We start from the raw sequence: 124,967 nt of genomic DNA, 5'->3' as shown, positions 1-124,967 counted from the left end.
GCGGCCGGGGCTCAGCGGGCGTCGCGTGTCGGGGCGCGAGCGGCGAGGGCCCGCGGCTCCATCGCCCCGCTCCGCTCCGCGCCGGCCGCGCCGAGCCGTGCCACCCACCCCGGCGCTGAGGCAGCGACTGGCGGCGGCGCCGCCCCCCTCCGCCCCCCGCCGCTCCGCCTCCACCCAGAGGAGCGCCGGGGGCCGCCAGGGGTCGCCGCCGCGAGGGGAAAGCCGCGGTCCGTGCTGCAGCCCCGCCTCAACGGCTCTCAGAGCAGAAACGCGCCGCAGAGCCCTCTCTGGATCGTGCTGCTGACGAGGTTGCCTCTCAAAGCTTGTTTTCGATGGGCCCACGGAGCTCCAGGGAAACCGAAGCACGCAGATGGTATCGTGCCTCTCAAGTGGATGAGAACCTTTAAAATGGCTTGGAGAACTCTGGGGGCTCGTCAGGCTCGAGGCACAGATAAAGGTTTAATCTCCATTCTAATCTTCCATTCTGCATACCCCGTGGGTAGATGCAGCCCTGAGCCCAAGGCTTTACTGAGCGTCTCTCCTCACCGGTGCTTACATCAACTGTTTGCCACCCTGTCAGTCCTGATGTTCCTTTTTGCCATTTGTTTCCTTTATAAATGGTACTGAACTTTACAAATATTATGCTTGCACTTTTGCCAGTGTTTAGTATTAGTAGGACACAGGAGTGGGAAAACAAGGCCAGAGATACAAAGCAGATGAATGTCATTCCTACTGGTCTTATCCAAACTGATGCACAGAGGATCAGCACTGACATTTAGAGAAGGGGTAGTGTGCTGAGCTCAGGTAGCACACGCCACATCTTTCCCATCACATAGCTGGGAGATGTGGCAGGGGACTGGGAGAGCTTGCTGGAGGACTGGGGGATCTGCTGAGGAAGTTCAAGTATCAGAGGAACAGGAAGGTCACAGTGGAAGTGAGAGTGCTGAAGTAAGCTGACAGAGAGGAAGGAGGATGGAGTGTCAATGTGTGAAAGTCAAGCTTCATCAGCCCCATGGACTGATTTGTTTCACTGTCTTCATTGGCCAAAAAAGCAAGGTCCTTTCTGATGCAACAAGACACAGGAAAGTTATGTTTCTCTCTCATCACTCAGTAGCATCCAGCTTTTAAGATCAGGAGTCAGACAGCTGCAAGGGCAAGCTCCCAGCTTTGTTTCCCCAGCGTCGGATTTTCTCAGGGGGATGCAGAGGGAGGAGAGAAACACCTGCTGCAGCTTGGTCAGCCCTTGCACAGAAAGAAATGTACTGATGGGCACTGTGAAAAAAAAGGCACAAGTGGTTGGTGTCTGACAGGAAGAACAGCCCTGGCGATGGCTGCAGCAGCTGCCATAAGGCTCAGATGTTGACTTGAGCCTCCGGAAAGATCTCCCTTGCTGTACAAGATGCTTTGGCTGATCTGGATCTCAATGCAGAGAGAAAAAACACATCTGGCAATTTCAGACTTCTGGTGGTGCCCATCTAAGAGTGTGATCTACATGAGCTTGAAGTCTTAGTGGGAAAAAACAAAAAGTAGCATTAAAAGGTTAAAAAATTGGAATTGCAAGGCTCTTCAGAAATCAAGTCCTGAATGAACACCTTCTGCATATCCTTGGAGCTAACAGAAGTGGAGCTGGAGGGGATGAAAGAAATACAAAAGCATGAGTAATTGGAATAAGTAAACACTGACTAGTTCATTTTTCCTGGTGTTTGCTTTAGTCAGATTTGTGCATATAGAAAAGTGACGTGGGACTGAGCTCACTCATTCCACCCTCACACTTCAGCACATGGAGTTTGCTAATCTAATCTGGAAGCTTATCCTAAAATAAAACAAGTGAAACCAAGAGAGTATCAGAAAAGGGAAATAACAAACGAGTTCACAAAGCACGATTTCTGTAACAGCTTGCCCTAAAAGCTGAACCTACCAGCAAGATTCCCAGGGAATCTTTTCAGCTCAGGGCTCTGCAACTGCACTCAAAGAGAAAACAAAACGTGGGCAGGAGATTAGGAATCTACCAGCAACCAAATGCATGTGGCATAAAGTACGCTTAATTCTGGACTGCTCTCCTCTTTTGCTGGAGAACAATCTTACCTCCCTCGGCCAGGTGAAATGTACATACCAATAATGTTTAGAAAACATTACACATGCGTTGATTTTGCATAAGCTGCTGTGCACTGCAAGAGGGTCTGTAGATTGCAAAGCTCCCCCAAACTGTGTAAGGAGGAGCAGAAAACTGCTTCCTGCTGAAATAAAGCCCTTCAGAACAGCTAGTTAATAACTAACCGCAAGATGCATGGTAGGTTAGTACAGGAAATAAGCTCATTCTCCGTGGAAGAGCAGGGGGACATGAAGTAAACAGATTGATGTCATTGGATTTTGGCCCAAATGCTCACACTCTACAGGCATGCTGACCACTGGGTTTTTCGCTGGCACGGCTCACTGCCACTTGTCCTCTGTTAGCCCAAACCACCACTCCTCTACCAGGGCCGTGTGTTCATGGCAAGGTCTGAACAAGAGAAGCAAATCCTGCTGCCCGCAGAGCCACTTCCTGCAGCACGCGGCTGCAGCTTGCATAGCTTCTGGCAGCCAAACAGGTTGCAACAGAGACGACAAGGACTGAGTGAACGTGTGCTCCTGATAAAAAATGTCCATCTGCGAAAGCAACTCTTGTAGACAGATGAGAGGATCTGTGGCAGTGCTTCTGTCAGCAGGAGGGCCCAGCCTGCTCATAATGTAGACATTGCTGCACCAGCGTGGAAGTTGTAGCCGCAATGAATTTCATCTCTCTTTCACAGCAAAGCACACCCTCTTAAAATATATTAGGGTTTTTAATCCTTTGGTGAATTTATAGTACTTCTATGCTCTTTTCTGTTCTGAAATCTCAATTGTCCTTGTCTGTGGTAACTCCAAAACTCATTGCACTACCCCATTTTCTTTCCTAGCTATCGCCTCTTCACTTCGGCATCAAGTCCCGCTATAGGAGCCTCTCTCATAAATATTTTACTTGGTCGTGACTAATGCAACCTCTCTACCCTAGCAACCAGGTATGCCTGGGGTTTTGCAGTTTGAAAACAGAGCATTGTTGTCATACAACAGCCTACACTCTCCAGAGATAATACAGAACACTTCAAAAACTACTTTGACATTAATTTGCCACATTTGTGCATTTTCTGGATCATCTTTTCTACAAACTGAGCCACAGCTTTGGATTCTGAGAAATCTGTTTTGTGCTAGAAATCAACAGGTTTTCTAACATAACCTCATATAGCTGCAGACGAGGACTCACAGAGCTCATTTCAATAGTTTCTTTCTTCCTCAAAGTTAGACATTCGTTAATTGTTTGACAACCTTCTGCTGTTGGCAGAAGAACTTCCCTGTGGATCAATGTAAGATAACACATGCATGGGAAAGTAATCCAAACCAAAGCTCCTCGATGCTGAACCTGGAAGTAGCTATCACAGCCCACGGAAGAGATCCTGAAGTCACTGTTGACAGTAGTCTGAGATCATCAGCTGAACGTGGGTCAACAGGCAAAAAAAGCCAACAAAGTGTTGGGCAACATCAGAAAGAGTGCTGAGAAAGACAAAAGGCATCATTTGGCTGCTTTGTATCGCCTTGGCGTGCCACGTACCAAGTCCAGCTTGTGCACTTGGTCTCTCACAGGAAATGGGAACACACCTTTGATTAATCAGTGCAGATGTTAGAATTAAACCATGATTTGTGATGAGCCTGAATTGGTGAAACATGTTTTTGCTGCCTCCAACCCCAGAAAACAGCAATGAAAGAGATGTAACATAGACATCCTGGGGCAACAAGTTCCACTTCCTTCTGAAATAGTGGCATTAACTCATGTCTTTAGCACTATCTCCTGCTCTCATGGATTACAGGTAGCTAAAGATTACCCCTTTTGCCTTTCTAAACAAATACTTTACAAGTACAGCCTTGTATCTCTATCAGGCTGTTGCTCAGGTTTTACAAATGCATGATGGCATTTTACCAGTCGCATCCTCACGCTTTAGGATAACCTCAGTACTGGATTTAAGATGACTAACATGCCAAGAAGTTTAATTCAAGTGCATCTATTTCCTTCCCTAGAGGCTAGTTACATTGCTTCCATCTGCAGTAAAACTGAACACATCTTTATTGACTACACCCACTGCCAACCTGCATTTAAAAAAAAAAAACCCTCTTCTATTAAACAGTATTTTGCTCCTTTGGTTTGTCAACAGATTTCAACCCTTACAAAGTCATTTAACCTGCACAGACGCTGGAGCCAAGAAGGGATTGAAAGATCATGACCACGCTGTTGGAAAAGAGCAACCAGAGATTTAATCATTACTGAAGTGTAAGCCTGCTCTGGCCATTGTCTAGAGCAGGAGCGCCAGCTGCGATCACAGTATTTTATCTATGTATGGTTACACTTGCCAGCTATAGAAAACTATTTGAGAAAAGTTAAGATTTCACAAACAGTTCAAGAGGAGAAAACACAGTAACTAACAGATGTCTGCTTAAGACATGTAACTCCTTGAGCTCCAAGAGCAAGTTCTTGGCTAACAAAACCACTCCTTCACCAAAGCTAAAAAAGAGGCACTTCTGTAGTTTATGTTTCACTCTAATAAGAAGCATAGTGAAATGCAATACACTGCTTTCATTTTAATTTATTGTCTGTTGCTCCAGGAGCTGAAAGAAAAGCCAAATAAGTTAAGAGATGTGTGCGTTCAGAATGGGAAAAGCCAACTGACACAGTTTGCAATGCCAGTGTTTAGCTTCACATCTATCCCGTTATCCTTCCCGCTGTTATAAAATGTTCTGTTTTTGGAGCAAGTGGTGATGCAGCACTGATGGACATTTCAACGCCTTCTCTAGCTGTATTACACTTAAGGAAAATCCCAGTGCAACTGCTACATAACTGAATAAAAGTCAATCTCACAGACCCCTATTTCTGCTGCTGGCTGCCCCATCACCACCAGAAAGAGGTCCGAATCGCTAAGGTAGCTCCCACGTTTTCACCTGCAGAGCAGCATTGCCAACGCCAAGCCCCACCAATTACACAGCGTTCGGCTCCTCCTAGCGGAGCAGACTGTCACCGCAATGCTGGCCTCTGAAATCTACAGAGCTCCATGGTGCTCGAATTACAACGTGCAGGAAGTACCTCATAACCTGCAGCTGCCTTCTCTTCAAGAATTCTGATTCTAAAAGCACTTCAGTATTCGGCCATCACACTATTTTGATAAGTCAGAATTAACGGCTACAAAAATCAATTCTTGGATTTGTTTACTTTTCTAATAAACATGTTGGAAAAGAATGATGTGGAGTAGAAATACGCTTTTACTCTTAGACAAGTTCTTTGCTATTTCTAACTGTGAAAGACTGTGACCTTATTTTCAAATAAGAGTTGCCATGTGATGTGAAGATGCACCTTTGCAGAGCAATTGCTTGATGGTTTCTTGGTGAAGGCGTAACCAACAATATTCTCAAGTTTTGTTAAGGAAAGCACTGCTTTCAGAGAACACTGGATCAGCCAAGCACTCAGACTATCATGAGATTATAACCTACTCTGCTAGGAAGGCAAAAAAAAAAAAAGTAGTACTTTCTGGTGCTCTTCAAGACTACTGGCAATTTTATTTACTCAAATTCAGGCTTCTCTTTTCATTATTGTGTTTAACAGCTCAGCTCACATATACAAGTAGCACAACTTTTAGGTACAGTACAGAAAACTGTATGTGCATCGAAATAAACCATAAACACTTGATGTCAACATTTTTCAATGTGACGCTTCTCCAAAACAAACTCACCAGGATGTAAATCAACAAAGATTCTGCTTCTGCATCTTCTCCTTGCAGGAAGAAGAGCTTCTCACGGAGCCCACTTTCCTGATGCTCAAGCACCACAAAGTGTTTTCCTGTCCAACAGCAGGAAACAGTCTTATGAATCAGAAGATCCATGAGAGATTTCAGGACTTTGTATCTTAAAACACAAATGCAGTTTTCAGTGAACTTTCATTCCTTCCAAAGAAGCCAGGCTTTACTGCTAACAGGAAGTCTCAGAAGGAAAACCCAACCCAGACACAGGTTTATGATTACAGCACTACTTACAGCACAAATCTTCCTCGGAACAAACAGCACACCTATGAGAACTCAAACGTTACCTTGAGATCAAGATGAGCTCAAATGTGTGTATATGAAAAAAATACAGAAATATCCAGTGCCACATTCTAGTAATACAGAGAGAACTTGGTTTTGGATAAACCAAATATATTTGATAATTTAAGATTAAAACAATTTTCCATATGTTGATACATATCTTGGGCAAGTTAAAAAAAAAAAAAAAAAAAAAAACAGGTACCTTTACAATACAGGGAGAGAAAGATGAGACTAAATATATTTGACTGCAATTTCTTACAAGAGCAGGTCTCTCAGACAGTAGTTGACTCCACTCAAGTACTCTACATGCAAACCCTCCTTCCTTTAGGTCTGTGCTGCCTACCTACTCTGCTTTCTCTGCCTTCTGCCAAAGTTCAAAGTGCTCAGCTAAGACTTCAGCCTCAGAAGTTCTCACACTGAGGATAAGGAAATGATTTTTTTTTTTTTTTTGTCTTAACCAGTTGTAGCAAACATGACCTTAACAAAAATACAATTCCTATAGCCCCAATTATCTGGAAGAATCTTTACGGTTAAGATTTCAACTTATTGAGAAGACATTTTCTCCAGTTTTGAGGTAGCCTTTCTCTCTGTTTTAAGAGCTCAATCTTACACAAGCTGCAATTATGCTTGCAGACCAGGTTTAATACAGAACTGCCCTCCGCCATCACACTCTTTGGGTTTTGCTTTGTAGCCATTTGTATGTTGATAAATCTAAAGCTAATTAAGGAGATGTGGCCATTAATGCAACTGTTAAATAAGGCAGACAAGTGCCATACAAAAGGAGGACGCGAGTCCTCCTTCTCATCCTTCCTTTTCTCCATGTTTCTACCTGTCACCAAAGCCTGTCCAAGTTTGTTCCTTTGGGTAAAAATAGCTGATCCACAAGAGCAGTGAGCCCAGGAAGGCAGGAGCCATTTAAGACACGTAGAGCCTAAGGCCACTTAATAAGGAAAGGTGCGCCTGCTCTCTGTGCAACAGCAGGAAGCATCATCTGGAACCAGCCAGAGCAATGAAGAAGCAGGTGGGGTTTTACTTATTCTTTCAGCTTCTGGAATAAATCAGCATAGCCTCCCCGTCCTGTGGTCTGGGGAAGTGAGCTCCACTGTCAGAGACTGCAAAGGAAACTAAGGCTTTCTAGCAGTAAAAACAACCCTGCAACCCCTCACCCATCACTCCGAGCACTTCATATCCTTCCACTTGTTCATTGAGAAAGCTCTCACAGAGATGATCTTCCTAATCCTGCTCTCAATACAGGTCTGCAGTTCTGGTAGTACATTCATGATACCACATGGTAACAGGGTCAAGTTTCAATACTGCTGTAAAATCAAAGGCAAAGTTGTCCCTCAGCCCCATCGTGCTATAAGTATTTTACAATGTCTGTTCCTAATTAGCAATTTTAAATGTGTTCTTTTACAGAGCCCACACAAAACTGTAGTGTAATAGGCCAAACGTGCCATCTGCAGAAAATGCAGCATAATTACAAGTTAAGCTGCATTCTGGCACCACGATTTCTTGCTACTGCGGAACTCTATCCAGCCATATAACTTGCAAAGCTCTCAGAAACAAGGTCTACCTTCTGAATATGACTTCTGCTGAATGGCCTCGTACATTCTGTGCGTCAGTTTAGCTTCATATTCAATGCGAGGGTACACACACATTACAGGACAAAAAATTCCAACTATGACTATTCAGTAAATTATGCACTGTAGTGATTAAAACAAGACAAGCCCCAGAAATAATAAACATGCCTGATGTATAAACTACATGGGAAATTCTTCAGTGACATGACAAAGAATTTGTGGTTTCTCCCCCAATTACAAGCAAGCAGAGGATTTGTCAGACATTCATTTTGCAACTTCTACTGTCCAGTCTACGCCTCCTTCCTCTTGATGATCAGAGGCCCAACGTTGTCGCCAGTTTCGTCGTTGTGCTGTGTGTGAGAGCCATCACACAGCGGGAACTGGAAGAGAAAGAATAGACACACATTAAGTGCATATAAAGCACAGTCAGAATTAGGAACCTACACTGAAAGTTCAATGGAACGTCTTCTCATTAAATCTGCTGTGACTGCAGACTTGAACTTTCGCACCGGCATTTCAGGTGACCCTGAATTTTGGCTGTACACTTAGTTCTGCCCATGTGAGCTCAGAGTGGGCAAGAAGCTTGTCAAAAAACAAAGCAACTCGACTCCACTGCATTTGGTATTCCAGCCTCAGGTCAGCAAAGTGAAAATGCAGGTTACAGTTGAAGGTTAACTCAGACTACGTGAAGTTACTTGCTCCCAACCTTGCCCGACACTCTATTTCCTGAGCCACAGCCAGAACTGAGTGCAGTTACAGAAGTTAAGTGGGGAGAGGAAAAGCAAAAGAATTAGATCCTAAGCTTTTTTTCCCCACTCAATTTTCTCAAGTAAAAGGACAGCTTCCCACCTCATCTCTTACTTAAGAGAGACACTGACAGATTAGTCCTGCCACCAGACAGCTAGAGTGGCAAGCCTTCTTTGCTTCATCTGACATAGCCAGCTTGTCTCACTAGTACAAACGTCCATTTGCAAGAGCTGGATTCTACATCAGGATTTTGACCTGACAATGGAAATAAAACACACTTCCTGCTGACATGGTTACTCATCAGGGGCTTATGAGGGTAATACTGAGGAAGTAATTCAAAGAAATGTTTGTTCCATCAACAAAACTGGAACAGCCTGGTCAGAGCAAGACCCAGAGGGACTCCTTTAACCAGCTGTAACTGCCCAGGTCCTGGACTGCTTAAAACAACTCTGCTCCTGGACAGCTCTTTTCATATGCAAGAGCCAAAGGATATTCTGTGAAGGAAAGAGAGTTAGATCAGACCCCACCACTTCTCAAGGATATGTCTTCAGGGCTGCGCCCTTTCTGCAGAGGAAGTTCTAGAGAAAATCACATACATCACACCCGTATTTGTATTCAGTTTCTGTCGTGTTTGCTTTGGAATATTTGGAATCCAAGTTGGGCATTATTAAGCTCGTGCCCTTAGAACAGCGATATTCCCTCACAGTAACCACCAAACCAACTCTGACATTCTGGTGATCCCAATATTCATTGCCCAATCAAAGTCCTTGATTAAAATTGATGCCAAATCACCCATGCTTAAGAGCCTTCCAAGTATCGCATAAAAGCAATATCCCTAAGACAACATACTAGTGAGAAAGAAACATTCTCAGTACTAAAAATAAAGGCCTGCAGGGTAGGGTGGAAGCAGAGGGAGTGGTGAAAGTTTTGTTTTACCACAGTTACAAAATGTCAAAAGCCGTGCTATAAATGGCAGGTCAATTTTCTAAATTAAGAACCCCCAGATTTTGGAGAACAATCACATAGGCCAATTCACACAGGAACTTCATTGTCAAATCAGTTATTAGTGACTCACTGAGTAGGTACTGACAGACACTTGGCAGAAATTATATCCTAATTCATAGGATATTCATCAGCTTCTCACCCAAATGTTCCTGGGCCAGCTGTTTCTCCATACAGCACCACAGTCTATCTGCCTTTGCAGAAGCACCTACTCAGCTTACAGAACACACATCTCACACGCCCCAAAAAGACAGGCCCACGGTCCAGCTGCAGCAATGCCACTTGAAATCTGCAGGTGACAAAGATGGTGGAATTCATAGTCGTTAGCTAGCATCAAAGTATCTTTAACAGCTACCAATTTTGACAGCTTTGCATCCTCTGGGCCAGCTGATCTCCAAGCCGCTAGCTCCCAGAGGATGGAACACCAGGCACAAAAAAGCAAGCTGCATACAACACAGAGAACACCGCATTTTTTTTTAGGGCATCTACTTGGTCATCTTCAAGACTGAAGCTGGGCCTGACGCAGCATGTTTATCCTTGTTTAAGATACAGCAGGCTAGCAACAGCGATCAGAGCTCAAGCCCTGAGGGAACTGTGCAGCGGTCTGGACAGCTCAGTTTATTTCCCTTGACACCAAACAAGTTTGTTTCTTCCGACGCTCTGCAGCAGCTCTCAGCCTGCAGCCTGCAGACTAACAGTGCTCTGGAAGACACACAGATTGCAGATAATTACAAGTAAACCAATTAAGATGCCCCTCCCCCTCTCCTCAATTAAAAAAAGCAGAAGAAAACAGATGCTCTAACTGTAGATGAATTGCTGTCTGGTTTTAAGACAAAACTCTTGCCTCTATACCAATACTTTTTAACAGAGTACTTTTGCATAAAAGTCCAAAAGCAATGCTATGAAGCCCCTGCAAAGCACAATGCTGAATAGGAAAGGGCCATTTAAAAAAAGCCACCTACCACCCACTTTGATAGGCTACTACAACCCAAAGCAGACTTATCTGAAGGTACCCTGTTTCCAATAAATAAATGCTTCCCACAAAGGATCAAGTAAGAAAACCCACACAACTGAGGATTAACTTCTTTTTTTTAAGCTTCCCAAAAACACTCTCCTCATGCAGTCCACCTGTTTCTTCCCAGTACGAAGCCAGCTGGAGTGCACACACACCATCAGCAACTGAAATAACCTGTGGTGCATAATGGTTAATAGGTTCTATTAACAGACTCGTGCCTCAGATCAGGCTTAGTCTGCTGAGACAAGCTTACACAGTCAAATAATGCACATTCTAAGAACAGACTCATTATATCATATCCCTCATTTACTTCCTTTTAGCATGAGATTACAGCAGCCTCTGCAGGGCAGTATGTTCCTGAGCTACAACACCCTTCAATGCATGGCAAAATACACTCAATCAGATTCTGATTTCACACAAAAAAAGACAGTATCAGACAATAGCTAGAATAACGGCAAGAGCTGCAACGCAAACCCTACATCCAGACATCCCTTCTATTTTCTAGAGGAGGAGGCAGTTAAGTATAAATACCATGCATCAAGTTACAATTTCTTTTATCACAATGTATGGGAACTACCGAGTCACGGCCTGAACCTCTGATTGATCACCTGAGGCGAGCCATGAGTCAGCCAGAGGAGAACAGGTGAAGGCAATTCACCTGTGCTGCTCTTAGACCCATTTAAGAGCTGGCTACCAGTGGGGAAGGATCTTGTCTGGAGATCCCTCCTTCTGGTGTTTTGTGGTGAGCCCAGCATAAGGGTAAGCCTTCCATTTATTCTCTCTTGTTATCATAGTCCACTTCACCTAATTCTCTTGTTTATATTGTGATTGTAACATCTTGATATCCATTGATTATACACACAAGTACTGAACTCCAGTTCAGATGCTACCAATTCCAAATACTTAGCGCAGCTTTTTTTCTCCACCTTTCTCTTTTCTGAAGCTGTAGCATTCAGAGCAACTTCTACTTCTGGCTCTCAGTTGAGATTTAACCCACACATTAGCACCTCGACTTCAAAACAGCTTTTAAATGCATGCTAGTTGTAAACAGACTACTCACTCCACTTTCTCTCATTACAGAACCCAGAACTAGCACTATCCATGTATTAAGTCGATCTCAATAGCATCAAAGGTCTCTCATCTAACTCAGATTTAAAGCTGATCTTAACAGCATTTCTGAAAGGTTAGGTATCATGCTTAACACTGACGTTAAGCAACTGAGGCATCTTCATATGCAACCAAATTGGACAAACCCACATCTAGGTCAGACATTTAATTTTCTAAGTGTGCTAGCATGGTTTCACTGGCTATTCTGTAAGATTAACCACAAAACTATGGGTTGCAAAGACAAATGCTTTAAGTTCATCCGTTTAGATTCTTCAAAAACTTTTGGATTTGCTTTTGGATTACCTCCACCACCACTGGAAACAAACCTGCTGCTGTACTCATTAATGTGGCAAAAGGCATTGCACACAGCAATAAATGCAGGACAGCACCATGTGCACAAGCAAGGTTCTTCCAAAACCAATTCTGTATTCTCCCCATCCACGTGATTTAGTGGTGAGCTCAAGCATGTCAAGCAACCATTTGACACCAGCTCTGGTATACTAAGAGACTTCTTAATGTCTTGCTTTTCCCTATGCAAACTAGTAGCAAGACATCTTCGGACTGACAAAGTAAGCTTCCAGCTTCACAGAATGGCCAGGGTTGGAAGGGACCTCAAGGATCATTAACCTCCAACCCCCCCACCACATGCAGGGCCACCAACCGCCCCATTTAATATTAGACCAGGCTGCCCAGGGCCCCATCCAACCTGGCCCTCAGGCTATGGTTCCTGGGTTCTCCTTCATCTACCGAAAGACCAAGAATTTTGGATAAACTTCAGTGGCAAAATAATATCTGATATTTATGATTGATTAGTCTGAAGAGTAGCTGTACTCTTCAGTGAAACTGCTGCTTCACAGCCACGGAAACATTGTTTTCACTATTAGTGCTGATCTGAAGGTTTCATTCTCCATAAATCTACATAGCTTCAAGGACTGAATTATTGCTACATCTCACTGCAGAATGTGAGCCAATGTGAAAAGAAGCTAGTTTCTGCTAAATGAAGCAGTAAAATGGTTTTACTGAAAAATGAATAAGTTTCCCAGTGCTATTGATGTGCATGTTTATCTTACCTTCTTAGATCTCCAGCAACGACAGTACACAGCCTTGTCTCCCAGATCTTCCATATCAAATGCATGAACTACCTTGGGGTTATCCTTCTGGATATGGAGATTCACCATTGCCTTGCAGCATTTGTCTTTAGAGATAAATTTTTTGTAAGCTAGATACCCAACAGCAGCTGCTCCAGCAGCTAAAGAGACTGCAGCAATCCATTCAACTAGAACAAAAAGAAGAAAAAAGACTCAGTTTGCTGACCACAATATTCTATTAAAACTCCTCCCAACAGCGAATGTCTCCATGCTCAAGACAACACCTCTAACATTCAAAGAGATCTTTCTGTTCTCCAGGCAAAACACAGCATTTTTTATTTTGACACACACTGAGTTAATCTGCTCTTTTCCACTGACCAGAGCGCTCTCTCACCTCAGTCCCTTCTACATAACAGCGAGGATTAAAGTGGCTGGATTGTTTGTTTAGTTTTTGATTGGTTGGTTTTTAACTTTTTCTTCATCAACCTGTGATATCAACACTGGAAAGTACAGTGTTTCCAAGCTCAGTTTCTTTGGCTTAAACTGTAAGCCAAAAAAACCTGTTTATTGTTTCAGTTCTAAGAAGGTCACTAAAGACAAACACACAGCATCAGCAACCCAAACAGACCCCTCCAGAGTACAGGTACTGAGTAAATTTTTTATATAATGCATGCTGCAACTAAAAGAGCTTAACAGGTGTTTGGCAATGGGGAAATTATTTAATTTACTAGCACTCCACAAGGGTAAGAAAAAATCAGCTTAGATTAAAAGTCTGCTGTGGTGGTATGGAAAAGTACATGGATCCAGAAGAATTATATTTAACGGCACAAATTTAACCATGTTAGGTCCTGGCTCTACGAAAGACAGTTGCCATTAAAACCACCACTACCTCCCACCTGCACTTTTTTTACCCCTCTTGGAATCTCTGATAACTCTGAGGTTTTGCTCAATTGTTATCATTTCCTTTTGTACAAGGACCTTCCCTACTTTTTGTGGCCTCATGCCAGTATCCTGGACTTTGGCCCAACAGTTCTGGCTACCCTAACAGCACCTGCTTTTTTTTTTTTTTTTTTTTTTTGCTTTTTATCCACCACTTCTGTGTGCATGTGTGTTCCTGACATGTATAAAAAGAGTCCAGTTGACTCCATAGACAAAAACATGAGACAGGAATTTAAGTTTTAGCACATTTACACAGCTTAAGAAAACTAGAACAGTCTTCTGCTGGGAATTTCTCTTTTACCCCCCAAAGCCCATACTGCATTAGAAAGATACCAAGCCAGAAGGTCTCACCGGAGCAAGAGACACTACAGCATTGGATCTAGGATAAGGAATCAAAAGCATCTGTCAGCTCTCGCTGCTTTCCAAGGGCAGCTCACCATACTGACACACAAGGGTCTGGATGTAACACTAAGCGCAATCAGTCAAACGCCTGTGTTATGAAAGCAGCCCTGTAAGACTTGGGAAAGGGGACAGGCAACTTCGCTAAGCGTCTCACTAGGACAGAACGAGATACAGAAATCTTCTGAAGTTCATTCTCTTCGTAAGCAGAGCTTAGTAGCAGAGCAGTGCCACGCAGGACAGGAGGCACCCAGCGGCACTGCTCCCCTCACGCACGGCTAACCGCCCGCCGCCCCGCGCCGTTAGGCGGCAGCCCGCGCCTCAGCCGCCAGGCGGAGCCCCGCCCGCCGCTCCCAGCACATCCCGCAGCGCAGAGCAGGCCGCTGCTCCTTCACCGATGCATAAAAGCCACACGAATTGATACCCACGAACCCTCAGAGCCACACCCTGCTCCCACAAACACGACGGTCGTTCACGGAGCCCCCCGCGCCTCGACCCGCGGACCCCTCCCCTTACAGCCAACCCCCCAGGGGACCCCGCCGCCATTTTGTCGGCTGAGCTCTAACGGGCAGGGCGCCACCCTCTCCTGTCCCACGCAGCCCCTCAGCCCCGCGCGCGCCCGTACCCACCCCGCACGGCGCCATTCTGCCCCAGCCCCATCGCTCCCGCTCCGCAGAGGACGCACGCAGTTCCGCAGCGCGCATGCGCCGCGCCGCGCCCCTTTTGAATGCTTTACGCCCTGAAAGGCACGAGGGGAGGAGCGACGAAGGCTCGCGGAAGCCGCAGGCGTCAAGGCTGACGAGCGGGCGGCTGAGGCGAACACCTCCAGGCCGCAAGGGGGCAGCGGTCGCCGTGCAGTCGCTCTGTTCACCGCCCACGCTACCCAGCGTGCCCCGCGAAAAGCGGACACAAAGAGCCCGGCGCCCCTCCCCGCGCTGTTATTTCCCGTTCCGTCGGTGCGTGCGGATGCCGTTAGTTGCCCGCCCCGCCCCCCGCCGCGCTCCTCGCTGCTGTCGCCTTGCGCTCCCATGGCGCTGAAACGGATACAGAAAGTGAGCGGGGCTGAGGGAGGCTGCCGAGCTGTGCTGCTGCTGGGAGGACGATTATGCGGTTGTCTCCGGGTGGAGGGGTGGGCTGGGTTTGTCGGAGTGCCGTGGCCCCTCTTCTTGCTCTGAGGGGAGTGGGCGGAGGGGGGAGGGATATTGCGGCCACAGGGCTCCTACCCATACGCCGTTGTATCGCGACAGATGGCAGCAGAGGGGCGGCCTTACGACATGGGGTCAGTCATGGGAAGGCTCGTGAGGCGAAGGTGTGTCTCTGAGTTTTTCCATGCGGATAAAATGGCACCCGTTGGCGTTCAGCGATGCTTGCTGAACTTTTACTGAGCCCAGCGGCGTGAGAGCACGGTGCGGCTGTGCGGGCGTACAGGAGCACAGCACGCAGCCTGCTGGTCATCGCTGCCTCAGGTACAAAGCTGGTGGGTGAGCTTGTGGAAAAAACAGTGTTTCGTAGCTGAGAACGTGCTCTATCAAAGAGCGTCTTTGTGCTTCTTGTGTCTGTAGTAGTTTCTGTGGAATTAATAGGAGGCGTTACTTTCGGAGCAACCACGGTGTCAATGACTGTTTTTTTTTTTTCCTAGCGGTAAGCTCTGTTGTGCCCCTGTGTGACTTGGGAATGCTTGGCGTTTTCTCAGCTTTTTATTTTCTCACTTTTTCTTCAAGAACTTCTCTAGTTATGTGTTTGGAAAGGGGGATTGTTCTGAATACCTGCTTATTTTTGTTCTGTCAGGATGAGCAGACAAAGCAAATCTTCCAAATAAGACCTTCATACCGTGGGGTTATTTGCTGTATTTTTCTTACACTTTGCCTGTGTAGATTTTCTTTCTGCTTTAATCACCTCCATTTGTACTGGAAAGCCACAACTTTCTTTAGTGTGATGTTTACAAGCTCTGTATTCAACAGCTGTAAAATTTACCCTTGGGAGAGAGCGTTTCATGTCCTGTTAATCTTTCTGCATTGCTTTTCTGTTCTTTGAAAGTGAAGAAGTGCTGACTTCAAGGTTGTGTAAGATTTCCTGGTTATGCAATTGCTTTCATCTGAAATGTGGAGTGGTATTGGAGAAGGAGCTACTGAAAGAGTTGAGCTTAGATCCAAACCTAGCTGCTTCTTGCTTCTAGTTTGCTGCAGGAACGACTACTTCTGGGTTACTTCTCAATGACTCTTCATCACTGTCTGCTGTTATTCCAGGAAGAATAAAAACCAGTGCTGAACTAATTTGCCAGCAGCCTGACTCCAGAGCAGTTTTGTAAGAAGTCACTTGCTGTGGAAAAGTAAAGTGGCAAAGAAATAGGATTGTTTCCAATGGAAAGTTGTAGTGAGGAGAAAAAAGATAGAAAAGATCAAGTATCTTCATGTCACTGTTGCACATAGAGCAGTCCTAAAAATGGTGGAACTGGGAAAAACTCATACTAGATTAAATGTATTTGTATGACAGTTTGCTGGTCCCTGCTGGTTCCTGGGGGAACTCTGTTGAGTACTAAGTGCTGTCAGCACAGTGATAACGCTTGGGAACTTTTTAGTCCAGACATATAATCTTAACCAAGGTTGGGTAGTTTGAGGGTGGTTCATAACTGTGCTTTAACACAGCTGAGGGGCTTTGGGTGCAAGCCTGAGTGTTGGCAGTGTGGTAGTTTGCCTTGTCAGAATGATAGCGCCTATGGAGGAAGCACAACTGCAGGGCACAAGTGTCTGTCCTTGCTTTGCACACCGGGGACTGACTGGGATTTGGGACTGATATTTAAACAGTACTGCTCCTGTGGCCTGTGTTGTTTTGTGCCTTCTTTCACTGGTTTGCTTTGAGGGACTCCATAAAGGACCCCTGTGGACTTGAGGGCTGTACAGCAATAATGGAAGGCTGTGAAAGAACAACCCGCTGCTTGGTGGATGTTAGCAATTGTGTAAAAGAAAACCAATACTGTAGGTTTTAGTTGGGAGGTATATTTTTCAAATGAGTCCTTATGGTTACTGCCTCTGCAAAATGGATACAATGCCATTTTTGTGCTGAGGAGGAGATCATTCAGGCTGCTGGGTTATGTAAGTTGTATAGGTCAGCTCTGCTTATTGGACCTGTATGGAAGCATTTCTCATGATTCCTGCTCTGAGTTCTCTCTTTACTTACCTAGTTGTGAGTTTGTTATCCTGTCAGTTCTGTGTTACAGCTGGTGGGATGGTTTTCATCCTATGCCCTGTAACTCTGGATGCCCCTCTACTATTAATGAAAAGCTGATTTTTTTTTTTCCTGTGCTTAATCAAATTGTGAACTGCTTACAAAACCTGTATTCACTTGCTCTTGTTACCAGCATTAAAAAATTGGGCTTCTTCAGTTAGAGATTTTGAAAGCAGCAACATCTCCTCTGACACATTTGAAGACTGGTTTGAAAATAGCTGCTGTTTTTCGTCTTGTCAGCATAGTGCTTGATTGTTTTTCTCCTGCCACTCAGTAAGAATGGAGGCGTTCCAACATTCAGATATGCTGTTGAACTGAAAGTCTGTTTGTTTCAGTATGTGTTTCGTATGCATAGATGGACAGGACATGCCAGCTTACATCTTTATGTTGAAACTAACTTGGGTTCTGCCCACGAACTGTTGAGCTGCGTGCTTTCTTCGGGTGGTAATAAACACACTAAGGAAACTTTTGAATCCTTAATATGAAATGTTTCCATTTGTTTCCAAAACATCACTTGTGACATCAGAGAATAGATTTTGCCTTACACAGTGTGTAAAAATAGGTTAACTCCTTTGTTACTGGAACGAAGCTTGAAGGATGTTGTGATTAAATATTTGTTTTGTGTTCACTGAACTTAGAAAGAAAAGAGACTCCTTTAACTTCTGTACAATCTGGGCTTTAGTTGCTTTTCTTCTGATAATTCCAGTCACTATTAATACAGGAGCAGAGGTGGATGTATGCTCTTAGTAGGAAGTGCAGTGCATTTTATGCAAGAGATGAGGAACATAGTTGAGAAACTGAAAAACCTCTGTTTTAAATAATGGTGTGGGAAAAGGCTCTGGATGTGGTTTCATGTAGCTTAAAGAATTAAAATAGCTTTTGGTGATGCTGCTCACAGTCTATTTCTGTCTCCTGATAGCCTGCAGGCTTGTTTAGCAGTAAAAATGAGGCATATTTTTAGGACTCTCTTATTAGTACCCCTGCTTCCTGAGTATCCATAAGTACTGTGCTTAATATGTCCATCTCTCTGTTGTCAAAGTATCTTTTCCAATCTCATTCCAGTGGCTTTGGAGGAGCCAATATCTAACTGTATTTAATGAGGCACACAACTGCTTGAGCAGCTGCTGTCTTCACCAGCTTTACAATTCTGAAGTGCATTCTGTAATACACTTCAGCAGTGAGCCCTTGTCTGTACATTCAGATGTACTTCCACCTTTTACAATTTAACATAGTTTTATGTCAGTTCAACTTGACTTATAATTTTTTGTCTCACCTTGTCCACAGATCTACTACAGTGTGTGTGGTATGATGAATAAAAGATGTTCATTTGGAGGCTTTGCTGCGTCCCTTTTCAGTAGCTGATGGTTAACATCTCTATCATTGTGCGGCTGTTCCCTCATTAGCAGCCCTGGTGCTGGATCCTGCTTACTTTCAGGTTCTGTAGTTTGGAACAGGAGAAATAGTTTGTTGCACTTGCTAATTGCAGCCAGTTTGTGGCATAGAATTAGCGATATTTTATTCTGCTCAGTAATTTTTTCAGTGCTTGAGAGGATTAGAAGACTTATTGCCAGCAGTGTTCTCAGCTTAGTTGTCTTCTCTATCCAAGTTGATTATGGCTCTACTGGGATAAAGCACGGCGTGCTGGTTTTAATGGACATTCACTGCTGAAATTGTGTTGCTTTTGTGTACTCACACAGAAGATGTTGCTGTGTTGTGTGCTGTAATTCATGGTGTTGAGTTTGCCTTATAAAAGTGGGATCTGTGAAGCTATGAGTTACAGCTCCTGTTTTTAGCATGCATACATCCAAGTCTTGAACCAGCATTTTCTATATCACTGACTTAAAAATATGGGTGTAGTTGAAGCCTCGGGGCAACCAGATTTTATGTAAATAATGAAACATCTCATGATTCTATGGAGCCATCACAGCTGTTCTGGAGTTCAGCTCTGGACACTGGTGAATTGCTCTGACTTGCAAGGAGGCAGTCAGAATTTCTCTCCCCAGCATTTCAAAAAATATATGAAAGCTTGAAGCCTACCCAAGTTGTACAGCTCTCCAGATGATTTGGAGTGCAAAGCTTCAGCAGCATAATTAACAGTACAGCACAGAATAGTTCTTTGACTCTTATCTCTACTTGATCTGAGCTGCTTTATGCAAAGTCTCAAACTGCTATGCTGTCAAGTTTAATTTAGTAAGTTTGATCACATTTGTATTCCTAAGGCACATTAGTGTCGGTTTGTCATTTTTTGAATGGAGAATGTGGCGTGAGTTTGGACTGGCTGTTTTTTTTTTTTTTTAAGGTATAAAATCTTTCTTCGTGTCTGAACATGGCTTGTGCTTAACATGTTAGGCTGAAGAGAGATTTTCTTCCTCCCAGTTGGGAAGTAACAGGATTGCATTGATCTAGGTCTCGTCAAGCTGTGATTAAAAACATGTTTTTATTGTGATATCAGTGTCTTCAGCCTGAAGAAGCTGGAAGCGTACACCTTTCTAGTTCCTAGCAGTTTGGAAGTACGAGTGTTGATGTGAATGAAGGAACTAGAGTGATTTTTGGGATGTGTGAAGGTCTTAATGAAAGCATCCAACAAATGGAAGTGGTGTTGTAGACTTGTGACTCCAAGATGAGGTGCCTGCCTGGCAGCTGTGGTGGTGGGGCACACGCACGAGGAAATGTGTGCATGTGTTTTAGAGATGTTGAATTGAACCCTTTTTCCCCATTGTTGCCTTAAGCAGTCAGATATAATTGCTTTAAGATGGGATTTTTAGCTTTTCTGTTGTCCCTTTTGGCCACCTGTCTTGTGCAGATAACTTCCTTGTTCTCGCTTTTTGCATATTAACTCAGTCTTCTCTTGTTGGACCTTGTGTTGCAAGCTGGAGCAGTGGCAGGAGCTGTTCATGGAGTCTCGTGATGCCTGGAAATTTGAGACTGGTTGACTTCTTGTGCAGGCAGTGACTTGGTTACCCTTCTGTGTACTGCTCCTTCATGACATTTGAATCCACAGATAAAAAGGCAGCTGCACTTGGACAGGATTCTGCTCTTGTCTCTTATGCTGAGCCTAGGCTGTGTGCTGCTTTGGGTACAGTTTAGGGTTTCCACCCTAGCAATGAAGCTGGGAGCTGGCAGTTCACCCTAGCTAGCCTGAGCTGTGTCACTGTAGCAAAGAATTCTGTTTTCAATCATGTAGTTGAAGGAGTGACTTAGCAAAGCTGTAACTTCGTACTGGCACTGAAGAGGCTCAGTACGCTGCATGTCTGTCTATGTGGGGCCAGAAGTTAGCTGTCAGAAGTGTGCCCGAGTTGTGGTGCTGGGCGCCTTGTCCTTGGTGTTTGAGCTGTCTGGAGAAGGGCACTGTGAGTCGTTCACTGGATGCTGTAAAATTATAAATATATCCCAGCAGTTGCAGTCCAGTTTTGACCCTTCACCTTGTGCAGGAAATCTGAGCATAGTGCATACACTGGTTTTACTTGACGTCACCTTGGTGCCTCTTTAAGCCTTGATTTTCATTTTGCAATAGTGTTCTTGAATGATTTTTTGGGAGATGGAAATGCTTCCTGTTATTCCTTCAAATAAACTTGAGGGGGGCATTTTCAGACTTGCTCATGTTTGTTACTGGTTTAAGTATGTAAGGTCTTGGTTATTGGTTGGGTGACTTAAGAACAGTAATTTAGCATTCATCTTTTTAGCTTATTGCAATGCAAGTATTTAAATAGGACTGTTAAACTCGCAGCAGAGCAGTTCCTAGCAGCTTGGAGTTGGAGTGTGTAGCTTGTTCTTAGTGTAGTAAAGCTTCAGATGTCAAAAGTAATATATTGAGTTAAACGAGGAGAATGAGCTGTGTTAATGCCTGACCTATTTTACATTTGGTAAAGGTGACTTAGATGAAAAATTGAGCTGCTTCTGTATGATTAAATAAAAATTCTAAATTACATAAGGCAGTGTGAGCTTGTGTAGAAATGAAAGTCAGCTGATGTAGCAAAGCTGCTCTGAACACTTCTGAAATTCCAGCTTCCTTCAGGATTTTATGTTAGCCACTTGGAAATGAAGCACGAAGGTAATTGCATCAAGGTACATTAAGGTGTATAGCTCCTATTTCTGTTGTTTCTCTAGTTCACTTAGCATCCTTTCATACTTGATAGGCACTCTGCAGTCACTTTATGAGCTGGTTTTACTCAGTGAATGTGCACGGATGAGGTGAATACATGACTATTTTGTCAGATCAAAAGCTAAAGGAACAGTTGGATTTCTGTATTGAGCACTGATTTTACAGAGAAATCCATTTCTTTCTTTCCATCAATGCTTCTGTAGATCCACACCTATTATGAGCTTGGTTGCAACGCTTTAATGCTTTAAGGTATTAAATATATCTTATATATCTTGTATATCTTGTGTTTCTTACAGGAACTGAGTGACCTGCAGCGAGACCCTCCAGCCCACTGTTCTGCTGGACCTGTTGGAGATGACTGTAAGCTCCTCCTGGGACATTGCCATGGCTCACCTTATTTTACTTAAGAAAAAGCTTAGAAAAGCTCTCATTATTTTATCTTTTTGACTTGCAGTGTTTCATTGGCAAGCCACTATTATGGGACCTGTAAGTATAATAACTCATTCCCCCTTAAAAAGCAGACTTGTTTTCATTTACATGATGGAAGTTTTCATTTGGGTTTCTGTTAATGTGGCAGTCAAATTCAGCTGTACTGTGTGCTGGCTGACGATTTGGGGTTTACTTTGTTGGTTTTGGTAGTCTGGTACTACTCTTCTTTTAACTGGTCAAAAAAGTCTGTCTTCTGCCTGAAATTAGGGATGCTTAATCAGTCAACTGCAATGCTTGAGTTAGTTGAAAGATCTTTTCAAAGATCATTTCAATTGTGAAAGATATAGACATAGAAACATTATAGAAATAGAAAGATATTCTCTGAAAGGAGAAATAGTTAACATAATCCAAACTCTTAAGTTGATAACTGTAAACAAGATTGGTGTTGTTGATCTGGGGACTTTTAGAATCTATGCAGTGTGATGTGGCTCTGGCAAAACAGAGTGGTTTTTGGGAACCCGAGGCCAGAGACTGTGAGTACTTCTGGTGTTTGTGAGAAAGATGTCGCTCAACCCAGAGAAAACCTCTGAATGATGTGATTTTATGATTAATGACACAAGAAAGGGTAACGTAGCTTAAGAACAGAAGTTCTAAAGAAAAATGAGCAAGGCTGTGAGCAAGAAGAATGAATGAAAACATGACCTGAGAGGGTGTTTACAAATACAATGGCAAGAAGCTGGTATTCCTGGTGTTTTTCTTATGGATGCAGTAATTTTGGAGGAAAAAGCTTCTGGTTCTGATTGAGAGCTGGGAAATTGAGACAGGACTTAAACCAGTGAGATGCAGTGGTGGAGAAAAGTGAAATTGTGACTCGTTTGGGGCTATTTCTGCATTTTCATCACAGTTGTTCTGAAGCAGTGGAAGATCAGTGGGTGTTTTGTCAGTGGCAGGCTGGAATCTGTTGTGATGACACAGCAGGAGCTCTGGTGATCATGAAAAGTTTTTCTATAGATAGTAATGCTTTTGCCATTGTTCTTTTACAACCACACTCCTTCACATACCCAGTCATTCTGCTCTTGACCTACTTGCACTACTGAAAGGTGAATGCCAGAGCAGCAAAGAATATCCAAGAACATAGGGTTAAAAAAAAAGCTTTGTCACCAGTATTTGTATGTCTGTCCTGAGTGACCCCATTAAGGGAAATACTAGTGTTTAAATTCCAACTAAAATTATTATTCTTTCTATAGTTTTTAGATCACAATTTACTTTTCATGTCCTGTAGTGGAAAATATTGTCTTGGCTTCAAGTTCCTCACATTTCTGTAGCTTAGAATAAGAATGAGCAGCCTTTCTCAGCCACAATTATCAGCATGTTATCCTTTGTCTCAATAATGTAAGGAAAGAGGGGTGCGCATCTGTCCTGCATGTCTTCTGAGGGGCTGAGAGAAGCGTAGGACCAAAACTTATTTGAGAACTCACATATGATGTGTGTGACTTCTTCTGTCTATTGGCATCATCCATTTTATATACCTTACCTACTAAGAGTGTGAATCTTGTCTGATCTTAGCTTATTTTAACTTTGACAAATGAACTTAGTATGCATGCAAGCAGCCACTTCAAACCTAATTTTAGGTACAGTGACAGTCTCTTCTGATGTTACTTACCGCTGGCTTCTTAACAGTACTATTTATAGGTTGCCTTACATTATGACAGTCTGCATTTTGAATGCATAAGGAGACTTTCATAGCGACCGTTGTTGTTTTTACATCTTCTATTCATCTCTAGAACTGCAATTTCTGTTGACTTCTAAGGTGTGAACATGATATTAAAAAAAAAAAAAAAAAAAAAGCCTGCATTTGTTCCCATAAGACAAATCACAAACTTCTCCCTCAGCTTTGCTGAGGCTGGATTCCTCTCTTGCCGTTTTGAACTTCTCAAGCAATAAGAGATTTTCAGGTATTCTTCTTCCCTTAATTTGAACTTGAAGCACAGTTCTTTGTCATTTAGCATTGAGACTTCTTTTCCCAACTTTTCTAGAAAATAAGAATGAAAAATCTCTTCAACAGATGACTACAACAAAGTTATTTCTATCTATTAACTGTGTGCAGCCTGGCCGTAAACCTGTGCACATGTTCTCTAACAAAATGCATGTTCACAGATTTGTGCAGGTCACAAAGATGTTGTGTGTTTTAAAACTCCATGATGTCATCATGATCAACTGAATTATGTTGGAAAATCCTACTCTTTGCATCTGCAAAGAGAAACCACTTCTCGAGGTGAGTATATTTGTAGCTTAATGATGGAGGAAGATCCTGAGTATAGCAGAGCAGCTGTGGCGTTGCACGGAGGCGGGATGTAGAAGACCTGCTGTGATCTTTGTGTTCCCCTCAGTGTCGTGGAGCTGAGCTCCAGCAGCGCCTTGCAGCCCAGACAGTGAGGAGAGAGCTGGTTTGGAGCTGATGGACCGGCGGTTTTGTAGCTCCAGCGGTCGAACGCTGCTCCCTCCTTTAGCCGCCGTGAAAAGGGCAGCACTCAGTAGCCGCGTTGGGCTACTGCAGTAGTAGCCATGGCTGACTCTGCTGTAGCTTTGCTTTCCAATGGGAACGTTCAGCATCCTCAGTATGGACTGTGTACTGGGGATAAAAAAGTTGACTGCGATATTCATTGCTTTGGGAGGTTCTCTGCCATCTGAAGAGAAGCTCCAAAATAGCTGAAATGTATTAATGGCTTTTCTTTTGTTTTTTTCCAGCCTGATAGCGCGTATCAAGGGGGAGTGTTCTTCCTCACAGTGCACTTTCCAACAGACTATCCTTTCAAACCCCCAAAGGTAAGTGCTTTCTCTGCAAACTGAAGCAGTTCTTAGGTCAGAGCTTTGTATCTATATCCTTGCCGTTTGGGGCTCGCTTCTCTAATAAAAACCAGAAAGATAAGGGGAGAGTACTTGTACAATGGATGAACAGATAGGACTGAATCCTAAAACTGAATGATAAAGTGCACGACTTCACTACAGGTTGTGTTGCATATGGAAGATCTAAGATGTCTGGAACTGAAGAGAGTGTCAAGGATTCCAAATGTAATAAACATTTTGATGTTAGCTGCAAATTTTACTTTGTTTAATTTCAGATTGCTTTTACAACAAAAATATACCATCCAAACATAAACAGTAATGGGAGTATTTGTCTTGATATCCTGAGGTCACAATGGTCACCAGCTCTGACTGTATCTAAAGGTAAGCTCACAGATGTGCTAATGGATTTATGTCATTGCACACACTAGTGTTTTTTTCCCTGTGTTGTTGCACTGTCCTGGGGGCCGATGGGAGCTCATCTATCCTGCCTGTTACAGAAGGGGCTAAGTCTATTGGAATGCTTGTAATGAATCAGTATCTGTTTGGAGTGTCAGATGGTATCATGCATTATGTACATAACAAGGAAATGTTCTGAAGCAAGTTGAGTGAGATCAAGTGCAATTAGTCTGAAGTGCAGCTTCTCTTTTACAGCTGACTGTGCATGCAGAAGGGAGGAGAAATCTGTGAACAGAGCTGTAAAACCAAACAAATTTGAATGTAAATGGGCATGACTAGATACTGCTATGTGGAGGAGCCTCTTTGATTGCTTTTTGAGTTTTCAAGGTGGCTTTTGGTTGCTTGAATGTACTTGTGTAGGCAGAGATCTTAATCACAGCGTATTTTAACAGGCACTAAATTGGTCTGATTTGCATTTCTCTAAGATGAATTTTAAGATGTAGCTGTTCTCTCAGTCATTGGTCAGAGCTATATTCTTATCTTGTTGTTCAATTTCCTCAAGCTGATACTCTGGATTTTTTTTTTTTTTTTTTTTTTGAACGTTGAGGCTATAGCCTTTTTTGTAGGCTTTTTGTGTCACATCAAAAGCTTCTTCAAGTGTGGCTGCTGTCACTGTTTTTCTCAGCCATCTCCAAAATTCTTAGCTGTGCTCTTAATAATCTTACACAGAGTGCTAAAAAGAAATGACCTGATGTTCTTGTGTGGAAAGTATTAGAAAAATCAAATATCTCTGGTGCAGTAGCAGGAATTGAAATGGAACCATGAGTGAGTAATAGAGTATTTCCCCAAATGAAAGTCGGGCATGTATCAAATAAGTGAAATGTTCATTGAAGGAAAACAATGATCAGCACAGAAGTGGAGAAGGATTTGCATGATAGCCTAATATTAATGATAATGTTAATTGCAGCTAGAAGGGCTTTCTTGGAGAAACATTTTGTTCCTCAGTCATCTGTAGTATGTTCTGTGTTGATAGGCTATAAAACATGGGGAAAAAATGACTACAAAAAGTACAGGTGTGTAGATTGTGAGTTCTCTGGGCTGTTATCAGACAGTGTGTTAGACCTAGAGAAATGATGCTGTGTAAATATTCCTGAGCAGAACTGCTGTCAGAAATCTTGATATTCGCGCATTTGCTTTCCAATCTTCCTTTCTTCACTTTGTGTGCTGGAATATATAAAGGATTACAGAAACCAAGTGAACTAACTTTTGTCTCTTCTATTTAGTTTTATTGTCCATATGCTCCTTACTTTGTGATCCTAATCCAGATGATCCTTTAGTACCGGATATTGCACAGATCTACAAGTCAGACAAGGAAAAGTGAGTATAACAGACATATCTGTGTGGTACCTACAGATGGTGGCTTGGTTTTTGGCTGTGCAACCTGTCCAACTTCCTTGAGAAATCTCTATACATATCTATAGTAGAGTATTGGATATTGAAATATTGAAAAAATCTATTAGTAAAATGACAAGCAGGAACCTGTAGGCATATGCAACTGTTAGATATTATTTTGTTCCTATTTGCATAAAACCATCATAATGTTAGGGTCATTTATTTTTTATCACATGAAAAGATTAGTTTTCCAACTAGGAAGTACTTGTTACTGTGGTCTTCTAGGTATGAATCCTATGCATGTAGTATGATGTCCAGGTATGAACAGTGAACTTATGTTTTGGACACAGTTTTATAAATGTGGGACAGAATAGTGCTTTGCTTTACTTTGTGATAAGGATTTTTGTCATATTCTGCAACACCTTGTGGAGAGAAAGAACCTCTCCTTACTTTCTGGAACACTGTAGAACATAAAGGAAGTTTCTGATCTCGGGAGGGTAACATGGGCAGCAGGTAACTGAAGTGCTACATGTTCGTGGACCACAACTGACTTAGAATTGGGATGTTATGAATCAATGTAAGCTTTTGCTCTGGGGTCTTCAAGTGCTGAACAGATGAAAGTACAGAATGGAGAATAATGGTAATAATCATGGTGCCTTCCATCCCCACCCTTTCCATTAATTATTCCATTAATTATATCGAATTCTACCCAAATGTGTGAACTTTGTCAGTCTGCTAATGGCATACACATTTGGGATTCCACTTAACGTACAAGTAAGGGAACCAGTTGTGAAATACAAGTTGAGTATGCACAAAGATGGGTTGTTCAGTGCAAACCTGTGAGATTAGTTTTGAGTTTGAGTCTAAGTAGCTTTGATAGCTAGCCTTGAAAACCAAACATAGGCTTTGTGTGCTGCTTTGCTCTTAGAAATGTTAACATCAAGTGAATGTTAAGTGAAAAGTTCAGTGGTATCTGCATGAAGTAAAATGGCCGTTGAGACTTTGTCCATGTCTCACTAACAGCTCTTCACTCACTGTCATGCCTTCTTTCTGCACATACAGATACAACAGACACGCAAGGGAATGGACTCAGAAATATGCAATGTAAACTTGTGAAGACTTTTTCATATACCACAGAGTACTGTAAATTCTAGTTTTTTCAAACTTAGAAGGAAATGGAGCACAGTTTACTGTTTCAACCTACCATTGTGCCCCTTGAATATTTTATTTTTCCACCCATGTAAGTGTGTTTCTGGAGCAGGGGAAAACTTCCAAAAATAACCTTTGGACTGTGACGAGAATATTTATCCTGTTTGTATGCTTTGCAGAAGACATTTATTATGGTTTTTAAGAGTTGGACATCTGCATCTTCAGACTACAAGATCCTTATTGCAGTTGTAAAGCAGCCAAATTATTTTTGCTGGAGAAAAGTAGCTGTTTTTAAGTGATGAATACTGTATGTGTGTCTTTAAGATATATTGTCTGTTTCATAAGTGTTTGGATTTCATTTTGCTAGTTCACTTATATAATTTGTTTTTAATTGTATAGACTAAATATATTTTATTTACGGTGTAAGTCATTTCATTTTAGACTGACTTTCTCGTGCACAGTATTGACAAGATACAACTGCTAGTAATGAAAGTAATTGGGATATCCTGCCCACTGGGATGTGCTAAAGACTGACTGCAGATTTCTTAAAACCTAAAATGATCTTTGCACTGTAATTCTTTGTATGCTGATTATGGAGAAACACTTGGGTTTGATTCTGTTGCATACTTGACTTAATTTTATTGCAATGTGAACTAATTGCACTGCTAAGTAGAGAAATATGTAACCTTTTTGTTGCGTTTCACGACTGATTTTTGACATGTGGGCAACATAACACTCAGACCTTTTACAGATCTAAATGTAGCCTTTTCCATATAAATAAAATGAATTTTCTACTATCTGTGCTGGCTGTTGTTTGTCTTTTTCAATGCCTGTCCTCAAAATCTTTTCTCATGTTAGAACACGAGAATTTGAAGTGTGTGTTTACTGTCAACAGAAAAAATCAAACCCTCCATCAGAAACTCCTTAGACCTGTGTTGCAATTAACTTCCATGCTAGGTTCAGCCTAATTTGCTTAGTGTGTTCTACATGCTCCTTTCTGTAGGATACCAAGAAATTGACTTGTTTTACATGCATCTTTTTGGAGCAAATACCACAATATTTGAAATTCAGTGTGCCAGTTAACAGGGTATATTTGCAATGTCCAAATGTTACAGTGCTCGTCTCACAGTTGAAGCTTGCTTATCCACTGATTATTGCTTGAATTGCCACAGATTGTATAAAGCCAGTGGTGTTGGAGAGGGATGTCTGGTTAAATAGATTAAAGAACAACTCCTTTCCTATTGTAGATTGCTCACAAACATCAGCTGTAGAAACAGGATTAGTTTTCTTCTGTACCTTGCAGCTGAAACTAGAAGTGACTCGAGGCAGCTGTCAAAATAAACAAGCTCAGATGATGGAAGCTATTTCACAGTGATGAATGCTGGGTGGCAGCTTTCACGTGGGAGCTGTGGTTCTGCCGGCAGAGCCCTCCTGCCTGCACGCGTGTAGGCTTTCAGCTGTGTCCGCATAAGCAGCTGTCGTGCTGGTGTTACATCTGCGCTGTATCAACCAACTCTGAAACAAGCTCTGAAAATAGCGCTGTTCACTTCGGATTGCAAACGGATGGAATGTTTCGCGTTGCTATGAAAGGGAGCGCTCCGAGCTCGCCGTGCGGGCAGAAGCCAACTGGCATCGCTTTCTTAGAGCTCGTTTCTTCCGCGAGGCGGAGCGCCGCTCCGAGCGCAGACCAGCTCCCACCCCGCGGGGTCACCTTGGCGCGGCGCGACGCGGCCCCTCCCCTCGCATAGGCGCTGCTGGGCGGCGCGGCCGTCGCCATCCCGTGGTGCCCCGCGGCGGCGGGCGGGCGGGCTGCGGCATGGCGGCGGCGCTGGCGCTGCTGGGCCGGGCTGCGGGCCTCGCTGACGGAGCGCGGCGGCTGCTCAGGTGCGGCGGGATGGGGCTGGGGACGGAGGGGCGGGATGGATCGGGTCTCCCCTCGGTGCTGACTGTTGGTGTTGCGCGCAGGGGCTGCGGCATTGGACGCGCGGCGGAGGCGGGCCGGTGTCGGGCCATGAGCTCGGCCGAGCGCCCGAAGCGGCCCCTCAGCGCCTATTTCCGCTTCCTGAGGGACAACCAGCCCCCCTTCCGCCAGCAGAACCCAGGTAGGGCGGCGAGCGACGGGCGTAAGGAAATTGTGCGGGAGAAAGGTGCTGGTGGCAGCTTTTCCTCGAGGAAAGCTAGCTGAAAATACAGCGGTTTCCTTTTTGCTCTCTGACGCGCAGATCTGAACACCTTGGAGCTGGTAAAGAAGCTGGCCGGTGTTTGGAGGGAGCTGCCGGCCTCGCAGAAGCAGGTCAGTGCTCATCGGGGTGTGCGACCCAGCGCCTGCTGCCTTTGGCTGCTTACGTGTTATCGCAGACCTGGCTTCTTGAAGCAACTGCCTTTCGGTCTTCTCTGCTTACCTTATTTCTTGTTAGAGGTCGTTAAGTTGCACTGAGAGTTTCAAATAATGATGTGAAACATCTCCACAAACTCAGCTGCCGTTCATTGCTGTAAGTGCCAATTATAGCAAATTAGTGTTTTGCCGTGATTCCTGTTAGCAGTGAGTTCCTTTGTCGTGAGCAGCTGAGTGCTGACATCCTTTCTGAACTTGTGGCTATTACTACAAGGTTTGTCTTCTCCTTTGTGTGTCAGAAATGGAGGGAGAGATGGTGCTGGTCCAGAGCTTGGTGCTCTGATAACAAGGCCGTGATTTTATGATGCTGCTATGCTCAGTGCTGGTGGCTGTGAGAGTGCATTTGGGGACCAAAGCGCTTGTGTGTTGCCATGGGTGAAAAGGCATTACTTCAACTGAGCTTCAGCTTTTCCTCCGTCTGTGGGAGATTACTATTTCATTGAGCTGCATCTGATTTGCCTGATGTCAGATGCTGTGTCATCAGATTAACTCAGGTAATTAATGGGGTGCACCCAGCTTAAATCCATTCTTTTGAATTTGTTCTGCTACTCAGACCTAAATGTGATACGGCAGTCTGCAAACTTATGTTGTGCAATAGTCTGGAACTAAACTAGTAGGTTAGAAGTGTTGGCTTTTGATGTTCAAGTGCATGGATTTGAGGATGCAAGGCACCGTGCTTAGCTGAATGAAAGTATGTTGTTAAGGCTGGTAGTTGTACTGTAGGTTTACGAGGAAGCAAGGAAGACAGACTGGAAAAAATACGAAGAGCAGTTGGCTGCATACAAAGCACAGCTAACTCCAGCCCAGGTTGCGGCTTTGAAAGAAGAAAGGAGAAAACGGCTGGCAAAAAGAAGATCCTTCAGGATAAAGAGAGTAAGTGTTTTCAGGTAACTTACAGAACCTTGGGCTGCCATGAGAACGTGTTAAGGCTGGAGGAAAAAAAACAGCAGCAAGTGCTTTCTCTTTGACTTCCCTGTATACAAAGGATTCTCATTGCAGAAATTACCTTTTTTTTCCCTGGGGATTTGCTCATTCTGTTCAGTCCTGCCTCCCACAAAGTTACCCACCTCCTCTTTTCTCTGCAAGCGTACAGTATTTCGCACCATAAACAAAACTGTATGAAAACAATAAAAAAAAAAACCTTACCATCGTTACTTTCTTGCAGAATAGAATTTAATAACAGTCTTGGGTTTCCAGAACCAGACTTAGCTGAAGAATCAGTCTGTATATACCTTTTGGTTGAAATATGAACACTGATGGGAAGTTTTGTGGAAAAAGGTTTTTTGGACGGATTGAATAGCTTTTATTGTTTTTGAAGGAATTGACTGTGCTTGGAAAACCTAAAAGACCTCGAAGTGGCTTCAACATTTTTGTATCAGAAAACTTTCAGCAGAGCAAAGGACTTTCACCTACAGTAAGTAAGCTAGGAAGGGTTTATTTGAGTAGTACTTAGGTATAGTAGTGATAGCTGTCGTAAAAAATATGGTGAGTGTAATAACTATTCAGTGTGTCTTGGATTCTGTTGCTTTCGAAGTAGTGCTTTGAACTAACATTTCAGTATCTGAATATTCCTATGCTTGAGTGGGTATTTTGTGTTGGTTTTGTTGGAGGTTTTTCTTTATTTTATTTTAATATATCACTGTGGTGATCTGGCACATCCTGTATAAACTCCTGTGTGGTGGTAGAGGCTTAAAATTCTTCCTGCACTTTGTACACATCAGAGCTAAACATTTCATGCATGCAGTTCTACTTTGCTTTGACCTAGAAATACATGAGTTAATCAGATGGTTACAGTGGTCTGCTACCAGTTTTACCGTGGAAAGATGGAGTTTGTTTGCAGAAACACTTTTCTGTGTTAATTAATGCCAGTTTAATGAGGATGTTGATATCTTTCACAGCAGTTAAATCCGGTTGGTAGAAATAATTGTGTTGCTCAGCTTTCTGTTTACAAGACAGGTATCTCCAGTCAGCTGAGGTCCAGTTTGACAACCATGTAGCTCAGTACTTCTTAAGTGATGCAGAATTTCCTTGGATGTGATTAATTCCTGTGTGGCTTTGTTTGAAATTAAGCCAATAGGAAGGGTCAGAGGTAGCCGTGTTAACTAAAGTTACTTAATCTGTTAGGTGTGCCTGCTTTTGCTGCAGCCTTACTAACTTCAACTGTGAATGCCGGTATCGTTGTAGAAGTGTCTAAAATGACGCCCAGCAAGCTGTCAAACCATGTCTTCAATTATTTACCTATATCAAAAGTGTGGGGTAATAAAGCCTTCATGACTTGACTTGCTTTTTTACACTGTTTTACACCTGGCTTTCAGCTGTAACCCTCTATGAGGTCTGGCGTTAAAATGATGTTCATGTATTGTGTGTTCAATGTTCCGCAGGCAAAGCTGAAGCAGTTATTTGAAACATGGAAAAATCTATCCAGTTCTCAAAAGCAGGTATGTCTGTGGCCTTTAATTATGCACAGTAAAAGCAATTTTGCACATAATTTTTTAATTTTATCTTGGATACTTTTCTGCCAGCTTTTAAAAGTGTATTTAAATACGAATTTGCAGATCATTATTTGGAAAGGGAGGAATGCTATTCTGATATTAAATCTTCATATTTTTTCAAGTTTTCATAGAGTTATTAAAGTTGGAAAAGACTCCAAAGACCGTCTAGTTCAGTTGTCAGCCCCCCATGCCCACTATCCTGTGTTCCGCATGGCCACTTTTATCCTTTTCTTCAAAACTTCCAGGGACAGTGATTCCCCCATCTCCCTGAGCAGCCTGTTCTAATACCTCACCACTCTTCTTAATACCCAACCAGAACTTCCCCTGACACAACTTGAGGCCGTAACCTCTTGTCCTATTGCTGGTATTTGGGAGCAGACCCCCACCTCATCACCACCTCCTTTCAGGCAGTTGTAGAGAGCGATAAGGCTTCCCCTGTGCCTCCTGTTCTCCAGCCTGAACCACCCCAGCTCCCTCAGCTGCTCCCTATAAGAAATGTGCTCCAGACCCTTCACAGTTACATTGCCTTTCTCTTGCATGCCTTTTTTCCAGAGTGTTTTGAATGTGTACTGAGAATATGTGTGAAGTTCGTATTCCTTCTGTAGAAATAACCAACTTGTGCAGAAATACCTATTTGTGTTCTTTACAGAAGCCTGCTCTCTCAGACCAGCACACAAATAAGATGCCTTAGTTGTTAGTAACAATACTGAATTAGCTTCCTCTTTGGGAGTGATTATTGTTCATTGTTAGCATTTTGTGGTTTTGTTCAAGTTGGAAGTGTTTTCAGTTCGCTGGAGGTTAAAAATGGACACCTGGGATGAGTACTGCACAGGTTTTGTAGTTAGTTCCCTTTCTGTCAAAGGAGAGGATGTGGCATGGCACTTACCCAGATACAGCCCCTTAGATGACTGTAGAAATGTGCTTTTCTTTCAGCCATACCTGCAGCTTGCTCAAGATGATAAGGTTCGGTATCAAAATGAAATGAAATCATGGGAAGCAAAAATGCTTGAACTTGGACGTGAAGATTTGATACGTTCCAGAGAACAGCGGCCAAAAAAGAAGACTGACACTGCCCAGGAAGGCTCCAAAGCTTCGCTGCGTGAAAGTCTGGCAAAACTGAAGTTGAAAAAATCTGAAGAATAAAACGGTTATGTATGTAATGTCTCTATCCTGCTGTGCTAATGCTGCAGTCAGGACTAGGGCTGAAGTTTGGCAAACTCACTGGGGGCCGCTGGAGAGATTGGAAAGGGAAGTGATGGGGAAAGAGAATTTGGTGTCTCTTGGAACTGACTTAATCATGGCAGGTGTAACCTGAGCTGTACAGCGAGAATCAGTTAATCAGGCTGTGAATGGTGGACTCCCTGACATCAGCAGAGCTCTCCTACAATGGTAGATACCAGCTAGCTTTTGTAAGAGATTTTTTTTTTTTTTTATGAAAGCAAGAATATTCTACTATGTTACCATTTGAATTCTGTAACTAGGAGCTGAAACCTGCGATATGCTGCTGTGTTTTATTCCCTCCGTGGTAGCGATAGAGAAGGCAAACATTTCAAGGCGCAGGGAATGCCACATGCTAACTTCTGGTTTGTCTTTTTGTATGTATCAGTCTGTGTATACCACTTACCTTGTGTTTCATTAAAGACCATATGAATTTTGTACGAATGTATCTCCATTGGAGTGCTTTTCTCTGCTGGAACACCGACCCTTCTGCTTTCACGTTGGTGTGAAGTCACCTTCAGGGAGAAGGGAGCGTGTGCACGTTGGCTTTAGATGCTACGAACACCAATATTGTGAAGGGCTGCTGCTTTATTTATTTTTTCTAGGACCTCTTGCTGCTTTCGTGGAGAATCCTTATTTTTAGCAGGGAGGCAACTTCGAGGGGCTGGTTTGGGGGGGTTTCGCGTCGGGAGCTAATTACGAGTCCCGGCGCGTATTTTGTATACGCAGAGCCGCTCCAGGTTTCCCTGAGGAAGAGGCGGGTACCGCTCCGAGTCACTCGGCGGAGCAGCCGCTTGAGCAGCACGTCGGTGAGGGTGGGGGGGGCGGTGCTTCCCGTCTGCCCCACCTCGCGCGTGCGCCGTGCCGCGGGGCGGTTGGCGGGCTGCGGGCGGGATGGGGCTGCTGCAAGACTGCCAGGCCGCCTTCGGTGCCGCCGACCTGTACGGCGCGCTGGGCGTCCGCCGGGAGGCCTCGCCTGAGGAGATCCGCCGCGCCTATCACCGCGCCTCGCTCCGCGTCCACCCCGACCGGGCCGAGCCCGAAACCAAGGAGGAGGCGACGCGGCGCTTCCAGGTGAGTGCGAGCGAGCGGGCGGGCGGCTGACTGACCGACCGACAGACAGACAGACTGACTGACTGACGGACCGACTGACCGACTGACGGGCCGACTAACTGACCGACCGGCCCCACAGATCCTGGGCAAAGCCTACGCTGTGCTGAGCGATGCGGAGCAGCGCGCCGTGTACGACGAGCAGGGCACGGTGGACGAGGAGGGCGAGGCGCTGCGGGCCGAGCGGGACTGGCAGGAGTACTGGAGGCTGCTCTTCAAGAAGGTGAGCGCCGCTGTGCTGCGGGCTGGCACGCTGCCTGCTTTTTGCTGCCCTCCCTTCGTCCTAACTCGTGTGGTGTGCTCTCTTGGCTTCAGATCACCGTCAAAGATATTCAAGACTTTGAGAAGAACTACAAAGATTCAGAGCAAGAGCTAGCGGATATTAAATCGGCTTACATGGATTTTGAGGGTGACATGGACAGAATAATGGAGTCGGTGCTGTGTGTGGACTACACGGATGAGCCAAGAGTGAGGAAGATCATAGAAAGAGCCATTGATGCTGGAAAACTCCCATCCTACAAAGCTTTTGTGAAAGAGTCCAAGCAGAAAACGATGGCAAGAAAGAGGCGGGTAGGTACCAACCAGAGACCAAAAGAAAGCTGTGTGTGCACAACGAGCTTCTCATCTCCGTTGGTGGAAGCTTAGGATGTGTATTTGCCACAGGGTTGCAGACTTGCTTGGTACCTTCCTCTTCCACACTTCATCGCCTTTATTTTCCACCTCCCTCCTCTCTCCATAACTATTGCTTACAGTAATTCCAGTCAAATGGTTGAGAGGGTTCAAGTAGTAACAGGCTGCTACTGCTTGTACCTTCTTTCTTCTATTTCAGTATTATCCACAGTAACTTATTACAGCTCAGAATGTCCCTTCGTTCAGTTACAAAGCTACAGTCAGTGGAGCTAAGAGTACGTGGGGGAAATATATAATTTACATGCTTATTGACGACTGTAAAATAACAGCCTGGGCTAAATTCTTTCCAACTTGTGTTTTGTTTTTGTTTTATTTTGACGCTTTGTGCCCTGCACATAACAGTCACCTTTAACTCAAAGAAAATAGAATGGCTGCTAGGACACAAAAAAAAAAAAGCGTGGGTACAGGGAACAAGGATGGGAATGGACATGAGGTGATGTTCAGCACTGCCAAACAGCAAGGAGCTGCCCCACTCTACCAAACTGTCTCTCTGTGATTATTCATTGGTGGCCAAACTTGGAAACTGCATTTCATTGTGGCTCTTAGTGTATCAATGCAAAAGTTAAGTGTTTAGTAACTATTCTAAGATGTGGACGCATGCAAAATACTTTTCTAAAGGCTAATTTGCTACTTCAGGCTGAAAAAGAAGCTAAGGAGGCAGAAGAGAGCAGAAAAGAACTGGGCCTCGGTGATGGAGAAGATGACTTGAAAGCACTGATTCAAGTAAGGCCTTAAGCATCCATTGAAGATAATTGTTCCTCACTTCAAATTGTGTTTTCCCTGAGCATCTTCATATGTAGGATCTTTGCAGCTCTTCTTCCGTAAAAGCTTCCTGATGGTAGGGAATCACAGAATCACAGAGTTGTAGGGGTTGGAAGGGACCTCTAGAGATCATCGAGACCAACCCCCCTGCCAAAGCAGCTTCTCTACTTAGTTAATATTCAGAGTATAGATTTTATTACCTGTATCTTTTTTAAATGAGTTGTTATAATATGTTCATTTTTTACTTCATACACATTTCAACTCTTTAACTTTTCTAGTTTTAGGCGGTTGGACAGGAAGTGTTAATGCTTATTTCTTTCTGAGAGATTCCACAAGAATGTAAAACTTGATCAGTCTTAGTATTCTGCTTTTGTGTTTTGGGCAGTGAGGAAGAAAATAGCTTATCTAGGTTCTGTTTATCAGTCTTGCCTTTCTTAATGTCCAGTGGGCTTAAAATGGGATGTTGAAATTAAATGATTCCTCAGATTGTATTAGAGTTTTGGGTCTAAACAATAAATTGGTTGTTTTCATAGCTGTATGTTGTGAATTTTCAATGCCCCTCTTCACCTCTGTCTGAATACTTCACAGAAGTATGGAGTCTAGAGTAGAAGGTAGGCTTTGACTTTTCAGAACTCTACCTTCTGTAGTTTGTATTCCCTACTGAATATATTCCAGAGTTAGAATCAGCTACCTAACTTCACTAGAATGTTCCATATTGAGATATTGAGCAGTAGGAAAAGTTGGTTTTGTTTTGTTTTTCCTCCTCCAGAGCAGAAATAAAGACCGAAAAAAGCAGATGGATGACTTTTTGGCCCAAATGGAAGCAAAATACGGGAGTAATGCTAAAAAGGGAGGAAAGAAGCCTGCAGCCAAGAAAGGAAAGAAATAAAGAACTGTGTATGCTGAAGTGTCAGGTATCTTTTCAGCTGGGAACACGTGGATTGAGGAGTTTGAGAGCGTGTGTGCATCAACTTGATGTGACTGAGGAGCATGGCGCATTGCAAACAAGAAAGACAAAGCATTCTAGTGCTACTGTTTAAAATCTTTTGGGTGGTTTTTAGTTAAGGTCAAACCAATTCTAGTTTAGTAGTTTTGTTACGGTAAGGAAGTGCTGAGACGCCTGGGATGGCTGCCTGTTTATTCAACCTGTGCTGATTCACGCTCAGGACTATCAGTACTGCTGATAGTGAAAGAATATGGTCCTGCACCTGAGTCTTTGCCACTTGCTCCTGTGGCTTTTGAGTTAGAAACCTTATCCTTATGTTGTTCACTTTTCTAACCAATCTCGTGCAGTTTTTAGAGATCTCTGCACCACAGGTATTTTTCAGAGATTCCACGGGTTTTATAAAAACTTACGAGAACAGAAGATTTAATAAATGATTTTGCAGAACTTTGTGGTATCTTGCTTCCCCACGTCCTCTATGTTATCATTCAAAACACACTGATCATGTTGGTACTTATTTTTATTGAAGTAAATACTGCATACTTTTTTAGCAGCTGAGAAGACATCTGCACTGGTAAATGTGCTGGTGTTATGGAGTTATACAAAAGGACCACTTATTATTTATAAGCTGATCTTTCACAGTGGCGTGTAAGCAGTTGCCTTAAGAAAATGAGACTGCAGCAAGTAGGTGAGTGACTTGGCAGTAAATCTCCTAACACCTTCTAACGTGCTGATGTGATGCAGTAAATTAATAAACCCACAGAACACTGGCTTTGTGTGTGTCTAGGATTGGTGATGTCCCATGACGAGGACTTTCAAAGCCTAGCAACACACTTATTTTAGTGGCATCACACTCCTGCTATAGGATGATAGGGATTACTTCTGACTCCTGCTGTAGTGTGCTCCGTGTTTGTCAACAGCTCTGTTATTTCAGAAGTGCTCTTCTAATATGTGTAAGTATACATAACTTGTTTTTTTTTTTTTTATTTCTGCTCTTTTAAAACTGCTTTATGTAGTGTATATTCAGGCTATGAATTTGAAGGGTAACTTGCTGTAGCTGAAAGAAATGAGGCTGGCTTTATTTATGGCTTATTCTTCAAAGGCCACATGACTAACACCTACTTGTGAGTTGAAGGTCCCTACCACTTCAGTGATAGAATTCAGCAACTATTTACTAGAGCTTCCTAAGGGGAAGCCAGAGGTAGAATGGGAAATGAGTTCCCGTTTAGCTGCTTTGAACAGTTATCCTGATTCAGAAAGAGTTCAGTAGGTCACTGTGTTGGTTAACACACGGGACTTGAACATAACTCTTGCTATACAAAACAGATATCAAACAGTATAGACAAATCTCTCAACCATTTGTACAGAAATCAAAAGTTACCTTATGCCCAGATGGCTTTCATTTTTTTTTAATGCCTTGTTTCCTCCCCTAGGCTACAAAATACTGCATTATGGTTCTAGAAAAGCCTGTTCAAGTTTGTGTAGTTTAGTACTTGTAAGCACTGTGTTGGTCCCTGAGGAATGGCACTGGTTTAAAGAGGATGCTTATCTCCAGGCTGCTTGAGATAACTAAATGATACACTGCACGGCGTTCTGCTAGTCTTAACCATTAGAGAAACTGTATTTTGAAAGTTTAGTGATCACTGGCTGCTTTTAGGCATCCACTTATCTCTGTTCTAACTTAAAGAGATGTTGATTGAGTCCAAAGCTGCTTTTTCCTCTGGAAATGCAAAGGAAGGAGTTAACCTTCCATTTGTACATTTCTGCTTTGCTTTGTTTTCCATTCTTTTTGATCACAGCATGCTTGAATCAACTGCATGCTTTGATCAGCAGAACTTCAGTCTAGTTCAAAAATAATTAGTTGTTGTGTAGGTATTGCTAACACTCAGTAGATTGCATAGCTTGCCGTGGAAAGTACAGGAGCCACTTCATTAAAAAATCCTGACAAGTTGTTTCCATTCTGAATTGTAACTTGGAAAATACTAAGAGTAAGGAAACTTATAAAAAATGTTTTTAAATGGAATTATAAAGGATCAACTGTTTTCTTGCAGGAAAATGCAGGAATGTTGTTATCTTCAGCTTGTCTTTACCCTTGCTAGTCATCTGTTGCTTACTGCTTGGGAGCAAGACCTTCAACTAATCGTTTATGTTGAAAAGTCTGTATTCTGTGTTTTCATTTCACTGGGAGCCACAAGAGCAGCTAAGCTGGTCCCTCCACCACGTCTCCCACATGGTGTGTGTGGGGACCTTCAGGATGGAGTGTAGAAATACCTACAGAATTGCAGTGCGAGTTTCTTGTGCCATTGTTTGGTTTTTGTTTTTGGGAAATGAGACTGACCTGTTCTGTGAAACTACATAAAACATCTTGCCAGGAAGACAACATACTTCCTTGGAATATTCTCTGGAACTGCTTGTAGTAAGAGTCCTTTTTGTCCCTTAAACTTTCTTCAGACACAGAAGGAGGTTTATATGTAAGCATATAACACAGGAGGGTTCAGTGGTATGCTACCCTTAAAGCTGTCAGTTCCCTTCATCTGTTTTGCTACCTTATTTTTACACAACTGTGTTAACATCTGCTGCAACTACTACAGAAACTTCTACAGAGTTGTAGAAGCAGTATCATATACAAAGCTTCCTTTTGATAGTATAATATTGCTTTAAGTGTATAAATAGAGCTTTAAAAGTAATTTTCAAAACTACTGCTATGGAATGTGTGATTAACCTTTTGTAGAGCTGATGGAAAAATCAGCAGGTCCTGCAGTACAAGCCTGTAACATGAACCAGTCACAAAACAGTAATAATTAATAGAAAACAGCAGTGATTTAAAGTACTTGCTAGGTTTTGTAGGCGTTGGAGGATAGCCTTTTGTATTGGTAGAAAATGGAATGTGCAAGTATATCCCTTCTAATCTTTGGCAGTTGCTTCTTTGACTGTATAAAAATAAGATTGTTCGTAAGGAAGGGTGCTTGAAGACTCTCTGTAAACAGCCCTGACGTTGCTGAGAGGTCGCCCGTGACTTTTCTGGAGGTGGATGTACACTGCTTCTCATGACACGTTAGAAGCCCTGTTTGTTTTTTGTGACTGATCCACTTCGACTTTGGCCTTTCACAGAACCGTGTGCCTGCAGACCTGAGAAAGACATTGCAGACAACATAAAGACTTTTAGAAGTTACTGAAGCTAAGTACTTAAATGCAGCTCCTTTCGCTTAATACTAAGATGGTGGGGTTTTCTTGCTTCTTATTCCAGCTGTCAGTCAGTTCATCAGTAACTTGAAAACTATTTCATGTAACTTTCAAGGTAATTTGCTGTTTCTTTCAGCCTGAGGCCTTCTTAAGAGGAAAGTAATCAGTTATCAAACCATGTCATCAGCTGGAACCTTAAGTTTTAGATATGACTGTCCTTCTCAAAGGGGTGAAAGGTAGGACCGCTTCATTGCTGGGATCTACTCTGCTTCTTGATCTTCTGTCTACACATCATTTATGCCTACAAAGCTTTTGTAATTTCAATGTTTTTTCTGTCAACACAACAGTCATAAAACTCCTATTTAAATATGCTGGCTGGAGGGGAGAAAGGAGGAGGAACTCAATTCTGCATTAATTGGAAATCCTCCTCTCTTCAATTAAAAAGAAGTTATTTCAATTTAGTACTTTTATTAAATAAAACTCTGGCTGCCTCTTATACATCTCTATTAATATTAATGTAGGTCATTCAGCTGTTAAACAAGCTAGAAGTCCCCTGCAGTCTCCTCATCAGCACTTAAACGCTTGCTACCCCTTATCCTTTGCAGCTGCTGTTATCTTTTGCAGCTTTAATTCCATCTTTTTACTATACATACTCTTCTTATGTGAGAAATCCTCATAACTCAATTGAGGGCCCCAAAACACAGTGGTGAAAAGCCTTCTTCTCCCTTGATTTCCTGATGAGCTTACCTGAACCTGTTGATGCTCTGCTTGTCCAAGCATGATTGCCATAATCAATAACAGTGCAAGAACGGCGATGCTGTGGATCTGGCTGAAAAGACAGTTCAAGATCTTTATGTTTGCAAGAAAAAAAAGGCTAACATCAAGACTATAAAGCACCTAAAAACAACTTGATTGTACTTATTTCCTAAAAGAGCAAATTTGCACGATGCTGTGATGTTCTAAGTAGAGATTTTACATGTTTAAGGAGAGTTAGATCAATTTCAGGAGAAGAAAATACTCTTCTTACACCCTTAGATAGACTGTGGGACAATTTAGAGGGGTTCTTAACACTTCAGAAAATTGTTCTCTTTCAAAATGGGTTTTTAGAAAGTTTGTCCGTTGGTATCTGGAGAGCCAAGGATGTTGAAGTTTACACGGAAACTAAAACCAGATGGCCAATCACTATCTGTGGTAACTGTCAAAGCCCCCTAGTCAGTAACAGAGGATGAGTTGGTATCATATGCTTTACCAAGAATATGCTGGTTGTTTTAGGCCTGGAGAAATGATCAGGTAAGAAGAGCCTCTCGTGTAGGTGCTGGTGAGTATCTTCGTGTGTTGTTACGCTGTGAGCTCGACTTGAGTTTCCTCGAGATTTCTGCATTAAAGAATAATGGCATTATTACTTTTCCTTATTGCAGCAGTACATTGAATTTAATTACCCTAAGAATTAAAGCTAGTTTTCCAAGACAAAACGTTCCACACCTTCTTTCTGGGAGGAAGAAAATTTTGGCACTTATTGGACTTGCAGCATTCAACTCTGGATGATGCTGTTGGTCAAAAATCGTGCAGTATTTTAGCGCATCTATTTCAGCTGCTGTCACAAGATAAACGAACTGCAACTCCTGTGCTTGGTAATTTCATCAGCACTAACTACAATTTTAGCATGTCCAGTAGGAAAATCAAATGGTTCTGCCTGTTACCGTCTGCCTCTGCGATCCTGCGGTGCTCGTGTGTTCTGCCACATCAGTGCTACCAATCGGTGGTAGGAGGTGATTTCGGTTTAGCAGCAGTGGGGAGGGTGAGGTCAGCTGCTCGTGTGCAGTCAGGCTGCAAGGCACAGGGAAGGACAGGAAAACAGAGTTGGTATGCTTGACAGTGTGTAGTCATACAGTATTGTAAGTTTGTTTGGCATTGTGTAAGCTAACAATGTTAAATAAGAGCAATGGGTGCAGAACACCTGCTGTGAAATGCTGTCTTTAGGGCTAACTGTGGAGACTGACTTTAAAAAGTGAGGTGAAGTTTGGCAGAGAACTCTGTAAGACTTTCTACTTGTTAGGGTGTTTATTATTCAGCTTGCGGGTAAAAGCAAGTCTCAGAATGAATACTCTGGTGGTGGGAGTGTACTCAGACCAGGTGGTGGATGAACTGCACATCATGTAGCGCAGTTTGAAGGGGCATGTTGTGTGGCTGGTACTGCGGAATGAAAGCTATATAAAGGTGTCTCTATGGACCACTGCTGCACAAAGTCTAGAAAGCAGACACCATCCATATTATAAAGTCTTTATAGCTAGAGTCCTTTCACCTGAAAGTTATCTGTGTATTACTGTGCGTTTTCCATTTGAGAAGTGATGGAAATAATCTAGGTTGTTTTTTGTTTTGTTTTTTTAATTTAGGACAAGAGGGAATGGTTTTAAACTGAGACAGAGGAGTTTTAGGTTGGATATTAGGAGGAAGTTTTTCACGCAGAGGGTGGTGAGGCTCTGGAACAGGTTGCCCAACGAGGTTGTGGATGCCCCATCCCTGGAGGCATTCAAGGCCAGGCTGGATGTGGCTCTGGGCAGCCTGGTCTGGTGGCTGGTGACCCTGCACATAGCAGGGTTTGGAACTGGATGATCATTGTGGTCCTTTTCAACTCAGGCCATTCTATGATCAGGAGGCCATAGTTCTATGCACACTGACTGAAGGAAGGCTGTTCTTTAAAAATGTATTAGAAAAGCTTCAAACCACAGTTAGCATTTTAAAAAAGAATTTCCTCATGCTTTCTACATGCATTTAAACACATTTGCTAGTATGAAGGGGAGATGGTAAGAACTGCTAAATGGATGGAAGTGTAAGGAAAAGGGACAGAAATGTTTATGACAGACTGAACGAACGTAGAAGCATAACTTGTACTGTTTAGACACTTGTTCCTGTCCATTAATGTGACAGACAAGATGAGATTATAGGTAAACTGATAAACTAGAAGGAAATTATGATAGTTTATAAACTAGAAGGAAATGATATTAGTTTGTAAAGCTTGTGTATTCTACAAGTTCTGTAAAGCCTGTGTTATTTTTCTATACCTATAGTCCCTTTAAGAGACTAAACTCAGACCACTATGCCAAACAAAAAAGTCTTCTGAACACAAGTGAAGGTTCACCCAGGTCGGTCAGAGTCATTTAGTTCTTTTCATGCTATTAACAGCTTACCCAAGATGAACACTCCGTCCATCTAGCCTGAGCAAGAACAGCAAAAGTAAGTTACCATTACAAGCTGTGCTTTTTTAAAGTTTATCTTGAAAATAAGCTATAGAATAAGAAAGCTGTTGTCAAGAGAGAGTGCTATCTGCTCTTCTTGGACCAGACAGACTGGAGGATATAATTTTCATTCAAAACTGCTTAACACAATTCATTGAATCACAGATTGTAAGACAGTAACAACTTCTCTTGACAAATATAAAAAAATATTATCCATTTTTTCTTAAATGAAAAAATTCACATTCTTTCAATTCAGCTGAATGCTCCTTGTGTAAGATGGGTTCTCTAGTTGTGGTAATTTGCCATGAGAAACTGGTTTGGAAACATACAATCGGGTTCCCCTGAAGACATCGTCCACAGAGTGCGGGGTCGCGGTGCGGGACTGACTGGTGCCGATGGGATGCAGGGTACGTGGTGGTGGGTTTCGCCTCTTGGAGTTGTGAGACAGAGGTGATGTGCTGAGCTCCAGAGGAGGACAATTTGGCCGTGCTTTGTTTGAGAGGATGGAACTGGAGCCTGGGCGTTTGTCATCCAGGTCCCTAAGAAAAGAATCACAGAACAAAAGGAGATAATTTTGCCGTGACTGATAACCACCTTGTCACTGCATTATTCATCTGGGTGTGATGTTAGTAACGTAGAGGTGATCTGGGGTCTTTTTCTGGTACTCAGTACCATACTTTGAAATTAGAAAACGATAATAAGTAAGAAAGAAACAAGCTTATTTATAACATGTGCATATGCACATACACACACATATATGTATTTACTGAACTATTTTTGCTTGAACATGTCAGCATGAAAGTTGTAATTCTCCATGGCATATATGTAAAAACACTGCAACCAGCAGTTCTCATAGCCTTTGCCTAGATGTAACAGAAGTCCATTTCTAGGAAGTGAGCAAATGCAGAGTGGGTCTGCATCCCACTCTGAGCTTCAGCTCTTTTCACAACGTTACAGAATCATGGAATGGCCTGGGTTGAAAAGGACCACAATGATCATCCAGTTCCAAACCCTGCTACGTGCAGGGTCACCAGCCACCAGACCAGGCTGCCCAGAGCCACATCCAGCCTGGTCTTGAATGCCTCCAGGGATGGGGCATCCACAACCTCCTTGGGCAACCTGTTCCAGAGCCTCACCACCCTCTGCGTGAAAAACTTCCTCCTAATATCCAACCTGAACCTTCCCTGTCTCAGTTTACAACCATTCCCCCTTGTCCTATCACTATCCACCCTCGTGCCATTCACTAGAGGGCACATCAGCAGTAATTAAATATAAAGACCACACTAGAAGTATAACATTTGATAAGGGATAATACACAAACAAGCAAGAAAATAAATGAGAATTAATTTCACTGGGGTAGAAAATTATCTCATACTGTTTTGGATTGAACCCTTTCACTGTGAGAGTGCTCTGCTTTAAAACAGACAGAATCTATCGCCCTTACAGTGTTTTCTCCATTACAGGCAGATTCCTTTGCTGTAAGTGGATCCCATGTATCACTATCAAGCCATTTAGGTTACGTTGAGACCCACTGTTTGACCCTTGATTTACCTAAAAGATGAATTAAAAAAAAAAATAATTACTGTTTGGCAATGACATGCACCCATATTTATACGTATTGTCCTCTCTAAATCTTTTGAAGGAAAGAAACCTATTTCATCCAAGAAATCCATATACATATATCCTCATTTATACAATTTCCTCCATCTAAGATAGCATTTCATTCTTCTTGCAAATGGTAGTGCTTAGACAGTCTCAGATGCTGCTATGTGACCTTTAGTAATTCCCAACTGAGCCTCTTGTTTGCACAACATGATCTTACAACAGCGGCTGTAACTGGGAGTTGTACACAACTATTTTTTCCAGTGTATGTTGGCATTTACTTTATGTCAAGGACAGACCTGGACACTCCTCTCCTGGAATACAGATTGATCTTGAAAAACATGACATTCTTCCCACCATAACAACAGCAAACAGAAAAGAAAAGAGCTTAAATCTCTCCAGCATACATACTTGAGGTGGTTTTCTCCTCTTTTTGGTTTTGCGGCCACATCTGGGTTTTGGGCACTACACATACAGTAACAGGAATGTGAGGAAGATGCAGGGGGTAGAAATAAAGGAGAAGTAAAAAGAAATAAAAGAGTTGAATTAAAATGGAATGAACAGAGATAACGCTTGGTGCTCACCACTCTAGGAGCATATAATCTAAAGCAGTCAAATTCACAGTCTGGGGGAAAAAAAAAACAACTGTTGTACAAATTCACCAAGACTTATTCTCTCTTCCCTCATCAGCAAATTACAAATAGGCTAGTGAGAGTGGGATCTCACACACAATCCTGCATCTTACAATTTAGTTCCAAAGCTGCTAAATGTGGAAAGAGCTGCATCATTAACGAGCAGTCACCACCAGGCATCCCAATACACATGCAAAACAGTCGATTTTAATATTAAAGAGAAAAACAAGAAAACTTGCAGCTGAGGATTGCACAGGACTTCAGCAGTTAGCAAGGACAGTCAGCATCCATGCACAATCCACACTAGTCATGCAGCTGAAGAGTTTCTGACACTTTTGAATCTTCACTTCTGTAGCATTGTAGCGACTCAACCCTTCACAAACCAGCTGGCTAGAAGTACTTACCAGATTTGATGTTACTGAGGGCATTTTAGTTTGTGGCACACGAGGTAATAGCACTGGCAGAGGATCAAACTGCTGGGGGCTCCCAGAATCTGCTCGGATTGCTTCTACTTTTATGGTATTTTTCTCATCATCTTCATAAAGCAAGAGAGAATCCCTGTCAGTACAGATTACTGACACTCTTATTTGTGCACAGTACTACGAGACTCATCTTAAACGTGAAGCTCTGTTAAATCTTCTAAAGGCACATCACACTGTTAGCAAATAACCTTTTTCAGCCCTGAAGAGATTATTCCCAAATGCATCTCTCATTGCATCCTTGCAGAACTCAATAACTAAAACCCCCTCTGAATCTTCAGTCTAACTGCCATCCTTACCAGAGGCTGACACTTCCCAGTGTCTGCTGATCAGTTCTTCCATGCAGCCTAGCACTTCACTCCACACATCATCAAACACAAATGTGAGCACAGAATCCTTCATGCAGGAATATGGAGAGATAGGAGGAAACCCCAATTTTCGTCTACCAGAGCAGAGTCCAATTTTCCCTTCATGCAGTTCCTCCTCCCTGTAAAAACAGGGGAGTTAGATGTATCACAAACACATATTCTTTGTCTCCTGCATTTTTGTTTCACTTCTGCCCTATGTTCTACTAATCTGAAACAAGTCAAGGCAGCAGTTGCAAGTGACTTTTAAAAGTCATCTCTTCCAACTCCTCTGCAATGAGCAGGGGCACCCACAGCTCCATCAGAGCTCAGAGCCTCATCCAGCCTGACCTTGAATGTCTCCAGGGATGGGGCATCCACCATCACACAGTATCACACAGTACTGTTTTCCAAGAGCTGACAGTGTGATAAATAGCAATATAAAATGATTTAGTCCAACACTGAAAGAAGCAATGTTTTTCCAGTGCTTGGGTACATTAATTTGTATTCCTTCCAGAATTTACTGTTGACTGAAATGTGAAATGACCGAGACAATCACCTTCTCAACTACCTGCCTTAGTTCCCCCATACAGAATCACTATAAATTATATTTGCTACTCTTTTATAACAGAGATCAAAGTTGCATTTAGAAATAAATTAGAGTTACAGTAATACTTCTTCACTGCATTGTGAAGTGGAAGGAATGCGAGATGATTGCTTCAAAAAGTGTGTGTTCATCTGCTAAAATACCTTTTGTAAAAGGGAGAAAAAAATACTGATGTGAGCACAGTCGTTAAGGCTTTTGGATCTGTTCCCTGAATTAGTACTTACCATCAAAAAGCTAAAAATGCTGGAAAAAATAAAATAGCCTCTATTTTACCACTATTTCACAGATGCAGCAATATTGTTTGCTGCAACAGTATCTTTGACCTGGTCAAAGCATGCCACCTACTGACTTGAATCTCATGGTCCAGGCAACTAAGGGGCTTCATTTATTAAAACCAGTGAAACAGACAGTAAATGACATTATCACCCAGACCTCTTAGCCAGGCCATATGTTCATACTGTTCAGTTGAATAAAGCAAAGAGACAAAAGGAATCCTCTTTATGCCACTCTCAATCCCTTCTTCTTAAGATAAAAATAGTGGTTCTATTTATAAGCAAGCACTGATTGTTAACTTACCACTAAAAACCTGGGAAGGCACAATTCTATCCAAGGTGTTTGTCTGTACACTGCAGTACAAAGCAGAAAAGCACTCTGCTAGTGTATAACAAACAACTATGAATTTGACTTAGTGCAACAGATGCATAGCATTTAAATAAGTCTTAAATACGCCAATGTGTAGCAGGATCTTAGTTACAGCACAACTGACTTCATATAAGCCACAAACAAAAAGAGCTATTGTGAGAAATTACTTAAATTCAGAAAAATAGAGCAAAATACATCATTACAAAAGATGGATAAAGAAATATTTCCAATGCCCCACCAAGCCCAGGCTTTTGAAAATTCTTTAGAGGAAAAAGCATTTTAAAAATCAATCAATAGCAACACCAAATATACCTGTATCTTAAGAAGACTAATACTGGGATGCTGGTACTATCTTAATGCTCAAGACTTACACATCTCTGCAGTCAAAAGCTAAATATTCCTCCATTATGCCTTCAGAGACAATTACTCCATCTTCTTCTTCGCTGTCTGGAGAACACAAGGTCGGAGACTTGGAACGGTCGGCCTTCTTGAGAACAGGTGAAACAGAAAGAGGCACCTTCTTGCCAAAAACACTAAATCTGACCAGGTGACAGTTTTCAGAAAGCAGAAAGAAAAAGAAGTTGTTATTCCACTTCCAATAGCAGCACTGAGTTAACTGAGGAACAACACTGTAGGTAAGATCAGATATTAGGGAGCCAGTCAATTTGTGTCCAGTTAATAAATGACTAACAGTAAAACCAGCCACAATATCTATATGTCCTTTAGAAATCAGCAGTAGCAAGAGTATTTCTACGTACTGACTGGCTTACTGTAGAGAGCAGCAAGGACAGCTGGATGCCCTTGCTATTCTGAATGGAGTTTTCTTCAGTTAAAAATGAAAAAGAAAGAAACAACAACAACAAAATAACATGCTATGTTCAAAACTCAGCCTAACCAAAAAGCTAAACAATAACTCCATATATTGCTCACTGTTTAAGAAGCCAACTACTGCAGTCCACTGAAGGAAAAATCACCTTCCCACCGTGGTACAGTCTGGATCAACTGTTGGTACTTACTCATTAGAGCCTTCTTCCTGTGATGGACTTACATCTGATGAACCTAAACTTGCAGAAGGTGAACTTGAATACCATTCATACCCTTCATCTTTGGGGATCACTATCTGCTTCCCCACAACCCTGCCAGGGCAAAAGCAGAGGATAAATAAATCAAAAAGTGTTCCAAGTGGGATTATGGAAGAATATTAGAATATGCAAAAGCAAATCTTAAAAATTCTATTGGGAAGCTATGCTATTTTCTTAGTAATAGTTAAGCATGGTATTAGTTGTTTACCCTACTATACACTGCTTTGTGTCAGGTAAATCCATTAAGAAAAATATTGTTGATTTTTGTCAGGCACTGCTAATTCTAAGACTTGAATACAGACAAAACTGTGTACATGTAATGAAGATTTAAAACATTCAAGCCATAAGGACTGGTGGAGCTAGGGAGGATTTCTTAAATTATTTTTAAGCTGGATTTTAACTATACTATATATCTTTTCTAAGAAAATTTTGCTATGTTGAAGCTAAATCAGTTGCAAATAGCACTAAACCTCAGGCAAGGAATCGAATGTGAGACCATAGAATCATAATCATCAAATGGTTTGGGTTGGAAGGGAGCTTGGTGTCGTCTGCAAACATTCTGAGAGTACATTTGATCCCATTGCTTATGTCACTGACAAAGATGTTAAACACCACTCCCAGCACCAATCCATGAAGAATGCCACTCATCACCAGTCTCCACTTGGACACTGAGCCATTGACCACTACTCTGTGAGTGTGACCACCCAGACAGTTCCTTATCCAGTGAGTGCTCCATCCATCAAATCCGTTTTTTTCTCCAATTTGGCAACCAGGATGTCATGTGGGACAGTGTGAAACACTTTGCACAAGCCCAGGCAGATGATGTCTACCTTTACCCACTCACACTGTAATTCCATCATGAAAGGTCACCAAGTGTGTCAGGCATGACTTGCCTTTGGTGAAGCCATGTCGGTTACCGCCAATCACCTCATCTTTATTTTCCACCTGCCATAGTAGGCCCTTCAGGAGGATCTGCTCCATGATCTTGCCAGGCACAGAGGTGAGACTGACTGGCCTGCAGATCCCTGGGTCTTCTTTTTTTCCCTTGGGGGAAAAAATGGGGGCTGTTTCCTCATTTCCAATCAGCAGGACCCTCACCAGACTGCCATGACATTTCAAATATCACAGAATCACAGAGTCACAGAATTGTAGGGGTTGGAAGGGACCTCTAGAGATCATCGAGTCCAACCCCCCCTGCCAAAGCAGGTTCCCTACAGCAGGTCGCACAGGTAGGCATCCAGGCAGGTCTTGAACATCTCCAGAGAAGGAGACTCCACCACCTCCCTGGGCAGCCTGTTCCAGTGATGATGGATATGATGGAGTGCCCTCAGAACTTGTGGATGGATCTCATCAGGTTTGTGCTCCTTCACGTTCTTTAGATGGTCTTGAGCCTGATCTTCACGTACAGCAGGCAGATCTACCTTCTCTAAGTTCTCACCTTTGCTTTCTGCTGCCTGGGCAACGCAGCTAGAGCTCACGCTGGTGAAGACTGAGGCAAAGAAGTCATTGAGCACTTCAGCTTCCTCCATATCCCTTGTGACAGGGTCTCCATTTTCCTTCCAGAGAGGGCCCACATCCTCCCCAGCCTTCCTTTTATCACTGATACACCTGTAGAACTTCTTCTTGTTCCCCTTTATGACCCTGTCTACATTTCATTCTGTCTGGGTTTTAGCTTTCCTAACCCATCCTTGGCTGCTGGAACAGCTTCTTTGTAGTCCTCCAGGAAACGCATTCCTGCTTCCACTCCACCAGCAGCATGTTTTTTAATGACAACAGCAGGCAGACCAACAGAATCATCTCTTTATTTGCTATATAATTGCATAAAACCACCCTGCAGTTGTTTTAAAAGCAACTGTTACCATTCCTACCCTTTGTAACTGTGTTGCTATTGACATTAATCTGTTAATGAAATACCTGAGATGAGGAAAGTTGGATGTCCACTGTTGGCATTCCTCCTGCAGTCCCTCAACGTGGACATTTTCTTTTTGTTCATAGAGTAGCTCATCGAGTTGCCTGAACATGTTTTGAACTTGTTGCGTGGCAGCTTTATCAAATTCCTAGAAAGGAAAGCCATCCATCAAATACCTAGTAAAAAGCATTCAAAGATCATTTAAAACTTATTTTTTTTCAGTTGTAAAAAATCATCTGTTTGTTGAAAGCTTAGCAGGACTGATTTACACAATCTTTTGCATGGAAAGACATTATATTTAAATAATCTGTTCCCTGGAGATGATGCAGGCTGCTGTTAGGACTCATGGTAGGACTTAGGCTTACAAAAGAAAAGCTGTTAAAATGTTTTGAAGTGCCTGCATTATTTATAAACTTAATGACAGTGATTTATGTAAAATAAACCACAACAGGAATGATAATTCAAAGCAATATTTCTGTGGAACATATTTTAATGGAACGTGTCTTGTTTGCAGTGCCCAACATGAGTCTGGTCTGAAAGACCAGGAAAGTGACCTTCTCACATTGTGAGATAACAAGTTCTCATACAGCTAAAAAATTAGGCTAGTTCTTGGGTATTTTAAATCTAATCAGTTTCCATTTTCACTCCACTGAAAGCAGTAACACACTTGGTTTTGGTAAAAAGGAAATAAGAAACAAAGAAGAAGTGATGGAGAAGCTTACTGCATTTTAGTAACATATTTTCAACGCAGTCCAATAAACTCACACCACGTATCTGAAAGTCATCCACTCCTGTTTTGGACTCCACAACAACAGCATTTACTATGTGGTAGTATTTTTACACATTAAGGGATTTGTATTTCCAAAGTTTTAGAGCAGAAATGCAATAAGCCTACTGTGTTTTGATATAATGTAAAGATGGGGAAAAGGCCAACAGGATGTTTTTTCTATCCCCGACATCATGATTTGAGCCAGTTCTCCCCTTTATCTTGCAATGTGTTTACAATAGTATTTCAAACATCTTCTGACTCACAGTGGTAGGTTTGTTTGGGGTGATGATGTTCTACTCACATCATAGCCCCAAGAGAAGATGGAGCTGTCCTCAGTGGAGGTGCCTGCATAACTTGGACTAGCAGACCATGAATTCCCATCATCAGCTGAAGTAACAGAAGGGTAATCTGATTCCTTTGAGATTCCAGACGCACTGAAATGCACATGTTACGGGGGGGAGGGGGAAGAAAACACAAGCCAACAATAGTCACAGAAAAGCAGATACAGAGGCTGTGTTCTGAAATGATGCCGTTCTGCAGTGAAGCCCAAGCTACCGACCGCATGACTGCCATCAGTACAACTCAACACAAAGCTGATGGCTTTTCCCATGGTCTCACACAGAATCACAGAATGGCCCAGGCTGGAAGGGACCTCAAGGATCATGAATCTCCAACCCCCCTGCCACAGGCAAGGCCACCAACCTCCTGATTTAATACCAGACCAGGCTGCCCGGAGCCCCATCCAACCCGGCCTGGTCTCCAGAGCAAGATCTACCTTCTGCAGTGCCACGTACCTGGCAGTCCCTGGGCATCTCTCAGAGGCAGCTGTGACAGGGCTGGGTTCTGGCAGCGGGTGGTGCCGCACAGCATGCTGCGTCAGCCCTTGTCTGCAAGCAAGAGCAGAGCCTGACGTTACTGCGGGGAGCAGCCGCGTCGCTCCCAAGCTGTATGTGCGTTCTGGTTTTTGAGGAATGCCCCAGCTTGCATAACAGAACTTCTGGGTTTTTTCTGAACTCATTTATTCTTGGTTTTTTTTTCCGAACTCATTTATTGCTGTTAGCCTCATTCACGTTCGAATTAAGATACCAGGACAAACGCCAGGCTGGGCTCAGCATTAGAGGCCTCGGTTTGGAAACCAGCATCATCCCGAAAGGCCAAAACCCGCAGCGAGGGGCTGAGCCCCGAGAGCGGCCGTGACACAGCCTTGCCCCGCGGGGCCTCACGCTCCAACGGGACGAGCGGCCTCCAGCCGGAGCTGGCATTTTCTAGCCCTGAGCGCGGCCGCAGAGAGACGGGAAAACACCCCAAGCCCCGCGCCTCCCTCCCGATCCGGCCCCACCCGCGTCCCGACTGGCGGCGGCCACTCACGGCTGCAGAGCGCCGGCGGGCACCGCTTTCCTGGCGTATCGCGAGATCATCCTCCGCCCTCCCGGGCGCCGCTTAGCGCCGCGCCGAACGGCCCGCCGCCATCACGGCGCCCCGGGGAGGCGGAGCGCCGCGCGCGGCACCGCACGGCGCGATGCAGAACCGCGGGAGGGCCGCGGCGGCCGAGGACGCCGTGCGCTACCGCCTGTTCGCCGTGCCGGGGGCGGGAGGCGAGGAGCGGCTGCGGCGCTGCGCCGACGGCATCGCGGTGCGCCTGGCGCCGCTGCTGGCCGCTTACATCTGGCAGCGACAGCGCTTCCGGCTGAGATACGTGCCGCCGTGCGGTGAGCGGGACGGGGATGGGGTGGCGTGGGGTGGAATGGGATGGCATAGGATGGGACGGCATGGCATGGTACGGCATGGGATGGGGTGGGGTGGGGTGGGGTGGGGTGGGGTGGGGTGGGGATGGGATGGGATGGGATGGGATGGCGTGGGATGGGATGGGATGGGGTGGGGTGGGGTTGGCTGGGATGGGACGGTGTGGCATGGCGTGGCATGGCATGGGGTGGGATGGGATAGGGTGCAGTGGGATGGGATTAACATGCGGAATCAAACTCTATAACCACAAAGTAGTTATAAAAGCAGTTATGTTTTAATCAGTGCTGCACAGATACTGGGTGCAAGGGGGATCATTCCTCCTAACTTGCTCACCGTCTGGAAAATACTACAGATTTAGGCCATACTACAGATATAGGCCAAACAATAATAACAAAACAATAATCAATAGTTTTCCTGGAATTCAGATACATATTCATTACGCGCCTGAGAGCTCATTCACATGCAGACCCACCCCTCTTGCACCTGCGTAGTGGGTCATGGGATGAAGATTTGTTGTTTTCCTCGTGAAGGCTTCTGACCTTTTGGGGAGCATCCCCCCATACCAGTTTCTTCTTGCCCTGTGGACATCTAATCACCTCCTTGCCAAATGTCCTCAGGCTGTTCTCAAACGCTTATCTTTACGGCCTTCATCCACCTCGCTATCCCAGACCCAGTGGTCTGCCTTCCCTTATTTTCTAACAAGCTCTACATTCTTGCTTCTGTAAACAATCTCTAACTATTCTCCTTCACCCCCCTTATTCTCAGTCACTGTGAAGCCTTCTTGCCTTTTAACTTTCGCTTATGGGGTCCTTCTCACCTTTCAGGATGGGATGGGATGGGGTGGGCAAACTGAAGGACTTTGCCTACCAGGAACAGTTGTGCGATTCTGTTCCGGCAGGAGACACTCCGGAGCACATCGGCGGCACCACGCTGTTCGGGGACAACGTGGAGGACGAGTGGTTCATCGTGTACCTCGTGCGGGAGATCAGCCGCGCCTTCCCGGAGCTGGTGGCCAGGTGGGGTCCTGCCTTACTCCGCAGCGCTGGGCTGCATTCAGTGGGTGCCTTCAGCAGCTCCCTGCCTTGCGTTGTATACAAAACTGGCTTTTCCTTGAGCAGGATCGATGACAATGATGGGGAGTTCCTGCTGATCGAGGCAGCCGATTTCCTCCCAAAGTGGCTGAATCCTGAGAACAGCGAGAACAGGGTGAGAGCGTTGGGCACCACTTTCGATCCCTCTCACAACTCAGGCTGCTGAAAACTGCGCTTCTTTTTGCTGCATCCTTCAGTGCTCACATGTGGGAGTTTGCAGCCTGCAGCCTTGGCTCTGCTGGAGGCTTCTTCTCAGGCACATCTCCAGCTGAAGGGAAGCTTTCAGTGTTGTCTGGTGTAAAGGAAACATTTGGCCAAACCTGGAAATTCTGGGAAGACCTTATTGTGGCCTTCCAATATTTGAAGGCAGCTCGTAAACAGGAGGGGGAACGGCTGTGTACGAGGGTAGCTAGTGATAGGACAAGGGGGAATGGTCTTAAACTGAGACAGGGGAGGTTTAGGTTAGATTTTAGGAGGTAATTGTTCACACAGAGGGTGGTGAGGCACTGGAACAGGTTGCCCAAGGAGGTTGTGGATGCCCCATCCCTGCAGGCATTCAAGGCCAGGCTGGATGTGGCTCTGGGCAGCCTGGGCTGCTGGTTGGTGACCTTGCACATAGCAGGGGGTTGGAACTAGATGGTGATTGTAGTCCTTTTCCCAGGCCATTCTATAATTCTGTTGATGGGCCTCTGAGCAGCCTGAGCTGCTGGGGAGGCAGCCAGTCCACAGCAGGGAGTTGGAACTTACAGGCTTTGAGGTCCCTTCCAACCTAAGCCATTCTGTGGCTATCTGATGTACAAAACAAAACCTTGCATTGCTTGTGTGACTGTGCTTTTCCCACCTGATGAAAATGTTACTGTTTGCCAGGTGTTCTTTTACAAGGGAGAGCTGCACATCATTCCGCTGTCAGAGACAGAAGAGCAGCAGTGGGAGGAGCTGCCTGCTGAAAGCCTCACCATCTCAGAAGCATTGGCACTTTTATCTGCCCATTCGGAGGAGTTCCTGGCTGCAGAACCCATTCGAAGAGCTGTGTATAAACGTATCGATGGGTATGTGTGTGGTTTATTTGGTGTTCTGTGACAGAGAGTGCTGATTCTGGGCTGTCTGAGGAATTTCATTGTATTCAGTCATTTTCTTGTTAGCTGCAGTAGAGCTGGTTCTCTTTTAGCTAGAAGTTTTCCTGGGGCATTGTGTAAATGGGGGACCTCTGTCCTGTGAGCTGTTGTGTTATGTGGGGACTCTGGTGGTGGTTCACTGCTGGGATGCTACCCCTACCCATGGTAGGAATCACCTTCCTTCCCATCCTTCTTTAATACTCTGATGTAGATGACAGCAGTAGTTAAAAAGGAGCGTTTGAGGCTTGCAGTGCACTGAACACAGCGTTACAATTGTGTGAACACAGATATCCTGAGAAAATCCAGGCCTCTTATCACCGAGCACACTGCTACCTCCCAGCAGGCATCGTGGCAGTGCTGAAGCAGCGCCCATCGTTGGTGGCTGCAGCAGTCGAGGCCTTCTACCTGCGGGATCCCACCGACCTGAGGGCATGTCGCTCTTTTCACACCTTCCCTCCCGAGGAGCGAGTGATGACTGTGGTAAGTGATCCCTCTAATTTAAGTTCATGTTTGTTTAGAGGTGCTGGGAACTTGGAGTATTCTTTGTGAAATCTGAAAAGTGACCCATCTTCACTCAGAGGGTGGTGGGGGATTTTCACCCAGAGGGTGGTGAGGCACTGGAACAGGTTGCCTAAGGAGGTTGTGGATGCCCCATCCCTGGAGGCATTCAAGGCCAGGCTGGATGTGGCTCTGGGCAGCCTGGTCTGCTGGTTGTGACCCTGCGCATAGCAGGGGGTTGGAACCAGATGATCATTCTGGTCCTTTTCAACCCAGGCCATTCCGTGATTCTGTGATCTTAGGCAAATATATATATATCTAAAATACTATCTCAGATAAGGTCAGTAATATTGATGCTTCGAAACCAAATTTAAATGGAATTACGGGAAAGTTGATGCCCATGCAGAGCACAGTTGTACCACAATGAGTGTTTTTCTCTTGCTTTGGCCTTTTCAGGTTACATTCACCAAATGCTTGTATGCACAGCTCGTGCAGCAGAAGTTTGCCCCAGACAGGCGCAGTGGATACACGCTGCCCCCTCCATCCCACCCACAGTACAAAGCCCACGAGCTGGGCATGAAGCTGGTAATTACTTTGTATGGATTTTGTACTCAGACTGTTCTGTTTGGTGTTTGATCTCAGAAGTGACTCTTTGCCTGTAGGTGGCCTGCTTGCATAGAGAAGCAAACAGCAAACAGTGAGCAAACAGGCAGCGACTTTTTTGTAAATGCAGTATTGTGGGGGACTACTTACAGAATAGAGCACTCCTGTGCTTCCACCTCTAGAAACCATTTTAACCAGGATTGAAGCCTTAAGGCTGGTACAACAGGTGGTGCTGTCCTGCACCTCAAATTTGGCATGAAACATGTAGAACTTGCAGCACAGAACAAACACAGGCAAAAGCTGAGATGGGAACAGGGTGGGATTTGTCACTTGGAAGTACAGAAGGCTCAGTGTGCCCTTAGGTCTCTGCTCCAAGCAGAAATACAGCCACATCTGAGAGCAAGTTTTCTCTTCTGAAATTGCCTGTCCTGAGGTTTGTGCCTCACTGCAGCATTTTTGTCTGAACTGCACAGCTTTGCAGGTCAGCACAGAATATAAATACAGTTGAAGTATTGGTGCTTATGCGAGCAGGAGTTGGTGAGTTATAGATCTCTCTTATAGTTTGCTTTTCAGCAGCTTTCCCTGTAGACAAACTTTGTATGTCAGATTGCAGTATCTTGCTCTGGAAGTTGCCATCTCTCTTCCTCCAGCAGTAATAAACCATTTTGATCTCACAATCAGCTTTGCTTTCTCTTTCCTAAGTGGCAGAATTGAGTGCTCAGTGATAGGGAGTTGTTGATGCAGTCATTTAGAGCTGTGCTTAAATTTGTCACATCTTGAGAATATCTTCTTGTTGCATCTCTTATTTACAGGCTCATGGCTTTGAAATTTTGTGCTCCAAATGCAGTAAAGTGTCTCCAGATGTGAAGAGAAATGAGTTCAGGGGTCCCCTGTGGGAGAGGTACCTCCGCAGCCTGAAGGAAAAAGATTATTTTAAGGTGAAGTGTTGTGTCTGTGTGTATATTTTACATGATCCAGAAGAAAAAACAGCACATCTTTTAGCTCTTGAACTTGTGTAAGTATTTCTAGCAGGGCATGAAATCTAATGCTTCCACCCATGGAAAATCCATGAATATCTTCAAAGGAGGCATGTGTGGTTTGTCCCCCTTCTAAATTAATCTATTTATTTTTGGAAATTAAAATGGATTTGAGTAATTATTTGAAGTTGTCATTTTGAAACCTGGCTGTGAAAAGCAAGTGGAGGGAGAATTGCTTACATTCCTGCTTGTGTGCTGGATTAAACAGGGAGAAATGGAAGGCTCTGCAAAGTACTTGGAACTGTTGCGTATGGCAGAACATTACTTCCAGCAGTCTGTTAACAAGCCAGAAAGGTAAGAACTGTGTATATTTGGTGACTACATAGAACCTGCAAGCATTGCAGCTAAGTTTGTGTGTTCGGTTTGGTTTTTAAGACTTTCTCAAAAAAGTCTGAAGCCGTTTTCCTTTGTGCATTTAATATTGGTGCTGTGGCTCTGGCATGTGAGTATTAATTCCTCTAGTATGCTCTCAATCAGTAAAAGTTATTGCTTGAGTAACTATTTATCTTGGTTTTGTAAAGTATTAAGCTATTTCAGGTGGGTTAAGAGGTGGCTAAAAAGTGTTATTCACTTGGTTGGTTGGCTATGGAGATCATGACAGGACAAGGGGGAATGATTTTAAAATGAGACAGGGGAGGTTTAGGTTAGATATTAGGAGGAAGTTTATCACGCAGAGAGTGGTGAGGCTCTGGAACAGGTTGCCCAAGGAGGTTGTGGATGCCCCATCCCTGCAGGCATTCAAGGCCAGGCTGGATGTGGCCCTGGGCAGCCTGGTCTGCTGGTTGTGACCCTGCACACAGCAGGGGGTTGGAACCAGATGATTGTTACGGTCCCTTTCAATCCTGGCCATTCTATGATTCAATCTCGGTGAATAGCAAATAAGAAGTAATCTGTCTCCTTTACTCAATGGGACAGGTGGCTATGAATATCTCCAAAAGATCCAATCAAAAAAAAACCAAATCATTGAAAAATATCTGAGGATTTACGTGTTCAAAATATCTTGACTGTTAGTTGCTTGAAGTTCCTGTGTGCATTGTTAGGGTCTGCCTATCTTAACATTTACCAAGACAAAATAAGCACTAAGAACAAAGGAAGTAGAAGAGAAATGAGCTTTGGAGACAACAACAAGGAATGTCACTAATTAACTCTGTCTTATTGTGGCTAGTACTGTCTGTGTAGTATGCTGGTAGTTCCCCACACTTTGGTTATCTTTTTACTTATTTGCATGGAAGGAATAATGTGGAAGTTCACTGGAAATGTGTATGGAGTGTCAGGTGCCATTAGCATGGCAATGCAAACAAAACTCCATTGCAGTAAAGTAAATTTTTTCCTTTTAGCTCTGTTGAAATGAGTCCCGGCGATGAAATCTTGACACTGCTACAGACAACAACATTTGATGTGAAAGAGTTTGAGAGAGAAGCAAGTTGTCTTCCTGCAGAGGATGGTGAGCAGGATGATGGGGGATGGATTCTTCCAATCACAAACAGTTATTTGTGGTGAGGGAGGGACAACTGTATGATTTCTTTGCCTGCTTCTGTTGCGTTAGAGTGTTAGAGTTGTTGCGTGGCTGTTAGAGTTGTTACTCACGGGCAGTCATTTCAGATTGGCAAAACCAGTTCATTTATATAAACCACAGAGTCTGATGTTGTTAATTTGCAAGACATGCAATCCAGTTTCTGATTTGATAGCAGTAGGTCAGGAGCACCATACACACACACACCAGGTCAAGCACTTTGTGTCAGCTGTCCACCAGACAGAAAGCTTTGATTATGTCATGAAACCAATTCCAGTACTGACAGTGCGAAGCTTAACCAGTATGTGGTGCATTATAATGGCCTATATGAAACCAGCATAAATTTTGTTCTAATACTTTCTGACTTGTAGCTGTTGCCAGTGTTCAGTATAGGTCACATCTGTATTTCTGGATGATTTTTTAAGCACAAAAACAAAATGTTTTCTGTTTATCTCAGCTCCTCACCTACTTTGCACCTTGTGTTATCAAGTATCATCTTGAAAACTTAATTGTGCAAATAAAGTGAGCTACAAAATGCTAACAGTGCTCTCAGCCATCTAGATTGGGACTTGTGGGCTAACAGGCTGGGGCTCAAATAGGAAATATGTCCTAAATTCTTCTAGATGACAGTTGGCTGGAGATTTCTCCTGATGCTCTGGATCTGATGCTGAAGGAGGCAACAGGTGAATCCCACCGTTCCACAAATGAAGAAGAGCAGAAATATGACTTGGAAGCAGTGGCTGAAAGTATGAAGGCTTTTGTGTCCAAAGTCTCAACGCACAAAGGAGCAGAAATGCCATGGTACTGGTATTTTTTGGAATAGAGTGTGGAATGTGATTTCATTCACTTACAGCACTCTCAGTGATTCTGTGATCTTTCAAATTTGGGAAGTATTCTCTGTAGTAGAGGCCTGAAGCAAACATCTGTATTAGTAGTGAATAGGATCTAAACTGGCTCTGTGACCACTCATGCTCTGGTGCAGGTAAAAGTGGTGGAGGATGCTTTATCTTCCAGAGCTGCTACTTAGCTTTGTGGCTTGTTTTGTTTCGTTTAGCAGTGTGGCACCCAGTCCTTGTCTGTGTTAGGCTTGTGCAAGCATAGGAGCTTTGCTTATTGAAAACACTTTTTATTTCAGGTCATCTGATGAAACCAACATTACCTTTGATGTAGATTCTTTTACAAAAGCGTTAGACAGAATTTTGGGTGAGACTGCTTGCTTTTTTTGTCGAAATTTCTCATGCTTATTTAGTGTCTGTGGGTTTTCTGGTGATCCACATGCACTGTGCTGATTTCCTTGCTGTCTGTGCTTTCATGAAAACACACAGGGGCAGACTCAGAAGAGCTGGATTCTGATGATCTGGATGAAGAGGAGGAGTTTAACTTCTCAGATGAGGATGATGATGACCTAGATGCCGAATATCAAAGGGAAGACGAGGAGGTATCACCTAAGGAACTTATAGGCAGTCTTAAGTCATATATGGATGAAATGGACCGTGAACTGGCACAAACCAATGTTGGGAAAAGTTTTACCACTCCAAAGAAAGGGGTAAGCGTGCCTTGAATATTAGTTTGTGGCATAATCGTTTTGAGAGATTTGTTAGGAAAGAAGAAATATGCTAAAAGAAGTCATCCTGAGCAATGTGATCAGCAGTGTTTGTCCTCTAGCCATGTGCTGATTACTAAAAACAATAATCCTGTGCGCAGGCAAAATGTGCTGCAGGTGCACCACCGTGTTTTTTTGAAACCAAAACATAACTCAGGTTTAACGTGCACGTTGATGCCAAGACTTGGTTTCATGTCCTTGCAAGCTGCAGTTTGACTTCTTGTGTTTCGATTGTGGGTCGCTCCTGTAGGAAACTGAGCCAAGACTCACTAACCCTCTGTGTCTTTCTCCTGGAACATCATCCGCATAATGGAAAGTGATGATTTCTAACTGGCATGAGTATTTGGTGACCACATTCCTCTCTCTCAAGGCAGATTGGAACATACTGAACTTTGTTGGTGACAGAACTGTTTTCTTTTTTTCTCTCTTTTTATTTTTTCTTTTTTGTATACGATTTGTCTTGATGAAACTTTTTCCTTGTGCTTACTACAGGCATATTCTGCTAAAGCAACTACATCTGAAAATGCTGGCCTGGATTCTGAAGAGGAGGATGCTGAGTTGACACCAGTTGATGTGGATATGAACCTAGTAACTAACCTGCTCGAATCTTACAGTGCTCAAGCTGGACTGGCAGGACCCACCTCTAACATTTTGCAGAGCATGGGGGTGTATTTACCTGAAAATACAGATCGTGTTGGTTCTAGTGAGGATGCAGCAGAATAAGAAGAATAAGAATATTCTTCTTAATTCAGAAGACGTGACTGATTGGGAAAAGAGACACAGAAAGAGTAGCAGCATTTGGAAGAAGAGATGAGATTTGAATTTAAAGCATTTTATACACGTGCTGTGTGTGGCTTTAAAGACATAAAGTGAGTTTACCTGGAAATGCTGTCTACCCGGAAATCCTGTCTTTGACAGGACTAGGAGTTCTCCAGTTATGTTTTCAGAGAACTGCAAAGTGATGTGAATGAAGACAAAATGTGTCTTTAAAGCTGACATTCCGATTTGCTGTATTTCTAAAATATCCTTTACCCATGGCAAAGTGCTGCCAATATCTGGAAAATGCTGCTGCATTTGGGGAGACAGAGGAATACCATGCTGGAGAGACAGTGTTCTCTTGTGTGGATTTGGGAATGCTGATTCGATGTTCATCAGATATTTGAATGCTTTTTCAAATGTAGAAATGCTGCATTGTAAGAACTTTTGATAATTGCTATAAGAATATTTTGTTTTTTACTACTTAGAAGTATTTGATGATGAGTAATCTGATAAAATATGTGGATATTGGTATATTTTTTGAATTTATTTAAAATAAAAGCAGAAGTACAACCAGATTGCTGGAGCTGCTTTTTTCTTTGAAGGTGTGCATAACTTCTGTAACAAAATGTTGGAAGTTCTTGGAGTCAAAGCATTTTCACAATGGAGCATTTTTTTGATTCTGTTGTGACTGCGCATTGGTAGTGTGCCATCAGTAGCTGTGTGTGAGCTCAGTCTGAACAGATGAGTTTCGTTCTTTAGGGAAAATGTGACCTAGAAGTGCTTTCACCTAGAATGATTCATCAAATCTGGATATGAAGACTTACTTTTAACCAGATAAATAGGAAAGAAAATGCATAGAGAGCAAGAAGGCAGATCTGCTGGATTCATTGGATTTCTGGAAGTCTTTTCTATTCTTCCTTCCACTGAAATTCAAGAGCCTGACACAATTTACACTGAATGCTAATTTGTACTAATGAATTAATCTGTACTATAGTGGATTTTGCAAATTGTTTCTATTTGCTGTTGGGCTGGGTTGTGGTTATTTGTTTGTATTGTAAATGAGGAATTTCTTGTAACATGCTCCAGTACAAATCAAGAACGTGGAGATTGCACACATGAATGAATGAAATGAGCGTGAACAAGGAGCGCTCAAAATGGGAAGACCGAGAATCACAGAATCAAATACTTCTGGATTTGGAATCCAAAGAGGGGCTTGGGTTTTGTTCTGATCTGCTGACGAAGTATTCATTTCTTTAGAGAAGAATCTGTATGCAGGAGAGAGATCCGAAGTTAAACTTGCCAAGAAAATGCATTTTGTATCCTTGAACTTAGAGGAAAAGAAAAGAGAACCATTTCTGAGTTACGTAGGTAATTGAGTTCAGAGAAGAAGTGAATCCCACAAATATGTATTCATATCTTAAAATAAGAAAGGGATTTAAATGTTTGCCTGATCTTGAATCCACAGTGAAATCTTCCGTGTTTCTGCAGCTGTAGGTGCCTAAATTCTACTGCTATTATACTGGAGCTCTGGGCCCAAGGACACGATGTGGAAGTAGCCCTGTCCGAATCAGTCTCAGGCAAGGCTCAGTGGCACAGTGAGGCAAAAATGCTCAGTGAAATCAATAGCTAGTTTTTCCGTTACCACAAGGCTGGTTATTGCTGTTGTCACAGCTTTGATTGAACAACCAGAACTTTTAAACTAAAGCAGAAAAATAAGTCAGAAATGTACCAAGATGAGAACCTTACTGGCGTATTCCAGTTGGGCTTTGATTGTTTTTAATGTTTCCCTGTCTCAGTGCATCTCTGCTGGACACCACAATGTATGTAAAAAAGATCATCCTTTGCTTTAGAGTGCTTATGTCCATGCCTGGTTTTAAATCTACTAGTTTACTTGGGTTCATCTGTGGGATTTGATCGAATGACCTGACTTAAAAGCAGAGACCTCATTAGGCATGCTCAGAAAGGCACGCTCATCTCAATGACTGCCTCACAAGGCACAGCTTGAAACATATTTTTTCCCCATTGGGATTGCATTCATATTACATGTTTATGTATTGTTTTCAATACGTTTATTTTCTCTATCAGATGGTCACACATGATGACTGGCTTCCTTTGGTGTTTCTGAAAAAATTAATGTAAGTAATAATAAGGGCTGAACTGACCTGGCGTTCCTTTGCGTGCTGCAGGTAAGAAGCTGAGTATCCTAACAACAGAACAGAAGAGCTTTACTAACTGAAAGTCAGATGTTTCACACACAGTGTGAACTAATTTTGTGTCTGCGATGTTGGCCAAAAACCAGAGCTTACTGGGGATTCTCTAAGGTCTCCTTTATGTGGTTTTAAGCAAAATTGTACGACAAGTTGCTAGGCTTCACTTGCATACCACGTAATCAATACATTGATTTAAATGCACTCTGCTGCGGGTGAGCATGCTGGATTTTGCAGTTGAATGTCAAATGGTCTGAAGCAGTGATGTTTGAGATCTTTGTCATCCATAGTGAAACTGAAGAAATTAGCCAACTGTTTTCTGTTCATGGATGCGTATTTATGAGCTCCCGTTTTCCTTGCATCATTATATAGACTATATGCACAATCTCCTCTGAAGAAGGTGCGCTGAAAAAATATGGTTTGGCCTCAAAATTGGTCTCATTTACACTTGTTTTTCATTTTAAACGTGCAGCATAACACACATCCTCAATGCTTACCCCCACGGGCTGGTGTTAAAGAGGAGCTAGATGAGCTTCTAACAGAGCTAACAGTTTTTTTTACAGTTTTCCTTATTTCTTCATTTTCGCATTCTTCTATTCAGGAGTAAGGTTTGTTGCTCATCTTAAGCTGTGGAAGACAAAGTTTTCATTGGTCACAGCTGCTGCTAATCCTGGACTATGAGTCCATGTGTGCATTTTCCTGGCTTGAAAATGATGTTAAGACATTGAGGTCCCTTTCTCCCTTTGTTTACTGACTACTTTCCTTCAGCATCTGTCATCTTGCTTCCATGAACTGTCTGCTTGTGTTGCAGGGAGTGTTAATGATGCTAGAGGCTTCCATGGTTTTCAAAGCTATCCAAGACGTCTTGTAGCACATCTGATATTGGTCTAGCATATCATACAGTTACAACCTTGACATAAAAACTGTAGTGGAAATGCTAAGTGAGGGTCTGAAGCAGTGATGGAGCACCTGGGGGGAAGGCAGGGCCAACCCAGAAGAGCCCAGGTGCATACAATCCAGTTGAGTGGCCAGAAGGGCTGGAGCCAGGACCCACCCCTTCCAGACCTCACTTAAGGGTTGACAGGGGAAGGTGAGGAAGTTTTGCTGGAGTTTCTTGCTTATTTGGGGCTTTCTGAAGGTAAGCAGGTCTTTTCTTTTGCTTCTGCATGCAAGACTGTTACAATTTGGCTTGCTCTCATATGCTGTAGCCAAAGATTTTGCCACCCTGTTAATATTGCAGTACTTTTCATTCCATTTCAGCATTTCAAAAATTTAACTGGTTTTCACTTTATTTGTGTATAACCAGTGTTTGCATTCACCTTTGTACTGAAAGTCTTGAGTCAACTAGTTACTTAATGTATTGCTTTAAGCTTTCTGTGATCTTTGTCAAATTTTTCTCATCACCATGTTAGGTTTCTGTCTTGATTTATCTGATCTTTCTCACAATTTTGCCTGCTTGAACTTAAATAAGTTCTTGCACTTGATGTGAACATCTTAATGGAAGCTGGCCAGTGAGACCATTGCTGGTTTTATCAGGCAGTTAACAGGGAGTCATCAGAACATGGCAGTGGCAAATAGGTAAGTGCAAAGCATGGAGCTACATCCAGTCATAGAACTGTAGAATGGCTTGGGTTCGAAGCAAACCCGAGGACCATCGAGTTCCACACCCCACCTGCTGCAGGCACAACCACCAACCTCCATATCTAATAGTAAACCAGGCTGCCCAGGGCTCTATCCAACCTGGCCTTGAGCACCTCCAGGGATGGATGGGGCATCCACAGCCTCTCTGGGCAGCTGTTCCAGCATCTCACCATTCTCTCTGTAAAGAACTTCCCCCTGACACTTCATGTAATCTTTTTCTCTTCGAGCTTGAAAACACTCCCCCTTGTTTTGTAATGGTGTTTTAGAATCTGCCATTCCTCCTCCTTAGTTTGCTGATTTAACTTAAGATTGAAGTGATCATCCATGCTACTGTTAGGTCTGTAAACTGAACTGCATTTTTTTTCATAGTACTTAGGCTTTTGTGTTGTTGCCTTTCATCATGCTGTTCTTCTGCTGTTCTTTCTGGTCAGTTTATTCTAAGCTTCAGTAACATGCCATTATAGAGCTTTCTTTCCACTTAAACTGAATAACATCATAAGAAAAAAGAAAAGGAAAAAACTCTCAAGCAGTGTTTAGATTTAAGACCAAGGACAAGTTCTTTTATAAAGGACAGATGAAAGATTTGATCATTATGGAACTCTGTTACTGTCTTGGATTGGGGCGCCCAATTGTGAGATGAAATCTTTGCAAGGAGTTAGACATACCCTACCTGAAGGATTGCATTTGAGCTGCTTCACCCCGCAGTGGTCAAATGATTGTGAATGGAGGGTTAGTAATGGAATCTTTGATACAGATTTGAGTTAACCTGTAGCTTGAAGATACAAAAGGAAGAATACCTCACCACAGGGATAGTGACAGGCTGATGGTTCTTTGTAACAGCAAGTTAATGGTGTGGCCACACCTTATGAATAGTTCCAGGGGAAAATATTTCTGCTGTGAGGAAATAAAACACATTCATTCAGCCAAGCTTCTATAAGGAAAGACTGAGATGAGTAATAAGATTTGGGTGTTTATGATCTAAGACATGTTTATGATCCAACTACCCTTTCAAGGAATGGTTAGCAACCAGCAGTGGTTGCGGTGAAAAGGTTGTTATGAATGTGATTTACGTGGTCACTGTAAACGTATGCTAATGTGACATTGTAGTCATAATGAGATCCATATTTTACTTCTAAAATTAAAAGGTACTTGGAAAAAAAAAAAAAAGACTTCTAAGTATGAAAATATAGTCTGTGTTCATAGTTGTTAGCAACATTTTTACTTAGATGAAATGGGGATTGGGTGACTGTGTGCCTATTAGCTTTATCTTGGTATACAAGCCTAAAGAGTGATTTTTAATGGAAAAAAATAATTAGTAACATGAAGGAAGGAAGATCAGATAACATTGTGTGGGCTGGACTGAATGTATCTACCATCTTGAAAAATTAAAAGGTGGCATCAATATAGTTTTGAGTTCTTAATGCTGTTTGGCCATGGAGAAGTTTAATGCTGACTTTGGAAATATTGTTTCCCATTGAAGTCAAGGGATGTTAATGTTAAATTCACAACTTGGTCTCCATTATTGTAATGAGGAAATTTCCACTTGCAGTTTTGAAGTGAAGTACTCAGCATAGGCCCATGTATGCCTAAAAAATAATTGGCAAAAACAAGTACACAAATCAGTGATCTTAATTACCCTATTATTTCATGTAATAAGGGAGGACATGATAAAAGCTATTTGCTTGATGTAATTGCCAGTCAAAAAGCAGGACCTAAATGTAATTGAAGGTCTAAGGAGACGGGCAGAGTAGATGAAATTGAGTGAAAGGAAACTTAGACGGGGTGTCAGGGATCGATTCTTAATGAAGTTGCAGTATTTTTTTTTTGTAGTAGTAGATTGGTATTAAATCTTTCCCTTTTCTAATTCAGAACTAAGAACTTGCGTATTTGCTGTGTAGAGCAGTTTTGCATTTTCGGGGTGTTGCACAGTATGATTTAACTAACTTTTTCTCATTGCTGAATTCATGTTGTAGTATATTAATCTGGTGGCTTAGAAAATTGGAAGTAGAATTGCAAACCAGATTAATACTTGTGTTGGATTTGGGTTTGATGTCTGTGGAACACAGAATCATAGATGGCCAACGTTGAAAAGGACCACAGTGACCATTTAGTTTCAACCCCCCTGCCATGTATGGTGTCACCAGCCACAAGACCAGGCTGCCCAGAGCCACATCCAGCCTGGATACAGCATGTTTCCAGTCTTGGCTGGACTGTCCTGTTGCACTCACCATGTAGTCTGGATTTGGTGCCTTCTGACTTCCAATTGTTTGTGCTGATGATAGATGGACTGTGTGGACAAGGCTTTCCTAGCAACAATGCCACTGTATGTAGCTGCTATGAAACACTGGGTTCTCTGCTGCTGCAGGTATTTATAGGGTTAGGCTCTTGTTTCTCACTGGCAAAAATGCATAGCAAATGGTGGTGTCTCTTTTAGAAAAAATGGTGGTCTGTAGCTGAGAATTTCCTTTATGAAACAGTGTCATTGTGCTCTTTGTACTTGTTGTAAGGCGTTACTTTTGGAGAAGCCTATGTCAACACATCTTTGTATTTACAACTCAGTCAATTTACAGCTCACCTGTCCTTGTGCTTGTGTACACCCACCCAGGACAGAAGGGAAAGGCGTTTCTTTTATGATACAAATATTTTTCTTCCATCACTGTAACAGCAATTCCACAGTGAAAAATCTGTGTTTATGGTGTCCTTGTACCTGTCTCATAAATCCAGTTATTTAGCTGCAGTGGGGGGGTAATCTCCTGTGCTCTGGGTTGATGCAAACTACAGGTCTTAGGAAAGCAACAGGTATTTGAACACTGCTTTCATCATGGCCCATGTCTATCATTGCTGTTTTCAATAATACATAGTGATAATGGAGGACTGCCCAAATAAAAGTGATTGATTTCACCTCCTGAAACCTGTTTTGATTTGGGGAACTTGTTTTCCAGTGAAACACAAAGTCAGGGAGTTGCACATTTTGTCAGCTTTTGTGGGAGACAAGTCCATCCTTACATCCATTCCTGGTCAAATTATCTGAAGCCAAGTTGACCTTCACAACTCTTCTCCTATCAGGTATGGGCATAGGTTCTACAGAGGGCCTTCTTTGAGTCTCTGCATGGTTCCTGTATTTTTTAATGGCTTTAATGATTACAGAGCTTGCAGGAAAAAAAAAAAAAAAAGCGGTTGGTTAAAAACATAAAATGCTTCATTTGGTGTCTGCTCTGATGTGTCTTTAAAAGCCTTAATGTCAAGGAGGCTGCCTAATGCTTTGTGGCATTCAAGGCTATTGAAAGATTCTCAAATTTGCAACCCATAGAGCTAAATAGTCCTAATCAGCTGTTGTTTTAGGAAATCCTTTTCTATGTGTTATTGGAGGACCTCAGCGATAAAGAATGCATTTAAATGCTTTCAGCTTGTAGGATAGGCACAGCAATTGTTTTCATGAAGAGACTGTGAAAATATCTTGAGAATATAGATGGCACTATGTGCTCAGAAATAGAAATCTGTGTGTTTGTGTATGTATGCATTTATCTAGGATGAGAGCAGGAAGAAGAGAAAAGCATGTAATAATCGGGGTGTTATCAAAACATTGCCTGCTAAGCATTTATTCTGATTACTTCCAAGAAGTTACGAGTGTATACTCCATCCCTGGAGGTGTTCAAGGCCAGGTTGGATGGTGCTCTGGGCAGCCTGGTCTGGTATTAAATGTGCAGGTTGGTGGTCCTGCATGTGGTGGGGGGGGGGTTGGAGATTCATGAGCCTTAAGGTCCCTTCCAGCCCTGGCCATTCTGTGATTCACAGATGAACAGTGATATCTGAGGGCCGACAGACTTGAGGAGGCATTCTGTTTTCTCCTAGGGTAAAGCAGCATAAATTATCCCATGGCTTAGAGCAGGTCACGTGCCTTACCTGAGTTCAGAAGTGTTGTGATTCTTCCTTTGTGCTCTCCTGTGCCTTCTGAAGATGGAATGCATGTGCTTCTTCACAATATTCAGAATACGAAAGGTATTTTAATATGTGAAAGCCAAATACAGGTCTGGAAGATCTGTCTTCAAGGCTAGTTGATAGTTTTGAATGTTTGTGAAGCAATTAAAATCCTGGTAATGTGCTAGAGATTTACATCCCTTAGCTTCTGAGCTTCCAATTTTAACTGCAGCGTATTTTATCCTTGTTCAGAGCACTCATAAAAATGGCTCAGTTCAGCAGACGCAATTACTTAAGGATTAAATGTCATAATATGGACTAGCAAGCAAAATTGATGGAATCTATATGAATTCCCTGCTGTCTTAGGCTAGAAGTCCTTGTTAAAAATTTCTCAAGCCCTTACTTCAATGCTGCACATAAAAGGGGACTGTGTAGATGTGCAGGGTTCTTAGTCCACTCCTTAGTGTGTTCTTACATGCTTTTAATATGTTAAAAATGCCTTTCTTGACATCTTTGGTGGTGAAGGTAAGCCAGACACCCCTCCTGAAGCTATTAAATACTTAAAGGAAGGAAGCCTCTACATCGTGTTCTTGTTAAGCATCTAAACAGCAATTAATACAGGCTCTTAGGTTGTTTTATATGGCCACTAAGCCTGCTGATTCGTTGTGCTGAACTTCCATCAATGTGTTACTATCTGTCATGAATGTGAAGGGAGCCACCAAAGAGATCCAGATTTAAAAGAATGGTGCTGTCTTCCAGCACTTACAAACAGAAGGAAGTAAGCTGTCACAGTACTCTTGTTTGGATAATTTGACTCAGGTTTCCAGTTGAGTTTTATGAATCCCACACTATGCTGATGGAGGTTGGTGCAGTAAAAATGTAGCAGCAATTATTTTGTCTATAAATTAAATATCAACTTCCACCTCCCCTCAAATATTTGAATCTCAGTGTCTCAGATGGAATTGAATCATCAGCACAATGTCCTGTTTCATTTCCACAGAAGGATTAAATTTCCTTTGTGCTATTTCCTATATTTTCAAATGCCGGTAAAATGCAGAAACTGTCAGGCAGGTTACACTGGATTGAAGATAGTTAGCAAGTGGGGAGGTGTGGGAAGTATGTTCTTTTTATTCTGGTGTCTATAATTTAACTTTAATAAGCTTGGTGATGAAAAAAATGATGTATATTTAAGTTTTGCATAGAATTATTTGTTGTAATACTCAGATCTGGTGTGGTTACTGTTCAAGGAGGGCAAAACTGTCAAGAGTAAGTGGATAAAATGAATTAGCTTGCGTTAGATTTCAATGGCTGTGTAAATGGCTTTCTGGGTGCATGGAGAGAAGCTTGATGCTATGTATTGAAGTTGATAGAGATTTTACAAGTACCTCCAGAAAGTTCTTCAATAAAGCCTCTGGATAGAAATACTCAAAACAGGCAACAGTTGACTGTGGTTCATTGCAGGTCTCCTGAGAAATTAAGTAAATTGATTTATTTCTTCATCCATTGTAGAAGAGAAGAATAATATTTTATTGTCTTGCCACAGTCTAACAGTGTTCTCATGCATATATTGTGAGCTATGTGATGAGGACATATGAGGACACAAATGCTAGTTCTTAGCTTAATTCGTCCTTCAGTTACTCTGTTTGTAAAATCACAGTGGTGTGCATGTCAAATGTATTAGTTACTTAATTTTCCTGACTCGTTTTGAAAATCAACTAATTCTTGTTTTTCTGTGCAATATATACCAATACACAGTGCAGCTGAAGTAGTTTTATTATTTGGCCCTTGATTATTTCAGTAGGATTCAGGGGATAAAAGAGTTAAGATGTTTCCTAAACTATTTCTTAGACCGTGTGGAAATGAGAGTCAGTTAAGAGGATAAAATGTCACTGGTATGATTTCATGAAACATCAACTTTCTTCCTGTAGGTTAAAGATATGAATCTTTTTTCTTTTAGGCCTCTGGAATTTTGGAGCGTGGTGTCTGTGAAGATGGTCAAGTTTTTGATGTCACTGAGGTAGGTACTTGTAATAGCTTATGTTATGTCAGTCAAAAAGCAAGTCAGAATGCAAGCATTTTATTTGCTTTTTATTCTACGTTTTTTCATTATGACAGATCTCAAAGAAATTGGTAGCATGTAAGTAACAGGAAAGGCACTGCAATACTCATCCATTTAAGTAAATTGAGGGTCAGTAGTAAATAGCATGAGTCTAGTACAGCCTATAGGGGATCTTAGATGTTACAAGCATTGCAGCTAACCTCTGGCAGCTTAGTACAAATACAGTGCCATGTGTAGCCTATAATGGATTGCAGGGAGACCTAGAAAAACTTAGCTCTTGTTTGACTTTGCAGAAATTTTATTGCCAGGAAAATATCCTTCAATTGAAGATGTGAAGGCAATGTTTTGAAATGTGCTGTTGAAATATTGTGTAATAGTTGGGTAAGTTGTTTCAACTTGCTGTGTATTTACCAGAGAGCCTTTCTTTTCCTTTTTTCCAAAAGGAGGAAGTCCTGTGCTCAACTATTGGCCTTATTTGATTACTCTTGATGTTGCTGAGTGTCAGACTGCTTGAGTTGCTTCATTTTTCATTTCCTGGGGACTGTGGAAAAAAGGTGGGTATCTGTCTTTATGTTAATTTCCATCCAGAAACTTTGTGGGGCTGTAAAGTCATAATAATCAAGACTACAATGTGTTAATGTAACTTGCCTCAGCCAACAGTAGGGGATGAATGGCTGATCTAGAACTTGCCTGGGTGGGTTTCACAGTCTCCCTATTCAATTACATTTAGAAGTGCTTAATTATACCAGCAAATATCTTTGTTTTCCCATACTGGGAGCTTAAGCTGTGTAGGTGGAGTGTGCATGCAGGGGTGGTGTGAACTCCTCCAGTTATCCAACTCTATTACTTGGAGCTACTCTGAATTAAATGTTCATTGGAGTTCTGACTTGAATTTTGCAGAAGATGCAGTCCTAAGTAGAACATAAAAACAAGAGGCATAAAAAGCAGTAATGGGAGGTTACTGAGCAGCTATCAGGAGAAAAATCTCAACTGCAGATGGCTGAACTACTGATTGCTCTGGAAGTGCATTGCAAGGTATCAGCCCAGCTAAGCAAGCCAGGTTATGTGTACCAAGCAGTAAAACACAGCTGTCTAATTGTAATGCTTTACAAGTTTAATGACATGTATATTAATCTGTTATTCCTTGGGGAATCTAGTTTTTTCAAGACTTCACTCTGCTTCCTGTGAAAGCTAATATTTAATGTATAAATGCACATGTAGAACTCCATAACTTGCATTGCCTGGATGCAGAATTAGCTTTTATCATAATGAATTAGGATATAACTAACTTAGGAATAAGGTGATAGTCCCAGAGATCAAAGCTCAGGGCATGATTATTTTAGGGCAAAGAAAAATATGCGCAAGAAAATAGTTTCAGCAACAATTCTGCATGCTGAAGACCTACATGGATCTATGGTAGACGCCCTTTGGTAACTTGGAGTCCATACATTCCCTTGCAAATTCTGGTTCAGTTTTTGGAAGGCAATGATGTTGAATTCCTCACCTTATATCAAGTCATGCTACATACTAAATCACCTGTATTTCAGACCAGGGTCATTAATAAGTCATTAAACATTGCTGATATTAATATGTTGAGAAAATGAAGATAGACTAGAAATGATTTTATCTGAGCTTGGCTCCAATAAATTGATTTTTAAGCAGTAATTTTTTTTTCAAGAGTATAACAGACTAGAGATAACAGTGCCTCTTAAACATTATCAAACCTAAGGTGCTAATGCCTAAAAAGCACTTGCAGGAGACTGAGCAGGTGAAAAGGAATAAATCTGTGTGATGTTGTTTTGTGGAGTTGAGGTTGATCTGAAGGCCCAGCTGTAAGGGAGGGAAATATTAAATAAAGAGTAACAGTCTGCATGCTTTAGCAATTGTGTGTAGAAAAGGTAAGTTTAAAACCAAGGAATGCCTAGGAGAATGAAGAATAAAAATGCTTGTTCCTTGGTTCAGATGCATATGTTTCTCTTGGCTGAAAAACAGTGAAAGTATTTGAGAGACTGTCTTTCCAGAATCTCCATTAACTAAGAGAACCTTGAAGACGCTCTGAACATCTATGAAATACCTCTCTTAAGGAAGAGATCTAAAATAATACTTTAAGTCTAAAATCCGTGTAGGCTAAACATATATACATTTTCCAAGGACTTGATCTTCAACAAGCTCACAGAGAAAGCCAGTGGGGCAACCTGAATCTCTCAAGTTCCAAGCTGGCACTCCCCCAAATAATATCATGGGCTGGCTGGTTCTAAGTTCCTATGCTGCCTGACATAGACAATTTCAAAACAACAACAAACACAGAAAAACTTGCGGAGATCTTATGTTGTGGTTTCTGCTTGCTTTTAGTTTGCAAACTCTTGTATCTAATATTAGTATTTTCACCAATGGATTATTTTGGTGATGGAAATACAGTGCTGAGAAATGGAAATTGGAAGGAAGAAGACAGCATCTGTTGGAACCAAGGGTGAGGATGCTGTACAGCTGTTAACGTAGTAGTTTCCATCACTCCATCCTGATTTGTGTGCTGGTATGGCACAAATCCGCTTGGGAAGATATGAGGTTGGAATTCAAATTTGTTAGAAGCAGTTGGGAAATGCAGTGTTTGCAGGAAATGCTGCTGTGATTTTTTGTGGGTTCTCCTTCAATGACTTCGCAATTTTAACTGCTACATATTCAATATCAGCACAGTGTCACAATGAAGTATGACTGCACTTGAGATAATATGAAAAAATCTCACCTACCCTGATACCAAGGATTGTAGGCCCCATTTCCTGCTGTCTTACACTGGTTGTGACGTTGTTAGCCATAGACATCTTGTTTGAAATCCTAATGAGTGTGCTAATATGAGCAAAGGTAAGACTGTTCAAGTGGTACGTGGTATATGAGAGCTCTATCTTATCTAAATACTAGTTTAGATATTAGATATATTAGATGTATTAGATATACTAGTTTAGGTTTCCTTCTGAGATGACTGAAGTCCAGACTTAAAAGTTCTGTATGAGCATGTATGCTATTTGGCATGTTTCTGCATACTTTATTAGTTGCAAGCTCTTGGATAAAACTGCTGCAGTTATGTTCTGCTTCAGATAAACAGTCAGTCAAACGATGAAGAAATAATTATTTCACTGGTAAGTTTCCTTAATGTGCTTGTGATACAAAAAAGAGAAGTCAGAAACGTAGAGACTCCTGGTAGGAATTCATGGCACAATTTTGTCAATTGTTTGAGCCAATCGCCTATGAAGGGCGAAGTAGAATTTAAAGGAAGAAACAGTGGGCTGAGGAATTACAGAGTAAGTTACTGGAGCTAGATCTTCATGCTTGTGTGGAATACAAGAGAATGACATGTTAGTATTTTATGCCCTTCACAAATTCACAAATGGCTTCCAATATACTAGATAGCTCTGATGTGTGTTGTGTAAGTATAACCATCTGGTTTTACAAAGTGTTCCTTTAAAGATGGTGTTATGCAACTTAGCTTTTTATTGATATAATGTGCACTATGGTATCTTTTCTTTTTGTTGACAGGTACATTTGCTGCCCATTAAAGCTTTGGCAGGAAGAAGAACGTGCTGCAGCCAAAGTTCCCAAAGAGCCTGAACTGAGGCTATCGTTGCTGTGGAAAAGTTTCCAGAAATGTTAAGCAAATGCCTCATTCCCTGTCTGAAAATGGCAGCTAGGGAGGGTTCCGCACAACGGTTTCCTTGTCAGAAAAAATATTCCATACGCTGCTGTAGCTAGTTTTCTGTTTATGAATGTAGCATCAAAGATGTAGAGCCACAGAAGCAGGATAAATAGAGGGATTCATAGAAGCAAGCCTTAACCTGAACTGTACTTAAAATCCATGGAATACTGCAATCAATTTTAACACAAGCACAGCCAGTTCCAGAATAAATACAGGACTGGTTGCAGTAGTACAAGTTGTCTTATATATCTCTCCTAGCCTAGGCATGATGCTCAGAAGGCTTTTTGACAACAGAAAATCAAAGGACTGAAACTGTAGAAATGATTTTTCCAAATTCCTCTTGAAGGAATGACCCCGTGTAGATGTCCTTGTGTCCTCATCTGTTGGGAGTTAGCTACTCCTTGCAATGCATTTCAGTCAAAATGACTTGTTAACAAAACTCATGTTAAAGCTAACCTGTCCCCTTTTGGGTGGGGAGGCAAGGCATGAGAGCTCAGTTTTGACTGCCATTCTAGTTGATAGACTGAAGAAATGGAGCTATCAAAGAAAAACTCAGGTGATTTCTCAGGTCTTCTGGTCAGCCTGCTTTCCTTCCTTGGCCAGTTCTACAGCCTAAGAGAGATGGAAATGCTTTGACTGCAGTTCCCATCCACAAAACCAGGACACAGGCTTTAAGAAGATTGAACACGTCCATCAAGACGAGTTCTAAATCAAATGGATGTGCATCTGAGGGAATCCAGGCTCAAAAAGGAGGTTCCAAGACCCTGTGCATAAAAATCTGAGATGCAAAAAAGTTTATGCCCTGCTGAAGTTGTATAACACTGTGATTCAGTGGAAAATGTTATCTTGATGACTATCTTGGGAAAAAAATAATAATTGCTAAATGCTAGGCCTTCTATTTTTTTTCTTTTTACTTTGTTTTGTCTCTAAATGCTTCCATGTGAGTGATTCAGTCATCTTTAAAGAATGCATGTAGGAGAAAACCAAAAACACTTGTATTGAAGGGTTTATCTGGTACTGCTTGTACTAGTAAAGGTCAATGTGAGAAATCTCGCATCTCAAAACCTCTCATAGAATTTTACCGAAGGAAATGTATGTTATATACAAGGCAGTCTTTTTTTTTTTTTTTTTTTCCCCTCCCACTTTTCCTGGAAGTGTTTGGTGGCATTTTCATACAGATGGGAAACACTGTGCTTTGGGTGGGGCTGTTTTACAGATGTTCTCTGGCAAAAAGCACAGCAGTCTAACCCCACCATGAAGTGGAAGTTGTCATGCTGCCATTGGAGACTGGCTAGGAAGAAGCAGTATGCATGACAGTTAGGGTAGCGTGGTTAGCTTGTAGTTGGGCATGATTAACTTGAAGGTCTTTCCCAACCTGAGCAATTCTACAGTTCGGTTCTGTTCTGTGATGCTTTCCAAAGCAGGTGAAGGGCTGGTAATAGGAAGGGATCTTAGAAGGTTTAAGAGCTGGCCTGTGAAGTCTGTGGTGTTTCCAATTTTGAGTCAGTGTACGGGCGAAGAGTATATTTGAGTAGCTAGTCAAATTTCCGATTGTGTAACTGTCTTTCACCATTTTCTAAGGCGAGTGAACGCTGACAGTCTTTAGAGTGAAGCGGGTCAGCCTGTTACAGCGTGCTGTGAGTGCTGAGATAGGAGTGTTTACTGTCAGAAATGCCTGAGCAATTCCTCTCCGAAGTAGCCACCTTCTCCTTGTGCCCAGGACGAGGGGAGACCGGCTTCCTCCGCTGGGTCTGGCAGCCTCTCGGTCGCACGGCCCGCCGGGAGGGGACGTGCGTGCTGTGTGACGGGTGGAGCCGGGCGGTTTCTATGAAGCAGACTTTCCACTGGAAGCAGCTTTTCGTTACGCCTGTTTGCTGGATCTCACGACCTTGTTCTCGAGTCAGAAGCTGCCGGGGTTCCCCAGTGAACGTTTCACGTCATAAACACCGCGAGCTAGCCCTCCTGAAATGAAGGCTGGAAGACGTGCTGGCAGCTCTGTAGCTGTACCCCTGCGCACCCCACGCTGAGCGGTCGGAGCGGCGCGCCGTAAGAATGGCCGCGGCTCGGAACTGAAGGAGCCCCGCCCGGCGTCGGCTGCGGGGTGGGCGGGCGGGGCTGTCAAGGTGCCACCTCCCGCCGTGCTCTGTCACCGCCTCGCAGCGCGACCGAGCGGCAGCGGAACGCGGTAGGAGCGGCCGCGGGCTGGGGGCGGCGGGGGGGGGGAGCGTCCGTGTGAGACGGGGTCGGGGGTGGCGGTGCGCACGGGGCGCTGAGCGCCGGCCGCTGCCTGGCTGCTGGTTTCGTTCTCGAAGTCGCGCTTGTGTGCTTTACGGTGCCCTCGGTGCGTATTGAGCTTCTGGTTTTGTTGTGCGTGGTGAGGAGGAAATTAAGGTGGCACTTGTGAGAACAGTTGTTATGTGCTTTATTTTACTTTTTTTTTTTAAGCCAGCTTCCCGCAGGCTGCTTGCAACGCACTTCCCTTTTTCTGGCCCTGTGTGTTCTTAGTGTTAGAACGGAAGCTGTTAAACTCCTGTTACCACTTAATCGTCTGTGAGACAGAGCAGAAGCGTATCTCTGCTCAAAAAGAAGATATTGGATAGTGCTGTATTGCCAGTATAGTCAACTTGATGCCTAAATATATATATATACTTATATATATTATATATATATATTATTATATATATCTTATATATATTAGACTGTAATATTAGGAAGCTCAAAATACGTACTATGCTCTGTAAGATAAAGACGAGTTGAGGAGCTGCTCTGCTTCAAAGCCTACAACTGATGGTGCTTACTAGACCTTTAGCACAAGGTGTAGCGTCCAGAGGGTCTGTGCAGTAACACTGCATTGATCAGAGCTGGTGCTGTGTGATAGGGGTAAGGAAGTAAGGTGAAAGTGGATGCTTTAGTGATGGTGACAGGAATAGCAGGGCTTTGAATAAATCGATACTTTCACTTGTATTTTGCCAAGGGTCTGTGCAGTCACCCATAGAAATGTGTGTGAAATGTGTATGACAGCTTCAAATTGTAGTTAAAGGTTTACCTTGAGTGAAGTATGCAGCTAGGTACCAAGATCAATGATGTTTCTTTGGTGTTTGTTTCTAGTGCTTACAATTATATTGCCCTTTGTAATGTAGATTCTTGTTGGATATACAAACTTTGGTTTGTATGGTATGAGCTCATGGAGGGGGTGGGAAGGAGGCTGGTTAGCTGGATGTGGAAACTTTCTTTGGGTTGCTTTTGTAGAAGGCAGCAAAAGAATGTTTTGTAAACATGTGGCCTTCTGTTTTTTTTATGCTAAAGTCAGAGGATCGCTGTTGCTGTGTGGCGAAGCAGAGGTGGTCCCTTTCCTACTGCTACTCATTGGACAGCAGCTTTGTTTGTACAGTCCATTTGAAAGATCCAAATTTAGGTGGGGAGAAGGTACAAATTTGATGTCCCCAGGGTGCTCAGAGGCAAGTGGGGGCTGTCAGGATAGGAATGTTTTGTCCTCACCCTATGCAACACAGATGGTACTGTGTCTGTAGATCCTGTGGAACTTCCCTCAGGCAGTTCCCTGGGTGGTGAGAAGGTAATGCAGTTCCTCCTGTGGGTAGTAGATAAGTAAACCAAATATTTTCATTGTACCTGTTCTGTTGTTGCTTGCAGTTTGCTCTAGGTTTTATCAATTGGCTACAAGATCTTGTAGATATAGGAAGGTAGATATAGGTAGGAATTTGGGACAAATATTGAGTGGGACAGAGTGGAGACATGCTGAGATGGTTTCAGAAGTCACTTCTATGAAGTGCTTGTGCTAAGCAGGCAGTCTGTCCTGCCTGTGCTTATGAGCTGGTTTGTGTGAAGTGTGTGAAGCTGAGCCTGTACTGCTCACCTGTCCCAGATGTGAGCCTGGGCCAGTGCTAATCATTGCATCATAGGAACACAATCCTTTCAGTCTATTTTCAGAAACAAAAAATCCCCACTACGTGGCTGCCCATACTATGGAGCAATGTCTTTGTGCTGTCTAATCATTACCAGCATCTTTTCTAAGAACGAAGAAGCAGACAGGAGGCCTGCCCAGGCATTGCTTCCTGATCTTTGTGCATAGGCTATTTGAGCAAGCCTTGTTCCTCTACTGCACGGTGAACTCTTTTGAGCGTGCTTGGAAAGTGTCACCGCTCTGTAGCTCTGTTCAGACTTTGTCTTGGCTTTTGGTGGAAGTAGGCTCTGGCCCATGGTGGGGGGGTGGACCTCTACAGACATTTGGGTCCCAGCTTCTGAGAGCCTTAAAAATGGCCAACAAAATTAAAGCCATGTTAAAAATCCAAATTAGCTTGAGATTCTCACAAGGCCTCAGTTGATGCTAGTTCTTACAGCATTTAAGTATATCTGATATATGATTGTTTGTATATTCAGCCAATACCTGCATGAAGAGATGTTCACAGTAATTAAGTTAGTTCCCTAATCCACTTTCATAAAGCCGTTGGCAAATGTAGTGGTTAAAAAAGGATGCTGGAGATCTAACTTAGCTCTGGCAAGTTCCTTGAACGTGGATGCTTAAGTTGCCTGAAGAAGACAGTGCCAATACCCCTTTTTTATTATTGCTGGAGAGAGCAACTTTATGCTTGGGAAATGGGTTATGTTGTATAAACAGGGCACCTGTACTCCATGTAACTTCTTACTGTTTGCCTTGGGCCGTGGTTTGAAAATAGTTTTCTGTTAGCTGGGATAAATGTATGTTATGAAGCTGTAAGTGCTTAAGTTGGCTGATTCCACACAGACTTGATGACCATGGTCTTGCTTTCTTTAACTTCACTTCTATGGCTGTTGTGAAATACTCACCTTTCTGGTTTATTACACTGAATGGTGAGTTTCCCAGCATTTCTGGACAGCTGTAAGTTTTGAATGCCTAGAAAGTGTAACAGTGGTCACCTTTGAGAAAAACATGAAGCGTTTGCCAACTTGTATTTTTCTGCTTTCCCACTGTGGAGTCCTACAGCCAGCAGCCTGGGGCATTGCATGGACACTTGGTATGCAGCACAGGACTCCTGTCTGTGCTGCTGTTAACAAAGGTTCTTGTAGCTCTGATACGCACCCTTCTCTTTATGGAGTTATCCCCTTTAGAACTCTGTGTTGTTGTTTGGCTTCATTTGCAGCCTGGGCAGAGGTACATGTAGGAAGCATTGGCAGAAGGCAAAATGGAAAACTTCAGTTCCTGTTGCCTTGAAGGCTGTGAGCAGGGAGCAGCAGGCTGCTGTAACAGGGTCTGTCCCACTACAGCAGCTGGTTGCAGATGGGTGGCAGGAGATGAGCAGCTGGATGTTTTTCTGGTAATTTCTATGGTGTACTGAGTGCTGCACTGTCACTTCAGTTGTGTAGGATTCCCCACAGAGGGTGCTTTGTGAAATGGATTATTACTGTTTACCTGTTCTGCTTTTCACAGAGGATGCAGAAATTTGTCTTTTATGGCAGAACTTAAAATAGGTTGATATAAATCCTTGAGGCATTAGTCAGCTGAGAACATCATTTGGGCTATTTATAGGCTGGCTGTTCTTGCAACAAGTGATTTTATATGGCAGATGATGACTCCATAATAGAACCTCATTCTTTATTTTGTACATGATTGGACTCACTGCATGGTAAGTCTTGCAGAGAGAGCATTTGAAGGAAGTGCTACAGAATGAAGAACTTGATTTAGGACAGAGATGGAGGCCAGAATAAAGCTGATGTCCTGAAACTATCATTACTGTACCTGGACCTCAAGAGCCTGTACAGCTTTGTCATTTTCTTTGGGCTTTGTTGTCTTGAGTATGTTTGTCAGTTATACGCTTCTCATTTTTCTGTTTTTTCCTTTCCTTGAGTTTTGGCTGATGTGAACTCCGCTACATCGACTGTTGTTGGAAGGGGAACAGATGCTGTTAATCTCATTTGTTTTAACAGCTTATGAAGGCTAGTCAAGGAGTCACAGGCAGAAGGCTTTAAAGAAAACCAATTGCAGGGCTCTTTGTTTCACAGGGTGTAGAATGTTATACCTGGCAAAGGAGAGAGCAACTTCTATGCTGCATTGGGCTAAGTAAGTCAAAAATAAATCTTGCTTACACTGGTACAACAGCAGGTAGCTGATATGATGCTGACTGCGACTTGTCCTTGTCTTGCAAGAGCACAGCTGAGCTGTGATGAAAATCTGCAGCATACTGTAAGGAGACAAATGCTGTTCTGATCTCTGGTGAAATCAGCAGTCTTGGAGCAGGCTCTGCTTTCTGCAGAGAGGAGTTGTGTAATGTATAGCTTTAGGCAGCATTTTATTACTGCATCCTAGCAATTCACCTGGAAGAGGAGAAGGCCAAGGAGTTAACTTGATTTAGTGTTCCCTGGAAAGCAGTCATGCTTAAAAACTTAGAACAGACAAAGGTTGTGATATTTTCATAATTTTTGCCTTCAGATTATTGGAATGTGGTATTGTTGGAGGCTAAATACTGAGCAGCAGCCGCTAAACAAAGTGCAGGGTTGTCTTTTCAAGCTTTTAGGAGTTACCTCAAGGGTGAGCACTGAGGCTGAGGAGAGGACCTTAGCAGTGTCTGTTCTATATTTAATTCAGGGCACTCCCTGTTTCTGTTTGCTTTTTTTTTTCCCTCTCACGCACTGCTGCTTTTATGGCTGAGCAAACACAGACCTCAGTGTTCCTGTATCCTCCCACACAGTATTTGTATATCAGGGTGGTGGACTCCTGTATCCTCTCCTCTGTGGCCTTTTATTGTCAGCAAGCAAGTGTCCCTCTTACAGCTTTATGAAGATGTAGCAGAATAAAAGTTGGGGAGGTGGGCTTGGAAGATGAGAAAGAGATGAGGTTGTGGGAGTGGTTGAGGGATTGAATGTAGAAGGGTAAATATTTGCTGAGTTAGAGAAATGGCCAACAGGGCTTGATGAAGTGGTGATGGTGGAGGTTTCTGAGCATGAGAAGTTGCTGTGTTTGTGAATCTGGTTTGCCTGGAATTGAACCAATGTGGAAGAAATTCCCTGTGAAAAGGCTTGGATAAATAACAAGCATTCAAAAGAAGCAAGTGGAACTTCTTTATATATAGCAACATTTTTTTCAGATTGCTAATGAAGTTTGCCATTAGTTGTCAATCTCAGCTTTAATTGCTGAAAGACTCTTTTCATTATTTATTATTTTTTTTATCAGAAGGGAACATTCCACATAGGATTAAAAGCATACAAGCAACCCTTCTAGGACAAAAAGCTCCCATTCTTCTCTGCCCTTCACCACAAAAAGAAAGCCTTCCTGTGTTTAAATTTTACCTAGGGCTGTACTGAAAAGCATCTTGTTGTCATTATTGTATGTATACATGATATATAAAACCAGGCGAGCAATCCCCCATGATTACTCATAAAGTGTGTGTGGGTGGGGGGGTTTCAATGCTGCAGTAATTGGGATGTCCAAGATACAGATATTGTGACTAATAAGTATGCTTTTAGGAATCTGACTTGGCTGTGTGCCTTTTAGTTTTGGGTTGTGGTTTTGTTTTGGTTGCTTGTTTTTGTTTGTTTTTGTTTTTTTTTTGTTAGTGATATGAGTAGTAACTTTTTGCTTATTTTACTACCATGTCTATGTTTACACTCTTTTTTCTCATTATAGCAAGTTACATCACCTTATAAGCAGTGGAAATGCATTGGACTAGGCATTAAAGTGGAATACCTTTGTTAAGTGTTTAGGATTGTTTGTTTTCTTCTTTGTCTTTTGTGGTGTTTGTGTGCTTCAGAGGTTTGTGTAGTCAGAAAAGAGGCACCTGCCTGCTCTGCTTAGTTCAGGAGCTGCTGGGGGGAAAGGCAGCAGAATCTCGGCCTACTATGATCCTTGAATAGGTCAGATTTTATTACACCAAGTAAATTAATAACATAGCAAGGATACAAAGCTTTTTGCTAGCCGTGGCCTGGGGGCACTGGTGCCTGTGGGGCCCTGTGCTGCATCGGCCTGCTCCAGATGGATGGACCCATGGTATGAAGCCGTGTTGGAACAGTGCCTTAATAGCTGTAATCTTTGGTAAGCCCACGTGGGGTGAGCTTAGGTAAAGACCCCATGTGGAGCAGGGGCAGAGTGAACATGGAGGAGCAGTGGAGACAGCATTAGGGACTGAATGCAGCCCCCATCCCCCTGCACTACTGAGGGGCACAATGTACAAGAGGATGGATAGGAGGAAGGTGGGTTCAAGTAGCTTTTTAGTTTCTTACTGCTCTCATCTGTAGGTAATGAATTATTAAACTCTGTATGCTGAGTCTGATTTGCCTGTGATGGTAACTGGTGAGGGACCTTCCTGCCTTTGTCTCTGCCCATGAGCTTTATTCATCACAATTCCCCCCTCTTCTTTTGAGTGTGAAACCACCATTCATAAGATAGCATTTCAGGGTAGCCTTAACTCAGTATCTGTACAAATTTCTGGCAGGGTTTTGCTGGGATGATGGTAGTTCTGACAACTGCCCCCAAGGAGCAAAAATGTGTGCTTTAATGTCCAGTTTTGTAGCAAACTTAACTCCTGATTATACACTTGTGTGGCGTGTACCATAGCCTGCTATCGAAAGCAGATTTAAGTGATTGTACTCAGTGTGGTGGGAGGTGGTTGAAATACAGATGCTTATATCTAGTGGGAAAGAGAAGGAGAAACCTTTTAATTTGATCAAAGGAGGAGGCTAAGAAGTATAAAGGAATAGACAAAACAAGTGATGCACAGTGCAGTTACTGACCATGCAGAGCCAATCACCAAGCAGTGGCACTTCTTAACACTCCACCTCTATTTTGGATAGTAATGGCCTCGTACATTTCTGCATGTTCTGACAGAAGTGCTATCAACTTGTAGAGATCCAGTTAGTGATCTCCTTTTGGTACGCCCTCTATGACAATGCTGTCAGCATGAAGTGTGTCCTTTCAGCTTAATACTCTTGTGCTTCTGCAGATGTCTCCATCTCAATCTTCTCCTCCACGCCTCTCATAAAATTAGTCATTCCAAAGTGCAGCTTGGTTGTCAATTGATGTTTCTACTTTTGATAACAGAACTGTTATGTGTAGGTTGCTAACTTGGTGATGCTTCAGTAATGCAGTAACGTGTTTGTGAGTGATGCATCCTTAACAACATAATAGACAAAATGAGGAGTAAATATTAACTGAAATGAGTAAGATCTGACTGTATAGCTGGTTAAATATCTGAATATATTTACTGGTCCAAAAAAAGAAGTGGGAAGTGCTTTCCCCAAAAAAGCCTCTGCAACTTATTTGGTTTTTATCTAATTTTTATTGACTGCCTACTGCAAACGTAGTGCCTATTAATTTCATGTGGTATAATTAGCAAAGTGCTGCAGAAAATGACTGTATCACATCTGCTTTTCAGGTCTTTGCAATGAGTTACCCAGGCTATCCCCCAGCAGGTGGATATCCACCACCACCACCCCCAGGTAAGTCAGTCAGATGAATTATAACTGTTAAGTGACCAATGGTCCTAACAAGTGGAAAGGTGGAATAAATGAAGCATGAGTCTGTAGGGCTTTCTGGGCATGGAGGCTTTCTGTGGTTTCTTGCTAAATTCAGATGGGAGTTGATGTTGTTGTTTTATCTAGGCTGATAAAGAGGCTTTAAAAGGTGCAGTGTCTTGTTTCAGTACAGATGTGTTTGATTGCAGGTGGCAGTCCTTGGGGTGGTGCTGCCTATCCACCTTCAAATCCACCTCCTATTGGTCTAGAAAATATGGCTGGCTATGCCAATCAGTTCAACCCAGGCTACATGGCTGGAATGGTGAGTCTGCTTGCTTTCTATGTATCTTGACTTCCTTAAGTGCAAAGTTGTGGTTCTGGTACTATAGACCAATCGTTTACAGCAGGTTTATTTTGTGCCTTTGTCTAACCTTTGTTTAAATGCTGATCATTCAGTATCATCTCTTGAAGTAAATGATTACCACAAAGTATGCCTTGTGTTAGAAAGGCAGAACCTGTCGATAAAGTTTGACTGAAGAGCCTAACTTCGCAAGCCAAGGACATAAAACTTGACTTTGCCATGCAGAGGAGTAGGGGCACATGTGATTAATACTGACTGTCCATTGTTAATACATTCATATTGGCAAACACAGCTCAGGTTTAGCTTATTACCTGCTTTTTTTCCCAGTTGAAAAAGGAGCAAGGTTCTGTAATTGAGGCAAGTGATTAATGTATGAAGAAAGCATAGGATCAGCTCTGCTAATATTTAACAACTGGCAGTAAAACCCTTTACACTGACTGAAGAAATGCAGACATTTTCTGTGACTTTTTTTTTTTTTTTGCTTAGGGTGTAAATGATTTGTATTTCTAACTATTTAGGCTCCAGAAATGTGCTATAAAACACAGCATGCTAAGAAGTTTGCATCATCAATAACTTAGGTAGCAATTAAATGAGTTCAGCTGTCAGAATGAGCAACAAAATTACCTACAGTGCTCATAGCAATATCCTCAGCGATTGGTTTCTGGGAACATTGCAGTCATCAAATGTCAATTCTTCTGGTCTTTTTTATAAGGGAAAGATGTTAATTAACTCCACAAACAATATCAACATGGCAATTTATGCAGATGTCTTTCCTAATGCAGTCTTAACTCTTGCTGCTTTAAACTTCTAATGCATGCATTTGTTAAACACCCAGGGTTTGCTTGCAGTAAATACTTCCATGTGAATAATGCCATAGTCATGTTAACATGGCCGTGCAGAGAAGAAATGGCTTTGTGTTTCTGGGGGGTGTGTGGAGAGGTGAACACATTGTGTTAATAATGCTATTGAAATTGAGCTAATTGTACACTTTCTTTCTTCATTTTTTGGCTGTCATTGCAGGCATCCAATATGGCAGGGACGTTTGGAGGGTCAAATGTACCACAAGGCATATATCCTTCAGTACCTGGGGGTTATCCACCAGTACCTCCAGGTGGCTTTGGACAGCCTCCATCAGGACAGCAGCCCTCTTATGGGGGGTATCCTCCACCTGGAGGAAACGTACCAGGCCAGCCCACACTGCCTCCTAATCAGCAGCCTATGGGATTACCTGGACAACCACCAGCACCTTACCCAGGGCAGCAACCCATGCCAAGTTATCCACCAGTCCCGGCTGTGAATCCATCTTATCCAGGACCTACAGGGCCTGCAGTCTCTCCTGGAGCAGTAAGAGCATTCAGTGCTTTGGTTTTGAAATGTGACCGCATGTGTTTTTCTACATTTTTCTTTGTGTGTCTAAAAATGAAAAGGGAGTCACAAGGAGAATTTTGAACAAAGCAGGAGATAGAAGCAATGTAGGCATCTATGACTTCAAATATATGCTATTATACTGCATTATCAGAGAAGAAATGTGAGACATAAATTAAAATTCAATTAATTCTGTTTTTCAAACAAAGTATTTACATTTATATATACAGTTTAATCAAACCTTAATTGACTGTGCATTTTAGCATAATACAGGTATAGAAACAAACATTTAAGGTTATGTTGTCTGCTTCTTAATGAAAAAGTAGTTTTTTTCCTATTAATGCTAATATACAGTTAAACTTTTATGATTTTAGTATGGAAACAGAGGCACAATCACTGATGCATCAGGATTTGACCCTATGAAGGATGCAGAAGTCTTGAGGAAGGCCATGAAGGGATTGGGTGAGCAGTCTGTGGATTTGATATTTAACTCAAGTAGAATTGCAGCTTTGGTTCAGTACTGCCTTACGCTGTTGTTAACATGGTTATTGTGTAGGCTGGTTCACACACTCTTGTACTTGGTAATCAGAGGAATTAATGGCAGTGAATGTAGATGAAAACAACATGGTGAATTTGGCATTTGCTAGTTCTTGTGGGGTGTTGTTTTTGGTTAGTTTTCTTTCTGGTTTTTGTTGTATTCTCAGTGTATTTTTGATTGGTTTTGACAAGACTTGGGTGATCTATGGTGAATATGCAAGAGGAGATGCAGCAGATGAGTTAGAAGCATGTGTGTTGGGCTTGGCAGAAGTATAGTCTAATGGAAACCAAAAGCTGAATCCTCATGTGACAGGCATCTCATTCTGTGGTGTTTGTGTGCACTTACAGGAACCAATGAGCAGGCTATAATAGATTGCCTTGGAAGTCGCTCAAACAAGCAGCGACAGCAGATCATGCTTTCCTTCAAGACAGCTTATGGAAAGGTAAATACATCACGAGAGAAGAAGAATAAGGGCCTAAGTAGAAGGGACCTTAGAGATCATGCAGTTCCAACCCTTGACTCCGTGCGGCAGGCAGGGTTGTCAGCCACTAAATCAGGCACTAGACCAGGTTGCCCAGGCCCCCATCCAGTCTGGTGTTGGATGTCTCCAAGGATGGCGGATCCACAATCTCAGTGGGCAGCATGTTCCAGAGCCTCACCTCTCTCAGTGAAAAATTGCTTCTTCACATCTAATCTAAGTCTTTTTATTTAATTAAAACCATTTCTTTGTCCTATCACTATGAGTCAGTCTTCCTTCCTTTTATAAGCTCCCTTCAAGTACTAGAAGACAACAAGGGGTTCTACTTGGAGCTTTCTGTTCTCCAGGTTGAACAGACCCAGCTCCCTCTGCCATACTTTACTGGAGGAGTACTCCATCTGTCTGAACATCTTCATGGCCCATATCTGGACCTATGCAACACCTGCATGTCTTTCTTGTACTGGGGGCCCCAGGGCTGGACACACTACTCCAGATGGGGCCTCACAAGGGCAGAGCAGACGGGGACAATCACCTCCCTCTCCTTGCTGGCTACTCTTCTTTTGGTGCAGCTCAGAATACCTGTGGCATTCCAGGCTGCAAGCACGCATTACAGGCTTGTGTCCAGCTTTTTGTCCATCAGGATTCCCAAGTCCTTCTCTACAGGGCTGCTCTCAATGAATTCTTCTCCCAGTCTGTGGACATCTTTCACTTGGTCTTGTTGAACTTGATTATGTTAAGCATGTCAAGGTCCCTTTGGATGGCATCCCTTCCCTCTGTTGTATCAGCTGCATGACTTAATTGAAAATCAGGAGACTTAATGTTGGGAAAGAAGATGAGAGGTTGCTTAAGGGGAAGATGATTCATAAGTCTGTAGCCTTCTTATCTACTCTTGATTTCAGTACAGTATTTCTGATGACTTACATGGAGCAGTTTGTCTCTTAGGTACTTTGGCCCTTCAGTACAATCTATTTAATTTGACCTTAATTATATAATATGTATGTTAGTTTTTGCTGTTTAATGTTGTTAAGTAGAGGAACTTTACTTTGATGATACATTACTGATGCTTGCACATAAGGAATTTTAATTGAAGTCCAGAATTTGTTTATATTCATCACCTCTTTTTAATTCTCTTTAGGATTTGATCAAGGATCTCAAATCTGAACTATCAGGTAACTTTGAGAAGACAATCTTAGCAATGATGAAGACACCCATCATGTTTGATGCTTATGAAATCAAGGAAGCTGTAAAGGTATGTGTAGGATAAACAGCTTCATAATTGGGAATATTTGAGGGAATATATTGAGGGGAATATTTGAGCTGATCAAATTTGTGGCAGTAATTTTAAGCTCTGTATTCAGGTATACTCTCCATTCAGATATTCAGCCCACTCCTCATTCCGTTTTGTGGAGGTTTATGATAGTAAAACTGAGAGTTCTTATTAATTGTTAGATAAATAACTAATGAAAAGAGCATTTAATAGGCTTGCGTTGTAAAAAGATTTATTAATAAATGGAAAAAATGTCAGAGGCACAGTTCTCTTGAACTTTGCACTTGATTTATTGCATAGTCTTGAGTAAGCCACTGTGGTAACACTCTTCTCAGCCAGTGTGGAGCTGACAGCACTTCTCAGCTCAGAATTTCCAGTGACTTTATGCTCAGCACTCAAAAATAGTTCTAAAACCTAATTTAATTAAGATTTGGAGCAGGATGTACCTTTTGGTTTTGTGTACGTTTCTCCACCTGTAAAGTGTACTCTTAGCCAATGCTGACCATTCTGTGTCTTGGAAATGTGTTGCATGCAAAATTCAAACTACAAGCTTTTGGTTTTTCTGTGTCAGTGTACCACTCTGAATTGTATTTATTCTCTCTGTATGTGTATTCTTCCTTAATTCTTTTTTACATTATTTCCATATGAGCTGGTAGGAAAGTGTTTTCTCTTCTGTTGTGAGGTTTTTTTGATTTGGTGGTTTTTTTTTTGTTTTTTTTGTTTGTTTGTTTGTTTTTTTTAGGGCATTGGCACAGATGAAAATTGTCTCATTGAAATCTTAGCTTCTCGCAGTAATGAGCATATTCAGGAACTCAACAGGGTCTATAAAGCAGGTTAGATTTGTTACTTTTTTTTCATCGACTGACATTAATTTGGAAAATGAGCAGAGGTGTATGAGTACTCATCGTTGTGTCTCCTTTACAGAATTTAAGAAAACACTGGAGGATGCAATAAGAAGTGACACATCTGGACACTTTCAGAGGCTTTTAATTTCACTTGCTCAGGTACTTCCATGCAGTGTGTAATGTCTGTTGTTGTTTGTTTTTGTTTTTGTTTTTTTTTTAAAAAAAAAAAAGCCCACCAGCAAAACTTCTGTATCTTCAAATTCTTCCAGGGAAACAGAGATGAAAGTACAAATGTTGACATGTCTCTTGTCCAAAAAGATGTACAGGTCAGTAAGAAATGTTCATTATTTGTAAGTATGGCCAGTTCAGTATACTGACATGTGGTCTCTTTGACTTAGTTTTGGATATGCTGCGACTTTTTCTGTAGTAGTGCTTGTGTTTCAGTAGGTGGAAGGGTTATGAAGGTGTGTAAGAGCATTAGAGCCTTGTGGCTCCATTTCAGAGTGAAGGCTCTAGGGAATGAAGCCCCACTTCCTGTTTGATTGGTTGGGTTTGCTTTGCTTTTTAAATCTCTTGCTTTTCCAAGCTTGGTGTGTCATTCCGTTGTGCTGCTGCTAGTCATTTCAGGAGCTCTGTCTTTTTGCATCAAGTAAGGCAGTTGAACCTAATAACTTTTGCACCTGTTACTTTTTTGTGTGTTCTGTTTCACCACACAGCAAACAAAGCCATGGATCATTTCAGGAATATACTGTCACGCAAATAGTAATGCAGTTAGCTTTCAACACGGTTTGCAATAAGAGATATGAGTGTCTCAAAACATGCCTAGAGGTACAGAAATAAAGGTTGACTCAAGTGCTCCTAGGAAGAGTAGTTTTCAGCTACTTTTAAAATGTTTTTTTTTCCTTGGGTAATTCAGAGCTCATACATTTTAAACAAGTTTTGGGATTAGTTACTATTTATTGCCTGATCCTGTTTTCCAGTGGTTCTTAAACCAAGAAATTTTTGTAAAGGAAGAGAGGCTGTAAGGAAAGCGATTTGTAACTCGTTTTTTCATCCTGATGGCTTTTCTGATTGATAATGTGTGCATTCTCTTCTGAGTTTAGGAGCTATATGCAGCTGGTGAGAATCGTCTAGGAACTGATGAATCCAAATTCAATGCCATTCTGTGTGCGAGAAGCAGGGCCCACCTCAGAGCAGGTAATGGTACCCGAACCTCTACATAAACATTACATTGATTCTGTTGTTTGTAATGATAGAAATGTACAACACTGCCCTCTGCCTGTGTTTTGCCATCAGTAAAATGGGAGTAATGATAACTCGGGAAAGCGAGGTGAATTCTGTTGAAGAAAAGGGTATGCAGGAGCTGTGCATTATGATCATCTCTCTTAAATGTCAGAGCTGGTAGAGGTCATATTAGTTCAAATTTTACTCTGATAAAAGGATTGGGAAATTAGAATTAGTTCGATTTTTGCATCCTTTTGTGTATGCAAGACACTTAGCAGTCCTTCTTCCCCTTTGTCTTGCTGGTGTGTTAGCTTAATCTGGAGTGGTGAGGGCAGCTGAGTGTTTTCTCAATTTTACTGACACACAAAGCTTTCCTAGGAGAAATTCAACTCTTCCCCTTACAGGGATATCTTGCTATAGAGCCCTTCAAAAATAAGCACAGAACTAGATAAGCTAGGAGGAGCACAGTGACGTTTAAATGGAACAGAATGTTTAAAATGATCTTCGAGATTTCAGAACGTCTATGAGCGTGCTGAAGTACCAAGTTGAGAATTGCTTTCACAGTAAAGCAATACACCATGCACCAGTGCCATCTCTTTGTGAGACTGATTCCTGGAACCTTTCTTCTCTTGACAGTTTTCAGTGAGTACCAGAGGATGTGTAACCGGGACATAGAAAAAAGCATCTGTCGTGAAATGTCTGGAGACCTGGAAAAAGGCATGCTGGCAGTAGGTATGTGCCATCTGTGGAAAGCAGGCCTTAATTCTCCTCAGTGGCTGATGAGGCTTCTGCTTTGGGCAAGCTGCTTAATTTAAATCTCACGTGTTAAATTTTCAATGTTAAAATGGGGAGAGAGAATTATTAACTTGACTTCATTTTAAGTGATTAAATGTTCTACCAGCCACTGTGAGAATGGAATATCTGAGACAGCTTTGGAAATAAAGGAAAATGCATTAAAATTATTTACCTCTGACTTGTTTTTATTAGAGAGAAAACTTAAATATGGTTCCTCTGTTTCCTTTGCATCTTTGTTCGTAAGTGTTTCTGGTACTTACGAAGGGCAAAGCTCTACCTCAGATTGCCCCTCTGTCCTTTGTAAGGTAGCCAGTCATTGGTTTCCACTAAGGGCTATGACAAGCTCTTGAGACCTTGTGCAGCAGTTCTGTTTAGGGTGGTTTATTCTAAACAAAGTCACACAGCTCTTTTTCTTTTGTTTTGTCTCTGTCTCGTAGATGAAGATACTTCTTTACATTTGCATTTATTTTCTGTGTATTGTATTTACTGTGTTATCTATTTGTGCTTCTTTAAATTTTGCTTTTTTTGTTGGTTTTGTTTGAGGTTGTTTTTTTTTTTTTTTAAGTTATGGTAGTGATAAGGAAAGGGATGTACCTATGAGGAAATGAGAAACAAACAAACTACAGCAACAAAACACAGCTTATTCTACTCCTATTGAAATAAATAAGGGTATTTATCACTAGGAGTAAGATAAGAGGAAAACATTTGGCTGAACTGCAACAAAGCTGTGCTTTTCTTTCATGGAAGCTTCTAACAGAATCTTGCAAAATAAAGATGATTTTGTAGAGCTTAATTCTTTCATTTCTGTCTTAAGCATATGAGAGCTATATAACCATTTGTCTTACTCTACTTGACACAGTAGCCCCCTTTTTTTTAATGGCATGGGTGTTTTTTAAGACCCAGACTGAGCCTAGCTCTGATGAGTTACATTTGCAGACCTTTTCCAGGGTTCTGAATCTATCATATCAATAAGTATTCATGTTAGAAAACCTAACTTGAAGTATTGTTTGTTTGCAGAAGACCAGCTCAGTAACGAAACTTAACTGTCAGAGTTAGTAAGTCAGTCGATCTCATGAACTTTTGCAGTCAAGTAGCAGGTCTTTCTTCTGGATGCAGATGGAGAATTGGGACTGTAACTTTCAAATAAGTCAACAACCATTAGAGGATAGATTTTCATTAATATCCACTAAATAACTTCGTTGAATAAGCTTCTGTTTTATTTAGGGGTGTGTGTATGTATATATAGATATATATATACATGTCTATGTGTATCTGGCATCATTTGTTCTTTTAATCTTGTTTTCCAGGAAAAAAAAGGTTCTCTAATTGAAAATGTTCAATTTTGCTTTTCTTAAAGCTTTCTGGATTGTACAGCTGGTAATTTACAATGTCATCTTCCAACATTTTAGTGTGATTGTGTTGCTTTAACAACAATCAAGCAACATGCATTTCACTTGTCATTTCTTTGTGAAATGTTGTATGTATCTGACAACTGTGTGTTAAACTGTGTTCTCTCTCATCTACATTTTCCTGTTCAGACAAGTACTTTTTTCCTACATAGAATGTGTGTTGCTGTGAAATATGTATTTAGGTTTATCCCTTTTGTTCTGTCTTGCTTTGATACTTCTTGTGCTGTCAAATAGAAGCTGGTTATGGTTTGTTTTCTGTTCAGTTTGCCACAGATTGCATGGTTATTTACCCAACATAGGATCAGTGTAAAGATTGTAGTTCTAGTGAGCGATGAACAGATTAATATAAAAATGATTTGAATTGGGTTTTGTTCTTTAAGATTTCTAATGAACAATAAAAATGATCACTTGTAAATAAGCACTTCAAGGATTTTTCAAGAATCCTTGTGAACTTAGTGGCTAAAGAAATGGATATCTAGCTGTGAGTCAAGGGTGCAGTTCCTATCATAGGTGGCTTCCTATTGTAGGGCAACTCATCCCAACTTAGAGTAGGTCTTGAATTTGCCATGCCTTGCAGATGGAAGGCCTGGAATTTTGTAAATCCAGGAAAGGCTAGGAACACTTAACTCGGTTCTCCTTCAAGCCTCCTATCCCCTCACCATAACCTACTTTACTTTCAGAGGTAACAGTCTGGTTGCTAGAGGTAAAAGGGTACAAACTTGTTTCAGTGACTAACTGAAGGGATGGAAACTGTGTTGTATTTTCTGTGTGAAATTAAAACATGGGACTGAGCTTGAAAAAAGGTGGTGAGATTTCATTTGGGTAGGAATACGTAACTTCAGTTATACTGTTTCTTTTCTGCAGTTAAATGCCTCAAGAACACACCAGCTTTCTTTGCTGAGAGGCTGAGGAATGCTATGAAGGTAAGTGCCTATGTCAAGGTGCATAAACGTAGCGTATGTTTTTAAATGATTTTACTGTTCATTGGAGTGAATATTTCAACCACCTTGTACAGATTTAATGGTACTAATTAAAGGATAACTAATGAGCTGGAAGTATGAATTTTTTCCATGAACACAAGACTTAAGATTTAGTATGATGGAAGGCTGGAAAAACCTACCTTACTTGATCCACTTAATAAAGTGTATATAACTATGCCACTGATTTCTTGTTTTATTATGGAGACTTCTTTCCTTAATAAAACAACTTATATGTGTAGGACTTGTTGATAGGGTTTAAGTATGGAGGGTTAGCTGAAGTGCACTTCCAGTACGTTTAATTTACTAATGTATATGCTACATTCCTACTAAGCTTAGTGAAAGCAGTGAGGTTTTGCTAGTAAAGTGCTGGCATTTGGTGAGGTGATGATCTCTTGATCCATGCTGTATCATCCACAGTTTCCACACATGATTCATGTATGACATTGTTTATTTCAGGGAGCAGGAACAAAGGACAGAACTCTGATTCGAATCATGGTGTCACGCAGTGAGGTTGACCTTCTGGACATACGTGCAGAATACAAGCGGATGTATGGCAAATCCCTCTATTCAGATATCACTGTAAGTCTTAGAGCACTAGTTTGCCCAATTCATTTGCCTGAGGATGCCTGTGGGGACTTAGGAAGCTTCATTCACCATGTAATGAAGGTGCCAAATCTGTTAAGTTCCTATGCATTCTTCTGGTTTTTCACATGGAGATGCAGCTTAGTGGCGCTCACAAGGAAACCCAGAAAGATAGTGGGGGATACTTTGTGCACCAGCAAATCTTGGCTATTCTGTCAGCAGCTATATTGTCTTTTTGGCCATGACTTCAAGGTTCAACTAGCAGAAGCTTTTTACAAATCAATAACTCTTAGATGAATATGGCACTTCTCACAGTATTACATGAAATTTTACACATCAGGAATAGGAACAGATAATTCCCATTTAGTTGGCAGAACTTCATCATTTCACTAAGTGTGGCCATAGGTGTGAACCCTGCCTCTTCTGTAGAGGCAGTAAGAGGAAGTAGAGTTGAAAAAAGCTTTAAAGTAACTCCTTAATTCTTCTGTCATTGTCCATAAGCGCACAGCAGTTGCTTCAGCACATGAATAAAGTAAAGTGCTTTATATTTTGCGGATTGTACTTTGTGTAGGGTTTATTCTGATTCTTGAAGCATCTCTTTGTCACTAGAGATTTTTATCCAGAAAATGGTTTTCAGGGGTAATACACTAACTGAAACTGCCTTTTGAAAAGGGTTGACAAACCTCATCAACCAAGTCCAGTTAATGAGCAGCTCCCAGGGAATGCTTTTTAGTCATAAAAGCACCAGGTGACATTTATCTAGCAGAGCTAGCTGAATGGTGATCATATCATCATGGAATGGCCTGGGTTGAAAAGGACCACAATGCTCATCCAGTTCCAACCCCTTGCTATGTGCAGGGTCGCCAACCAGCAGACCAGGCTGCCCAGAGCCACATCCAGCCTGGCCTTGAATGCCTGCAGGGATGGGGCATCCACAACCTCCTTGGGCAACCTGTTCCAGTGCCTCACCACCCTCTGTGTGGAAAAACTTCCTCCCAGTATCTCACCTAAACCTCCCCTGTCTCAGTTTAAAGCCATTCCCCCTTGTTCTATCACTATCCACCCTTCCACCCTTGTAAACAGCTATTTCTCCTCCTGTTTGCTGCTGTTCATGAAATCTTTTCCACACTTTTGCATGTACATTCATTGTGGTTTTTGCTGCCCTCGAATCGAACAGATACTATGTGACTGAGGTGTGAGTTTGATCTCTTAATGCCAGGGCATCACTTTGAACATTCAAATATAACAAAGAGTAAACTTTCCCTTGCTGCTCCTTGGAAAAAAATCCATGCTGAGTCCAGGGAAAAGGAGTTCAGCAATCTGTATTGCTGTTTCTGTAGTTTCTTTCTTTTGTTGGCCAAAAGACAACTTTTCACTGAAGGTTTTTGCTGAACTTTTCCAGAATGTGCAATTGACCCTGTATACCAAATTCAGTTACCTAAGGAAATATATTCCCTTATTGATGTTTTCCATTCCATAAAGGAAAGAGCAGATTTTGCTGTTGCATTGTTGTTTTCAATAAGAAGTGAACACCTGCTTTCTTTCAACCCTGTCTTCCTTTCCTTTAGTTAGTAGCTTGGCATTTAAGACAACTTTTTTTCTTCCTTCCCCTTCCAACTCCCACGTCCCCAAAAAAGTAGGATGCAAGCCTTCAACTCTTCTTTTTCTGGGTTTATTTCCAGGGTGATACTTCAGGAGACTACCGGAAAATCCTGCTCAAGTTGTGTGGAGGAAATGACTAAAAGGAACATTGGGCTTTCATTTAACAAAAAAACAGAGAGGAGAAAAGAAGAAAATGCAGCTACTATTTTCATGGTTTTGCTTTAAAGCATCTTTTTCCCCAAAAGTAAATATGTTATGAGCTGTCTCTCTTAAAGTGAATTGCTAGATGAAAAAAACACAGAAATCAAGCTTATGTACCATCTGCTTAGGATTCTTGGTTACCTTCTACAGTCCAAGAATGAGAGTTTATTTTTCAGCTTACTTTAATCATCGGAAATAACATGATTGTTTTCTGGAGTGAAAATTGTAGTTGTATGGTTTAAGGCTTTATTTTGTACAAATATCACATGCCACTTTATTGCTGGTTTTATATATATTGTAAGCAGAGGTGGTTTCATACTTACACCTCGCATTTTTGTGTCCAACTGAGACTGTTTTAAAGAAGTTTTGTTGAGTTGTGCTTTCTTTACTTGGCTGCATGTTTCTAAGTTGTGTTCCACATTGCTTTTTCATCAGGGCAGCTGTCACAAGGCTATAATAATGTTGATATGAGTAGAAGTTCTTCAGTTAACGTCTTTCAGGTTTTAGATTGTGCCTTAAATATCTAAATATATCTAGGAAAAGATTATAACATTAAAGCTGCCTATCTTCTAACTCTTAGAAGACTCTGCTTTTTGTTGTTCATGTTGATGTCATCTTTGCTGTTCTCAAAATGAAAATGTAGAAATGTTCAAAAAAAACCACCCAAAAAACACCTAAGTTGAAGAAGCATAGAGATAGGTCAGTTAAAAAGGATTGCTTATTAATCAAGAATGTGCAAATTTCTCTGCTGCACACACACCTTTCTGTAAAGGCCAGGTAGGTCTTTTTTACCTAGAAGTTGTGTTGTTCTATGTTTGTCATAGAGGAACTCAGATGTTTTGAATGTAAGTTTAAAACCATTATCAGATTTGGAAAAAACGGAACAGTATCATTAATTAGCGGGGAAAAATGCTTATGTGGGATAAACAGGTAAATAGATAGGGACTTTAAAACATTTATCATCTTTTAAAGTATATGCTTTTTATTTTTGAAACCTTACAGTTTCCCCATCTGTATTCCTTTGCATGTTTTAATGATGCTGTTGTCTTAAAGGTATTTCTTTTTCCTCCTCCATGAAATCAGAAGATAGATTTTTGGAATTAACTTCAAGTTGTGTTGTCATCACAGCCAGGCAGGCTGAAGAGTGTAAACCTAGTGGAAAAATCTAGCAGGCCGTGCAACCTATCTACAAGTTTTGACATGGATATGGAACAAGGGTTCTTACTTCAGTCAGTGACAGCAATGTGAGCAAAGCTAGACCACACCATATGTCTGTTTTTGTCAGACAGTCTAATTATCTCAAGAGGAAATTGCAGCTGAAAGTGTGTCTTCCACAATTTGCACCCATAGCAAGGACTAAGTTCATTGCCAGGAAAGGAAGGTCTTTTTGAATTATGAGAGGTTTCTTAGCTGTTGTTGGTCCAGCACCCTGTCTGATCTTATTTTCTTACTGAGAATGCTGTACTTGAAATGCACTTTTGATAAGTATGGCCACTGAAAGATGTAAAATACAGACCTTTGAAATGATATCTAAAAGCCAATAACTTTTTATTGAAAAGCAAAAGAACACAAAATGAGAAGTACTTTCAGGAGTGTACATCTCTGCTCAAGTTCTGGAAACACCAGGGAGCTTTTTAAATGAACAAATTTGCAACTGTTCATAACAGCCGTCCTGTTACATTCAGCTGTCTTCAGTCTCCACTGTGCTCAGCTGGCATCTGTATAAAGAAGATGTGGTGTAGTTATTCTTGGTTATGAGGTCAGGATCAATTTTTCTGGATAAGCGCGATTTAAAACTTGATAACTGTTACTTCACAAAGAGGAGAATTCTCTATTTGATTTATCAAAGCACAGAAGGAAGGTGCTAGAGCTCTGCAATTCTTGAACTGGGTGGTAGTCAATGCAACCTAAATTTGAGCAGTACTTACTGTAGTTGTGTTGCAAATAGGCAGTGGTTAACTTGGGATTTCCGTTTTCAATTTACTGTAACTCTTCACTGGGATACTTTCTTAAATGATCATTGCAGGGATGTAGGTTAATTAACACCTGTTAACTGCCCCTTACAGAGTTATGGACGTCGATTTAAATGTTAGTTTCTCAAGCAGTTATGGTGACTGTTTCTGTACAGCCAACTGCAAGAACTAAAACATACGTTGTACTGCTGTCTACTTTCAGCCCACATCATATCACTGAAGTGCACTACAGTATGTGAGTATATGTACATACAGCAGTAACAAAAAATGACAAAACTGACTCCATAACAGTGGCTGGGTGTTGCTCATGCCTTTCTACAAGAGGTATACTCTCTACCAGCAGTGTCTCTTTTAAATGAACTACTGATAGGCAGAGACTCAAGAGAACAGAGTGCTGTCTAGCATTTCATTGCTGGGGAAACTACAGACATATCATTGCAGAGGTTCATTGTTCTTGGATCTAATATATGTATTGTCTTTTACTTGAGTCTGTTTTGCTGCATTAGTTCTTGTTTTATCCACTTTTGCAGTGGTGAGGAAGTGGAGCTTTTGACTTTGCAGCAGCCTTACTCAGATGGGCCATTTCAAACTCGATTGGACTATGTTAATATCCCCAGTTGATCAGCCTTTCTGTGTATCTCCTATATCTAGCTCTATGCCTGGTTTGTTCACTTAACTTTGTTCCCCTCTCTTTAGTGCTGGTTGTGGCACTGTCCAAAACTGAACCCTGTGTTTGAACTGAAGCCTTCACTGCACTGAATTGAGTGAATGAGTTATTTCTCATCTAATGTGGAAAGAGGATGGCATTTGGAATAGCACATGCAACATTCTTGTTGGCTTAGCTTATATCCCACTAGATACTTACCATCAAAAATGTCTATCAGTGGGGTTCCCGCGGCAATGGGGAGGTCTGATGTTGTCTCACTGATGATACTGAGGAGTGATTTGACTTCTGATTCTAGATGCTCCACAGTTTTTATTACCTTCTAATGGAGGAAAAAAAGGATAACAAATGTAGAGGGGGGCAGTCGGAGTCAAATGGAAGGAATTGTGTACCAAATGTCTTAGTTCAAGAGGTGTCTTGCTGTCCCATGCTACTAACAGCTGATTTTGTTGTTCATTGCAATTTAATGTGTTTTTCCAGTTATACTGGCCTCTAATGGCACAAGTATTAGAATTTTGTTTGGCAAGACTTAAAATACAACATTTATATTACAGCATTTTCTTTAGCCAAGAGGTTTAGTGTATTCCCGGAACCAGTGCTGCAGCTCTTACCTCTTCAATAATGTCTAAGCGTTCATGCATTGTATCATGTTCGTGGCACCAGCTTCCCAAACTTCCAGGTAACAGACTGGTAGGATCTGCAGCAGCTGGAAAAAGCAGCCGCAGTTAAATTAGCAGGAGCTTTCTGGTAATAACATTTACCTTTCTGACTTCTGGAATTGTATTTGGCGTGCTCAAGAGTGTTCTTTATTAAACAGAGCATATCTTGTCCTAGGTGGAAATAACTCGGTTAAATACAGATATACCCAACTGTTGTGAATGTTTCCTGGCGGCGTACAGATTTGTCCAAGTTGTTTGGAACAAGCTCTTTTCTTCTGATTGGCTATTTATTTGTGTTTATTTCACGAAGCCTGTTTTTTCTGTGTAGGGCAACCTTATTGCATACTCCAGCTCACATCTGTCTCTAGAAGTATAATACCAAAGTGTTGGAAAGGTCTGCCTTAATAGAATCTTATCATAGAAAGGCCTGGGTTGAAAAAGGCCACAACAACCATCTGGTTCCAACCCCCTGCTATGTGCAGGGTTGCCAACCAGCAGACCAGGCTGCCCAGAGCCACAGCCACATCCAGCCTGGCCTTGAATGCCTCCAGGGATGGGGCATCTACAACCTCCTTGGGCAACCTTTGTCAGTTCATCTTGGACTCTCATAAGAAGCAACTAGCATGGTAAAGCTTTGAAGAGCAGCTGAGTTTGTCTACTTACACTCTGAATGGATGCAAGCTGGTAATTCTATTGTGCCACTAACTTCTGCATAAACATCTAATTTTGCAATGGGAAGAGAAATGGGGAAAATGTGCACAGCCAGTGCCTTTGTTGGGCAAGTTACTCATGATAGTATTATATACAAAATCACTCATCTCTGTCAGTTAGCTACGGTTACCTCTCAGTACACATGAGCTCTCTGGCCATCTCATTCTTCTGGCTGTACCCCATGTAAGAGCAATGTCTGCTGTTATCTGGTGCTTGAGTGGAGCCAATTAATTTTCCATGACTTTTTCACAGTAACTTTTGGGTTTTAATGTGTGTATGTAGAGCAGTAACAATACTTAAAAACTGCTGAATTGATAGACTTAACTTCAAATAAGAATAAGCATATCTGATATATTTAAGACCTTCAGAGGCTGTAATAATGAGAAAGCAGCACTAATTTGTTGTGTTGCTGTTTAGTTGTGATGGAGAAAACCAGAGCATGATGTGAGCTTGTGTTATAATGTGTGCTTGAAGGCATAGGAGGAGCAACCATGGCTGTTTCCAATAGAGTTGTGTGAGAGCAGTGATTTGAACCTGGTGCAGTGCTTCGTGTCAAGTCTGTGCCATGAATTTTGGTGTTACGTGGTATCAACTTGTTAGGATTGTAGCAGTTCAATAGTATCAGAAATGTGCTGTGAGCTGGAATGGAATCCTTGAGGCAGGAAGGTGGAGAGGAATAAAACGTGGCCTAATGTACTAGATGTGGTATTATTTAAAAATTGCTTTAGCACAGTTTTAGACAGTATGTTTGGATGAGTTTGAGTTGTAGGCTTTGCTGGGGCTTGAGTTCTTGTACGTTCACCACGAGGTGGTGCTGTGAGGACAGGATCCTAAAGATTTATTCTGCCCGTTTGGTACTTAGACTGGAAATATGGCAGCTATGTAGAAGACAGCTGCTTCACGGTCGTTGTTTATTCGTTGTTGGTATTTTGGGAATGTTGTTACTCTTTAATTTAGTAGTCAGGTTGAACCATGCTCCCAAAACTTCGGCTTATTTACGTGTTGTTTTTTTTTTTTTCTATCACAGCTAGAGCAATGTGGAAATGCTGAATTTTTGTATCAGAAATGGAGGCTACAAAGCAATGGCCAGTCTTTCTCTACAAACCTTTTCTGCACCAACAATAGTAGTAGTAACTGTCAGATATTAATAGAATTTCCACCTTTCCAGTGTTACCAGCTCTCTGCGTCACGTGTGATTCAGCAGAATGCTGAACTGCTGCCCATCGTGTCACAGGGACAACCTTAAGTCACGAGGTGGAGTTGGAAGGCTGTGGGCCTCCCTTGGGTGAGAGCCAGCACCTGTCGTAAGTGTTTGTTGGTGGAGTTTTGGCCAGCCATAGGCTATGTGCCAGGCTTGTTTAGTTTTGTGCATTTCCTAGAAATGGGAAATGCAGGAGAGCTAATGCTAGTTCAAGTCAGTATTGGCCACTTCTCTTCCTCTGATTGTGCATCTTGTATCGCGCTGGTCCATAGAAGACTGAGTTCTGCCTTTGGAGTAGCAGAAGTAACCAGTCTAGAGACCGTGACCTTCCCAACCTGTGTAATGCCACAGTGAACATAGCTGCTGGTGCTCTGCAGGGGCTCCTCTCAATTTTTTCCTGATGCAGGAGCTTAAATCCTCTAAGGAACCCTTCAAACAAACATGATGTGATGAGGTCCTGCTCCAAATGCCACGTCAGTCATTACTTATCTCTTTTGTGTTAAATATGTTTCTTCTCTGCACAAACCACATTATTTTTGCCTGAGCTGACTGCCACTGTAAGTGGGAGTACACAGATAGGTAGGGGAGGTAAAAGAATGACTGTCTTAATACTGCCTTACATAGGTGTGCACAGCTAAAGGTAGAAGCTATTGTGAATTGCAGGTCTCAGTGGCATTCTGTTCTTTGGGGTGGTTGGTGCTTTTTTTGATGCAGAATCAGACAGCTTTCTTGCAGTGCGGATGCATTGCTAATTTATAGACTGCAGTGGGCTTGTTGGAGGGGGAGGAACTGTCTCACCCAGCCTTATAGACCTAGAACCACTTAAGTGTCTCATAAAACATCTGATAACTCTTGTTAGTAAGTGACAAGAGTTAGGAGAGAGTCTGTTTTAAAAAGCAAAATGGTTTTAGTTCCCAGGTTTCACAGCCTGGATTCTGTGACCCAGAAGAAATGCTGTCAGGCAGGGCCTGTGTCTCTGTGCCTGGTTAGCAGCTTTCTCACTACAGCAGAGATGCTCTTGTGCTTGTGGTGCCCTTCACCACCACACTAGAATGGGACACTGTGGGAAAGGACAATGGATCAGGCAGACAGTGCTTTGGTCACTGTAATTGCTTGCATTCTGCAGTTAGCAGAGCTTGGGCTTGAGGCTTTGGCTGCTGGACACCTGGTTATTTTGTTAGCCCACAGCTTTCATCTCTGGGATGGGCTGTTCACAGAACACGTCCAGTTCCTTGTGCATAAATATGACAGATATCTGAGTCACTAGGCTGACCCATACTTTTATAAGGGCAAGGGTTAAACTCCTTATTTCTTTACTTTGCCTATCATCTAGAAATTCTGACTTGTCTTGTACATTTTGTCTTCCATGTCAGGTTGATAATACCATAAAAGCAGTGTGGATCTACTGCCCTGTGCTGTGGTACCGTTAGAAACCAGCAGAAGGAGCAGAGAAACAAAATTTGAGATTTAAGGATGCCAGCAGACACAAGAAGTGCTTCTGTGTGAGAAGTTTAAGCAGGACCCTCTCATAAATGAGAAGCTTGCTGTTGGGTTTAAGGAAGTACAGTGGTTGTGTCATTGCCTCTTCTATATATGAATTTGTTCACATGATCTTGACATGTCAGTATCTGAATTCTATATGTATATACATACATCTGCTCTCACACTAAGTATAAAAGTGAGTATATAATTGCTCAACAGCTTTTAAAAAGTATATTAATCTATATAGATATATACCTAGTGTGTGCACATATAATACGTAGACATAAGTAAATGTGCACCTCGTAGTGAAGTTGGTGTCAGAAGTCGGAGGGTAATGTTGACTTACACTTTACCAATAAAAGTTCACAACATAGCATTTCTGGTCCCCTCAGTCTGGTCCCATTAGTTGCACATATAAGCAGACTGTTGTCCACATACCTGTGTCACAAAGGCATCTGATAGGAGAAAAATTGTTTTAAATTAAAGCAACACAGAATTGCAAGCTGGAACACAATAATTCAGGTTAGAACACAGATTTTTTTTTAAAGTCAATGAATCAAGTCAGTAACTGAAAGTACCATCTGCATTGCTTGTATTCTTTATAAGGGTAATTCACAAGGATACATCACGAGTCAAGCTGTAGAAAATACTGGGTTGGGTTCTGTGGGCTGTGTTACAAAGAAGGTTGAGCTAAGTGACCATAATGTTTAAAACATTGGTTTTAAAGTTGATTAAAAAGACTTTTTTTGCATCGTTCTGTAACCATTGTGGTTGTGAGAATTGACTGAGAGTTCATGTTGTGCTCAGCAGGGATCTTGAGGTAAAGCAAAGCAGACCACAGGCCAAATGAAAGACAGTTGAGACTGAAAAAGCAACCAGATGGCTCATAAAGCCTGAAATCATGTGACAGATGATAAAAGGGAACATTTATAGCTTTTGAAGGAGATATGCTCCTGTTTGTATTACCTTAGGTTTATCAGTACCATTTTATTCCTGTAGTATATAGCAAGAAGTGATGTGATAGCTCCTACTGAGAAAACAAAACTTACAGTGATGGGTTTGTACTGCAACAGAAAAAAAAATATTATCAAATGGACTTGAGTCCATTTGGTGACCCCTTCCCAGCTCATTTGAGATGAGCATGATGGATGTCCAAAGGCATTTGCCAATCATTGCTTAAATTGTTTATTATCTAAATATACTGTTGGACTCAATGTTAAAGCACGTAAGGTGACTTCGAAGTGTTAGCTCAAGAAATCGCAGTTTGCAAGTTAAATTCAACTGCTTTTGCAAGTGAGAACAGAAAAGTCTATCAGTATTATCAGTAATACTCATATTAATGCTTTCAGACCTAGGTCCATCTTAAACTAACATTGCTAGTCATGTTTAGTTTGGTGAGGCTGTTCTTAAAAACAACCTTAGTTGCCAGTTATGTCAACCCTCCAATCTCCTTTGGATTTACACCCACCTGAGTTTTGTATATGTTTATATAAAGGAAGGAAGATGAGAAAAAAATGTTCCTCTCTTGTTTTGAAATGTATTTCCAATGTGCTGGTCTTATTGAGCAAGCAGCCAAGGAACTTTGTCTCATGCTTGTTTTTGCAATGGAAAATGGCTACGAGAAATCAGAGGGAAGAGAAGTATGGGCTATGTAGCTTGCAGGTAAGTAGATCTTATTCACTCTGCAAATTAGAAGAGGATATTCTAATGTTTTGGGCTCCAAACTCATGTTTCCCTTTGTGATATATTTATTTCTGTATGTGTATGTATTTGGTTTTGAAACTAAGGTGAAGAGTTAGGATAATTATAGCTAGTAGCTATAAAAGAGATACTTGTGTATGCAGAAGAGAATGAGCCGTTTCAGAAAGGGGAGGAAGTATGTAATGGCATATCTAAAGTATGTAAGTTATGTAGAATGGATGAGCTTAATCTGGTTTTGAGAATGGAGGAGGTCAGAGAGGTGAGTATTTGATGTCGCTCATGAATTTGGAGATGACCACTGGTATCTGGGGATAAGGAGTTGTGAGGATGTGGCTTTTGGGCTGTGTTTGGTAACAGGAGCTACAATCACGGGGAGCAGGGTGTGAGGTGAGTCTGTGACTTACGAGTCAACTCTGTGTAGCTTGCATGTAAGTTCTGCCTGTAGAAAGAAATACAGTAGTACAGGAAAGACAATCTTTACAGTTTTTTCCTAATAGTGAAAAAATTGTAGGGACTTGACTGAAGATGTGCTTTCCTCTGGCAGACAATTTGTATGTACTGTAACCACTCAGGAAGTGACTTATGATAAATACATGCACACTACATCCCATGTATTCATGGAGTGACCCACAACTGCCTCACTCAGGACAGATCAGATGAATTTATAAGTACAGCTGATGCAGGAGAACAGCAGAGTCCTGTATTTCCAGACCCCTGACTTTCCAGCAGTTTGAGAATGGCATTTGCTTTACCCACAGAGGTTACCACTCCAGGTAACTCAATAACGTAGAGGTTTTACACATGGGTTAAATGTGCTCGCTCCTATGCAAAATCCCTATTTCAGGTGTCTCGTTCTTAAGAAGCACCCCTACATCTGGGTACAAACTTTCATTCATCCTTGTTGGAGTTCAGAATGAGTGTTTGCAAAGACTCCCCTTGAACTGGGACAGGCTGTAGGCTTCTATAAGAGAAGGAAATACCTATTATGTGGGGTGTAGTTGAAACTACTGTTGGCTTATTAGTAGAAAATTATGACTCAGGCTGGTTTCAAATGGTAGCTCTCATGAGTTTTACTGTGGACTTAATTACACCTGTTTGGAGTTCAGTCTTCCGGGAGCAAAATACTGCTTTATGAGAATGCAAGTAGTTGATTTCATGCAAAAATAAGCAGTTTTGAAAGTTTGGTTGTTCTATTTTTCCCTCTTCAGTTTCTGAACAGTGCCTCTGATTGCTGAATATCACCTTTATTCCTATTCACCCCAAAAGCTCGTGAGTCTACCCTGCCTTAGGTACAGCATGTGCATATCGGAAGATCCTAAGAATTCTGAGAAGTCATTCTGTGTTAGGTGAATGAGGGGAAAAAGCGTTCCCTTAAACATGATTTGCTTTTTCTTGCAGTTAAAAGCAGCTGAACCACAAAGTGCTGTACTGAGCAGCAGTGGTTCCACTCAGGCTCCCTTGTTGCTCTCTCCTCAGTAGCTCAGTATTTGGATATGCTCATCTAACTGGAGCATGTCATGGGCCCAGCCTGCTTACCCAATTGCCTGATAATTGTTTACCTGCGTATTCCAGGTCACCTCTCTGCCATGCATAAACGCATAGGAGACACTGTGCTGCTGGGATGTTGCACCCTCAGAACAATTTGCCCAAAGCTTTTTGTGGGAATGTCAATATGTTTAAATGGGGCAGGTGTTGAATGGCCAGTGCACGTGGCTATATTGAATGCTACTCTAGCAGCAGCACCATCTCACAAACTAACGCAGCAGTAGCAGCAAGGAATGAAAAGCTGCAGACGTCGGGTGGGAGCCTGTAATGAATCCAACTGGGCATCCACACTAACCTCTCACCTTGAGCTGCTTGAAAGCTGACCCTGTGAACATGAAACTGTTCCTGTTAATGGCTGAATAAAAACATACGCTCTACTCGTCCAACCCCAAACCATTTTTAAGAGGAACTGTTGTCAAAGAAAACAGGGATAACCAATAGATGAATCATGGGGGTGGAGTGGTCAGGGGAAGGATCTGTAAGAAAATTAGGAGTTGTGTTCCTCATCTCAAAGGTAGAAAAGGGAGAGTAGGAATGACTTTTCTACAGTCTTTCAGTCAGCCAAGATGTGCACCTGGCTGTGACAGGCACAAACTCCAGCCCTTCCTCAGCTTGACTTGAAGAAACCAGCCAGTATGGACCAGGAATTCTCTCCTTACGAAAAATTATTTCTTGCTGTCTCCCTGTGGCAAGAGCTGTTCTGAGATTGAGGTTCTTCGTTTCCTTTTTCCTTATAGATAATATACATAGGGAGCAAATAAACAAAAAGTTTTCCCACAGTGCTAATGGGGAGAAAACTAGTCAGAGTGCCCTTGCTAGAACTGATAATTCGTCACAGATAAACATTGTAAAGCCAGTTGTGTGGGAGGGAGATGGCATGTGGGATTTGGGGGCAAAGGAGACAAAACAGTTTTTTGGAAAATATTTTGAATATAATGGAAACTCACTGCCCTGCCACAAATTACAAACACTGTGTGTTGTCAAGCAGCTGGAGCAGAGGGAGAATGATGCTGGGCCTCAGCTAGCAGAAAAAAAACATAATACAAACAGGCTGTGGAGCCAGGTTTGTGGTAGCATGGGGACTATAAATCCTGAGACTAGCTGAACAGAATAGCTCTCAGTCATACCATCAGCTGAACTGCTACTACAGGTTAGGTTAGTGCCAGCCCTGCTCTTAATTAAAGTAGAACTTAGATGCCAGTCTATCAGCTGTTGTGTGTTTCTGCTTCTTCCTCCCAAAGTATTTGAAGAAGGAATTGCGAGCCTCAGGAATTTCAAAAAGTAATCCAAAGCAGAAGAGACAAAAATGCAGTACTGTTAACAGCATATCTAAAAAGGAGGTTTTGAGTAAAGCGAATCTGTCTGCGTTCACCTTGAACTAGGAGGATTCATGTATGTGTTGTTACTGCTCCAGTGCAGTAATGATGGAGTTGCAGGGAGCTGGCTGCAGCACATGTCAGCTTCTGGAAATACACTGATCGTGTATTTCCTTGCTCCCATGAGTACAGTAAGATCTGTAAGAAAGCAATGTGCCTCTAGGACAGATTCAATAACACAGAACTAGAGATTCTCCTCTGAAGCAGACACAAACCTGTGACGCCTTCATATAAAGCCCATAAAGAAGCAATTCTTTATCTCCCCCGCCTGCCCCCATGCAAAGTTGTAGACCATGCTGTAGTTTCTGCTTTTCATGCTTGGAGTCACTCACCAAAGAGCTCGTGTTCCTGCAGGACTCCAGCAAACACTAGCACCCAAATGAACAGCATAGTCCCACGCTCCCTGTAGTCCTGTGCAGTGCACGGCAGGCTCCCTCCCAGGCTGTGCATAGACTGCTCTGTCTGTCCGTCCAGCAGTGCTGAGGTTTAGCCAGAGCTAGGAGGAAATATGCCCAGGCTGAGCCAAGATTCTGGAGCTGTGCTTTTTTTTTTTTTTTTTTTTTTTTTTCTCTTTCCTCCCTTTAAAAAACACCCTTCCAGCTCCACAAAAAGTCCAGTTATCCAGGCAGGCTGGCAGAGCTCCAAGCTCCCCAAAGTTTTTACCCTGTATTTATTTATGCAGCCTACAACTGGAATGTGCTGGAAAACTCTGATTGCTCTAAGTACAGCAAGGGGGGCAAGAAAAGGAGGAGAGAGGAGAGGGGTGCGGGATGTTTCTTTCCCTGTAGGATTATGTCTAGGGTGTGGAAAGCAGGAACAGTGGAAAACACGGTATCATTAGAGTTGTGCAAAAACAGGGTTCTCATGTTATTTGTTTTCAAGACTGCAGAAAAATGTCTTCTGGGAGGGCAGAAATTCTGCTGGACTGAGTGCAGCAGCCTTGTGTTGGTGGTGCCTTGCCTCTGGAAAGCAACAAAGGCTCCTCAGAGCTCTTCCCAGTTCGAAAGGTGTTTGAAATAAGTTAGATGTGATAACACCATGCGTAAAAATAGCTCTGCTAATGGCATTCTGACTGCGTGCTTGAGTTAAATACTTATCTTGAGAGCTGATGGGTGTCAATTGGGAACGTGTCCATGTAGAACATGAGGAGGTAGGCCTCCAGCCCTGAGCCTGCTGCAGGTTCCTGGCGCAACCTTTGTCACGTTCCTTCCAGCTTGCAGGTCTTTCGTTTCCTACCTTTGAAGGAAAACTAATAATCCTTTTACCCAGCTCAAGAAATAACAATTAAAAAAAAATGTTTGCTAAGCATTTTGTGTTGCCTGAGTTTAAAAAAAAAAAAAAAAAAATTAAAAAAAATTCTTGCGTTTTTATCAAGGAGTAGTTATTACAGAGCGAGTTAGGAATGCATTGCAAAGCTCCTGTACAACTAAGGCTGTACATGCTGTATGAAGGCTATGACTGCTGAAATGAGAGGTTGTCTGTGCTGAGGCTATGGGGGAAGTGGAAGCAAAGCCAACAGACTGAGGAAATGTGAGTGCTGTGCCGGTGAGTTCTTTACAACCAGGATGTTGACCTGCAGGAGTGCGAGCCCTGTACTGCTTAGGAGAGAGAAGTCTCAGGAGCAGGATAAGACTTAAGAATAGTTGGTTTCTTTTTTTGAGTATGCTTGTCCTGGACCTTTATCCTTACACTAAGTGCCTTTCTCAAGCAGAATCTCCCTCGTGTTCTCTTTCTAAGGGAGCCAGTTGGTGGATGCTTTTTTGCATGTTTTCTGCTGTACTCTACAATATACTATTAAACAGCAATGAACATGCATTGCATTCCTTTTTTCCTCTACACCAGAAAAGCTATAAAAATATATTACAACTGCTGCTGTGGACCACCACTGGGGAGGTCACTCAGCCCTTTACTGCACATTTCCTGGAGATTCTGAATGACTTCATCTCAGATTCATGAAACTGCTGCATTCTCTCAAGGCAATTCCTTCTTACTTGTTGAACAGTGTTATGTTTGACTACAGTGAGATCTGATACCCACAGAGAAGTAAACAAAACAGTGAAGTTTTTCTCTAGTTTGGTACTCCGGAGGTTATTTCTATAGGTAGAGAAGTTCTTTCTGCATGAGGGAAATACAGCCAAAAAAAATCACCTAGGCCAAGTAAGATTTTGGTTTTCAGTAGGGCTACTTGTCTAAAGCATTTTGGTGATCTTGGATGACTACCTAAGTTGATTACTGTTGCTGGTAAGCGCTCAGAATGAAGTTGGAAATGAACAAGTCTTTATCATTGTTGTAAATTATGACATATTTGAGATGCATATCAGAAATCATTAAATTGCAAAGTAGATTGTTCAGTGCAAGGCAGAAGATCTGGGTGTAGTGGAGAGTATGTGATATGTATAAACCTATTTGTCTTCTGGAAAGTTATTCAGTCACTGATTACCATCAGAGAAAGCATTCTCCAGCACATTCATCTTGGAAATGTCCATATATGAGAATATAATGAGATCATATGAATATAGGTTTGCACAAAATCCAGCTGTTGAGATGTTCCCAAGACACCAGCAGCCAAAGAAAGCATACCAGTGAACAGGGATGGGAATTTCTGCCAGCAGGCAATCTGGCGAAAGGGAGAGCAAACACAAGGTTTGAGTCTATTTTGGGAGTGTTGGAGTTTTTTGTGTTATTTTGCTTTTTTTGCTTTCTTACAGCCTTTCTGTATCGCTTTCTTGGATGAACCAAAGGCTTGGCAAAGCAAGAGAGTAGGTCATAGAGATACAACTGAGTGCATAGAGAGGAGGAACAGAATAAACAAAGGCCATGTGTCAGCAGAGGATGTGTGTGCCATGAGAAGGAAGATAATATCATTCTTGGGCATGAAATCCTGCAGCATGGACTGGTGGAGGAGTATGGATGAGCATAAACTTGGCAAAGGTTGAATTGCAGTCCCTCATGACTGTAAATGAAACAGAGAGAAAATTATTTCTAGGAGATTATTTCTAGGAACAAAAATACAGTCAAAGACCCATTTGTGTAGGGAAAAGAAAGAGCCTTACATGCAGAGAAGAAAATGGAAGAGAATGATCTCTATCCTGGATTTAGCACAGAGGGACAATGAAATACTGTGGATGTTCCCTTGGGAGAAGGCGTTTACCCACCAGAGTCTGGAGATTCCCCATGTGTTTATCTATTAGCTGCCAGCTGCTTGTGACCTGAAGTTTTCAGGCCGCACCTGGAGGCTGCTGAATCCTTTATGTAAAATGAGGCTTGGCTCATGATTCTTCTAGAGAAGGTGAATTATTTTCACCTTCTTAATTAACTCAGTTCTTGACTGCTGAGTTAAAGCAATAATTGAATGTGTGTGGAAGCAGAGCTTATTGCCTGGAGAGACTGATTTCCAATGAAGAGGTATGCAGTTGTCAGCTGCTTCCAGCGGAAGCAGGCATTAGCTTTGCAATGAGTGTATCATTTGATGAGCAAATGGAAGGTATCTTGGCGTGGTGATATCACCAGAATGAAACAGACATGGTCGATTACAGCTTTCAATTGTGGTAACTCAGCACCACATCCCCGGTAGAAAGCCCTGAGCCTCCTCATCTCTGTTGCTCATGGGAGCAGCCTCTGTTGGTGCTGCAGGTCTTGTGGGCTGCTGCCTTCTCTCCCAGCGCAGTCTCTCTTCAATCTGTTAGATAACAACTTGAATTAGTGGTTACTACCTTCAAGGAACATCAAAGAGTGCAATGTTCTCTTGTCATTTTCATAAAGGCACAGACTTAGGTTCCATTTAAAAACAAATAAACAAACAAAAAAAACCGTGCGGTATTACGAGGTGCTGATGAGATCAGCTCCAGTTGTACCCTTGGAGAAGGTTAACAAACGTGTGTCATGGAATACAGCACTCTGGTCCAGCCTTCTCCAAAACAATACATTTTGTACTGTGCCTAAGGCCAGCAGTGAGTCAGCTTCTCTCTTGAGGCAGTTCCCTTGTGTCATCTTGTTGCCAGCATGCTAAGCTGGGTTCTCTTTGCCAGCATTAGGTAAGCAGCTGATGGGTTTAGGCTGTCATGCATCTGTGACTTCAGCTTCCTGAGCAATCATCCACAAGAAATTTGAATCACAAGACTGGAGGTGGTTTGCATGGGGTGTTGGTGAGTGGTGTCTTACTGTTCGTTTTGTGTTTTCAACCAGCTGTTTGATCCTTTCATTTCACAGATCTCACAGATGTTAATAAGCCCAACTGTGCTGCAGGAGCACCTATGGAACAAGCTATGTAACATGCCTGCTCTTTCTAGAGAAAATACAACTTCATCCTGACCAAGCTGATTTAGCTGTATACTCAGCTAAATTAGTGAATCTGAAATGGACCCTTGACTCCTAACTTTATGTCGCACATGTGGGGCTCTGGTAATGCACACTGCTTTTTTTTTTTTTATTATAGAAAACTGCATCCTTTTGCTTGCATCCACCCATTTGAGTCACATTAAAAAAATGTGAAATAACTCCCTGAGTCCACAGCAAATAACACTCTAGAAAATAACACTGATGGGGGAAGTACTTGATTGTTCTCAAATTGGAATGACTCAGCTAGTGACTTTAGCAGGCCAGTGTTGCACACCACACTAATTAAAGGAAATAATGACTTGAAACTGAACCAACATTTTCACTCTGTGAAGGAGCAATTAATATCTTAGAAGCTATTCATCTGTTGCCTAGCACCTTGCTGAGCACAGGTCATGAGAAACAGCAGTGAAACAGAAGTCTGCGTTACTTAATGTCTGCGTACCTTTCTCCATTAGAGAGCTCATCTGCCGTACATGTGAAGCCCTTGAATACAGGCAGTATTTACCATATGAGCTAGCTGTGAGGTACAGATGTTTAATGAAACAGAAACAGCTGGGAATAAATCCGTTTCAGATCAACAGTCAGCCTGTTCTCATTTCTGCCTTAATTACTGGAAGATCATGGATAGATTCTAAAGAAAGTGTGATTTGCCAGAGAGAGGTCAAGCTAATCTCTTTACTGTCACTCCCCTGGAGATTTATAGTACGTGTATTACTTTGCTGCTGATGTAGTAAAAATCCCAAGTTAAGGGTCCTTTTGAAATGAATGCGGGATAGGAAATAGGATACTGTAGCACGATGCTAGTAGACCTTGTCCCATCTTTAATTGTGATTTTTCTTCAGGCATGCTTCCGACACTTTCTCCAAGGCAGAGAATGAGTAAGAAAATGGTATGATTTTTCTTCTGTCTTGCTGTCTGGTGGATTCTGTTCAGCAAGTATTTGTACAGTGAGCTATTACTGCATGGAGCCAGCATCTTGCCTCTTTAATTCCAGCTGCTAAGCATCGTTAGGAGACAATGTGAATACTTACATAATGTTGCTATTATCAAGAGAATTTGTTCCAGAGGGAAACTTTGTAATCATGAACAGTAAGAGAGGTGCCCACAAAACAATTTCTGTTAAATGCTCATCCAGGGAATGAGAAACCTTGTGAGACTATGGACAAATAGATTAACAAGATTAGCGTTCACCACAAGCTGTAGAGTCAGGGCATTAATTCATGCTTGTGGAAAACAGATGTGAACTCTGGATTCCTGTCTTTCACCCTTTGTTTTGAATATTTTTCTAATGAAATTCTTGAAGGGCAATCAGTTCCGTATGTTTTTGGGGGAGGGCAATAATGGTTACACCTGTTACTGGTTTGCTGCATCTGCATGGCTATTCTAGTTAGTGCTAAGGACAAAATTAAGGACAAGAATTATCACCTGAAGCTCAGTCCTTCCAGAAAACAAGCATAGCACTGATGCTGCTTCTAATGCCAGATTTTAGGATAGCCTATCTTGCTTTGAGAGATCAGTTGAATGCAGATCTATTAAAATATCTGCAACAGTGCACTGTCTGGATGTAATATAATGTATAGTTTTGCTTTTAAGTAACCTACTCCAGTTAAACAACCTTTTTAATTCATACCCACCACCAGAACTCACTAGAAGAGTAACAGAAGTGTTATTTCTTAGTTCCCATACTCATCTCTGCCTTTTTAAGAGGAAGTTTTTCACCCAGAGGGTGGTGAAGCACTGGAACAGGTTGCCCAAGGAGGTTGTGGATGCCCCATCCCTGCAGGCATTCAAGGCCAGGCTGGATGTGGCTCTGGGCAGCCTGGTCTGCTGGTTGGCAACCCTGTACATAGCAGGGGGTTGGAACCAGATGGTCATTGTGGCCCTTTTCAACCCAGGCCATTCTATGATTTTTTACTTTTGTGTAAGTGCTTTCTGGCTTTTCCTGCTTGGGTATTGCTCTTCACCATCTATAGCAGCGACTGCCTTAAGCTTCTTCTAATTAATGCTGAGAAAAGAGAGGAAGCAGCAGATTAGTGGATAAAATACATGAGAAGGGAAGGGACGGTTTGTTGCATGTGTTTACAGAATAAGAAGCACCGGAAGTGAGCACAGAGGAGTCATGTGAGTCATCAGGACTCTATTAAAAAATTCCAAAGCAATCTGTTCTCTATAGACTTGATCGTCAGGGAGGTAAATGACAAGAAGCTGATAAGACAGGTGGTTTGAATTGAGAAGAGCTGACACTGGTCTAGGGAGCAGAAAGTGGTTTGCTCACATGGGTGAGGAGGTGCTATGCTGAGAGCAGGAAAGAATGGGCCCAGGATGGGACAGAGGGCAGGAAGGAACTGAGCATGCTGCCCAGCGGCAGTGAGGCAGCCTGCAGTGTCAGAGCTCTGCTTGTCCCACTGCCTGACAGGTGTCTGTCCAGGTTATCTCCTGCTGCTCTGGGAGCTGCCTCCACTCAATCTTTCTGCTCCCATCTTCTGTTCAGCTTTTGATTTCTTTTGATCTTCCCACAATTGCACTCAACGAAGCTGAGTTGTGGGCTGGATGAGCTGATTTTGAGCACAGCGTGAGCTGCAGCCTAGAGCTTAGTGATTTAATCGGACACGGCGGGAGGAGAGGGAAGAGGATTTAGATCAATGAGAGTCTGGGCTAAAGGAGCTGGCTCTAGGCTGTTATGTACTTGACCTTGGGATTACTTACGCTAACCAGGAGGCAAAGGAGTTCAGCCCATCCATGAGCAGCACTGTAGTGAAACGTTTATTGCCTTGGCAGAAGCATGTGTTCTTTACTGCAGTTGCATGTCCAATGTGCCAAAAACCTTTGAAGGCTTTTTGAGCCTTTGAAAGCATTGTACAGCAGGTAGCTATAGACTGTGGTAGATTTGAACCTGTTTGAGTAATTCTGTAATCAAATAACTTTGTTTCAGGTCGCATCGCTTGTCTTTTAAATGCTTGGTGATTTCTGTGATCGTACATGCAACCAGTGACTGAAGTAAAGCTTTCAAGTTATATGGTGCTGCTGTTCTATTTTACTGCCCTCTGAAATGTGTGAAACAGTGTTCCACTGTTTGCCATGCCTGTGCTCTGCATGGGCAAACTGGTACCTCACTTCGGGGCTCACGGTGTGTGTTTTCAGCTGGTGCCCCTTCCAGTAATGTGAACAGATAATCACCCGGACTATTCTTCAGACTCGCACACTACAAACATGTTCCTTGGATTGACACCTGTCCATTCTCTCAGCCCCTATAAAATATACCCTGAGAAAGCTAGATCTGTTTCCATTTATTTTGGTCTACCTTAGTCTCTTCTAAATTGCCTGAAGATAATAAGCAGTAATGTAAAATAGTATAGCTCAATTGCTGTCTGAAAAATAAAAGCTGGAAGATGAAAATCTGGACTGTTTATTAGTATTGACTCATGCAGAAATTGAGAAGGAAGTGAAATTATACGCCGAAGAAGAAAACGTCACCTATTCCTTTTCATTATTACTATTGGAAATTCTTTTTCTGGACTTCCTGTATTTCCACACTGATATTCACAGTGGTTTATCACCATGTTCCAGTTGCACCAATGCACTGCATAATCATAAATCGTCATTTCTGTTTTGTGTTGCTACTCTGAACAACTTTTTTGTGTTTCTTTTTGGCGTAAGCGTAGACTGTCTCCACCCTTTTTCCTTCTGTATCTGACAAGTTCTGCAATGAGCTCTCCCCTTGGACAGACTATCGTGTCCCACCCACTGAGGTTGGAAATGTTACTAATTTTATTTCTGTGGGGGGAAAAGCTTGGCTAACCCTGCAAGACTATTTTTCGAGTCCTGTAATTCAATGAAGTCTTTATTTACAGTGCTAATAGCCATTTCTCCTTGTGCTCTCTAAACTGAATTCTCTCTGGTTTCAAGGGAACGAGGCACTGTTTTCCATTTCCAAAGAGGCCAAATAGTCTGTAGCTCAAGTCAAATCTTCTACCATCAGTGCAAAAGGCGGAAAAGTTACTGCCTAGGGCAGATACTTTGTTAATTTTTTGGTTAGCCTTCTGATCAATACTTCTAAATCTGAACACTTACTGGGCCATTCCTTAGACATCTGCCCATTTTCCATGTGTTTCAGTCTGCAGATAGTGATCATCTTGGTCCTATTAGAGATGAACAAATACGATGAAAGTAAACCATTTCATTCCAGTAGATAAGAGGCATTTGTGTTTTTCAAACTGAGTTAAGACTAAGGTTATGTATGAAAGGTTAGCAGGATCAGACATTAAAAGATGATATGACAGAGGCGACTTCTGCCAGTGAAGTGCAAAACCAAAATGAAACAAGGTCATCCTGGATGTTTCAAGTGCAATGGGCAACAGCCACATGCAGATAGTTGATCCAGAGATGCTCAGAAGAAGATATTTACAGATAAGTAGATCAGGGAAATCGCTGTGGGGGTATAGCGCCTTCCTGGAAATCACCAAGCAGACACAATGCCTTCTTGGCCAACTAGTTCAAAGTCATATCGTGATAAACATTGATCAATGTGATGTAGATGCATTAATCAGCATGGCACTAAAAGGTAGAATTTTCTCCCAGTGACTGAATGCTCTTGGTGGCAGTAAGGAGGCTGTGTGACATCCTATTGCCATGACTTTCACTGTTAGCATCCATGGTTATCAGCTGCACTCTGAAAAAGGCAATGAAATAAAAAAAAACCATAATTTTTGTAACTGTTGCTGAACCATTGATTGCTTTGGTTCACATCTCTTAAGCTTTGAAGCAGAAAGTGTAAAATCTGTACTTGAGGTGATCCTTTGCTACACATGCCTTTAGACATGTGTTTGTGAGCTTTGCAGAAACATCGCCCTTCAGCTATATTTGTAACTGTCTTGATACAGGAGCACAAAATTAGTAAACTCTCCATCTTGGACAACCTACTTTTCTTCCCCTCTTACTATAAAATTAGACAGATTCTTTGCATTCTGTTGAAGAAACAAAAAGAAAAAATAAATATTGAATCTGCTTATATATATACAAGGGTAAATTTCAGCTCTTCAGGGTGCAGAGAGCTATGGACATTCAAAATTCAGTAGAAATTAGTCTCAAGAATTAGGCATCTCCTTTCCAACAATACATTAACGCCTGAGGTTTGTCTTTTGCCTGATTTCTGCTTACAGTTCTTTAGTGAGTGTTTGCCTTTCGCTATTTGCCGGTGCTTTAGAAGTTAAGATCAAATCCTGTATAAAAAGACCCAAAGAATATTAAGATGTAGACAGACAGATGTTTCTCTCTCTCTATGAAAAGCCTCATGAAAAAATATTTCTACAGCAATTTTCGAAGAAGTAACCAAATATTTCACTTGTGTTGTGCACAGTGCTCAGCGGTACACTGGAAAGAAACCATCCTCCATGCTATTGCCCTCACCCAAGAGGTAGTGGTGTTACAGCTGAGGGTAATTCATACTTCATTTGATCAAAGACTGGGATTCTTTAAGGAAGTCCAAAAAAACTTCTTACGAAGATTCAGGGATTATTTTTCATTTTATAGATCTTAGGATTTAAGATCTTGGCTGTTGCTAAGAAAAGTTTAATTTAAAAACGTTTTCTTTGAGATAAATGAATGAAATTTCACATTTTAATTTAACTTAAATTTTTAATAAACAGGAAAAAAATTGCAAAATCAAGCAGTAAATCTGATTTGGGAGGTCTTCAGTGTCAATTCCAAGGCATACTTGGACCATTGGTGTTGTGATGTGAGACATCCTCCTTCTGAATAATGTCACTGACAGAGGTATTGCCTTCTGCTGGAGAGGTCTGGGTTTTAGGCAGCAGTAGGTATGGCAATGCCTGATAATAATTGCGTTGGTAAAGACAAATTAAATCAGTAGGAATTTCTGAGTGAAATATATTAGAAAGAAGAAAACCAGATTAAATTTCTAGATAAAGGCTGTTGAGATATTGAAAGTTTTTAAACAACAAAAAGAAGCATCGTGCTTAGAGAAAGCACAGAGATGCTCAGAATGCAGTGTCTGTTCGGGGTGACAAAACCCAGCTGTTTGAGAAAGGGAAAGTGAGACCGGTATCTACAGCCATCATCTCCGTGCACAAAGGTAATGAAGGTAAATACGTAAAGTGGCAGACAAAGCTTAAGGATCTCGTGAGGACAATGAAGTTTGACAGGCAAGAATGAGAAGAAGACGCATCTAATAATAGTGTATTTAACCGTTTATCTCTCATTAAGGAAATAAGCAGCTCAGAAAATGGTCATAGTTAACTTACAGCAATTACCACGATGCACAGTCAGCATTTCCAGCACATGCTTAGGTAAGGATTTTGAGAGGATGTTTGACGTGGGCCTAAATCCACAGCAGAAGTTTCCATGTACCCTTTTCCCCTGATGAGCTGCTTGTTTGGTAGTATTTTTGAAGGATGCTGATTCAGTGCTTCATGTACTTCTATCCTGAAAAATCCTTGGTGCATTGTTTCCCCAACTGATTGACCAGATTGTCCTTAAAGTACCTTCACCATTCTTGCTTGGTTTGCAAATGCCAATCACGGATCTGGGCCTCATTTGGTAGGGAGATGAATTTGTGTGGTCTCAAGGATTAGTTAGTGTATGGGTTTATTTATTACTTCTTACTCTATAAATGTGATATGTTGCTCTTTCTGACTCCTAGTTGTTAAAAATGGTAATAAAAGCTTCTGTTCTGGTTTTGTGGTAAGTTTTGCTCATGTGTATTTTGTGTTCATCATTCTCCAGCAAAAAATACTTGAGCAGTATGTATGCAGAATAGCAGCTCTCTTGTGGTTCCCTTGAAGAAGTTCTAACCACTAACATACAATGTCGGACTTGACCTCTTTTTTGATTTTATGCAAGTTGTTGTGTTCCTCACTGCATGAGTCAACCTGTGCAAGAACAGGAAGGGAAGTATGCCCTTCCTGTATGGAATTATGTAAAGATATGTAATGCACTTTTGTGACATGGCTGGGGTAGGGGCTTGCCTTAAGCAGGACATGAAGAAGGTAATGTGTACCCACCTGCAAGTGTATTACTGAGCAAGAAGGAAAAAGGCAGAAGAAAAGTGATGCCTCCTTGCAGCCATAAATGCTAGGGAGGGCCATACTGTGGAGCTTCTGATGTTAATGTTTATCACATGAATACAGATCTTTAGTGTCTCCCTACTCAGCTTCTTCAAAATCTGTGTTTCATCTGTGTAGTTTGCTGGTAGGAGGATCTTCTAATACATCAGTCAGGACTCCCAGCCATCCTAAAGCTAAGTATTGCAGTTTTTACTGTTATATGTTCCTTTTCCTCTCCACCATTTCACTTCAGATGTGCTTTGAGTGAAGTGGCAATTCCACCCACCTTCTCTCTTTGCTTTTCAAGGCACCAATGAAGCCATCCCAAACTTGAGTCTTAGGGCTGACTGCCCTTTTGTCTCCTTGCCTCTGGCAGTAGCACGCTGCAGGGTTATGGCCATGTGCACCACAAGCAGCTCCACGGATTACACATCCACCACTGGAAAGCAAAGGGCAAAAGCTTTGAAGATGAGAGACTCAGGAAGAAGTGGTGAATCTAGAGCTTTTTCTGTATTGCAGTCCAAAAAGTATGGACCTGTCTGCCATACCCAGGTATGGAAGGCTCCAGCAACATGGCTCAGAGCTTCCTAGAGCTCCTAGAAGACTATTAAATCATTTATAATGGCTCTTCCCTATAAAGCAGTTCATTATACTGGTCAGCGTATTCTGTAGAGGGGGTGAGGTCACAACTTGGGTTAGATTACAATATGCTAGCTCTTTATCTTAGACATTAAAGTTTTCTATGCTATAAGCAGAAAGCAGAGAGGGTACCGAGGGACCCCAACACCTGAGAAATGATGCCTGGCCAGTCCCCAAGCAGGCTGTGCACAAGGGGCTATATTCCAGAGGAGGAGAACTGCAGAAGGACTCCCATCCCCATCCCATTCGACAGCCATATCGCGTTTGGAAATCCCTCACCACCTTTGGTAACATCCCCATAGGGTAATGAAGAATAGATTTGTATAAGTGACTTGAGTCTTTACTCCAGATGATCTTTTCCCTTCTGTCCATCTGCATGAGCTGGCCCAAATGAAGACCCAAAGGAAGTGGCCAGCCTCTTCTTTCCTTAGTCACAAAAGCCTGTGTCCCCTGGTGCTGCCCTAAAGGGTCTCCGCACGTGACTCAAGCACCACAAGAAGAAGCTGGGCCTTCCTTGCTACTTGTGTCGACCCCAGTGCATGGTGTTAAATCGTGGGCCCTGCAGTAAGCCCAGATCATACTCTGCAGCTCAGCGGTAAGTAAGTAAAGCTTCAAGTGTCCTGCTAACAGAATGTCACCCCACATAATCCAGGCCCCGACTCAAATTGACAAGGACAGGTTGGCCTCTGAAATAATCTCTTTAAATAGCAGCAACCGTCTCTCAAAGTCACTTCCCCTCCCCCATTCCCACCGGATTGCTGCTCCCAACAAGTCACCCGCTCTTCCCACCCAGGCAGTGCAGGGCAGGCGGTGCCCGCAGGCAAGTGTGTCCCTCCTGCTGTGCTCTGCACCCGGAATTACAATGAATTTTGCAGCACAGTTGATCTACTCCAGGGTGTTAAAAAACAGAACTCCCAGGGACCGCTACAGGGAAGATGAAGACTACGATCCTTTCTGGCAAAGGTTGGAGAGTATTGCTGTCTGACTTAGAACTAGAGCTCCTTTTTTCTTGCGGGGGCCTTGGTCAGCCCTTTGGGTCCACCCAGGGCCAGACTTGTGGACATGACCTCCCCTGGATCCCTCCTGCCTCCTTACTGTGTCATAGTTGGAGTTTTGCTTCGCCTCGTTGTTTATTTAGTTGCTGTGCTGTATAGGTAATGATTTCTATTTTCCTTTCTTAAAAGAAAAAAAAAAAAAAAAAAGATTGTTGGTAATTTTCCAATTTCTCCTGGGGTTCTGTGGCTGTGAGGTGCTCCTGGAGTCATTCACTGGAAGCAGTGGAGCTGTGAGTACTTGAAGCTGATGCTCAGATCTGTGACTTCTCTGTGAGCATGTATTAGGAAAATCTCAGGCAGGCCTATCAATTGCCCAAAATTTACCTTGGGACAGGTCATATAGCATTCTGCTGTGATAGACGTTAAGTACCTACCTTTGTTCCGGACCTTATAATCTGTTTGTATTGCTGTGTTCAGCCAAGGGAGGGAATTCAGGAAGTGTCCAGAGCCACTGCATGGCACTGACCATGGGGCTGCACCTCTGTGACACAGCCGTGCTGGCACAAACTCACTCTTAACCTTTTCCCTAATTTCCTCCCCCTGCTTTATTATCTGGACATTGCTAGTAAGATGTGATGTTCCCAGATGATGGATAAAAAGGGGCAACGGAACAGGCTGCCCAGAGAGGCTGTGGATGCCCGGTCCATCCCTGGAGGTGTTCAAGACCAGGCTGGATGGGGCCCTGAGCAGCCTGGTCTGGTATTCAATGTGGAGGTTGGTGGCCCGGCATGTGGCAGGGGGGTTGGAGATTCATGATCCTTGAGGTCCCTTCCAACATGGGCTATTCTATGATTTCTGTGATAATGTTCCACTTTCTACATATTGTTGCATAAGTTAAAAGCATATTTTTCCAAGAAACCTAAGCCCCTATAGAACAGACAGCTTGAGAGAAAATACACCAAAAGGGATGAGAAGTTCCCACTCTCACACCTGAAGAATGGCTTGCCCAAAGTCACACAGCATGTCTGCAGTGAACTGAGAATCTTCAACCAGTCACTTGATCACAGAACTGTTATTTTCCTCTCATTATGTTTATGTTACCCCTTCTGTAATATACGGGTGAATTATGAAATGCGTTAATCACAAGAGAACATCTGAATTCAGAATAGATTTAGCTTCAAGAGGAAGAGTCAACTTCTGTAAGAGTTTTAACTGTCAAGCTGCGTGCATGGTTCTGTGCTGACCATCTGACCTTCACAACATGAGAGTTCTCTGCAAGATGCTCAGAAGAGTCTGTACGAGGGACACTTGGGAGATGTTGGAGCAGAGGTAACCAGGAGGGTGACCTTCTGAGTTCCTCTTGCTTTCAGGTTATTTTTTCTCACATTATCTTTTTTGCAGCTGGTGCCTACTTGCTAGTGCCAGTAACAAGCAAAGACATTATAGTAATAAGTACAGAAAAATGGGGATGAATTCATCAGTGAATGCTGATACATTGCTGGGCTCCAGCTGCAGTTTCTCTGAATTGCTAAAACTGAAGGTACATTTTTTAAACGGTAATAATGAGGCTTGGTTATTCCCTGTATGAGTGTCAGCTTCCTTTGGACTCACTGTAAAATCACATAATTTTGTCAAACTGCTGCACAGGGCAAGTGGAGTTATCAGTGCCTGCAGTGAGCTCGGTTTCAAGGCTTGGTTGTTTTGTAGCTGTCCGTGGCGGGTGGCCACATGTGCATACATCCTCTAGCATTTGTGTCATGCAGGCTAGGAGCTAAGCCATGATCTCCTCATCTTTAAGACACTCTAATAAGTAGCCCTGCTATGAACTTCCTGCGGGAGTCTTAGGCGAGTCACACTGTCTGTCTATGCCCCACTTTCTGTCATCAAAGGTGAGCTCCTATTCACTGATTTTGTATTTCTGTTTAGGGAAGGATATTAGTGAGTTCTGCGTGATTTGGTAACCTTTGTATGACATTAAGCTATCTAAAGCAATTTTTTATTCTTCTATCTTTTTCATCAAGAAATGAATCATCATCTTCATCATCTTTTTCAAGACCAACTTGAGTAGGCTGCTGCAGGGGGGTTGAAGCTAGGTAATCTTTGAGGCCTTTTTCAACTCAGGCCACTCTGTGTTTCTATGATTCTGTGACTTAAGAACAGCTGCTATTGCAGCATTTGGTTGTGTTTGGAGAAAAAACAAAAAACTCGTAGACATGCAAACAAATGTACTGGGAGTGTCAATGAGGATTTTGCAAAAGCAGAACAGCTCACAGGGATTATATTGCCAAAATGTGTTGAGATGGAACAGGAAGGTTTAAGAGGTACTGAAGAAAGGGATGGCAATAAATCAGGAGTGTTTCAGAGGGATGTGGAAGTCTGAGGCAGAGAAGAAAGAGGTGGGGGAGAGTGGAGTGTGAAGATGATGGTAGTGTATGGATATGAACACAGAGGAAACCTCTTCCCCAAAATAGCATTAAAAAGAATGAAATAAAAAAGAAATCCATGTATAGATTACATGTACATATATGTATGTCTGTCTGCACATGCTGCTATGTTGGGTTGCAGGTCTATCCCAATTCAGTGGGATGGATTGATGTGGCACTCAGGCTTAGCACCAGCCACTTTGCGCTGTGCTGCATCAGTCTGACTGATGTACTGGCGTTTGAAATTCTTCTCACGGCGTAGAGCTTTAAGGATGCTAAAACTTCTGCTGTGCTGTCAGCCCCTCCTCACAGTGAGTCTGTATCGTGAATGCAGGTGACAAAAACAGCTGTGGAAATCACTGAGTTTTCAGTGTGGATGTTATTTTCTGCCTACAAATGCACTGTCGTGACACATGTTGCTAAACATGCCAACGCTGCTGCGGGTGTGCCAGATATCAAAATGCCGACCACTAGGTCCAAGCAAGAGGCCATCTGGCTGTATATTCTTTGTAGTGGTGACCACAATGACAGTCTGGAGACAAGAATAAGATGCTCAAAAATGGCACTTTCTTTCATTTTGTCTTGTGGAGTCTGCCAAACAAGTGCTCAGGGTCTTCCTGGGCCATAGATAGCTTCTTGAACAATGCATGTAACTGTCACGGTTAGACCGACCTCCATATATCTTCTAAACATTATTTCTGTTGCTTTTAATAACTCACTGTTGTATGAATATTACTATTTTTCCAAGCTTGTTTCCCCAGTGCTATGTGACTTGATGAGAAAATATCAGCGCATTCAAGACGGCAGCCTAGAAGCAGAGCTCCATTCTGGGTCGTTATGTTTTATCCTTGTAGGAGTACATTTTGGCACAGATTGTCTTTGCATTGGCTTTGAGACTTTAAACTATTTAAAGCTGTCTGTTGATAAATGTGATAATTTTTCCAGTCCCTTAATGATTTGTGGAATGTCTGCATATGGATGTTCTCTTTTGTTTTTTGCAGTTATGCTGAGCAGCTGTTCTTGAAAAAGTAGGTTTATAAATTGTTGGATTTTTTTCCGTGTTTACTTTTACTAATCACTTTAAAGGTAAAATGGCATGTTCTATAACCGTGTCACAAAACTTTCCAGCTGAATATTTGCTTTATGCTGGAGACAAACAGTCTTTCTCGTGAAAACTTTCCTAAACAAACTCCAAAAAAGGAAAAGCAATTCATTGGAAAGGAGCAATGTTTTCTAGCGCCAGGGTTTGTATTTACATTGGTTCTGCACTTTCATCTGTTGGGCATGACCTCTGGACAAGGAGCTGTGTTCTGGCTGTGCATGGGAAGGCATGGGTTGGTGTCTGCATGTCTCACTGCTGATGTTGGCTGCTCTTGTGAAGGAAATGAATACAGGTGGCTTGTGCAAAGTTCTTGGGCTGTGTTGGAGGAGATAGATATATCTAACCCAACAGGAGTATTAGTTGCTTGTTTGTGATCAATTGTCATAACTAAAACAGCTGCTTCCCTTGTAGGTTTGAAAGCACATGTGTTCACCCAGATGGGTTCAATGGGGCAAATGTCATTCACCAATGTAACTGAAAAATATAGACATAGAAGGAGAAAAAATATTAATCCAAAGAAAATAGTATATAAAATAGGATGATGAAGTTCCTTTGTTAACGAGGCTGCTGACCTTTCAGATGCAAACAGATGATTGTTTCCATATGACATGCTGAGATGTTAATGTTTCAGATGTGCTTTAAAACTATCTCAAGCTTGAAAAGATTATGCATTTTTAACATTTGACTTTTTTTAATGGTTATAAGATATTGTCTTCATTAGGGACCTTGGCAGATGCTCACAAGAGCTCTGCTGCAAAATTCTCCTTTATTCTGCCAAAAAAAAAAAAAAAAAAAAAAAAAAGGAAAATCTCAGAATAGGGCCAGAAATTAATTATTTTTTTTTTTATATTGACTGATGGGAAAACATTTGATGGCACTAGAATG

The 124,967-nt window shown here is 42.1% G+C and overlaps 8 protein-coding genes across 14 annotated transcripts; 5 read left to right on the top strand and 3 right to left on the bottom strand.

The window, feature by feature from the left end:
• Positions 1-6,227: 6,227 nt before the first annotated feature.
• Positions 6,228-14,747, bottom strand: CISD1 (CDGSH iron sulfur domain 1). Its single transcript, XM_042818633.1, has 3 exons — positions 14,644-14,747; positions 12,659-12,864; positions 6,228-8,097 (listed from the first exon to the last, which is right to left on the bottom strand). The coding sequence occupies exons 1-3, from the start codon at positions 14,672-14,674 to the stop codon at positions 8,008-8,010; spliced, it is 327 nt and encodes a 108-aa protein (XP_042674567.1). The 5' UTR covers positions 14,675-14,747; the 3' UTR covers positions 6,228-8,007.
• Positions 14,748-14,959: 212 nt separating this feature from the next.
• Positions 14,960-28,353, top strand: UBE2D1 (ubiquitin conjugating enzyme E2 D1). Of its 3 annotated transcripts, none has more exons than XM_042818699.1 (7): positions 14,960-15,066; positions 21,638-21,701; positions 21,796-21,827; positions 24,519-24,596; positions 24,893-24,998; positions 26,297-26,390; positions 27,468-28,353. In XM_042818699.1, exons 1-7 carry the CDS (start codon positions 15,043-15,045, stop codon positions 27,511-27,513), a joined length of 444 nt encoding a protein of 147 aa, XP_042674633.1. In that variant the 5' UTR covers positions 14,960-15,042; the 3' UTR covers positions 27,514-28,353. The 3 variants fall into 3 exon arrangements, with proteins under 3 accessions (XP_042674633.1, XP_042674634.1, XP_042674635.1); XM_042818701.1 differs by lacking the exon at positions 14,960-15,066 and adding an exon at positions 23,928-24,045 and having other exon boundaries at positions 21,645-21,701; XM_042818700.1 differs by lacking the exon at positions 14,960-15,066 and having other exon boundaries at positions 21,796-24,045.
• A 1,017-nt stretch (positions 28,354-29,370) lies between these two features.
• TFAM (transcription factor A, mitochondrial) lies at positions 29,371-34,099 on the top strand. Its single transcript, XM_042818220.1, has 7 exons — positions 29,371-29,438; positions 29,520-29,656; positions 29,777-29,847; positions 30,673-30,822; positions 31,268-31,363; positions 32,331-32,387; positions 33,375-34,099. The coding sequence occupies exons 1-7, from the start codon at positions 29,371-29,373 to the stop codon at positions 33,582-33,584; spliced, it is 789 nt and encodes a 262-aa protein (XP_042674154.1). The 3' UTR covers positions 33,585-34,099.
• A 447-nt stretch (positions 34,100-34,546) lies between these two features.
• Positions 34,547-37,611, top strand: DNAJC9 (DnaJ heat shock protein family (Hsp40) member C9). The gene is made up of 5 exons (XM_042818362.1): positions 34,547-34,733; positions 34,852-34,992; positions 35,085-35,339; positions 36,096-36,182; positions 36,991-37,611. Exons 1-5 carry the CDS (start codon positions 34,554-34,556, stop codon positions 37,108-37,110), a joined length of 783 nt encoding a protein of 260 aa, XP_042674296.1. The 5' UTR covers positions 34,547-34,553; the 3' UTR covers positions 37,111-37,611.
• Positions 37,612-37,666: 55 nt separating this feature from the next.
• On the bottom strand, positions 37,667-53,084 carry FAM149B1 (family with sequence similarity 149 member B1). Of its 3 annotated transcripts, XM_042818361.1 has the most exons (15): positions 53,018-53,084; positions 52,444-52,536; positions 51,951-52,083; positions 50,886-51,028; positions 48,906-49,025; positions 48,261-48,428; positions 46,596-46,783; positions 46,222-46,352; positions 45,597-45,650; positions 45,028-45,134; positions 43,913-44,122; positions 42,048-42,174; positions 41,597-41,722; positions 41,095-41,176; positions 37,667-40,293 (listed from the first exon to the last, which is right to left on the bottom strand). In XM_042818361.1, the coding sequence occupies exons 1-15, from the start codon at positions 53,065-53,067 to the stop codon at positions 40,220-40,222; spliced, it is 1,806 nt and encodes a 601-aa protein (XP_042674295.1). In that variant the 5' UTR covers positions 53,068-53,084; the 3' UTR covers positions 37,667-40,219. The 3 variants fall into 3 exon arrangements, with proteins under 3 accessions (XP_042674295.1, XP_042674293.1, XP_042674294.1); XM_042818359.1 differs by lacking the exon at positions 53,018-53,084 and having other exon boundaries at positions 52,444-52,823; XM_042818360.1 differs by lacking the exons at positions 45,597-45,650; positions 53,018-53,084 and having other exon boundaries at positions 52,444-52,823.
• Positions 53,085-53,168: 84 nt separating this feature from the next.
• Positions 53,169-62,186, top strand: ECD (ecdysoneless cell cycle regulator). The gene is made up of 13 exons (XM_042818849.1): positions 53,169-53,358; positions 54,291-54,408; positions 54,511-54,598; positions 55,351-55,532; positions 55,886-56,078; positions 56,553-56,681; positions 57,512-57,637; positions 57,945-58,030; positions 59,074-59,180; positions 59,873-60,050; positions 60,385-60,452; positions 60,575-60,795; positions 61,345-62,186. Exons 1-13 carry the CDS (start codon positions 53,169-53,171, stop codon positions 61,573-61,575), a joined length of 1,917 nt encoding a protein of 638 aa, XP_042674783.1. The 3' UTR covers positions 61,576-62,186.
• Positions 62,187-77,260: 15,074 nt separating this feature from the next.
• Positions 77,261-96,785, top strand: ANXA11 (annexin A11). Of its 2 annotated transcripts, none has more exons than XM_042818313.1 (15): positions 77,261-77,309; positions 84,487-84,550; positions 84,775-84,887; positions 85,947-86,270; positions 86,666-86,753; positions 87,177-87,271; positions 88,443-88,556; positions 89,317-89,407; positions 89,499-89,578; positions 89,689-89,745; positions 90,523-90,616; positions 91,280-91,375; positions 93,712-93,770; positions 94,284-94,406; positions 96,092-96,785. In XM_042818313.1, the coding sequence occupies exons 2-15, from the start codon at positions 84,496-84,498 to the stop codon at positions 96,149-96,151; spliced, it is 1,449 nt and encodes a 482-aa protein (XP_042674247.1). In that variant the 5' UTR covers positions 77,261-77,309; positions 84,487-84,495; the 3' UTR covers positions 96,152-96,785. The 2 variants fall into 2 exon arrangements, with proteins under 2 accessions (XP_042674247.1, XP_042674248.1); XM_042818314.1 differs by lacking the exon at positions 77,261-77,309 and adding an exon at positions 77,446-77,465.
• Positions 96,786-97,736: 951 nt separating this feature from the next.
• Positions 97,737-108,002, bottom strand: PLAC9 (placenta associated 9). 2 transcript variants are annotated; one of them, XM_042818316.1, is made up of 4 exons: positions 107,857-108,002; positions 99,461-99,555; positions 99,051-99,171; positions 97,737-97,930 (listed from the first exon to the last, which is right to left on the bottom strand). In XM_042818316.1, exons 1-4 carry the CDS (start codon positions 107,972-107,974, stop codon positions 97,920-97,922), a joined length of 345 nt encoding a protein of 114 aa, XP_042674250.1. In that variant the 5' UTR covers positions 107,975-108,002; the 3' UTR covers positions 97,737-97,919. The 2 variants fall into 2 exon arrangements, with proteins under 2 accessions (XP_042674250.1, XP_042674249.1); XM_042818315.1 differs by lacking the exon at positions 97,737-97,930 and having other exon boundaries at positions 98,919-99,171.
• Between the last annotated feature and the right edge of the window lie 16,965 nt (positions 108,003-124,967).

Source organism: Centrocercus urophasianus, unplaced genomic scaffold, assembly GCF_019232065.1.
Source record: "Centrocercus urophasianus isolate 14NV4802_14NV808 unplaced genomic scaffold, USGS_Curo_1.0 seq_17, whole genome shotgun sequence".
Taxonomy (NCBI): Eukaryota; Metazoa; Chordata; class Aves; order Galliformes; family Phasianidae; genus Centrocercus; species Centrocercus urophasianus.
Note: the sequence above shows the minus strand (reverse complement) of the source record. Positions and strands in the feature narration are given on the sequence as shown.

Bases quoted from the DNA above. Each gene is read 5' to 3' on its own strand.
- CISD1 (XM_042818633.1), bottom strand. From the start codon at position 14,674: ATGGGGCTGGGGCAGAATGGCGCCGTGCGGG. The intron at 12,865-14,643 runs GTGGGTACGGGC...TTTTTGTTCTAG, and splicing joins GCAGAATGGCGCCGTGCGGG to TTGAATGGATTGCTGCAGTC. The intron at 8,098-12,658 runs GTAAGATAAACA...TTTCTCTTCCAG, and splicing joins GTTGCTGGAGATCTAAGAAG to TTCCCGCTGTGTGATGGCTC.
- UBE2D1 (XM_042818699.1), top strand. From the start codon at position 15,043: ATGGCGCTGAAACGGATACAGAAA. The intron at 21,702-21,795 runs GTAAGCTCCTCC...TTTGACTTGCAG, and splicing joins TGGACCTGTTGGAGATGACT to TGTTTCATTGGCAAGCCACT. The intron at 26,391-27,467 runs GTGAGTATAACA...CTGCACATACAG, and splicing joins TACAAGTCAGACAAGGAAAA to ATACAACAGACACGCAAGGG.
- TFAM (XM_042818220.1), top strand. From the start codon at position 29,371: ATGGCGGCGGCGCTGGCGCTGCTGGGCCGGGCTGCGGGCCTCGCTGAC. The intron at 29,657-29,776 runs GTAGGGCGGCGA...TCTGACGCGCAG, and splicing joins CTTCCGCCAGCAGAACCCAG to ATCTGAACACCTTGGAGCTG. The intron at 32,388-33,374 runs GTATGTCTGTGG...CTTTTCTTTCAG, and splicing joins TATCCAGTTCTCAAAAGCAG to CCATACCTGCAGCTTGCTCA.
- DNAJC9 (XM_042818362.1), top strand. From the start codon at position 34,554: ATGGGGCTGCTGCAAGACTGCCAGGCCGCCTTCGGTGCCGCCGACCTG. The intron at 35,340-36,095 runs GTAGGTACCAAC...TTGCTACTTCAG, and splicing joins CGATGGCAAGAAAGAGGCGG to GCTGAAAAAGAAGCTAAGGA. The intron at 36,183-36,990 runs GTAAGGCCTTAA...TTCCTCCTCCAG, and splicing joins ACTTGAAAGCACTGATTCAA to AGCAGAAATAAAGACCGAAA.
- FAM149B1 (XM_042818359.1), bottom strand. From the start codon at position 52,667: ATGAGTTCAGAAAAAACCCAGAAGTTCTGTTATGCAAGCTGGGGCATT. The intron at 46,353-46,595 runs GTAAGGATGGCA...TGCTTTATGAAG, and splicing joins CTGGGAAGTGTCAGCCTCTG to ATGATGAGAAAAATACCATA. The intron at 45,651-46,221 runs GTAAGTACTTCT...CTGTATGTGTAG, and splicing joins CCTCAGTAACATCAAATCTG to TGCCCAAAACCCAGATGTGG.
- ECD (XM_042818849.1), top strand. From the start codon at position 53,169: ATGCAGAACCGCGGGAGGGCCGCGGCGGCCGAGGACGCCGTGCGCTAC. The intron at 54,599-55,350 runs GTGAGAGCGTTG...ACTGTTTGCCAG, and splicing joins CTGAGAACAGCGAGAACAGG to GTGTTCTTTTACAAGGGAGA. The intron at 59,181-59,872 runs GTGAGCAGGATG...AAATTCTTCTAG, and splicing joins TTGTCTTCCTGCAGAGGATG to ATGACAGTTGGCTGGAGATT.
- ANXA11 (XM_042818313.1), top strand. From the start codon at position 84,496: ATGAGTTACCCAGGCTATCCCCCAGCAGGTGGATATCCACCACCACCA. The intron at 84,888-85,946 runs GTGAGTCTGCTT...CTGTCATTGCAG, and splicing joins CAGGCTACATGGCTGGAATG to GCATCCAATATGGCAGGGAC. The intron at 90,617-91,279 runs GTAATGGTACCC...TTCTCTTGACAG, and splicing joins CAGGGCCCACCTCAGAGCAG to TTTTCAGTGAGTACCAGAGG.
- PLAC9 (XM_042818315.1), bottom strand. From the start codon at position 107,974: ATGCACAGCCTGGGAGGGAGCCTGCCGTGCACTGCACAGGACTACAGG. The intron at 99,556-107,856 runs GTGAGTGACTCC...TGCTTTTTCCAG, and splicing joins GCAGGAACACGAGCTCTTTG to CTGCTGCAGATCCTACCAGT. The intron at 99,172-99,460 runs GTAAGAGCTGCA...TTCCTCCATTAG, and splicing joins GCTTAGACATTATTGAAGAG to AAGGTAATAAAAACTGTGGA.